Source organism: Dromaius novaehollandiae, chromosome 8, assembly GCF_036370855.1.
Source record: "Dromaius novaehollandiae isolate bDroNov1 chromosome 8, bDroNov1.hap1, whole genome shotgun sequence".
In the NCBI taxonomy this organism is placed as follows: Eukaryota; Metazoa; Chordata; class Aves; order Casuariiformes; family Dromaiidae; genus Dromaius; species Dromaius novaehollandiae.
In genome coordinates, this window is record NC_088105.1 from 38669469 (window position 1) to 38807684 (window position 138216).

At 42.7% G+C, this 138216-nt stretch overlaps 2 protein-coding genes across 5 annotated transcripts; both read right to left on the bottom strand.

The window, feature by feature from the left end:
- Positions 1-1649: 1649 nt before the first annotated feature.
- On the bottom strand, positions 1650-71423 carry LOC112991485 (FRAS1-related extracellular matrix protein 1-like). 4 transcript variants are annotated; one of them, XM_064516271.1, is made up of 20 exons: positions 71235-71423; positions 65586-65850; positions 54387-54585; positions 49564-49688; positions 48249-49170; positions 47457-47615; positions 44491-44635; positions 41139-41385; positions 39203-39353; positions 35792-37290; positions 35063-35172; positions 25878-25987; positions 21110-21226; positions 19802-19877; positions 18157-18313; positions 17342-17428; positions 16240-16351; positions 15634-15793; positions 15241-15369; positions 8971-13059 (listed from the first exon to the last, which is right to left on the bottom strand). In XM_064516271.1, exons 1-3 carry the CDS (start codon positions 71374-71376, stop codon positions 54549-54551), a joined length of 444 nt encoding a protein of 147 aa, XP_064372341.1. In that variant the 5' UTR covers positions 71377-71423; the 3' UTR covers positions 8971-13059; positions 15241-15369; positions 15634-15793; positions 16240-16351; positions 17342-17428; positions 18157-18313; positions 19802-19877; positions 21110-21226; positions 25878-25987; positions 35063-35172; positions 35792-37290; positions 39203-39353; positions 41139-41385; positions 44491-44635; positions 47457-47615; positions 48249-49170; positions 49564-49688; positions 54387-54548. The 4 variants fall into 4 exon arrangements, 2 of the variants coding, with proteins under 2 accessions (XP_064372341.1, XP_064372340.1); XR_010390277.1 differs by lacking the exons at positions 39203-39353; positions 41139-41385; positions 44491-44635; ... (4 more) ...; positions 65586-65850; positions 71235-71423 and adding exons at positions 1650-3308; positions 37482-39196 and having other exon boundaries at positions 4745-13059; XR_010390278.1 differs by lacking the exons at positions 35792-37290; positions 39203-39353; positions 41139-41385; ... (5 more) ...; positions 65586-65850; positions 71235-71423 and adding exons at positions 1650-3308; positions 35291-35773 and having other exon boundaries at positions 4745-13059.
- Positions 71424-107577: 36154 nt separating this feature from the next.
- On the bottom strand, positions 107578-114378 carry LOC112991486 (FRAS1-related extracellular matrix protein 1-like). Its single transcript, XM_026113987.2, has 5 exons — positions 113646-114378; positions 111788-111907; positions 108819-108897; positions 108021-108365; positions 107578-107811 (listed from the first exon to the last, which is right to left on the bottom strand). The coding sequence occupies exons 1-5, from the start codon at positions 113835-113837 to the stop codon at positions 107702-107704; spliced, it is 846 nt and encodes a 281-aa protein (XP_025969772.2). The 5' UTR covers positions 113838-114378; the 3' UTR covers positions 107578-107701.
- Between the last annotated feature and the right edge of the window lie 23838 nt (positions 114379-138216).

The window sequence follows — 138216 nt, forward strand, 5'->3', positions numbered from 1 at the left end:
TGTATTATATCCCAAACCACTGCCTTAAAATGCAACCCAGGTTCCCCTACGCTTCTCCAAAGAGATCTGTGAAAACCTGATAGCAGTGGCAATCTAGTTCGGGTTACTTTAGTAAAACAGCTTAGCATGGTGGCATCTCGGGAACCAGCTGCCAAGTAAATGGATTGTCCCTGCTTTGGGGAGGGAGGGGAGGAAGGGGGAGCAGGTCTATCGAGGGGGGCACAGTGAAGGTCTGGTACCTCTCTGCTCTGGTTGTCTGCTTTTAATCTGCAGCCAGGTGCCTGTTAAAGCTCCCCCAATCTTTGGGTATCCTAGAGACAGCCAAGAGAGATCGTGCATGCAAAAAAAGAAGTCAGCTCTGAAAATCGATCTTGTTTATATGATACAGTTTGAGCACCCAAAAACCAAGGCAACAGAAATCACTGGTTTTCTTATAAAAAGACAGACCTTATACTCAAGAATAGTTTATATTTTAAGAACTAATCACAGGGGACTGATGAGCCATGTTAGCCCAGAAAAGTAGGAGAAAATAAAAGTAAGAGAAATAAAAATAAAATCCAGCTGAATGAGTTCTGATGATATTTTGTAAGCTACCAGGATGATGGAGGTATATAAAACACAGGCCTCTTAGGAACGAGTAGTACCGTTAATAGCCAAGGATGTAATTAACTGTCTTGAAAACAGACTGGATTTTAAGGTCAAAATGCTGCTGTGAACACATATAAGCCAAAAAAGAAGCCAAGGCAGCCCAAGCTGGTACAAATCACTCCTATTCCCTGGAGCGGGTAAGGTGCGCTGAAGTGGGAGGAGAGGGTAAATCATTAATATGGACATGGGCTACATTCACCTACGCCGTCCCACTGGTTGAGTCTTCCTCCTGCGCCACCGCTTCTGCTCTTTGGCAAGGACATCGCGCCCAACGCCACTTGTGCATCATCACTTCTTCGCTTGCGACACCGAGGGCCAAATTCGGGGCTGCAACGCGTGCGACTGGCTGCCTTGAGTTTTAAGAAACGGCTCCTGCACGCACGGGTGTCCAGAGCTTGGCCTTGGAGGGAGGATCGTCTTCAGTGCATGTGCACTTCATTAGTGCTCTGCAGACTGCTAAACGAGCAGCAGACACCAGCATGAATACGCATTGTCTGAGCTCGGCTGATCACACTGTGTGATAAAAGGGAGTGTTAAAAAAACTGCTGTTCTTCAGTAAACATTGGAAAAGAATACTGAAGATTAATTCAAACAGCTTGGATAACTAAAACAAGAGATACTAGCTGACTATTTCCAAATACGGGCTACCTTTCTCCAGTATCAAGCCAGGAGAACCGTGGGGCACGTGAGCCAACCAAGCTGTAACTCCCTGGATAACGAGGCCTTAATTAAATCGAAATCGTACATATGTTAAAAAAAAGAAAAGCACAGGGCTCACTTCAGTCATAGAGGGCATGAAATCACAGGCAATCATATGACAAACATTAAATCCAGAAGGGTCCGGAGGACAACTACTCTGCACACACTCACTCAGCACCAGCCGCAAAAACACTTCGCAAACTGCCGTAACAAGGTTAAGGCTTTTCGTACAAATAAATAAAGCCACAAATAGCAACACCAAAGAAAGAGCAAAGGAATCACCAAGGGCTCTGGTCTTCTGCAGCAGGGGATTTATTCAGTGAAAATGCCTCATGAATTCTGCGAGACAGATTATATCCAGTGCTCCCCCACCCTAAAAGGCCTGGCTTCCCCTTTTTGCTCCCCCAACAGCTCCTGCTAATCTGATCTGGAGGAAAACTCTTTCCTCAGCCCAAATCTGGCACTCATTTTACCCCTCACATATAATCACAACATGCCAGCCAGCGCTCGAGATGTTTTCCTTGAATACCACTAGGAGCAATAACACACCATGTTCAACATCCCATCTCCAGCTGTTCCAGAGAAAAGCAAAAAACCCGCCTCAGACACCAAACTATGCACCGGGGGCACCGGGAGAGGAGCAATTAGCCGATTTCTGTAATTCCCGTGCTCAGCGGTGGGCTGCATTTCCCGGGCGCAGGGTCCCGTGCAGCAAGGCTCGGCCAACGCGGCTGATGGCCGGTCCCAGCCGTCACCCCCGGGCATCGCCACCGGCAAACTCAGCGCGTCGCTCCCGCTTCGCCGCGGCACCGAGGGCCAGCGCAGACGGTCCCACGATGTCCTTGGGTGCCGGGCGTGGATGTGCTGCGATTCTTCTCTCGGCGCGTGGCAGACGCCGGGGCTCGGCCGGTGCAAGCCGGGGGCAGCCCAGCCACCGCCACGGACATCTGCTGAGGACCTGCTCCTCTGTTTCTGCGCTGTTTTTCCCTTTAAAGAACAGCTTACAAGAGCAGCAGTAAGAAAAACGATCAAAGAGAGAACATTTATATACAGCGAGCCAGGTGCGTCCCCCCGCTAGCGAGAGCGCTGGCTTTCAATTAGAAAGAAATGACATTCCTGCCTCGACAGCGCTGACCCGGCCGTGGGATGTTATTATGCACCACTTGCCTTCGGAGACTCTGAATGCGACTGCTAATTAGACTCCAGAACCACGTTTAACGAACTTTCTTCCCCTTTTTATTTTGGCTGGAGCCTTGCAAGCGCTTTTCATTCGGAAGGGACGCCAGCCCGCAGCTCAGCGTGGCACTTTGCAACGGTGGCGTTACCAGCAGCGGGGCTCCGGCGAGAAGAAAGCTGCCTCTGTGGAGCCGGGATGCCTGGGGATCCTTTGCCCTTGTAAAAGACAGCGTTCCTCGCCTGCTTTTATAGCTAACAGGTGTGACTCGGAGTGACAACCGCCTAAGCTGCCCCCGGGGACAGGCGAACTGGGGCGCCGGGCAGAGCGAGCGCTCCCGAGCAGCTCCGCAAACAACTTCTGCCGGCCCGAGAAAACATCAGGGGGTTAAATCCACGAGGACAAAAAGCCAATTTTGCCCCAAATTGCGGATCCAGCCGCTCTGGGCGGCAGGCCGGGCCACGGCTGCAGAGGGGAGCCGCGTGTGCGGTGCGCTGTTGAATTACACAGTCCGTTTCGGGACGGGCCACCAAACAGCACAGTTCAGCACAGCTTCTGCCAGCGCGCTCAGGGCAAAAACACCGGAGACAACGGTTCCCAAACTTCCCTTCTTCATCCGCCACCACGTGCAGCTGGTGGGGTTTTTTTTTTTTTTTTTGGCCCTGGTTACTTAGATGTGAACAAAGGAGAGACACGAGCATCACTTTTAGGGCTAAATTTAGGTCACTGAGTGATGTAGCTGGATTTTCCTCGGTGAGTTCGCACCTGTGCAGATCCGGCCATGTATCTATAAATGGAGAAGGGGTTGTTTTTCTCCCTCTTTTGACGTCAAGGGAGACTTTGCCGGCGAGTTGTGCCAAGCAGCAAACTCCAGATAAACCCTCCTGCCCCCCTCTCCCCGAGATGCCCACGCAGCAGCCCGGCGCTGCCCACGCTTCCAGCGCAGCCTTTTCCCTCCTCCGCACCAGCGTGCTCCCGGTGGGATGCTCACACCCGGCAGCCCTGGGCCGCCGAGAGACGCTTTCCCGGGAGCCCCGTCCCTCGCCTCTTCCAGGTAGGTGTCATTCCCGGTGGGAATGGCGTGGCCTGCGTGAGCGGAAAGAGGCCTCCCGGAGAAGCAGGTAACCCTCCCGCAACCGAGGCACGGCATCTGAAACGCTCTTCCCAGCATATCCTTAAACAAACCCACGAGAGGAGCCAGAACCGCCCCAAACTTTCTCCTTCAGCCTGTAATTTTCAGACAACAGGCTGATCCTCTCACTTCTCCAGCGGAGAGAAGAGAAAGGCAGAGAAATGGAAAAACCCTTTATAGAAATATCAGCTGTTCCTCCTCATTCCCACCCCCGGTTCTGTTTTTTGACAAGTTAAAGTGAGGCCATAACTTATTCTGCTTTGTTCGACAGGGCTAATCACACGTGACTCTAATCACTCATGATGTTTTATTGATTTTAAGCACATTTAATCAGAAATTGGCTCCGAGTTAGATTCCTGCTAATTACCGAGAAGCAGCATTTTGAATGACTTCACAATTGGGCTGCAGATTAGAATGGACAATATGTACTAAAATAATGATTCATGCATTCAGCTCCCTGGATTTATTTTGTTTATATTGGATTTTTTAAAGACATAATTCTGCATATGGGCAAGCAGCATTTAAAACCCTTAACAAAATGGGCTTAATTTAACCGGCAAGGCTTTAGCCAGAGATGGGCTGCGTGTGGAACAGTTTATCCCTTGCAAATGTAATTCCTTCTCTGAAGGGCATCGGAGGTGCCTTGCCCTTCGTCAGAGCCCGCACGGGCGGCCGGGGCCGCGCGGGGAGGGGGCAGGCTGCTACGGGGGGACGTTTCCGATTAAGAGGACCCATCGGCACATGTGGCATGGGCCAGCGGTTGCGCTGCCGTGGAGGGAGCCCGGCGCTTTGCAGGATCGGGCTCTCGTACCGAATCCAGTGGGTATTCCCATCCCGAAGCCGGGGTGGGCTTTTGCAGTACCGTCCCTGCACTGCCCCAGTTCCCAGCCCCAAATCCTCACGTAGATGCAAAAGCCTCTGGCATCCCGGCTGCCCCGAAGGCCGGGGTGCCCCAGCCCCCAGAGGAGCCCAAGCGAGCGAAACAGCCGCACCAGCCTGGGAAGGAAGGAGACACTTGCATTTTTTTTGGCAAATTGCTTATAGGCACTACTGCTGTGGTTTGGGTTGGAGGTTATCACATGGGACAATACCTTGCTTCTGCTGTCCAGATGAGCCTGGTTTTGTTGGATTTAGGACCTCACGCTGTCGAGAAGAGAGAGAGGGGAGCTGAAGCGCGAGTGGTCAGTCCTGCATCACCGTTTCGCCCCGCGGGCAGCGCTCGGCGGGCTCCGAGACAGCCGGAGCGCGATGGATGGGCACGGCAAGGCTGCCCGAGACCCCTGGTAGCGGGGCTGACTTCATACACTGAAATGGAGGTTGGAGAAAGCAACTTACAGAATTCAGCCTCCAACACAAATCACAGCTGCCGAACCAATCTTTCAACATCAAAGCGTTAGAGAGTTTACATTTCCAGAAAATGTTCTCAACCTCAGGAAAAAAGCTTTCTCACTCAGAATCAGACTATTGCCAGTTACACCCCGGTGAGTGATTTCTATTTTTTTAGTAACTAAGGGTGTCTCATCTCCATCAATGCCTAAGCAGGCGATCTGTGGCAAAGTGACTTTAAATACTCCAGTGAAATTGTTCGTGCTCATAAGCAGATGTGGCCAAGCCTGGTCCGTTCCTCGCTCTGCAGTCGCTTCCCATGGACATCTTGCATTGCCTTCCTGGAAACATTATGTACAGAGCAACAGCCGAGCTGGAGGCCTGCAGAGAGACTACTAGCAGGCAGGCTAGGCTAGAGACTGCCACGAATTTGGACTGGTAGGAAATTTTCCTTCTAAATGAAAATACAAAGCTTCCGTTTGTCTCCATGCTATTTTAATTTTGTTGGAAAACAAGAAGCCACCCTGGGGAAGGATCCTGCAGTTTTCAGCTAAAATTTTCAAGTTCTTAGTTACGAAGTCAAAATTTTCCATGGGGGGAAAAAAAAAATCCTATTTTCCAGCACAGCATACTTAATGTAATCTTGCCAGCCCCTGGTTTTCATACAAAAACAAGTTCAGCATGATGCACAGAACAGTCTGCAACAACCAGTGTCTGAAAAGCATGCAACAGCTCTGAAGTCTCCCTTTCTGCTCCCACTCCTTTCTGCAGGTCCGTGACACTAGGATGCAGTGGGTGGAACTAGCTCACGAATGATGTGAAAACCTCAGCTTCACGGAAAGCTGGGAAATTCACCCCAGATTCACCACTGGCCTTCCAAAGAACCAGCCTCCAGCCCTGGGGCAATTCATTTATTATTGAGAAGTGATAGAGATTTTTAGTCTTTTAGTACTGTTGCACCCCTTGAATATAATATAGAAAGCCTCTACCCTTTATTGCTCACGGGATAGCCTCACTAGCATGTTACGTGGCAGCTGTTTAATCACAGCTGCATTGCCAAAGCAGGCAGGAGGTGCAAGTGAAAGAAGATACCTAAAATGACAAGGTAAGGAAAACACGAATAGCTGAGGTTGGATTTTCATCGGATAATTGATAATAATATTCCTAATCCCCAGAGAAGATGCATTAGAAGGGGGTTTTAATGATAAAGATGTCATAACTTTGGATTTTCGGTTTCTCTCAAAAGACAGCACTTCCTAATGTCTGATACCAACTAATCCCGTGCTCTGGGTGGAGCCACAAAAAAGGAGACCCTGCTGTGGACATCGCCGTGGCTCCGGGCAAAGCCTCCTGCTTCCTCTCTGCTGGCCCTGCCGAAAGCGCAGCCGGGCGGCATGGCGCAGCGGTGCAAAGCATCGGTGCCACAGCCGTCTTCACCGAAGGGTTTTTCTGGCCAAACCTAACACCAGGGGTGATTTTGTCATTGCAGGCAACATAGTGAGTGCGTGTTAATGCGAGACCTCGCTCACGCTGTCCCATGCCTCTGCCGCACGTAACACGCACTGCTGTGCGGGGCATGGGCTGTGCAGGACACTGATAATAGGAAGAAAGAGCCCATCGGCCTGGTTCTCCATGGGTCGCTACTCAACCTACAAGGACCGCAGCACCGTGGTGCCCTGCAGCAGCAAGACATGAACCCAGACAGCAAGTTCTTGCTCCAAGCTCCCGCAAAGGGCACCTATCTCCCTCCACCAACAATAGCGAGGGCACTTGGAAAACAGCTTCCCTAAGCTGAAGTGAGTCTTCGTGACGATCCCCAGGAAAACTCCAGCAGAGATGTTACCTTTCTGTGCCTTGCTGGCGCCTCTTCCATGCATCGCGGGGAAGGCAGGAGCGGGAAGCCCTGCGAATAGGAACGGGCTCTTGTGTTATTGCGTGAAAGTATGTGTCTATCCTCCACCTGACAGGACAAATGTTCTCTCTGCGTGAGGCCAGGTTTGCAGAGGGAGGTCGTATCTCCTGTCAGACTAACTGATAAAGCAAGAAGATAAAAAAGAAGCAGAGGAGTGATCCTCTGAAACACTTTTCCCATGTGAAAGCCATGCAAAGGGGATTCCCCATAGCCTATAAACCCCGCCGTTTCCAGCATTACTGGATGTAGGTGTTCACAGCCCTGAAACGTGTTGCTTTAGTAGTTTTCTGAATGGACACAAGAGACAGAAAAATAAACCTGTGTTCTTCCACACACTGATTGACTCTGTTTTCAACTTCAGAGTCTTCGGTGAGAAGCATAGGCTTGAAATTACTCTGAAGTTACAGCACCTACAGGACTTTTACCAGATGGAAACCTGAAAAAAGATTACTTCTCAGATGCATTGCTCATTTGTTCAGAGTAATTAGTACATGTAAAAAAACAAAAATAGACCCTCTTGCTTTGATCCTCTCTGGTTGGATTCTGCGCTTGACGACCCAGAGCACGTCTCGATATTCTGCACTCATATTGCCGCAGCTCTCCTTCAAAACTCAACCACCTTTTCATGTTACCTACCAAAATACCAATGGAGATAAGCCCAGCCAAAGGATACTAGTGAGCGTCAATCTGCCACAACCTCTCGGTTTTTGCATCCTCATGGGGTAAAGAAATCACAGTTAGGCTCACTTACAAAATTTGAAGTGCCTCAGTGATAAGCCTGTTCTTCTCTGGTTATTTAACCATCTATTAAAAAAAAAAAAAACTGAAATGAACAGCTAAGTTCCTTGTGGTTTGCTGAAGTCAATGGCAGCCCTTTCTTTGACACTACTGGGTTTGGGATTAGCCTGTTCTGTATAGCCTCAGGCAAGGAAGACGACCAATTTCCAGGAGAAGTGGCTGAAGAGCCGAGCAGATGGGGACAGGGAAGAGCTTGGCAGCGGGAGGCTGTGCGTGTGCGTGCGCAGAGGGGAGAGCTGGCAGCAGGAGCGACATGACGGGTGCCAGGGGAAGACAGATCGATGGGCTACGTCAGAAATAATATTACTGAAACGACCCAAGAGGCATGGGCTCCTGCATCGCAGCTGGTCGCTCTGCAAAGGGGGTGATGGTCGCGCAGCCCCAGGCTGGCTGAGCACCCCCGCGCCTGCCTTCCTGCTCGAACACGCCTCAGCCAGAGCTGCCTCTGGGGACCGGGAAGGAAATCCTCCCAATGCTTAGGCGGCCAAGGAGTCTCTGGAGAAGTGGTAGAGGCTCTGATGAGCTTAAAAGGCTGCAGCCGCGTCCCCCCCGAGGCAGCACGTGTTTCAGGGCATGGGTGCAGCCACGCAGCCTGCCCTCCCCTGCCACACTGAGCCCTGAGCAAGCTAGGGCTGGGAAGACTCACAGGGCAAACTGATCGCCTCTTCCTCCCCATTGCCCCGTGACAACTTCCCAGCTAATGCTCCATGCTGAGCCCTGTCCCTCCAAGCCCCTCACAAAGCAGCCGGCAGAGGACTGGGGGGGCACCCCCTTGCCAAAGAGGGGTGCTTGGGTTCCTGGCTGGAAGTTAGGAGACCACCCAGGATCCCACAGCGCTCCATCCTCACCCTGGCAGTGAACCGGGGAAAGGCAGGTGTGAGCCCTCGTCCTCAGCTGAGGAGACGTGGGGCCATTGCGGAGCCACCTCCTAAGAGGGGGCATCACTACCAGTATCAGCAGGACATCTGGTTACCACCGCGTTGGTGACATTTATCTGACCACAGGGTCTTCCACGTTGTCCTGCCGGCCGGGCTCCAGGCAGAGGCTTTTGGAGGGTGTGGATGTCATTGAAGATTGAAGACTGAATGCGAAAGAAACATAAGACAAATCAATGTCCTTGATTTGCACAAAATACAGTCCCAAATACAACCACCAGCGAATATAAATACTCCATCTACCCAAATACTGAGTCCTCTGTAGGCCGGTCAGTGGAGGGCAACGCTGCTCGCACCAGCCAGATCACTGCTTACCAGGGGTAACACGTTCACGTCCAGCGATAGGTTTAAAAAAAATCTCATTCTTTATGCTGAGCATTAGAAATGATATCCTGAATTAGAGATTAGGGCTAATACTGTACATTATTTCCAGCAAGGGATTAATTAAATCTCAACATTTCTCAGAGGCAGCTGGCAGAAAGGAATCCATTCTTTTCAGGGAAATCTGAATTAGTAACAAGTTTTTCATTTGTTTTTAAACTTGCTCCATGGTGGAATGAAATGTAAGCTTGGAATTGCCTCTTGCAACCGCTTTAAAATGCACAATGATAATAATAATAATAAAGATTAGCTACCTCCAAAGGTGGTGGGTGCCAAGTACTGCTCCTCCCTTTACAGGTCCTCCCTTTGCTTAGGCTTCCTCCCAACACACCTGGCTTCCCACGAGATCCCAACCATTGCCAAATGGTTGCGTTGCCCTAAGAATAGGTCCCTAGTGTGACAACAGTGTCTCACTTAGCAGCCCTCCCAAGCGAGCTCGGCAGTGGTTTATTTCTGAAATTCCTTGGGTTGGAGAAGAAGTGGCACTGAGAGTGTGGTGCAGTGGGTGCAACCAAGTCCAGCCCTGGTACATATTTAGCAAACGGAGGGGAGATGAGGGGGAGAGGGAGAGAGATCCGTTTTTTCCTTCAGCACAGGAGGTGGGAGCACGTGCTTTGCTGAGACTGGGGTAAACGGGGTGAGCAGGGACGGGGAGCAGAGCACCGGAGGTGCAACGTCGGTTGTCACTGGCAAACGTCTCTGGGAGGATTTTCCCAGGAAAGGAGATGACTGTAACCAGAAAGCCACAGTCCCTCCTGTATGGGGCATCTCCATGATGGCCATGGCCAGGGCTGGCAGCACGTGCCCCCTGCACGGGCAAGTCCCGGTGCTTCGTGCACACTGCGGTATCTCCACAGCCCCAGCGAGATCTGGGAATCTCCATCTGTTTGACCGTGAGGTGTTTCCCATGGTTTCTCAGCTTCCTCCAGGGCAGGCTGTACAGTTCAAACAGCTGGGGCTGTCCTCAGCCGCTCACTTGGCCATCCCCAGATCTGCTGCTTCTTGTTGGGGCTTGTTTAAACTTGCCTTCTTTCTCTTCGCCTTTATTCTGCTTTTCGTCATCAAAGTCCTGATGGGGCTGCTGAGGGCTTTGGAGACCTGAAGGGTTTCCACGGGTCTGGCTTGTATTAGTAGGGGGCAATTTCCCAATTGCCGGCTAAGGTTCAACATTCCCGGTCTCCTTCGCCTAGCTGAGGAAATCCAGGGGCACAGATACTGTGCAAAGACATAGTGCATTTGCAAGAAGATGAAACAGCCATGGGGAAATTTTGACCAGACCGGCTGAGTTGCTCGGACTGAAGAGTTGTCGTTAGCATGTTTGCAGATCAGATTTCGGGCTGGGGGAACCAGGTTTGCTCAGGGCCGGCCGACTTTGGCGTGCTTGGGGCCACCTCTGCTCCCAGCCGAGCATGTGGGGCTGGATCCCCCAGCGCTGGCCGAGCGAGCCCAGGATAGAAAGAGATGGAAGAGCTGGGCTGGTCTGCTCAAGTCTGGTGCTTCTCGAGCAGGACTTGTCAGTTTGTCCCCACTGCCAAAACCCCTCTGGCCACAGTCTCCAAGAGAAAGCTGCAGTGTTTCATTCCTAACAGAGTGAATCCATCAACCATCTTTCTTTACAGATCCTCGGGGTCTCCCGCGGTCCCCCTTTGGAGACTGGTGCCTATAGGGACTGAAGCACTATTCACAGTTAACAATTAACTCTTTCTTAAGTAAGATTACAGATTAACTAAATGCCACCATCAAATCAGTATATGCAATACGCTACCAGCTTGACAAGAACAGCCCCCAAAATGTCTTCTTTATTTAGTGTTTTGTTTTTTTTTTTTCCTGCCAGGGTTGCACATTTCATAGACCAGTTAAGTACAAAAACCTCAAGTTTAAGAGTGTCAAAGGGTTACTATTTTTGAAAGCAGAGGGCCAAGCAAACAACAGTTTTGAAAGATCCGATCTTGTCTGCACTACAGCCTAATGAAATACATTATATTTTGTCATCCTTGCACAACACACTAACTTTTCTCCAGCTAGGCACTGAAATTGGTACCTTGCTGCATCTTTTCATTCTCTTCATTTTCCAAGAAGAGGCCAAGGCAGGTCTGTTGGCTTTTTGCCCATCGGACACACTGTTTTTCCAAAAGGGAGATCTATATCCAAACACGTGCTCTTCAAGAGCCAATTTGCAAGACCCCCATGTGATGCAGTTGCAGCCTGGCTTTTATTGAACCATAGCCGTAAACCTCTGCCCGTCCCAGGTCCTCTCCCAGCCCCAGCTGCGAGGGCTCCCCAGCCTCCGCGCTCCCGTGGAGCTGCGGGTTGCTACTGGCTCTGGGCAGGCTCACGTGGCCCTATAAACTTGCCAGCACTGAGGAAATGGGGGAAGCAGAAATAGCCCATGAATTAGCCCCGTTTCATGCTGGAGTTTAATAGGTGCAAACAAGATCCAAGTTCACTGCAGCATCAGGACTCTGCCTGGGTCCAAACAGCCCTGCTTGCAGCTTTGCAGTGCTCCCTCCTTGCAATTGCAGCCCTGTGCTCGCAACCTTGTAAAAAATCCTCCCACCCCTTGCAATCATAGCCCCATGCTTGCAGCTCTGCAAATACCTCTCCTTGCAGCCACAGCCCTGTGCTCGCAGCCTTGCAAAGCTGCCTGCTTGCAGTCACAGCCCTGTGCTTGCAGGCACTGCGGAGGGGGGCTCCCGCACAGCCCGGCCTCGCTGAGCTGATTTACAGGTCTGGAGTTTTCTGTACCCGGGGGTGAAGGCTGCTGGGTCCTGTTAAACTGCATCACAGTGCCCAGCTCTTGGCAGACTTTTATAAACCATAGGTGCAAGGCATGCCCACAGGACTAAACATGTTTGCAGGTCTTTGCAAAAAACTGCATCTTTATTTAACTAGGAACATTAATATAGGTCAAAGGAAGTGACCGGTCCCCAAGCCAGTACCCGTGCCAGTATTACAGTATAATAAACATCATAAATCCGGGTTTTGCCCTTCACAGTTTCAGTGCAGCTCAAACTAATCAGAGAAGTAAAATGACGTGAAAAACAACTACATTTACAAAAATGCAATTGCTTATATATGTGTGCTGTACATCCAACTCTAAATAACATTCACAGTATGCTTCATAACCTGGAGGTGGGCTTGCTACCCCATAGCCAGCAATCCAGTGTCTCCTCATCCTCATCGAAATCATGCTAAACCTTCAGGGACACAACTGCAGCTTGTCCCAAACTGCAACCATCAGCAAACCCAGTTTGTCCCTAAACTCCCTGCTGCAGCCAGAGGAGATCAGGAGCTGACCTATCCTTGGCTTTGCATTTGCAAAACCAAAGCCCATCTGGCAAAGGTGCAAAGACCTCTTGCATTCCCAAGCTTGTGTGACACCGGGAGAGTGAGCAACCTGGCGTGCATGAGCAAATGTAATACGGAAAAGGGAAAGCTGAGCTTTCCGAGTGACAGACACGCTGTCACACACGTGCAGAGCCCGGCGGAACACGGGAAATGCTTCCTTCGGACACGTCCCATCTGCTGATCACACCATGGCCACAACAGCTCTGCAGAGAACAGGGGCAAGAACAAATCCTCCCGCAGGCGAGCTGCCCCAGGGCACGGGGAAGGCTGTGTCAACCCGCCCAGCACGGCAAATAACCCCTCGCTCCCAGAGACCCTGCGGCTCTGCCGGGAAAAAATCTGGAACGATGCCATGCAAACACAAATTGCAATTGAAATCTCCCCATCGCCCCTGCGGAGCGGCTCTGTAAGGTGCTTTGCCTTCTCGGCAGAGAACGGCCAGCTCCACTGTGACGGATCCAGCTATGCAATGTTAATTGGAACTGCCCATGTACCTCATGTCTAGTAGATACTGCATTTTAATAGGTGCCCTCATGCAATAAAGCCTTCCCAGCTGAGGAGGGAGTTCTGTAACACCGGTGTTTTTGGCGAAAGCCACAAGATGGCGATGAGATAGAAATTCCCATGGTGAGGAGCCCCAGGAGCCGTGCGGTGACCGAGGAAGGCATGAGCCGCAAGGGCTCGCGCTCCGTATCCGCTGGGCCAGCTGCGAGAAGACAGAGAGGGGTTACGTAATAACGGGAGCTTTACATTATTTTCTTTATTTACTTGCGTGCATGTAGATTAACTCTCTATTTAGCATGCATTTTAGGACATCCAAAGCACAGCACATTTTGCAATTTTCTTGTACGAGTGGTTGTCTAGGAATCTCCTGTTAGACCACCAGCTAAAGAGACCCCATTTCTGCCTGCAATGACAATACAGTAAGTGGCATGGTGCTTTGGAGTTCACTTCATCGTGGTCATTTTAAGAAAGCAGCTTTCCTTTCGCTAGCAAAATGCAGTTTCCCAAGAGATTTGTCACTCGTTTGCGGCCCTGCTGAAAGAAATTTTGCAACAAAGTGAAAAATCAATTAAGATTTTTTATAAAAATATATAAAGGCATGGAAAAGTGAGAGGTGGCTGATGCATCGTGTTTAGTTGGATTCCTTTAACCCTTCGAGCTCACGCCCTCCCAGGTATAGCGCGACTGGGATACATATGTTGGATGTCAGGCCAAATCTCAATATTGCTACTTTTAAAAAACCTAATTTATCACCTTATTTTTGCTTTACAATCTTTCCCCCTTTCTGAAAATATATATTCCATAGGCAGAAATGCAGCCCCTTTATATTTATTAAATAAATCAGTATTGCACATTCCTATTGACAAAATTAAGTGCTCTGAGTTTTATACAGTGCCGCTCTGCCCCAAAGGGGCCTGTAGGGTTTTAGAGAGGAAAAACACGTTTAGGAATGGGCAAGGGTGGCAGCATGGCAAAGGCAACTTTACCTGCCACCGAGGAACCAAAAGCATGTTTCTTTCTGGGGAAGTTTTTCCACAGTCTCATTAAAAAAATTGCCTCCCTCTTCTTCAGGTCACCCTGTTCTCATCCAGCTCCCACTCCGGGAAACGCAGCCCCGGCCAGCGTGGTGGGGCCGGTCCACAGAGGCGACCATGTGCATCCCCTTCCCTTCCCGTGGAGGCAATATTGCTATTGCCAGCCCGAAATTTGGGTCCAGCAGCTGTGCAGCGGCTCCTGCCTGCTTTATAGCACCAGGCAAGCAGAGTGAGCATAAAGCACCTACTTTCGAGCCCACAATTCAATGAGGAGTGCACAAATCCAGCTTCAAACTTCGCTCGTGAAAACGAGGGCTGAAATGTAAACTCGCCCTTGAAAATCTGCCCTTTAACTTGCTGCTTAAAAGGTGGACAGTTTGGGGAGATTCATTTTTCCTCTAGTTTATATATAACTCGCTAAGGTTTTTTATTTTTTTGAATGAGCTTACTATGTCCGATTTAAGTCAAAATTTAATGATCCCTGCAGTAATTCATTTAAGAATACAGCTTCAATAAACGCTGTAGCATAAGTCGCGGAATAACCGTCCTTGTCTGCAGCACAACAATTAATCAACTTTATGAAAATTAGGATTGGCTGAGGAGATTTGCATAAAATAAGAAGACTTGGAAACTTCTCCCAGCCTAAAATGACTCTGAGCTGTTCGGTCCCCCCTTGCCCGGACTCCCAGGCTCTCCCTCCCTACCGTCTTCCCGTCCCTGGGGACCATCTGCATCCAGTGCCTCATGGCGTTGGGTCACCTCGCACCTGCAAGGGGCTGCTGTGATGGCGATTAAAACCCACCGATATTGCTTAGCATGGACACGCAGGTCGCCACGCCGGGGCAGCACTTTGGGAAGGAAAGGGTCGTGGGAGAAGTCCTCATTACTGGTGGTGTAAGGGGTGTCCCTCAATGCTCTACGGTAGAGACACTTGCCCAGCGTTATTCTACAGTGGAGCTGCGGATGGCAGACGTCAGGGGAGGTTTAGTTCAAGTCAGCGAAAGCCAAAGCAGCCCAGGCCACTCGGGCAGTGCTGGACCCACAGACATGCCCACGTGCAGCGGGCTGAGCCCCACGGCCCTTGCGGTACCAGCGTGACGCCCCGCTGTGCAACGCTGGCTGGCCAGGAGGGACCCATTAGCTTTCTGGATGCAGTTAGCCGCCGCTGTGATTTGTGTGCATCCCTCGGTGCATATGGGCCCGCTGAACTGTCCCTCCGTTTCAAATGTCCCTGTATAGTGCCGGCAAAATAAACGGAACAACCATTTCTCTCTTTTTTTCGAGAGCCTTTATGATGATGGACAAGGAACCTTTTACATCATTCACCAACTTGCAAACAAACTGGCTACCTTCGTCACCTTCCCCGATCGCAGAGCTGGCGAGCGGCGCCCCACTGAGCTGTCAGAGGCAGGGTAATGGGTGTGTGGGGGTGTCAAGCCAGGCAGAAGTGTTTCGTTGGACATGAGCAACTAAGTTTTCTGGAAATAAAATATAAGTGAAGTCAGATGCTGAGGGCCTGTGTCCCTGCATTAACCGGGGTGGTTTCAGTTTCATCATCACCAGCAGAAATTTCAGCCCAGAAACAGAAGACCCTTCACGCTGCAGCCCACCAGGAGCCCTGGGGTCATGACCATGTGTGCAAATGGCACTGCAGCCCTCGTGGCCACGGACGAGGATAATATCGATTAGTGCAGCATCTCCCACTAATGGCACTAGTAAGGACAGTGACACTAAGCACCAACCTTGCGAGACGGCAAGGCTGCAGGGGCTGATTCAAAGTTGATGGGAAGGCGTTCTGCAGCGCTGCCTGAGGGCTCGTCCCCGCTATCCGCCATCCGCAGGGCTCCTAACGGCAGGCCACCGCTCCGGGCAGGATGTCCCAATAACGCAGCGGATCCCCACCTGCAGTGCAAAGACAGGAGGAGATAAAAATACTTTACAGGGTGCTTTAAAAAAAAAAGTCTATCTGAAGAATTTCTGTTAAAAAACAGCACAGCATTGGGGAAAAAACCCTGCACACATGTATAAACCCTTGAAAAAATTGCTCAGGGTAGGCACACTAGAAACGAGGCACCAAATTGTTTTCATGCATAGTAAACAATTTGGTACCTCTGTCGCCTGCAACATTTGGAAATGAGCCCTTTAACATAGCAGCATTTCAAGATGCACCCAGCCAGACGGTTCCTGGGGACAAGCACAGAGGGGGGTTTTGTGCATAAATCATGAGAGCACGGAAGGGGCTGAGGATTATGTGACATCATCCCAGAATCAGGGCCCTGCAGAAAGAAGTTTTCTCCCCATTCAGTGGAAAAGCAAAGGGAACAGAGAAGGGAAGCAAGTCACAGTACCTGGTCCTTCGTCTTCCGGCTGGCTGAACCTGCATTTCCTCGACAGGGAACAGGTGGAGTTGAGCAATGTCAAATTACGTGTAGAGAGAATGGAAGGATTGGGTGATGTTCTCTGTAGAAGTGGAAAATTCTGCGTAATTAAACTTGATCCTTGAAAGAAGATAAACACGCTCGAAAAAGCCAGCCCAAATGCTGAAGTTACAGTAGCTGATCCACAGAGAGGAAGGATGGTTTTGTGGTTAAGGCACTTAGCTGTGATCTGAAAAATCTGGGTTTAATTCCATCAGCCGCAACCTCCCTCCCTGCTCTTAGACAAATCACTTAATATCGTTCTGCCTGGCTCACTATATAAAACAGGGCTAATAGTTCTGCCTTTTCAACAGATAATCCTTACCCTGAAGAGTTTATGCTTTCTGTTAAGCTTACAAATTGCAAATTGAAGCAACAAGTTTCAAGAGCAATTCACCTTGATAATAATAGCAACATTTTCTATTCCTTTGTGGGAGAAACCGAATGCTCTGCTTAAAAGAAGCATGTATTATATCTACAATCTACTCTTCCTTGTGGGTCAGGAATTGAAACCAATTTATACACGTAAGAAAAAAATTGCAGCCCCCAAACTGCTTAATTAGCTTGGTAGCCAGCGAGCGCGAGTGCAGAACACCCCGTGTTAGGGCCCTCTCCAGCCAAATACGGTCCTTCAGGGAACTTGGCATTCCTTCCAGGCTGCGTGTCAAGGAGACTAAGAAACTTTACATCAACACAACATGGATTTTCCTTCTACCAAACTACTATGCAATCTGTAATTTTTAACCTCACAAGTTTGAGATTGTACCTTAACATTTGCGGGAAGCAGATGGCTTCTGCATACTGCCAACCTGTTGTTACAAAAGCATCTTCCAAGAATTGTTTTCTACCCACAGTCGCTAACCATAATTAACCTTTCATATGATTTAATAAACAGGAAAAAATATTTGCCATCTCATATTAATAAAGAGAGCTTTTTAGGACATTTTTTTTTCCTTCTAGAACATAGAAGCTTCTGTAATTTTTTTGTGCACATTTTTTGTTGGCTTTCAAACTATTTTGGCCTGTAGCTTACCTATGCAGATTAAAGCTGTGAAGGACGGCCCCATAATGGATGAACAAAGCACCTTCTGGTACGACACAGAATGACCTCTTACTTAAGCTAAAAAAAAAAAAAAAAAAAGAAAGAAAAACAAAAGAAAGCGAGGAGAGCCTGCGAAGCCTGGGGCAGGGATGGAAAGCCGAGCTCACACCGACAGCCCCGGCGTTATCGAGGGAGCCAGCCACATTTTACACCTTTCCCACTATTATGATTTTTATGCCTCATATATTTCTAAGTGATAATAACAGAGTCCTGTAGTGCTTTGACCTTTTCAATATTCGGAAACTTTACTGATCGGTCATTTTTGGATGGAGGGTTCTTTATGTATACATAACACAGTGACAGACACCTTCAAAGTGCCTAGGATAGAGATAAGTGCAAAGTATTACTATGATGATGATTTCACTAATGAATGAAAATGAAGATGTTGGCTAAGACTTTACCCCGTATTATGGGGGAAATTAAATGACAGAAGTAAGTAAAAAGCTGGCATGGGGGACCGAAGTACATCTCTCAGTTCCTGATGGGTAGTTGCTTTGGCTTAGGACATCAAAGGCTTTCTGAAGAGCTGAAACTATAAAGGAAATATTCTCTTGGCTTAACCAATTTCCATAATGGGGATTAGGGAACACTCTCCCTGCTAGGACGGGAGAACTTCTGTTTTAATTAATGTTTCTTGTGACTGTTGAGTGGTCATCATCCATTAGTATGGTAATGCACCCTTGGAATTACAAATATAATTATGATGATAACTGCTTGGCTATTAAAAAAAAAAATCATATACACACAGAGAAAGACTCGTGCTGCCTTGACTGTGCAGCTCCTCCGAGTCGCAGCCACGGACCGAGTCCAGGAGACAATCCCAGTTTTGCTGTTTTGTCTCTGGTGTCGCCGGTGCAGCAGAGATCGCCGAATGCTGTTTCGTTCCCGTTTGCCGTCAGCGTGCTGCCAAGATTAAAATGGATCAGCTTGAATTAAAATGGATACACACAAATTTAATGCAAGCCTAAGGAGATTGACTTTGTAGCTGAAAACCAAAAGTGGGCAATTGTACCATACCCACAGATTTTTTTTGTTTACTTTTTTGTTTTCTGAGGCCAGGAATAAAACGAGCAAAACCACAGTTCTCAGATAGGCAAGGTTTTTTGCTAAAGATAAAATCCTAGACTTTATATGTAATATACACCTGGAAACCCCCAAGTACTTATAGTCCTTTTATGCATCCTAATACTGCCTCGGACATTGACCAATACATTTTTTTGCCTGAACAAAGCAGAAACACAATTGTGTTAAAATTGCCATTTCTTTCATTATTTTACAATTCTTCAGTAGTATCAGACCATGGATACACATCTTTCTTTGCTTCATTTTGAGATAATTTTGCCCAGGTCTTGTTCTAAAGATTTTTTTTCAGATTTGCTCTAAATTAGCACAGCTAATTTTTATTTGTTCCTGTATATAAAACCAGTTATTTTCCCCCCAATGTTATGATTACAAAACTTGTATTGTGATAAAAATGAAAGTTTAAAAAAATGCAAATGTAGCTTTTCTTTTGTAAAGCTCAGTGAGATGCAGTATAGAAGAAATACAGAATCAGTGATTTTTTGTATGATGCCATATCTTTTTGTAGGATACATTACATTCATTTCAGCTCAAGATGCACTTGCCAACTTCAGAGATTCACAAGTTTGATGCCGCTATTTCTTTGGCACATACTTTGCTTTTTAAAGTCACAAGCACACTTTAAAGTGTCTGACCAAGTGAGTTTAATTTTCGTTCCTTTTCTTTCCAGTTCAGTTTAAGATTCAAGGTAAGGTTTAGCCTTTAGCCCTTCTGAGTTTCCTTGGCAGTGACCCAAAATTACTATCATTTTAATACAAAGCGTTTTTCTTGTTGCATCTTGTTTTGCATTTTGCTTTCTTGTTTGTTTAACTCTTCTTTCTTTCCTCACAGGACTGGTCAAACAATCACTCCAAACACTTTTTGGATTTACTGGATGCAGCCCAAATCCATGGGACAAACATTTTGCTGCCGTAAAAACCCTGAGGAATCCAATCTGCAGCTTCTTTCACTGCCCTGGCAGCCATTTCACGTCAGCAGGATGTGTTTGATCGATCTTTGAGAGGACACGTTTTTATTCAAGAGATGTCACAGCAAAATTTGAGAAAGCTCTGCAGTGCTCTGCATCCAAAGGTAGCAAAGCAGGCTTTCTCCCAGCTTCTGGGTTTTTTTTTCAAACTAATCAAATTTGTCTCACAACACCCTTGAGCAGGCAAATGCATTTTTTTGTTCCTGTATGAACACACGGAGGAACGAGGACACAACATCTCCAGTTCTGGGGTGAGCGCGAGCCCTTGGGCACTGCTGCAGGTCGCCCAGTGCTGCGCTACAGCAGGACGTTCCCCTATCCAGCACCGCTGCCTCCTGCCTTACCTCAGCCACAGGAACGTCCTCATTCACATCTATTCTTACAAAAAGTGAGAGCCGTGATGTTTCTGGAGCACTGCTTCTGCAGGAAGACACAAAGTTTATCTGCCGTTAACATCTTTGGGGAAAGAGTTTTGTGTTCTTCTCCAGACCTCGACCAAAGACTGTACGCTGCCCTGCCATTTCTGCTGCTTTCCAGGACCTTTCCTCTTCTAATGCATTTATGTCTCCAAATCCGCTTGGAGGAAATGGAATCTTTTTATCCCATTTTGCAGACGGTAATTACAACAGAGGAAGATTTATGTCACTCGCCCACGTTGACACAGGAAGTGTTTGGCAGAGATTTGTAGCCTGGCCTCCAAAGCTTCCGCTACAATTAGTGGCCCATCGTTCCTGTCCTTTCCTGGCTCTGCTTCACTCTCTCTTCTGTCAAAGTGGAGATATGGAGCATTGCCATCTCTCACCATTTTATCATGATATCTCATGATATTTGATGCTTTTTTAACACCATCTCTTTGAAGTACTTTGAGAGTGTGGGAAACTCCATTTTCATTAAAAAGTGCATTAAATTAAGGACAAAAGGCTGAAGCAGAAAGACAAGAACACTATAATGCTAATATAATCAATTCAACATTTTTAAAAATCTTGCTGATGTGAGGGCTGTTCCATGACTTATGTGGAGTGACTCATGATTTTCAAGCAGAGCTGCCAGACAGACCTTAGAGATGCTGCCTGTGTGCTAATACTAAGTTTAAAAAGCGTTCAGATCCTCATCAGATGTTGAGGAGCACAGTACATTTTCATTTTTCCTGCACATTAGCCAAATTAAATCAAAATAAATATCAATGAAAATATTGCACAGGACATAAAACTATCCATTTGTGGTCTACCCATATGCTGCTTTATGAGCTACTGTGTTTTACTCCTGTTCAGACTCTACACTGCCAGCATCAGGAGCACAGCAAGGAGCAGAGTCGCTTATGTGCTTTAGGCATTCATGCCTCAAATACCGCACTCCAGGGCCTGCCTGCGTTTTGTTCGAACCACACATCTTAGCAAGGGTTATTACTGCCTGCAGACAGCAGCCGCGATCAGGCTGACACATGCCAGCCCGGCTCCAGCCTCGGGTTCGGGGAGGATTGCACTGAGGCTGATGGTGCAAAGCAGCAATTGTAGCGTTTCGGGGCACGAAGCCTCAGGAGGATCAGGCCCTTCAGATGCATTTCTGCCAGAAAAAGCTACAGTTGCTAAAGGGTGCTTAATTAATCAATTATCTTTGGGTGCTTGGTTTGGACAAAGAAAACATTTACATGCCCGAGGAGTTGTTTCCCGGGGACACCGAATGCCGGTGTGCTCCGTCAGGATCCCTGGCTGTACATCTGCACGGGAGACGCCGGCAGCACAGCCGCTCCTGGCGTGCGTCTAACCCTCCTGCAAAGCAAGCAAAAAACGCTGGGTAAATAAATGCCAGAACAGAAATCGATATTAAAAAGAGCAAATGATCTCTGCCAGGTCAGAAGCAAGAATGGTGATTTCTGCTTTTAAAGCTGGTACAGTTAAGGCTAATGTGATTCAAGATTCAACATTTATCCTCTCATTATTATTTAGCTTTCTCGTTTGAGTGCTCAGGTTTGAGGCAAGGGGGGATTGTTTGGAAATTACACACAGCCGAATTTCTTACTTCCCTTTTGACAGGGCATTGCTGATGGTTATTGTTCTTTTCTAGCTGCATTACGCTGTCCTTGATTTTTGTTTCAAGCAGTCTAATGGCATGATGTCAAATCCTGCTAATTGGTTTAGGATTAAAATGCAGGGCCACATCACTCTCTTGATTAACCAGCAGCAAAACTGCTTTTGTCTAACGATCGTTTCAGAGGAGAAAGAAAATAAAGCATATAAAGGAAGCGTCAGGCTTTGCCAGTAAAATACATAGGAAACTGCTTTGGGGAGAGAAAAATTGCCACAGCTAGGCCCACTAAGTTTTGACTTATATCAGTTAAAAGCAGCGCTGCAGCGGAAGATCGCTTGCTAAGAAGCAGAGGCTGTGCTTTTATGAAGCGTGCCTGCATTCAGCGCATCGCACAAGAGCAGCACATCCTTGGCTGGAACGGCTAAAATTTAATAAAATGGCAGCCAAATAAGTGAGAATATTTCAGTCCCGTTTCTCGCCTCCCTGACAGCAGAAGCGCTCCAGCCCAAAGCAGCGAGTTTGCACCGGGATAAGTAACTGCGACAGAGCAAATCTCGCTAACCGCTGGTTCGGGGCCAGCGCGGGGCGAGGATCTCTGCAGCACCCGTCTCCGCTGAGACGGGCTCGCGCGCGGCTCGCCAGGGCGGCTGTGCGGTGCGGCCGGAGGCGGACAGAGGACACTTGCCCCGGCTTTGCACGCTCAGCTAGCACCACTTGAATGACTTTTGCAGCCTGAGACCTGCTGTAATTGCCCGCCCGAGCTCGCCTGTTGGGTCGCTCCCGTGGGACGAGGCCATGCGATTTCCCTCGCTGAGCAGCCAAGGCCGGGGCTTGGGTGGCCAGGCCGGGCTGGGAGGGGGCAAACGAAGAAGGGGAGCTGGTAATACCGACCCGGTGGTTGCTAGTGCCGGTCTGCAGAAACAGCCCGGTTTAGCCTCCCCCACCAAAAAAAAAAAAACAAAAAGATTCTCCCTGTTGTGGTGTTTAATCCCTTTGGCTCCTGTTTTTCCTGAACAGCTGAGGGGTTTAATTTCCAGGGAATTAGACGTACAATTCACCTTATTGTCAATGGTAACGGCGCACACGCTTTGCCACACACAGTCCTGAAAGTCCCCGGCGGAGCGGGGCAGGGCAACGCCGGCCGAGCGCTCCCAGCACACTGCCGGCATCGCCGCGGTCTGCCGCGAGGGCAAAGGCACTTTATTGCGAAGGTTTTGATGCATTTGACATGTCTTTGAACCTGACTCCCAGCAAAGGAGAGAATGAACTCAGCCGGAGAGAGCAGGAGGAAATCAAAGGGCCCTTCCCATCTGCCTGGTTACGCTGAATGGAGCGTTATTTGGGAGATATAATAGCGGTTTGTGTGTTCCCGCTGGGATTTGTTCTGGTCAACTTCTCCAGGACCCGCAGCCGGGGCAGCTCGATGCGCCGTCCCTCCCCCGGCTCCCGCGCTGCTCTCCATGTCAGCCAGGCGCTGAAAAGAAATTATGGGGCTTTTTAATTATTTTTCTGCGGCAAAACGTGCATGCCCTGCACACACGTTGCTTTTACACAAAAGCTGCCCTAGCCAGCGCTGCTGAAAACAGCCGTGAGCTTTTCTCTTGATTTTATCGGCGGCACGGTTAAGCCCGGTGCTCCCGAGCGTGACTCCCAAACAGCCGAACCCCAAGCAGCCCCGCGGGCTCCATCCCAGGTTGTACCGGAGGATATCTCCAAAACGGTGGTGCTGGGGAGCATATCAGCGCTGAGCCCAATTTTCCAGTAAATTCAGTAAGTCACGAAGATAAATCACCAGCAACAGTGATATACTCAAAAAGTTGTTCTCTTCTTTACCTTGCTATGTAACTTTTTGGGTGTAATTTTTAAAAGCCCAGTTCAGATATAATGCTGAAATATTTTTATGTGGTTTCTAAGTGCAGAAGAGATGACATTTAACAACAGCCAGTGCTCAGTGCAGGCCCCGAGTCAGCACAGGACAGGTACAAAAGAGCCCAAGAAGCTCTTGGCTGTCACAGAAAGGTTTCTGCTTTGCAAACTATCATAGAAAGAGAGGAAATATGTTTTGTCTGCTTTTCCCTGACTCCGGGACTCCAAACCGGGAAGATGAGAACATCCTGCACACATGTTAATTAGTCATTCCTTAAAACCAAATGTCACAGCGCTCATATTTAAATCCAAGAACAGACTGATGAATATGTACGTACAGTTATATTTCATTTACATACTCTGGGACTTGTTAGGAGACACCTAATAAAACCATCTAAAATGAATTAGGTCTTATCCTACCAACTATTTATTTTGAATACGCGTACATCAGAGTAACATTCCCAGTACTGTAACAGGAGAATTTCACAGAAACAAAATACATACATTATGTTTCATAAATGCAGATAGTGAGTTAAAGCAGTCACCCTCTAAACGAGATTTGATTCTTGATGTAGTAAACACAGAAAAAAGAGGCTTGAATGGATTGCGGGGGGGGGGGGGGCAGTGATCGGCTTTATATGAATTCAGAGAAGCCCAAGCTCAGCATCCAAAAGACTGTAAGAAACTAAGAAACTGTCCACATAAGGGAGATGTTAAAGGAATTGAATTATCTCTTCAAGCCAAGCAGGAAAAGAAAATCCCTTTTGGACTTTTCCATCCTTCTACTTCCAGTTTCTCCGTTCTGCCTCTAACACAGCTTTTAAAGTCTATTCTCCCTTGTTCGGACCCCACTCCTGAAGTGAGGTACAATCCAGGTAGCTGCCTTTAAAAGAACCGTTCAAGCCTCAGAGGCCTCTAAGTCTTTTTTTTTTTTTTTTTTTTTCAAAACAATCTGGTTTATAGGTAAGGAAAAACACTGTGGTTTTGGTTTTCGCCCCCCTGCTAACGGCCGCGCACCCCGCGAGCTCTCGGGGGCTGTGAAAGCGTAGCTGTTTGTCCTGGCGGGCACATCACCGGTTACACCGGCTCTGCCGCTGGAATTTAGTTAACAGTTACGTTGATGTGCGAGTCTGGAACAAATCTGGCGCACTCGCCCCGCGTTGTCTGGCCTCTGTAGGGCTAAGAGGAGTGGAAAGCAGTAAAATCTTATTTCAGTCTATAAAAATCTGCAGAGATATTTGGAATGTGCAGAGGGAGCAGATCTCTCGAGTAAAACAGAGCAATGATTAAAATAGTCACTTTTCTGACCATAACCGCAATTTAAATACTGTGGCTTTTGTTTGCAGAGAGTTATAGAATAGCTATGGTTTATATTCTAGTGACAGTCACAGAACTCCAGGGGTTGTTTTCGGAGTTAGTGGCAAAAACATGTGGTTTGAATTTAAAGTCTTAAAGTTAGAGGATCAACGTTACTCTAGCAAAGATATTGCTAGTGTCTCTGTGAGTCATAATTTTAAATCATCAGGAACCTGAACACTGCTCATTAAATGATTAAAGGGAACAGTAATGAAAAAGCTAAAAGAAAGGATAAATATACAGCCATATAAGCAGCAACATCTATTTTCAAAGCAGAAAAAAATATTGCCATCCTGACAAAGGGCAATAAACATTTCGGACTAACTCACTTTTTCAGCAGAGAATGTAATCTTAATAAAGCAACAAATTTTAGATGGCAGGGTAAGATTACAGCCCTTCTAGACTAGGAATACAGTTTTCCCATAAACAGGTTATTGCTACGGGTTCCGGTCACAATTAACTGTATATTTAGGTCCCACATTTGAGCACAAAATGATCCCTGAGACTGGGTGCTTTGATGGTGAAGTTTTTCGCTGGGGTATCAGCGAGGTGTCCCTACTGTGAGCTCTTGGTTTGCATTTTCCTTAATAATAACAGTCTCAACTCAGGCTTTCAAACCGGAGACCATGAGGACCCATAACCTCAGGGGAAGACATACTGCACCAGGGCACAAGGCAAGAGAAACCTGAGCGGTGGAATAAGCACTACATCTTTGTCAACTGTTTTACTGACAGTGGGCTAGTGTTTCAGTCCAGGTTAAAAACCCAGCACTCGTGTTTCTGCTAACTGCCCCGCAACGGGGTTTGCTCCCCCAGCGCTTCCCAGGCCCCTGCTAGCAGACCAAATTGGTGGTGCAGAATTGGACCTTTGCACAATGTGCTTCTCCCCACCCTGTTCTCATGCAAAACCTGAGGAAAAGGGGCCTGTTCCAGAAATACTCACGGGCTGGTGACCACCAAATCTTCGTTTAGGGCAATGGCGAAGGGCAGTGACCAAGCTGCCTGTCTCTGGCAGCGCAGCAAGGCTAAGGGGATGCACAGCTCCACATTGAGAGAGAGGCTAAAAGCCCCTGGGGAAGGAAAGGCATGAGCTCGACCATCCCACGGAACTGAAAACCCAGTTTTACCTTGTTTTCTCACCCATTTTCCCTTTCTTTGTGTAAGAACATACCTCAGCACAGCCGCCTTTTTGACGGTGATTTTCATTCCTCAAAGTTAGAAAGGTCTTGGGCTGTCCATTACTCCAGACCCATTTGTCTTTTTGACTAGTTTCACTAAGTCCTGAAATGAGAAGGAAAACGGTTACAGAATACATCACTCTTCCAGTCCCGGGTGCATTGTGTTTACAGGAATTGCACTGGATGGGTTGCATGTTCGGTCTTTTGGTGACTGCGTGGGAGAAAAAAAAATATGTGAAAAACAAAATAAACAGGCTATAAAAAGGGGTGAAAATATTGACTGAAGCATTATGTAATATATATAAATATAAATACATGATACTTGCTGCAGGAGGGAGAGCCTGACTGTATTGATACATTGGCAAGAATGCAAAGGTCACATCTTAAATGCAGAAAATAATCTAGTGAGTCATCCTCCACACATTTTGGCTTGTGATCTTATTACATTTTTGCTTTGACCCGAGAGGGCACAGCACACAGCCTGAAAATAGGGAGAGAGATGACGTGGCCCTCTCAGCTGGTGCGTGCTTGCACCGCTCTGCCGATTTCAGTGAAAATGCCCCAGTTAGAACAGCAGACATTCGTAACACTCGCTACGGATGTTCAAAGGCTGGAAGGGCTGCTATCGCGTGAATTGTCATGCTTTTGTTTAAACTGTGTTCCACCACGTAACAAAAATAAACAGATTATCCAGCGCTGCAGGGCACAGGGTCACGTTAACCAGCTGCGTTTCGGGGACTGCCCATGATGTCCCTCTGTCCCCTAAAGGTGCGGAGGGTAAGATCCCCCCCCCAAACTTCAAACCGGGCCGCCAGCACCTCGTGGTGACCCTCTGCACCGGGGCTGGAGACACCTTGCAGCCCCCGAGACCCCTAAATACACAGCGCTGCTCCCAGGAGAAACCCTGCCTTCCCGGTTTGGCATTTATGGGCTGCCTTTGCGGAGACAGGGTTCGCCAGCTCTGCCCTAACGCGCTCTCCCGCTTGCTCCTCGGCTGCTGAGCGCCGAACCCCCGGGTCTCGCCTGCCCCGAGCAGCCAGTGGGCAGCTGTCTGTTCGGTTTAAAGGAAAATTGTGGCCACGCATATAAATATTTCTATATAAAAGACTGTGAGCAGAAGTTATCTAAAAATCTGTGATGCTAAATGGCAATTTCTCATCCGCATTTCACATCTAAGCATCCAAGACGTGTGCTAGATAAATTATTTTATGAGCACAGTCTTGGATATATAACGGTAATTTTCTCTCCATCCTGCCAGCTTACAGTCCCCACCCAGTCTCTGCTATTGGACATAAACCATAGAGCTCTTCATTAACTACCAACATACTATATTAATATTTAGGATATCAATAACACTCTTTTTTTATGAAGCTTTTGACCTCCCTGTGTGTTACCAGTCCTAAAGTATCCAAACTTGGTGCCTTATTAACACAGACAACGGGGCAGGGTACGCCTACAAGAGCAAATTTTCTCCACCGCATACCATCCTCCATCTTGCGAGCTTTTATTTTGCTTCCTGTGTTTTTCCATCAAAAAGAACAAACTTTTTCTTTCTTTTTTTTTAATTGATTGAGGTCTTAAGAGCTATATGTTTAGGAGACTTCTTTTTTATCTTACACACATCACAATGAGTTATCTCGGAGATACCTCGAATTTGGTGGTTCCTTAATTTATGCCCCCAGTCCCCAAAGCCATGCACTACGTTGTAGGACACCACAACCAGAGGTTTTGGTCTCAGCTTCAACTTTAGGTAGAAGAACCTTCCCTATTTATTCTACATTGAAATTCTCATATGCATGTGAATTGCACATACAATACAGCTACTTGTTAAGTGGTAGTAAGGGCTTCAGTGTGTTCACAGGCCGTTATTTTTAATAATCATTCCTGATGGGAAAAAGTAAAACTCAGTGGAGAACTATCCCCATCGCCAGCTCGGTTTTGTTTTATCCTGTCCTGGGGATATTGGTGCTTTGCAAGTGAAACAATCCTGGGTGCTTTATAAGCTAAATAGCCCCAGTAAGATGGATGTTTACGAGGCAGCGTAAACACCTTTGGCATGCTAACACGTGCCTTCCCCTCGACTGCTTGTATTACACAGGAGCTTCAGGGAGGCAATATATTTTGAATGGTTGATTAGAAGAATATTGCTCATCTATGCAAAACATAACACTTTTAATCCCATCCTCATTTCATTTTTAAGAAAAATAAATGATTTCTGTATCTTGGCATATGTATCACTTTGAAATGGAGCCATTACTCTGGACAGCTTTTTTGCAACGGCTCGCATAATACGGTATGAAAATCATGCACGACTCCTGCATTTGTAGCTCAGAAGGAAAATAAAAGGCAGTTAAATTATAACGTAAGAACTAAGCTATGAACGGATGTTGTGTTCAAGAAGTCGAATGCTCAGAGGGGCGAAATGACAAGATTTTTTGCCGTTCTAGATATTTTATCCTTGCAACAAGCTTAACTGTCAAATGTTTTTAGAGAGGTCAAAACTAGTCTATCTGTCTTTTTTATGCGAGTTTGTGAAAGGAATTTCTCCTTGTGGAGTTTTACAGGAATTGACACGATAAACCTAAATGGCTCCTTTACAACTGTTAGGGTTTTCTGTAAACACATGCTGTCCTGCCAGCCAACCAGCTTCAAAAACGGGTGCTGAGCATGGCAGATGGTCTATCCCGCAGATACACACACTACTAATTCATATTTCAATGCACAGCTTTACTGTGCAAATGAAGCCACTGTATCTCACAAAGTTTTAAAACTTTCAATAACTGATAATTTTCTGTTTTTAAATGTGACAGCACGTGAAGACTCCGAAGGGGAGGCTACTAGCTCTACTACGAAGGGACATTTTGGAGCTGGTTGTTACACCGTAATGTGTTTGTAAATAAGCATGAAATTATTCCTGCAACGTAGCTTCTCATGCAAAATGGAAACCATGGCACTACTGCACTGCACTGAGAGAGAAATACATAAAAAGACAGAAACCAGGCCTGTGCCACACACAAGCTAGTGTCCCACAAGCTGCACAGTGCAGAAAAGAAAAGCCAGAAAAAAGGAACTAAAAAATGGAAGGAGTAGACATCATTTGCATTACTAACCCCACTCCTTTTGAGGGGGTTACTTCTGGAATTTCTTGCTCGCTATGTTTTTATCAAATGTCAAGCCTCCTCCAATAAGGCGTAAATTGAGCAGCAGCATCAAATTCAGTTCTGAGAAGGAGCAGAACCTCTTTCTTAATTCCGTTAAACTCTCTCCCATAGGAGAAATGTGAATTGATACTCACTTTCTCATTTTATTTCAATTTACTTACTTTCTATTCAACAGACTAAATAGAGACATTTATAAATCTACAGTTTATTTCTCTGCCCATAATGGAAAGTAAACATTTCTGAAAAATTTGTTACAGGGGAAAATAGAACCAAAGTGGCCCTAACAAAAGGAGAAGAGTGGTTGTTACCCTAGACTATTTTGGGTTTCCTTGGTTAAAGAGTCTCAGATGTGTAGTTGGTTTTGCTCTTAAAAAAAATCTAAAAATATAGATGTCTCCTGAATTATTAAAGGGTAGAGAAGTAAAATCAGAAATTGATACAGAAGTCAATCACACTACAGCTACCATGTCCCTAACAAAGAGAACATAAATCAGCAGAGACTTGAAACATAGTTTTACAACTTAATTGAAAATTAAAAAATGTAAGATGTAATTAAGGAGTGTCCTTTGATAAACATACTGCAGTACATGAATTAGCTCTATGCAGACACACATGTAGCTTTCAATACAGTACTGATATATTATAGACATAAATGCATGGCATGCATGCATGCGCATGCTATGCTGATGCAAGATAATGCACACTGCCCTGTGTGTTGCCATTTCCCATAAAAAATCTGCTCACTGTAAATCAGATAACTCCACTCCATTTCGATTTAAAACTTCTCCCTCCTACACCTGCTGCCAAGCAGGGGGGAGAAAGGCAAGGGGAACCTTTCCAGTGGGAAAGCGGAAGCTAACGAGAAACAGCCACACGCCTGTGCCATGCCCCCATCCCAGCGCCACTGCACAGGGCTCTGCGGTGCCTTTGGCCAAGCAGATGGGAAAGGCTTCGCAGGAGCTGCCACGGCGTCGTGGTGCCATTTCTGACGCCCCCCGGGTGTCTCGCCTTTCAGACTTTCTTTTGGTGGCTTGATCTGCTGTTGAAGTCTTGGAGGACTGTCTCCCAATGAGTCGTGTCCCTTCATGCTGCATTTCCACGTGGAGTCCTACAGCCCAAGCTGTCCACCTCTCTTGCTTCAGTGTCTCCATGCCAGCTGCCACTCACATACATCTGTCTGATTCTGACCTTCCAGCTGCCGGCCTCTTCTTCCTCACTGCCAGCTACCTCTACAACCCTAGACACCCACATCTGCCATTTGGGGCACATCTTTTAAGTTAGACTTATTCTTATCACACACGTCCAATTCCCAACCAAATTCTGCTACTTCCTGCTCTGAACACAATCCACAAATCCAACTGCTTCTGTCTATGCCTACAACTGAAAGCATTCATTAGCGAACACAGCATAACTCAATTTTTTTATTACTGTGACCAAGTACTTAATATCTCGGATGCCAGGAACCGTGTTGTTCCTACGGTGAAGAACACCTGAGGCAAAGCAGGTGAACAACAAGAGTGATTGACTGGACAACACACGAATGGTAAAGCAATAAAAGCTCACCAAGCATTTCTTCACAGCCTATCTCATTTCTCCTGCAGGCAGGGTATTTAGCAGAGGAATATGTTTTCTAAAATTCTCCTCCTCTCTTACTTTCTGGAAAATCCTCCCCAGTCTTCTTGGCTCCTTGAGGGCACCTTGCCAGCATCATCTGGGGGTCTCAGGACCTCCCCCATGGGCTTGGGGGTGCTGCTCAGGTGGGCAAGCGCTCCCACTCTCGGGTGCGATCAGAAACCTTACGAGCAAAAAAGGATTTCACAGGAAGAGGAGGGGAGGGGGCATAAACAAAAAACTGAAAATGTGTTAGCTAACTCGCTATGTTTGTTAGAGCCACTTCCTGACACCCAAGCTAGTCATCTGAATTTAACACATTTCTCTTTTGCATTTTGCAGCTCACCTTTAAGAGAGCACAAGGCGGAGGAGGTGGGAATATATGGACTTCAGCCCTTCCCATCAGTTTCCCCCTGTTACTTTCAAAGATTTTCTATTTAGAAAGGAAGGCTTTTTTTCCTGCTGTTCATACATTACACATACTTCCCAGCCAAAATATCTTGCTTGTATATTTTTTTAATTTTAGCCTACATTACTCAAAATTGCTCTAAGAATAATTAAAGAGAATCACTTTCCCTGTCGCTTCGATTTACCTGACTTTTTATTTCTGAAGAGGGTTTTAAGCAATAACCATGGAAAAAAAGGCAAAGAACAACAATTAAAGAAAAAAATAGCCCCACATCCTTTTTCTTGTCTGAATCTAATGAAAATGTTTAAACTGCATGGATATTTATACTTATGAAAAACATATGAACAAAACAAAAACCCCACTATTCTGGTGAGATTCTGTAAACAGGACAAAACGTTAACTGCGGAAATATATCATTTAAGACCTTTATTTCCTTCTAGCTCTTTCCAGGCACCGAACAAGCTTTGCATGCAGATTTCGTTTCAGCTTAGTGGAATCATTCTCATAACTATTCTCCAAAGCCTGAGCTCTGGGGTCAGCCCTGTGCTTTCTGCAATGGGATAAATATTAACAAGTGTGACTAACCCATTCCTTGCGCCCTTCTTAGATTTTTCCAGAGTGTGTCAGCAAGCATGAAAGCAACAGATCAAAAACGCACGGGTTTTATTGTTGGAACCGGATGTGAAGGATGCTATACAGGCAAAATCCCAACACCTCGAAGAAGCTGGTCTATAACAACACCACTAAAAACGAGGGAATTACTGGAGCGCAAGAAAATTACCTTGCACTCCTGCTCAAAAATGAGTAAATTTTCACTTCTCCCTGCAAGAGTGCTTTATGAGTCCTGGAACAGAGCCTGAAGAGCAAATTTGGACGTAGATTCTGAGTCGCAAAACACCCAGGAGAGGACAGAGTCCATGAGGAAGGTGTGTAGAGCCAGCGTCATGCCTTCTGGGCTGAGGTGAGGGGTCTGTGGGACCGCTAGGGCCTGGGTTGCCTCACATCTTTCTCTTGATGGCTGCTACTGCCAAAGTTTCATAGTGTAATGGATATTCTCCCTCCCGCGGTATGCACCCTGCTCTGAACCAAGCTGTCCTTCACACTGGACTTTGTAACAAGACCAATACTGATTGTATTACCAGACATTTCTAGGGGGAGTCTCTCATGCTAACAAATCTGGTATAAATAAAGCACTTACATCCTGAGGTGCTTCTTACTATTGCAGATAGATAGCCATCCAGCAGAAGCAGTGCAGAGCCTAGCTTGGAAAGGACCACACTGCAATAGGCATCACAGTACACACAAGCCAGTTCAAACCAAGCAGCTTTGCCCATATGCCACTGACTGTTTAGAAAGCTTTCAGTTGCACTTCTGGTGAGTGAGACATGAGGAAGGGAGAGGAAGGAAATCAGGAGATCAACAAGCGCTGTCATGCAGTTCTTCAAAACTGGACCAGCTCTGTGGGCATGGGGAGAGCCAGGGCCCCCCCTGCTCCTGCCAAATGAGTTTGTCAAAATCAGATTACAGACTTGGAAATATTTCTGTCTAAGATACTGGGTCAGGTCTAGTCCTGACAAACCAAGGAAAATGCAAAGGCAACTGAAAAAATCCCCCCAAATTATTAACAGAGGTATTGAAGCCTGGAAGAGACTTTATTCAAGCGATCAACAAAACCTGGGCTCATTTCATTCAAAGCTGTTTGTCTGTAATACACAGTCACGTGTATTTCCAGAATGAGTTTAATTCTCATAAACATTCTCTCAAATGAAAGGTATGCTCCAGATTTCACCACCTCCTTTGCATCTACTCTAACCGACCCCACAAGAAATCACCTCATTCAGTTTGTTTCTACACCTGGCTTTCTTGTCCTGCAGGACGTCAAACTGCAGAGCAGAATATACCCAAGAATAGGTGCTTTTCTCCCTCTGACTATTGAAGCAATTTAGCTCTAAACCCTGCAAACGGGTATGCCTTTTTGGGTCACTAATATCTTTTGCAAATAGTAAAAGCTGAAAAAGAAGCTCCGTAAGTTCTCGTCCCCATCTACGCAGTTCCTGTTCCACAGCCTTACTCCACCCCAGCTCAGCCATATCCATGGGGGCATTAAGGGACCATGGGATTAAAAGACAAGAGGAGGACAAGGCAGCATTTAGTTACCCCTTCTCAGCTGATAGTCTGACATGTGCCGCAACTTGCCAGAACTCCACTGCCCGCTCTTTATAGACACTGTCTTTGCTCAGGAGGGCTACAGCAGAGGTGGACCTTTTCAGAGCAGACATTAACGAAGGCCTGCCTCATGCTCCAAACCCGGATCTAAAGCCCTTCCCATTTTCCAGCTTGGGAAACATTTGTATCTATATTTGGATTTCTTCACTTAATAGTTCCTGGCTATTTTAACTCATAATCTCCTAGAACTTCCTATGGGTAAACAACAGATACCCAGCTCAGTCCATGGAGAGTTAAGAATGAGACCCTTGCAAAATAGTGTTAAATGTGCCACAGAAGTCACCAGTGTCTCTGCTCATTGCACAGGAGTGAGATATGCAACAGTAGGGCAAAAAGGGCCGCATGGGAGAGGCCATGAGGAATGGGCCCTGGAAACCTCTTGTAACTTGCATAATTTTTAAACTTTGCCCAGTTAAACTATGGTTCTATTAAACTTGCCTTTGGCTGGCAAATGACTGACTGAATTATTACAGAGAACAGCCCTAAGCAATTAAAAGTGAGAACAACAGCTACAAATCTAAGATTCTGTAGACAAAATCTCTTGTAAAAGACACAGCCCTACAGTGTTTCAGTTATAGTCTACCCAAATGGGGAGAACCAAATTAAACGAAAAAACTTATTGTATATTATCTTAATTTATATATTAGATTTTAGACAGTTCCAGATTTCTGGATTAAATACAATACCATGCGGCTCCATTAAGACTCACTGGCCTTTTAGAATATTATTGAAAGAAATAATATATAACAGTTTGAAAGGTTTTTGGATACTTGGTGGCATCATTATGCAATTTATTAATATGTGGGTAGAGTGACTAGTACTGCTGAGGATGTATTTTTAGTTTCAGAAAAGTAAATATAAAAAAGAAATGTGTGCTGGGGGGGCAGAGAAAGAAAACCAGCTACAAATTGGTTTGTGCTAGCAGCATGGGATGGCACACATCATTCTGCCTGTTTTCAGTAAGCGCCGAGCGCGGCACGAACCGAGTCTCCCTTCACAGACAGCACTTCCAGAGGAGCCTGGAGAAGCTAGTGATTGCAGTTTGGTAGAGCCTGGGTATCTAGCTCATTTTCTGGCATCTTTCCTCCAATTTTTAAGGCTGAATGGGAGTATTCAGATCACTTAGTTTAACCTTCCATATAAACCCCCAAGAAACTCATTTCCCACATTCACTCACTAATTGAGCCTACTAATGCACGTTTCACTAAAGTCATCTGGGCTGCCCTCCAGTTCTGATTTCAGGACTCAAAGAGATGACAAATCCCCTGCCCCCTTCAAGAGTTGGTCTCAATAGTTAGCCCCTGCTCTCTTACTTATATCTGTATTTTGCCTGTCTTAAATTTCCAGTCATTGCATCTTGTTATGTTTTTTCTCCATTAGACTATAAAGCCCTTTTGTATGTGGTATTTCTTCCTATAAAGGTATTTACTGCACAGAGTCAGGTCACTGCCTGATCTGATTTTTGCTAAGTTAACCAAATTGAGCTCCTTAAGCCTCTCTCCACAAGATTTCTTTTTCCAGCCCTCCAATCATTCTTGTAAAACCGAACCATAGACTGAGAGTTTACAGTCTCTATCATGAATTCAAGTCCCTGAATCTCAGGTTAATAAAGTCTCCATTTTTTAATAAGGCTTCTGTGAAATGACTAGAAATAGTCCCACAGGATGTGTTATTTGGACATAACTGTTTCCACATGGGCTGGAGGTACAGCTCTGCCCTGAGAGAAAAGCAAACGAAGAACAGTGGGAGGGCCCTTCCCTCCCCTCCTTACCATTTTCTGCAGGCTCTTGCCGCGCTCTCCCAGGTCGTGTTTCTACCTGCACTGAGAAGGAAACGGTATCTATCTTGGAGGGTCGACCCCAGTGGACGTTTCTTTGACATCTAGGAAGAAGCAATGAGATTTCACCTTTAGGTACTCATGTTAGAAACCAGCTCCCGAGGAAGCTGCCTTCCTCCAGCATAAGTAATTAATGTGTGCACATGCACAAAGAGCTCCTACCAGTCCCAGTGAGCCGCGCCACGGCCAGAGGAGCCTCAGCTCCGAGCAGGAGCAGAAGCACTGACAGAGTCTTGGCACAGAGCACCTCTTGCTACGCAAATCACTCCTTACACAGGCCCAAAGAGACATCTATAAAATCTTTCAAAGCTCACCAGAGCCCCTCCTTCATCCCAAATTAATAGGATTAAAAACAAACACTGGGTTTTTCTTCCCTGTTCTTTCTAAGCTTCACTGTCCGCACTTTTAAGCTTTTTCTTGCAATTATGAATTTGTTGACTCGCTTTTTGTTAAATGACAGAAGAGGTTCACAGGACACTTGGCTCTGGATCTTTGAAGAAAACCCCCCATTATTGCCAAAAATTCACTGAAATGATAAGACATGGTGAGTTCTAGATAATCTCCTCCAGCACTGGATTTATGGTTCACTCCTCCACAGCTTCTAGATAGGATAATATCCTGCTTTTCATCGTTAGCATTTGATTTGTATGTGAGTATACACACCAAATGAGTAGTCTAAAAGAAATGCCACCTCAGTTTCCTTTTCATCTGGCCTTTATGCACCCCACAGCGACAAACACGCTCCAGCGTCCAAACTGAAACATAAAATTTGAGAGGCAACTGTGATTCTTCGAATAGTCGCGTGAGTCCCCCCCTGCCCAGTCACTTTTAAAGGGACAAACTTTATCTTTTCTCTACCTCTCATGAAAGACCACCAGTTTAAAAGTGTCAGTAGGCAGTAAAATCAGAGACAGGAGAGTAAACCGTTAGACAAAACCATCTCCTTTCTAGTTGTGAGATGTCCAAAATGAGCTTATGAAACAGGCTGATTAGAAGAACTTGCCACCAGTTAGTGACTTAGCATCCTGACAGTGGTATTCCGCCAAAACAGGACTGTAGGGTTGTGTAGCTAGCCTGAAGAGTCTATTTGAGGAAAAGCAAATCTTTTAGTCAGGCATAGAATTTAAAATTTACACATGGCGAATACTTAAGCAGTTGAGCTCAAGTATTCTGAGAAATATCTGTGCAAGGAAAAGCCTAAGAGTGTGAATGTTCAATGACAGCAGGCATGAAAGGGTCAAAAGATACAAATAAATTTGCATGAAAAGCAAATAAAAATAATATCTGAAGAGAAAAAAATATTAGTGGATGTTTCCTAATGGTCACCATTTACCCTGTTCCTTCTTTGCACTCGACTTGCCAGAGGCATAAGGTTTTAATTTTGTTCACGGTCAATGTAATGTTTAGAGTTTCATCTACTTGAATGATTCTTCAGGGACTGGTTGCAATAGCTACACTTTGGGCTTAAATTGCATTTTTTTTTTTTTAAATACAACTGAATCTTACCAATGAGCAAAACTGGAAAGGATAAAATTAGATTCCTGAACCTTCATCCCTTTTTAGAACCAGACAAAAAAACTGCATCCAGTTTTGTTAAATATTTTTTCCACATCTGGTGTTCAGTCAAAACCATAAGAAAAGTGCTGGAAATCTCACAAGAAGTCTTGTACTCTTGTGATTTCCAGTCCAATTTTTGCAGCCACAGGAGATCTGTATAGTTCAGATAAGAATCCGAAGCAGAAGCCAAACCCAAACTGCGAGGCTCCTGAGGCTCACCCCACCCACAATAGCTTATGTCTTTACCCATCATTTGCAGCAGATGTTCTCCCAAATTCTCCAGTGAGATAAATTGCATTAAAAGTTTCAGGATAAAGATGATAAGATATATACCATACCAAATAAAAGTGTCCAAAGCAGCTCACCATGGCCCAGTGAGCTGTTGTTTAAGACCCTCAAATAGCAGTATCTTTTGATTAGAGGAGTTTGCTTCTCCTTACTACTCTTTCTTCCATGCTGGGCTTTTCGGGCTTTTTGATGTAAAGGCCACTGACGTCAGCAAGAGTATTTCCATTGTCTTCAGCGGGCTTTGGATCAAGCCCTTGACAAACTGTTCCTCCCACAGGTCAGTCTGTAGAGTGTGGGTTTCTGCCAGCAGATTGTCCCTAGAACATTTCATTGTAGATTTACAGTCTTTATAAAATTTTAAATGAAGTTCTATAGTTAGATTCATATGGTATATCATAAATTACAGCAGACTCTGCAAGCTTGGGTTTGAGGGTCTTTTTTTTCATTTGGCTCTCGGGGAACATATAGTTTTTTTCCACAGGAATTTTTCTCTAAATGCTAATTTTACCTGCTCTCTGCTATTTTGCAGCAGAACGTGTGCGTTTCTCACACCCAAGCCTCTCTGAGGGAAGCCGTGCAGCAGTGGCGATGTGAGGCAAGCAGGGACCTGCCATTCAGCTATCTTGGTCTTACATGGTAGGGCAGGCTGCTTTTCAGGCTTTCCATGATACGAGAGCAACAAATTGTGAAAAACAAAGAACAAGCCAGAAGTTTCAGATTCTTTTTCTCCTTTAATGTGCAGCTACAGCTGCAAGTTCATTTTCGTTTGGCAGGGGAGCATCTCACATCCAGCTCTGCCACCAACCCGCTGAGTGGCAACCCCTGGGGAAGGAGAGGTCTTTGCGCAGAGCCTGGCCCACACCAACCCCACCCCTCACCAGGACCTCTGTGGCCTCAACACTTCAAACGGTGGCCAGGCAGTGACAGCACGAGCTGAGGGACAGCTCTCAAAGGCACCCGAGCCCTAATCCTCCTGCCCTGTCATTGGAGCCTGACACTGACAGAGTTTAACGGGCATTACCTTTCCCATCTGCAAAGTGGGAGCAATAATCCCACAATACCGTCTCTGAAATGCTGCGTGGCCATGAGCTCTGTCTACACAGAGTCGTACTGTTCAGTAGTAAATGAAATCTGTTTTCACTTCCAAGGCTACGGCATAAATTACTACAGGCAGAAATCCAGCCTAGCAGGCAATGAACTGGATGGGGCCCACTCCGTTCCTTCCATCTTTAACTTTGATTTTCATTGTTCTGTTTCATTAACAGAATTTCCATGTCTTCTTTCTTTCTTTCCCTGTTATAATTTTTCTAAGCTGTTAATTTGCCAGCAAAGAGAATGGCCTCATAACTGTATACCAGTTTCTCTGAAGCACCCACAAGAATCTCAACAGTTTTTAGCAGAGTCCATATTTCCCTCTTTACTTCTCTGCCCTCAAATACATAGAAAAAGAGCTGAAAAAAATCTGTTTTTCTGTTCCTACTGAAGGACCATAATCTGGTCACTTGTTTTCTGCTAAAAAAGCAATGATAGTGCTTCTGCAGACACTGGCCTTGATGTTCTGCTGATGAAAATCAGCATAGCTCCCCTCAAGTCAATGGGGTTCTGGCAGTTTGCACCAGCTGGAGTTAGTCCACTGGTTTTGAAGGACATAAATAACATAAACATCATCCTTCTTTTCACATGCATTTGGCAAGTTGGAAGATCCAAGGCCTTCATGAAAAATGGCATCAGACGGGAAAAGTATTGTTTCACTCTACTCATTGTTTTGTTCTTTTTTTTTTTAAAGAAAGGATATTCATTCTGCTCAGGTCACCTCAGGAGAATGGAGGAAATGCTCAGAAAAAACAACAGGGATATCAAATTGTATCAGGTGATTTTTCCAACCCTTTTGACCCACTCTCTGTTTAGGGTTTAGGGACTGGGAAAGTGAGTGGGTTGGCTCCTGGCCGCAGATTGCCAGTGGCAGGGGTAACGGCTGCTTTACTTTGCAAATGGGACTAGGACTGTCAGCTCCATGTCAGCAGTGACGTTCTTCCACTGCTGGCTGCAACCTGTGATTCATGAAATAATCTCAAAAACATTAACAATAATAAATTTGATTCAAATGCTGCTTTTTTCCAGTGGCAGAGTTTGTGAGTGTGCATAACTGCTCCCATAGGAAAAACAACCAGGAAGATAAAAATAGATCGGACGAATGAGAGATTACTGGATAAACTCATGGCAACTTACCAGCAGAAGAGTCTGTTGTTCAAGGCTGATGGACTCTCTGCTGATTTTGGAGTTCAGCAGCAGAGAATTTGCTCCCTAATTTTTATTCAGTTCTTTCTTGGAAGTAAAACCTGACCATTTAGTATTTTCCTTGGGGTCTGATTCTTGTGCACTGGAAGAGAGGATGTTCAATACTGAATTCTGCAGGAAGTGCTCCTTGCGACTTAGACCAGGGCTTTGGGATTTATGGAGCTGGATGAATGAGGCTTTATGGAATAAGGTGAGAATACTGGGGTGGAGGAGTGAAAACCAGGACCTAACACAGCCATGGTGTCCATTGGCTTACTTGTGTAGGTCCCAGACATTGTGAAGTCCTTACCTGGGAGATTCCTGATGGGAATGAGGAAAGGGCATAGTAGGGTCTAGAGCTGAAAAGCCCAGAGGCAGGCAGCAAAGCTTGCCCTTCCAGATTTCGAGGAATATGAGGAAATTCATTTCTGCTGCAAAACCTTTGAAACATAGCAGGACATGGTCTGTCCATGTCTGAATTTAGGATTTCCACTGCGGTTTGGCTTTGCCTTTTACTAAGACCCTGCTCAGTCTCCGCTATAGAGATGTGAACCCTCAGACACAGAAAGGTTAAGAATCAGTCAGCATCTCAGAGCCAGAATTAAAGCTCATTAGTGCCTCATCCATAGGGAGTTTTACATAACTGCCATATAACAATTGCTATCAAAGACAGCTCGAAAGAGGAGACAATTTTTATAGTAGTTTCACTTTGTGAAAGTACAAACATGCTCTCCACTAGGAACTAGAATCTATCTGACTGTGACCACTGACTACAGGTCTATGAAATACATCTAAATGCATTTCATGGAGCCAGAGAGCTCAACCCAAGTATACATGACACACACATAACAGAGCTCTGCAAATCTGAAAATATAGAGTATCAACAAGTGCTCTGGTTTTCCAGACTGATTTGGGAGGTAGGTAGACTTAGCTGAAGGCTGTGGTTTCTAAATTGGACATAGTTACCTAAAACTATTGGAAACTTGAATTGCATGTCAGATGTCTGGAATAAATGGACTCAAGAGACATAAGAAAAAACATGTGGCCCATACTTTTCTCTTTTTTAATGTCTTTTGGAAACGGTTTAGGTCTCATCTGGGGCTTATATAGTTTCTTTGTTTGGTAATTTTGAATTGAAATTCTTTATAAAGCTTTGTTAATTAAAAGGTAAAAACTCGACTGTAGGACATGGAACTTTTCATCCTGAAAGATGCCCATACGCTTTCCAAAAGCATACTATACTTTGAAAAAAAAATAACTCTACTTGAAAACTATGCAGCACAGTTTTTTTCTTTTACCTCAGATCAATCAGATATAAATTCCAAAATGGATCGTTATGGTCTGACCTTGTTTCTAATGCTGCCAGTAACTATTGTATCTGAACACACCATCTGATCTCCTGCACAACAAGCTGCAAAACTCCCCCTGAATCCCTGTTTCTAGCCTGACTTGTGGCGGCACATCTTTAAGTAAGACCATCCAACATAATTATGAAGATTACAAGCAATAAATTTCCCCTGAATTGCATCCATCTCTGGGGTGAAATATATCACCAGCTCCATAGCACACAGTTGCATTGTTCAACCATGCAATAAGATAGAAAGTGACTGCTGCGCAGTGGAAACCTGAAGGAGACATTTCTGCAGGCAAAATGCTAATGGCCCAATCTAAACTGAGGCAGGAACTGGGTTTAAATGTTTCCCACCAAGAAACATCTTTTCCCCTTAAGAAAAAAAAAAAATTCAGATTTGCCACACCTAGAAGACAGGTCTTCCTGTCCTATGCTCCTGTTGGTAACCCTGACTCCTGGTTTCCACCGCCCAGGAACAATGCCGTAACCATTCTATCATCGTAGTTTCCCTAGGTAAAGTCAAACCAACCAACTTACCACTCTCTGGCCGCCAGTGGCTTCTTGCCATTTTCCTGTATGCAGAGTGCTACCATCACCAAGGCATTGCTCTCAGGAGGGCAGTGCAGGCAGCCCGGTCGAGAGACGATGCTTCTGGGAGAAGACCTAATGTGCTGCTGCTTCTTCACAGCCACACTTTTCCTGATGGATCTTCTTGTTTTTTGAAGTTTTTTGACTTTTACTGATGCTTCCTGCGTGCTTTCTTTGCCAGCCAAGTTGCAGCCTCCTAATTTTAAGGGGTAGAGTACAACACATGGTGGGTCATTACTACAGTTGAGAAAATGACAAAAAAGGCAAACAAAAAACCCTTCATTTTTGACCTAATAGTGTTCCACAGTAGTTCCAGTCCCAAAGACTGGATTAACAGGCCTGATCTCTTGTTCTTCATCTGACAAGCATGCATGCTTAGGTCTAGATTGCTGGAAAGGTCATAAGAACATAGATGGTGACTTTTTTCTCTATAAGGTTTTTCTCTTCAAGGTTTTGAATACTATGGAAAAGGCAGAGAATCTACATGATACGTCCAGGCAAACCACTCAGCTTCTGTCACCAAAAACAAGTGGTAGTTAGTGTAGCTGAGGTTAGTTTTCTGAATGCACTAAACTATACCAGCTAAAGTAGAGTAAATGATGACATATAAATATCATTGGAAAAAATTACTGTCTTTGTATTTTCTTCTTTTGTGGGTATTAAGGAATCCCAATCCAATCCTGGCATTTATATATATATATATATATATATATATATATATATATATATATACACACAAATATATATGTATAGGTCTGCAGATTTGGCAGGGTTAAACTGCTGGGGGTAAGAAAGGACAAACTTTTGGAAGGATTCTGACACCCTCTTCTCTCCCACTGAAAGCATACAGGCATGCCAAAAAGTTACGGCTTCTTTTAGATCCATATAATTAAATGAGTGATGAGAAACTTCTCACCAATATAAAGCTGAATTATTTGTTTCTTAAAATGGAATTCTACACTTTTTTTGGAGATAAGGTGTCCAGGTTGTTAGCTGGTGTCAATCAGCACGTCCTGAGACATCACTGTTCCCTGAGGACATGGCTTGGAGAGTTTGGACAGCCCCAGGTGATCCCAACAAGTCTGAGTTCAGGAAGGCGCAGTCACAGTTACCATGCAGGTCAGTTTGCAGATACCGGAAGAGAACCAGTCTCTATGATATATTTTTTTTGAGGCATTTGCAATGTTTCAGGCAGCTTGGGAGTCCGCGCAGGGCGGCTCCACATCCTCCCTTGGGAAGGCTTGTAGGCGGCAGACCTGTGGGGCGAGGGAGGGTGTGCAGTGGGCTGCAGGGAAGCCTGCTCAGGTCTGCTCCCGGTTTAACAGACAGCCGGAGGTGATACTTGCCAAATTTTATGAGCAGCAGCTAGATTTATGAATCTCGGGAGCATACCAAGCTCCAAGAGATGAGCCGTACCAAAGAGGAGCCAGGGCCAAGCCCCAGCGCGGGGAGCGAAAGCCGAGGCATCACCGAGGTCGGGAGGTACAGCCGCAGCTCTGGGTGCAAACCAAGGGCAGGGCAGGAAGAAAAAGTGGGCTTTTGGTGCCTTTCGGTGGCTGTCCTCTCTCTGATGGTGCCCACTAAGACATGTTTTGAGGGGTGAACGGCCAGCCCAGGGGCAGCAGCAATCCTTGGGCGATCTGGGTGCTTAAAGATGTTGGTGCAAGCAAGGTGGTGGTGGCGGTGGGGATAAAGCCATTGGAAAAAAGGGAAGCGAGAGAAATCCTGGAGGAGTTAAAAAAAAGAGTAACTTGTCCACAGGGTGTCACTCTTGACCCACATTTGGGCCAGCACGCAGCCTTGTCTGTGGCAGCGGGAAATTGGAGATTCAGTTTCCCAAGGAGCCTCCCAAACCTGGCAAGGCGGGCTGGCGAGGTGGCCGTGGCAGCCCGCATGGTCCCTCCCGCAGGCCGGCCGCACGTCCCCCCCGGTGCGGCAGAGCGGCCGCAGGCCTCCGCCGTCCCAGCCGCTCCGGCCCTTTCCAGGAGAGGGGCCGGCAGGTCCCACAGCAGCTCTGCTCCGGGCGGGTGCCCTTGGTGTCTACAGCACCCTGCATCTTCCCGGGGTGCCCTTCACAGGGCCCTCAGGGCAGCTCGCGAGAAAATCCGCTTTGGAAGTACGGCTTGGGAGGCAAAGCGGGAGAAGGCGAGACAGTTACGCCAGGCGAGGCATCCGCTACTTTCAGGCTCCCTAAGCAGGGCCATTTTGGGCAGAGTTTTCAACATCCTGGAAAAAGGGAGGGAGGGCAGAAGAGAGCATTCTCACTCTCCCCTCACATACAAACTCTTTTTTTCACTATTCCGTCCCAACCCACTACGATCCATTCAGTGTTTCAGGAGTATTTGAGTTTAATATGAAATCACGCTATAATCCTAAACTCTCAGCCTGTCCTGATGACGTTCCCCCTGCTCTGCCCTTCCCTTTGGGAAATCTGCCATTCCTAGGTGCTACCTTGTGGAAGGTGCTACAATACCTTCTTATGGCAAGGTGTGAAGTAGCTCTGGAGTGCTGACCTAGCTAAAGAAAGGGTTTATAATCCTGAGCTTTCAGTAGCTCATACTCATCAGAGATCAGACGGGTTCTCTATCGAAGGCAAAGTCCTCTCGGTTCTGCTTCAAAATGAAATTACCGCCTTGCTTTTCAGTATAAAGTTTTAGGCTGCTGGTGAGGAGGCAGAACTGAGCTCAGCCAGCTCTGGATGTAGAGGCTTCAGCCTTGAAGCATGAGGAGCTTGGCCTTCTGCATGACGATGTGCTGGCCTGGCCCATGACGGCTTCCCTGTGCCCCCGTGCCGGCCCGAGGGCAGGGCTCAGCTGGGCGCTGGGGTATAGGGCAGCTTATACATTAGCCTTCCCCCTATAGCTGCAGGGGGATGCGCACTCCCCGCCAGGCGCTGACCGGCAGCAGGTCCACGCGGATGCTGGGGTCAGCAGCGCAGCAGCCAAGGTACAGGCTGCAACTTTTACAAAGCATCAGCAAAGCATGAATTATTGTGTGTCCTCCTGGCAAATTTCCTGGAGCAGAGGACACACCAGCAAGAATGCTATCTCCTTTTCCAGGGCTGGTTGGGACAGGATTTGTGTGTAGTCCGTACAGCACATAATTCATCAGGCTATCATTTACATAGCATGAGCTCAGCACTGCAGCACTCACTGACATTTTGAAATATTCTGCTAGGCGCTCAGCAGCGTACTGGGAGGACAGTATGACAAACATCCCAAAAGGCATGCTGTCCCCTTGCAGGACACGACCCTTTGCTTGGAGGAGGTGCTCCCCAAAGGTTTACGTCAATCAGTCTTACCTGTCTGCAAATCCCTGATTTCTGAAGCAGCTTCACTCTTTTGCCCCAGGACAGCGTAGGTGCACTCCATATAATGTGAAACACTTCATGATTTTCTTCTAGGCCGTCCTCCTTAACATGGATATCCCAAGCTCTATGGAAACACCTGCAATATGTAAACGCAAACGTATAAATCTCTGTAATGTGGAAAACCAGCTTCATGAGGTCGTACAAAAAAAGCAGCCATGTGACTGCAAAACTTCATTTACAAGTATCTAAATATAGATCATAGTAAGCAGCAGACCCAGACTTTAATTTTAAAAGCGAGGGCATAGGGGAGAGTGCAGAGTCAGCACTTCTTAAATAAGAAGTTCTTCTTGTACTAATTCATTTACAGCCGCGTCTTCCTTTGACACAGCAAATTTGCATCACAGAATCCTGATCACAGAGACATAAAGGTTTTTATGGGAGCCGGAAATAGCCTCCCTTCAGCCATGGCGGCGAAAGTGCTGCACCACCGCTGACCTCCGAGCGCAGACAAGGGCAAGCTGCAGCTTGCACCAAGCGAGCTGAGCAGCCTTTACTCCCCTGCGTGCTTTTATTTTCCTCCGGGGAGAGGTTCAGTGGTGCAAAATACCACATATGCTCTTAGAGACCCACTGTGAATGAAACACTGAGGGAGGGGAGCACTGCTTTTGTCCTGCATTTCACCAACGTCCAACTGCATCTCCACTGCTTTGGATGCTGAAAATCCTTAACACCACAGTATATCCATTGGCTGCCATTACCTTGATTGCAACTAGGTATCGTACTAAATTTTTTTCCAGCCGTTCTTCTACCCTTACAGTTTCCATAGAAATACAAAGCATGTGGACTTTTTAAATTTAGGAAAAGTCGGCCATCCCTAGGAAATCACTGAAAACACAGCACAAAGATAGTGGGCAAGAGTCCTACCCCACGTACCCCAATAAAATGACGGAGCAATTCTACCTGAACCAGTGATACGTTGGCTTTGCACAGGGAGTAAACTCCCATCAGGCAGCCAGAAACCTGCATCACAGGGTTGAAGCAGATAGTAGAAGGGGGGAACCATGGCTTTGAGTGCCAATACTTCAGTTGCCTGAAATTAGCTTTGCTTTAGGATTATAGGAACCTCCTCATAAGCTGGGAGGGCTGTGCCCGACTTGCAACAAAGATCTGGATCCAGCTGCAAAGAAAAGGAGACATTTGGGGAAATGACTCCCTCCCCCTTAGCAGAGGCAGCGTCCAGCCCCAGCAATGATCCTATTGCAGGGTGAGGGGTGAGAAAGGCTTGACCTGCACCCAACTTCTCCAACCCGAGCCCTCATCTGGGAGCCCTGCGATTGAGGAATGGGATTCAGGCCTCAGTGGTGTCAACAGGACATAAGCAGACACTTTAATGAATCCCTAAATCTAAACCCACCATGGAGAGTGTAACACGGATTCCTAGATGTTTGTAATAATCAGAAGAGAGGCTGGAGGGGGCAAGAGGGAAGGGGAAACTATTTAAACTGGAATGAAATTTAGCAACAACATGATGAGAGAAATGTACATTTTCTAAATGTTGCACAGGTTTGCTAGTTGCTTGAATTTCACATTTTGGAGACCTATGTTATTATCAACAAGCCTCCAGAATATTAAGGAGCATTTTTCACTCTTTCACTCTTATTTACTAATTTCCTATTTAATATAAATAATGGAGACTAGCTGGCCTTTTTTTTTGCAGAAGGGAAACTATCAATTTACAACTGTTGTATGTTTGATGGGAATGGGACATCATGATGTTCTCAAATCAAGGCATTTAGTTGAGGCTTGTCGGACTTGGGCAGCGTATGTCAGTTGGAGTTCAGCAAGTCAGTGCATTCCAGTGCAGCCCATACCAACCCAGAACAGACTACTCCACTTGGATTGCACTCATCAGATTTTTCCAGTAGCCAACCTGATATTCACATGTGGAAAATAGAAGTTTGTACAGAAACTTAATTTTCCTTTGATACAAAGCCCCTGATCTGCTCTACTCATAGCACGCACAATTTAGAAGAGTCAGCATGTGACCAAAAAGAACATGCATTCTGCATTTAGAGTCTTTAAAAAATACTACTGTACTAATAGCGGTTTCCTGTGCTCATTCCTGCCCTCATCAGTCCTTCCCCACTGTGCATTAAGAGCACATTCTGGCACAGTATTTGGCGAAGGTCCCTACAGGACAACCAGAAATGCTTCAGCCACGCAGATGCAGGGCAGGCAAGGGATGAAGAGCACGTCAGAAGGGAAGAGATGAGAGGAGCATGCCAAGAGATAGCCCAAGTGACCACGGCCAAAAGGCAGCGAAGGCCAAAGCAAGGCTCCCTCCCAACCAAGCGAGACAATTCGATGCCATCACACCTCCCACAATACCAGCAAGAGAGGAAACTGCAGCTACTTCATACTCCAAAAGAGGACTTCTTCCAGCCACCCAGCACACAGTGGCGACAAGTTAATTATATACATATCCAACAATAACTTGGTAACTGTAACAAAAGTAACTACGTAATTATACTTTACTACTGCTTTCCCTGGACTTGCTCTGTAATTACAAAGGAGTTGCTAAGGAAAAACAACCCATTGGTTTTGCCATGAGCAATTAATTCAGGTTACCAACATGATCGTTACACAGGGCCAACAATAACATTGGCACCCAACTGTGTTATTCATCTATCGATTGTGGCTCCCCAATAATGAATGCTCTGCCTTACATTACACGTCCACAAGCATGAGAAACAAATTGCATCAAAAACCCAACTGTGCTACTGAAAAGAAAATCCAAGGAGCAGATCCCCATTGTGTATTATGATTCTGTTCCTTTGAATTTTGTTTTTGGCAAGAGTGCAGAGCTGACTCTCCTCTTGCCCTGCAGGACAGGTGTGCAAGCTGGTACTTCTGCCACCCACAGACCTCACGGACAGACCAGTTTCCCCATCCCTTACCTCTGGTTTTCTTATTCCTGCTCCTCTCCAGCCACCATCTGAACCCAGACCTGCAATGATCCTGGAAACCAAATGAGCTGGAGTAGGAAGGTGAGAAGATCGTATGCCAAATGTCTGCCTGGGAGACTCTCAACTGGCATAGATGAAATTGAGATCCCGCTGAAGATAATAAGAAATTTGCTAATGTCTTTTAAGCAGCAGAATTTCATCCCTGGCACGTTCACCCTTACACCATAGACACCAACCTTAACAACTCCCAGTGTCATTTTTTCATCACACTATCTCAAGCCACTGTCCCAGCTGGCTATTGGCAGGTTTAGTGCCTCATCTAAATCCCTTTTTATCATTTTTATGGCAATTAAACTCAAGAGACTGTCTCCCTGGGAGACTTCTGTCTCTCTTTTTTATAGAACTATTTGTCTGTCTTGGTGATCTCTTCCATCTATGTAGCATTTTTGACCCAGGCATCTCTGACCTCCATAAAAAACAAATGGTGAAAATCATGGGGTAGCTTATGGGTCATTTACCCCCTTGTCTGGAAGGATTAAAAAGACAGGCAAAAGCTCCTTAGCATTTGCGTTGGTTCTGCTATTGCATATTAAAAATGCTGTCAGAAAAGCGTATTTAACTTTGTGTTATTTTCTCAAGCTAGGGCAGAGGGGAGAAATAGTTGCAATAGATCTCTGAAATCTGAAACACATTTAAAATAGTTCTAGAAATTACAGCAGGAGGATCAGCCCTTCCCATTATTTCCTCTGCCCGTTTGGTGGGGGAATTCACGCCTCCTCTCACCTAGACAATCACAAAGGCAAGAAAAACAGTCCGGAGGCCAGAACAAAGTGGCAGGTGAATACAGGAGTCCCTGTGCCAACGGCAGTCCCTAACGACCTCGTTTGGCAGTGGTCGAGCAACAGAAATCAATCCGTAGTCCCAGGCAGCTCGGAGCAGAGGAAACATTTATTTCTGCAGGAGGTTTCTTTTCCGCCGCACGCAAGGGTGCAGGAACAGGAACAATAGTTTGCATTGTGTCTTCTAGCCCAGGTTAGCAGAGCGCAGCAAGAGCGCTTTTGGGCAGAGGAGCCCAAAATTGCAGGCTGCTTCTGAAAATCAGAGCTTCACGGTCCCAGCATGAGGGTGGCCTTGTCTGCCAGGGCGCAGCGGTGACAGCGCGCTGTGACGGCGGCGAGCCGAGCAGAGACGTTGCCAGTGGCGGCAGCAGCTGCTCCGAGAAGGCACTTGAAAAACAAGGAGGCACCAGAGAGGGGAGAACATCTGCGGTGCTGCAGCACGCAGCTCTCAAGAGACCCCGGGCGCTGCAGGGGAGAGGGAGAGCTGTGGCAGCCCTCGGCGGGCTCCGCGCGGGGACACGCGCTGCTGGGACACCCACCTTGCTCCGGAGGCTGTGAACTGCCCGGGGCATACAGCAGCACTGCTAGTGTGGCCGGCTCTTCTCTAGGAGATGCTAAAGCTTCTTGGTGTAGGGGTGCTTACCAAAAACAAGCAGTGCACGAGGGAAGCGCAGTCGTGGAAGTCTGCCCTGCCTCAAACACCAGACCGAAGTCCATGCGTCTGCATCCCCAGCTGCCCTGAACGCATGCAAGCCAACCAGTAACACGTCTGTGCTAGTAACAAACCTTTAAAGTTGGCTGGTGATAGTAATTGCTTCTCATTTATGGAAACTGCCTGATAAGAGTCTGGGACAATTTTTTTTACGCTAGTGAGGAAAGAAAGACAATGGAGAAAAGACAGAATTAATATTTTTCCTTCAGTGTGAAGGAGAAATCAACTTTCAATTTCAGTGAATAAATAAATTTCACTAAATAAATAAAAAGGGTGCATACCCTATACAGTTTATTAAATGACAGCTAAAAGAGCCATGATGAAAAGAATAAAATGATTACTGCACCAGCATCAGCCTACGCTACACCACAGTACTGCAAGTCAAGTCTAAGCCAACTCTAGATGAAACTTCTTGGCCCTTACAAACAAAACAAGACCCATTAGTCTAAATTAGATGCATCAACCAGACATTTAGGCTTCATACCACTACGAGGTGCTAACTGCAGCCTGCAGGGATTCCTCCACAAGAACGTGTTTCATGTCCTACCTTGAGGCCAATGTACGATGGCTCCACGCTCTTGCCTGTCTGTGCTACCTTAATGGCAGCTGTCCCAATGGCTTCAAGAGCATGATGAAAAGTTTTGTGCAATTCAATTCTTCACCATTTCAAGTCTGAAAAAGAATGAAAGGGATCTTCAAATATTAAAGTAACACTTCCTGCTACAGCCTCGGCAGCTTCCAGCCACAGTGGCTTCATGACCTGGGGTGTGCTGCACAGGCATCCCATCCTCCGAGCCACCAAGGAGACCTCATCCACCCCAAAGACACCCCACAACCATGACAGTGCACTAAAGCCACGTTACTCTATTTCAGGCTAGTCAGAGTTATGGGTTTAATAACATCACATAACTTATCATATTTGATCCTTCAACATCCAATCTTTTCCCCATTTTCAGCATCCCCAGATTTTTCATTTTTTTCCCCCATCACGTATTCATCACATGCTGTACACACAAGTAGAGATTTAAAGTGTCCCTGTAACATTTTACTTATTCTGTGACTTAATAATAAAAAGAGCACTGAATAGAAAGGCTAGAGTTCAATTTCTGGGCTCTGTTGCCATTTGCAAACTGCACTCTCCCCTAGCTCTTCGGTTAGAAATACAGCCACCCATTCAGCTTTATGCTAGCCCTGGAGCAATAAAACTGCACTTTGCCAGAGGAATTCTAAATCGTTGTACACCAGTGCAGAGGTCTTTAAAAAACAAATTTAAAAACATAAGAAGTGAGGGTTGAAGTGAAACTTCCGGATTTTACTAACTGGGTCTTGCAAATTCTCTGTCTCTATAGAGAAATTTTCGTTTGCTTTCACAAGCGATGAAGAAGATTTTCATTTAATTTCCCAAAAATATAAAACTTGGTGAATGAAAATTAAAGAAAGAATCCACCTTAAATGGAAATCTTCTTCGTTTTGGCACATTTAACAATGAGATTCCAGGAGCCTGTAACCTCGGCTCTGTTCCTGGAACCAGCCATGGGCAGGACTATGCTGCCGTTGCTAGCACTTGCCCTGGCTGCATCGGGCAGCGGGACGGGAGCCTCTCCTCTGCACAAAGGGGAACAGCATCCGCTGTGTGCACCCAGCTGTGCAGAGCAGGTTTATTATTTGAAAAGGTGTCCTGGTGCAATGCATAGGGCACAGAGCGGGAGTCCGTGGCGCCCTCCCGTGTCCTGTTGCGCGCGGCTTGTCACTTCTCCACTAAGTGCCTATTTTTCTCCTTGCTTTCTTTGTCTGCCTTATCGCTTTGGATTGAGACTCCCTGGAGAAGAGCCCATTTCTCCGCAGTGCAAAGCACCTCAGAGGCCTGGCTGCACCTGGATTTCTAGGAGCTAAATTAAGCAATTACAAATTGTTACTCTCATTTTTGGTAATTTCATGCAGAAGTTCTGCTTTTCTTCAAAGCTAAAGGTCACTGATTAATTCAAAATTTGTATTTTACTTAAAATTAAGGGCTGGGGAAATAATGTAGAGGCAGTGGGCCCAGTTCTTCTCTTGGTTGCACCTTTGTCAACCTGAAATAACTCCATGTGTGCAAAGCCTCTGCCTCCTGCTTTTTTCAGGGCTATTACAGGGGCTGCTGCTCCAAGAACAGCTTTCTACGGACCTTAGTGGTGGTACAGTTTAGGACAGTCCATGAGTTGCTGCAGGATATGGGGCCAGCACAACTCAGCTAGTGCTGAGATCAAAAAACAGAAAGATAGCTGATACGGATCTATTATTGATTGCTGCAGAATTATTCCTGACTAGCACAGATGGCAGCAGACCTTGATCAAAGTGCTTTATAAAAAGCTACAGTGTTTGATAATTAAGTATTCCACTTAGCCAGCAAGTGGACAGTGAACTTCTCAAACTCCACCTAAAATCCACATAAAAAGTTCAAAAAACTGTGCCTGAAATTTAAAATAAGGACATCCTGTGTAGCAGAAATGTAATCTCCAACAAACCATAGCTCAGCCAGGTTGCTGATATTATGCTGGAGAGGGAGACACTTGGCCACCCTGAACTGGACACTAACACTCACAGCTCTGGAAGCACTTTATTTCCTGCCATATCTGACACTTGGAATTCGAAGCTATCTGAAGTCCTTTCAACAGAGGAATTTATGATGTACCGGATGATGTGCTGATTTAAATCACTTTGGATAGAAGTGTTGCAAACATAGCTACCTGCAAGAGACAGTGTATGTTCTAGCAGAGCACAGATTTTACAATTCATTATGGTCATTGCTGTGTTTTTACTATTAATATGTCCTGAAAAATAAGATGTTTAGCTAAGTTTACTAATTCCTTGAAACTCAAATCATTTAAGCTGTCTAACCTCGTTCAGGATAATTATTTCTATCCATTATCCATCATGCTAAAAAATGACAGCTCTGGGACAAGGAGGCTTTTCAAGCAAATGTTTTAAGACAGTGTTTTAGGTTGCAGGCACTGGCAAATGTTAATTAAATTAGATAAACAATGACTCAGAGTAGCTGTGCTATATTGGAAAGAAACATGGGAGGTAATGGGGGAAGGAATTTAGCAGCTCAAAGGTCCGAGCAGTTTTTTGGGGACCAGGAATCTTTCTCTTGAGCAAGTATCTTGCCTAAATTAACAAGATCAAAAGAACTGGTGCCTTTCGCTTTCACACCATTGATACTTAACAAAAAACCCCCAAACTTATTTATGCTTCATTTAGGCTCTGATAGTGCACCAGTGTAGGGGATTCAGGAGGTATATATGGCTTGATGCTCTTGTGCAGGTCACCAGGAGGAGGAGACATGGGATGTTCGCAGAGAGGAGAAGGAAGGGGAATGGGCTGAGAGTCAGCACAGAAGGGTGGGAAAGTACAGCAGGGCATGTTGACTTCTTTTGCAGAAAAGCAAGGAGGATAGCAAGGCCCACTTTGGATTTTTTTTAAAGAATTATTTAATTAATAGGCCCTTTAATTAAAACTAGCAGCAAATCTTAAAAAGTTTTAAAAAGAAAACGTAAAAATATAACCCAAAACTTCAAAAGAGCAATGTGACTTTAAATGGTTCAGGTTTCAGAACGAGGAGGAAACAACCCCAAAGTCTGAGCCTGATCTTGTCAGTTGAGAACGGTTTGCTGGAAATTCTCTGGAAATAAGAGTTTTCAGGATTCCTGGATCTTCCTGCTTCTGATCTAACTGGAGCTATAGAAAAACAGTCAAGCCTAAATATGAAATTATATTTCATCCTGAAAAGATTTAGCTTATATATATAGCTTTAGCTCCATTCCTTATAAAACAATGGGGCACGTTTATCTCTGCAATACTGGCATCATTATACTAGTATTTGAGACACTAGAGCCCAATGGTGATCACGTCCTTCAAATTTATCTGTTCCCTCTCTCTGATAATGCTGGACCCTGATGACAGCTGAAGCTCTTCATGAATACTTTGAAATTCTAGCAAAACCTAAGCTGATTCCACATTCACAACCTTTTCTTCCCTTGGTGTCCATCTTCCACCTTTCACTTCCTCCTTACGTAGCAGTTTTAGGAACTTCTGCACACTATCGGGCTTATTCTTGTTTTAATCCATGCAATTTGAACTATATTTATTTAATTAATTTGTCCTAAAGGAATGCTACAGAGTGAAAATATTGCAGAGGCAAATGCTTAACAGTGACAAACCTTCTGGGTGCTCACAGTGTCAATACCTGTGCAGCTCTGAGTGGTTCCTGCATTAAGTGACTCTGAAAGGCATCGTAGCTCTTCAGATGAAGTCTTAAGGGCCTGAGTAGTCCAGAAGAAATGACATCAACTAATAGCTTTTTTGTCCTTCAGGACAACTTACTCCTATATATAGTGGCACAGACACAAATCACTAGACAGGCAGGCACTCAAAATCTAAGTAATACTGCCACAACTTTAATATAGCCTTTCCTTTGTGTCTATGTATTACAGATCTTTAACTGACAATCGCACACTAGTTTTTCCACAGTGCATGCAATGGATGACATCACTTTCTGAACAGATATTCAGTATTTCATTGTTCTGTTGCTGTTTAAAATGTAGCCTTGAGCTTTATTTACAGACCACTATTTGGACCTTACTCTCAAAACAATATCAAATACTACATCACAGGTTTTTCCAGTCCCAACTGTTAAAGCTGCACAAAATTATAAACTACCAGGAACATAACCTTAAAGTGAGATATATTGAGTAATCTCATGGTTGCCACTGGCCCATTCTGTAAGAGCAGAGCTAGTGTTTTGGGGACAGAGAACAGCAGCCACAGGGAGAAGTAAAGAGCAAGTCCAACAGGCATTCACCTTGTCTGTGTCAGGTGGGATTTACTTGAGTTTGCTGAATCCATTTCTGCCAAGTCACATTGTGTGTACTACCTATAAAGTAACACTAAACTAAAGTAATACTAACTAAGTAATACTTTACTAAAATGTTCTGTGAAAGCGTCCACTGGCCTTTGCCACATAACCACAGTATCACAAGAAGGAATGTTTTCCTCCATCAGCATCCTCTATCTCAAATAACGCAAATCCTGCAATTGCTAATCCAGGCCCAGGACTGAAAGGTCCCCTTCTGTTTTAGAGAGGCTGTTCACCGCATAAAATTAAGCAATTATAAGACCAAGGCCTTCAAATGTGGGCCTCCAGGTCTGGAAACAGATCTCCTGATAACTGCTGCGACCTATCAAGACTTAATCTGGAATACAGTAAAACTATTCTTATCATCTTGTGCAACTGCTCTTAAATTGTGCAATAACATTTTGAAAATCAAAGCACTGAAAAGAAGATTTCCACTGAGAAAAGAATCCTTGTTCCAAGGATCCCAAGTCAAATACCTGTTTTTGAGTTTTCTGTATATCCAAAGAGAGGAGGCTGCAGAATTTTGAAGATGAGATTCTCATCTTTGCTGTGAAAATCAGTGACTTGTAGAAGTCAAGCAGTGACTAGAATTGCTGGGCGACCATCTCTCAGGTTCTCCATGGTGGCTGGGCTTTTCTTCAGGAGTTTTGGAGATTATTTGTCTTGTTCCTCCACCTACAGAGCCTTACATAGGGAGACAGAGGGGGTGGTATGAAGGGAAGAGAGAAGAAAATCATGTAGCATTTATGAAACACAATTCAAAGTGTTTTAAAGACAATGTTTAAAAATAACACTATCTGTATTTATTTGTAATTTATCTGTTCATATCAGCTGGAACTCTGATGCTGCACTTTGTCCCTTGATTTTCCTCCTCACGCCTAACTACTGATTCATAGACTATTATTAATAAATAGCAATTCCACATGCAGCGGACTTGCTGGTACCTGCAAGCTGCTGTCTTCCTACAGAGAAGGAAGGAGGTCCCACCAAGACCAATTTTTCCACTGCCAGACCAAAGAATTACTTGGGTAGCAGCTCAGTATAACATTTTCTAGTAGTGCAAACCCAAATGCCTGCTTGTCTGGGCATGTTTGTTCTGTGCATGTGGGGAGCTGTGGTCTGCTCAGCAACTCGAAGCAATTACTCTGCCTGGGTGAGAGACACTGGCAGCATATAGCACTCCGTCCCAAGTCAGGAGTGTGTGGGCCACCTATAGAAGTTTATTAGCTTGAAACAGCAGCAGATCATTTATCTCAGCAACAGGGACTCTGACACTTGCTCTGCAGGTCCGAGGTTCACTCGCTGCTGCCTGTTGTCCTTAGCTGCAGCTGGAGCTGGGCTGACCACAGCTATGGGACCCTGCTCAATAACCACCGCTTACCTGCGGCAGGCAGGTGCCCACAGGTAATAACGAAAACCGGCTCTTGTAGTGGCTGGGGAGAAAAGAGTTCAGGGATGAGTAATAGGCTATTGGCAAAAAGGAAGCCAGCCAGCTAGACTCTTCAGAATTAAACCCAGAAACTGTTCAACTGTTCTAATTCCCGTACATCTCAGGTCATGTTCCTTCAAGCATTCAGCTGACTCAAGTTTCTTTCTGAAAATAGACTAGAGACAGAAACAATGGTATTGCAATCCATCAGTGTATAGTCCCTAAAGGAGGAACAAAGCTGCCCTCACCGTCAGCATCACTGTAATTCAGCCAAGTATGGAGTTTTATACTACTGAGATACTGATCTATCAAAACTTTCTTCACCTGTTCTGATAATTTCAGCTCCTCTGGGACACACACCTTCATGCCACTGTCCAACTAATTAGCTGCTTCACTGGCTGCATTCTGCAATTCTTCACTGATGGTTCTCCATCTGACATCTTATGACAACTGATTAGTAAACTAGGCCATGAGTTTAAGAAATATGTAATTTGGGCACCACTTACTATTAACTGTTTGCCTGCTTGCCTTTTTTTTTTTTCCCTAAGAAACTGTTATCCCTTCAAAGTAAATATCAAAGGATGAGAAAAAGTTTGTCAACTGTCAATTTTACAAAGCAAGATGCAGTAAATCTTAAGGTCTCTTTAATAACAAGCACGGAAGAGGCAATAATGGAATATATGTACTTACTGGAAAGCTAAATGCTAAAGAAATCTAGATACTAAAACAACATCCAAAATTGCTAGTCTATCCCATAGTCTTGAGCCAGAACCATATGCAAGCTAATTAATTAATTAGAATTAAGTCAAAACAAACTGTCTTCACCCCAGGTCCCCCTGCCAACAGAGCAGAAAAGAAACAATAAATAAAACTTCAAGGTTTAAACGGGATGAACAGTTCTCTCCAGGTTAAAAGGATATCAGCAAGCTACAGCACCACAGTGGTTAAATGTCGTTTAAGATTTGACTGCATTTGGTCTGGGATTTGCTCTCACTTGAGAGCTGGTCAAACCAATCTTTCCAAAACACTGACTTCTGAACTTTTGCCAGAGGTGCCTCTCTCTGGTGACCACGAAGGCTGATTTACCAGACGACATGTTAAACCTGTCAGCTCTGAATAAGCAGTAAAGTGTGCACCCGCAGTGGGGAGGACGTTTAAAGGCACAGTGTTGCATTTTGTGGGTGAGCTAGAGGGTTTGCATATATACCAGAAGACTTGCAAGTATTTAGGTGCAGCTGTGGGATCTGATTGCCAGTAGGTTGGTACACATCCCACGGAGGTCAGGAGAGCTGCTGTGATTTAAGTATCTGTCCTTCTACTTTCTAACATACAGAGCTCTCCTCTTTACTGTGATGCGCAATACAGTGTTTGGGAAGTCTGAATCACTACAAAGATAAAAGGGGGAGAAAGTAATCTAAGTAGCTACTGAAATTAAATGAGAGCCAAAATCTTACAGATTTTATGTTCATAGATAGGCCCCTTTGGCTAAAGGACTCAGGTAGTTTCTGATCTAAGCCACCCATAATTACATGTTCAGCTTTCCTGCTAATTTTAAGGACATCACAACCATCAGGCTATTATCACATTACTGCAGAGACATTCCAGAGTTTTTTAAGTGACTAGCAGTCAACAGGAACCACCAATGATCCTGATTTTACCACAAAGGTTTGAAGGAGAAGAGCCACAAACAACTACTGCTACTCTTGAACCAAACAGCCAACGCACAGTATAGAAATGGAGTGTTTCTTTGCTCCTTCAAACGGACAACAGTGCTGAACAAGTCTGAAGAAATCCACTCTAGGTACATTAGTAAACTAAGGCCCAACATGAACCTCTGATTTCTAATCAAGATAGCTGGCCTGGCCCTAACTGGGAAGCTGAACACTTGTTTCACTGCAGCCTATGTTCTAGTCTAGCACAAAGTGGATTCGGACCAGACACAGAACTGACGCAGCTCTACTGCCACCAGCTACAGATACGCTCCAGTCAATGGAGAGGAAGAACATCCATTCTCAGCCTGCTGGGTCTCTTTGCATTTACACAACATTGCTTGCCATTAGACACAGCTTTCTCACCTGGAAGGGCAACACGAGTCCAGAGCAAAGTCTGAGTCAGTATCTTTGCCCTGGGATGACTTCTGCATCAAATGAGTCAAGATATACTTCCAGCTCTTTCAATATTTATATTGAACCAAGATAATGTGGTCTCAGTGCTGGCAAGGCATAGAAAACGAGCATCTCTATTTTTCACCATAGACAGTCATGCCATTACCAGAAATCTGTCCCAAGATGAGCTGAGATATACAGTACAGGTAGGCAAAGTTGAACCCAAGTAAGACAGAAGATGATACGCAGAGAAAAGAATTTGGAAGAGTTTTTGGTTAAAGCACACGTTTATGACTGAGTCTGTATTTAAAAAATAGTTGAGGAATCCACAAGTACATTCAGCTCTCACGAAGCAGCAATTATCACTTCCAATCATCTCCATTTGGCTGGGAGACTGCATCCCATCCTGGCAGATACTGACCTGGCCTTAGTTTTTCACACCTTGGTCACTTGGCTGTGTTACAGCGTAACGATATACCTGGGCATGAAGCCTGCAACACTTAGGAAACTCCAAATAGTACAAAATGTTACAGAAAACATAAATGAAATGTGAATGAAACAGAAATGTTCAGTGACATGCATCGCCACAAATACATCACATCTATCCTCGGCTGTCTACAATAGCTTCACATTTTTAACGTGGAGACACCTTCAAGTTTTTGACCCTTTTCTTCATGGTGCTCTTTGACTTGAACTTAGGATATCTGAAAAACTGCATGAAACTACTGGATAAAAAACATGGCCAAGAGACATGCTTCTCTTGCACAGTAGAGTCATTACAACAGGACTAAAGCGCGTCTCTGTGGGAGACTGAACTTCTTCATGAGCATGGAATGAACTCCTTGCTTAATCATAGATGATTGTGTGTGTTGTAAATAAGAATCATCCCCCTCTCTCAGCCATGAGCACTTGTAATTGCTTGATGAATATGTTGTATAAAAATAAATAAATCAGAAAAGCTTTGCAAGAAACCATTGAGCTCACCTCTAGTCAGAGTTCAGTTAAACATATTCCTCTTAGCATTCATGGGCTCATGCAGAACCTCACCTCACTCAAAACAGATGCAAATAAGCACATAAAAAACATTGTGAACCCTTGTGAGACAGTCCAGCAAGCTGTATTCAAAGGATATTCCCAAATGATCTGTTTTCCATATCTCCCATTTCTAAACAGAGTTAACAGCAAGATAATTTTAAGGGTTTTTTTCAGAAGAACAACAGCTATCCTGCTAAAGTTGACTAAGCTGGCTACAGGTGGTTACATCTCACAAAATTCAGATCTAGCTCCTCCCAGAACTGGGGGTTTTGAGGAAAGGCCAAACAATGCTAGGTATAATATCAGATAAATGATAGATACTAGCCACTTGTAGGTGAAGTATTAAAAATAACCCATTAATTTTTACATTTGAATTCTTGATTTAGATGAATAACAGAAAAGGCAAGCCTTCATCTTTGTTGTCTAATACCTGAAAGAGTCAAAAAGTACACATGAATACTTCTGGTATGTTCAGAAGAGTCATAAAGAGGACTCCCTCAGAGAAACCATAAAGCGTAATTTTTCAAAGAAACTTGTTTTTTGTGAGCTATAAAAGTATGTTTGGTCAGAGTTTTGGCAAATAACTCAGGCTGGTTTCTGTCCTATGTAAGCCTTCTACGTCATGCCCTAGTAACAACAACAGCTGTTAATTATTTATCAGCTGATGAACATTGGCCTGTTAATTGCAAAACATTATAAAATAGATTAGGCAGCAAAGTTCAATATGTATACAAGCAGGGTTTTTTTGCTCTGTTTTGTATGTGACTTGATTAAATGAGCAATTTTATAATCAGGAAAGAAAAAGTCTCTACCTAGTTTATAAGGACTAGCTTCAACAGTGATTTGATCTCAGAAACTGCAACGGGCCCACAATCTTAAGATAAATATGCTAAAAATCAAACATTTCAGACTTTGAGCTATTTGAGCCTATATCACTGACCCAAATCTGTCATGAAAATGAGCTCTCTCTCAAGTCTCCAGTGTATCATTGTTTGAACCAAAATGACTAGACCTCTATTGAAACGGAGAGCCTTAATTTGCAAGAAGACTACAAGATTCAAAAGAGATTGCTCTCTCCGTCCTTCCTGCATGATGTCTCAACCCTTAGGAAGAACATGATATTCTCCTTGTTAGATATTATTTTATGATGCATCAGAAGAGCAATAGAGACCATCAGTAACTCAACTGCATTGTGAGTTCCCCTAGCTCCTCTGTTACCTGTTCATCAACAAGAAAACCATGATTGACTGCGCACGATGAACTAAAACCTACCAATTTGCCTAGCACTTCCATTGTGCCTGTATTTTCATCCTATTGACATCCAGCTGTGTAAATTCACCTTGATATAAGACAGTCTCCCTATGTACAGCTGGCTTTTCCAGGGGTGCAGTGTAACTGTAGAGGAAAAATTTCTAATGGGCTGCACAGGTGACCAGCTGAAGAACCCATGGAGAGGACCCTGTGCCACGCAGTGTGCTTCGTTACGAGCGAGCGCAGGTTGTTTGGCATCAGGGTGCTCAATAACTAGCTCCTGTTGCCCAAGTTTATCCACTTGACCATTAACCATCACACTGGCCCCAATCCTCTTGCTGGCCTGCAAATGTAATCAATTTGGGGGTCTGACCATGAAAATCTTGTTCTTGTACTTTGATTTCTGCCTGATGCACAGCCTCCTTAGCTTTTTAAGGAGGAAGGTGATTTTTCAAGCCAAAATCAGATATCCCAAGAGGCCTGTGTTCACTGACCGAGACACAATAAGGCGGATCTTAAACCAGTGCACATTTGAGTAGGTTTATTGAATTAAATGGAGCCTCACTGATTCACACCAGCTGAGAAAAACACTAGAGTATGGGATTTGAATGGATTTAGGAGTTGTCCTAACTGCAAAATCCTTTAAAGTTTGGTTCACAGGCCTGCAAAGGAAAGAATAGACTGGGAGTTTGCGAGTGCACATTGAAAGCACTGTCACAAAGGTGGTGAGACACTACAGTCAGGACTTCATCTTATTTGTTGAACTTGTGCCAGTTACAAATTACTGCGTATTCCAAGATTCAAACAGCTGGAAACTGTATGAGACCGAGGACTCTGAGAAGCTTTCTGGAATTTCTACCTGCAGTGCTAGCTGGAACAATTTCTCTCACTTTCATAGCATTTTGGTATTGTAATGCTTTGGGTCAGCAACCTCCAATGAAAAACTTCTAAGCTTTTCAGGAAGCCATACCACGTTATACTCACCCTCCAAGAAAACAAAAAACCCAAAACAGAAGTGCACCAGCTCACTTTTAGGAAAGAGGAAAGGCTGGGAACAGGGTGCTTGTCACTTGCAGCTCTAAATAATAATAGGAAGTTATATATTCCTCTAACTAAAAAGGAGACAAGCTTTGAGCACAGGCTGTGGGACCAGTAGTTTATATCTTTTCAAGTAATATGTGCATTTAACAATTCTAAAACGTTGCAGCACTGCATTGCACAGCCAAAAACACACAAAATAAACAACGCCCTCAGAGCGATCCTCCTGGAAGATTTGGCATCCAACACTGAGCAACATTTAAGTATATGATTAAGGTTTGACTTTAGTGAGGCCTGTGTTCCTCCAATAAGCCCCCAGCAGCTGAATAACACAGGGGCCAGGCCCAGGCCTCTGCCACGAAGCTATGCTCAGGCTTGCCTGAGTGAAGATTGCTGGAAGGGGGCTATAATTCACAAAATCATTTAAATGGTTAAATGTTCTACACATGTGGCATAGTGCTCCTAGAGTGATGAATTTAGAGTGCTGTATTCAGTTTAAATAATAAATGTTGGGTGTTTCTTTTCTTCTTCTTCTTTTTTTTTTTTTTTTTTTTTTTTTTTTTTTTTTTTGCAGGGCTTCTACAGCCTGTAAAGTGTCTTCAAGTACAGAAAATCCCTCATTGCTCTAAATACACAGTCACCCTGACCTCTGGGCTTTGGCCATCTAAACTGGGGCAGAACTGGGGCAAAAATAAAAGTATGTTTATAAAAATATCCACTGTGTGAGATACCCCCAAACTGTTTCCTAACAGCTTCTAACCTAAGAGAGGCTTGAACTCAGATTTTCATAGGTACTGCTTAGATCTCTGAATGCTCTTCACGTTCTTAATCATGTCTGCTCCAGAGATGAGGCTATGAATAATTAACTATGCCTCCAACATTACAGTCATAGATTATGGTGGTGGTGACTTGTGGACTGCCATGCGCAGCATAAACCATTTAGGAAACTCTGTTATCCACTTTCCCTTTATATTTGTCTTGCAATCACTTACCGCTTAAAAGGGTAAATCTTTCATAGCTTTAATTAAAGCATTTAAAATAATTTACGCTGAAATTGTATGTGCTTGGGTCTGTCAAAATTGATGCTTTAATAACATGTCATCCCTTTTTTCGATTGCCCTGAAATCTGTTAAAATTACCACTAATCTAATTGGGAACAAAGTTGTCAAATGCATGCAGCTCTGACAGTTTGTCTTTCTGCAAACTGCCGACAGATTGCAAGTTACGCATGTGTTGAGCAGATGGGTAAGTTAAAAGGAACACAAAAAAAAGCAATTTATTAAATCACCTGGAACCAGCAGCTCCATTCCAAAAATAGTGAGAATGAAATATAGCAAGAGCTAGGAGAGTTGGCACTGGAATATGCCAGAAGGTACCAGTTACAAAACAAGATAAACATTTTGAGAAGCCTCAGCTGTGTTGCAGAATAATGAGGCGTTATTTAACCCGATATAGATTACCAGCAGAAATTAATTTAGGGTGCAGGGTTTTGTGCAAGTGTGTGTGTGTGTGAGAGAGAGAGAGTGAGTTAGTGAGTGTGTGAGATTTTTTTAAGTTTTTTTTTTTTAATCCCTGTGTTTTAACTCCTTCATTCCTGAAAAACAAGTCTCACTGCCTCCACCCCACCCCTTCCCTGCAGATCTCCCACCGGACCTGCTTTAAATCACCGATGGCAGACGCAGGCGGTGGGTGCCCTCCTTCAGCTCCTCGCACAGAGCCCCTTCCCTGTGCTTCTCTCCTGTTTATGGAGAAGAGGCCAAATCCACCCTCAAACATGCAGCTGGGACTGTCACACCAGCAAAGCCCCTCCAACGTGCCAGTCTGGATTTTATCCCTAAGCGGAGATCATGGGTATTTTAGATCTTCCCTGAAAACATTTCGCATCCATACACCCAATGGGCTTCAATGAGGGCTCAGACCGCTCAGTCTTGCTGCTGCTTCGTGAAAGGGGATGGTTTATTTGCATTACAGCAGAATGACAAATTCCCACTCAGTTTTACAGCAATGAGGGCCCAAGCAGACAGGTCTCTGCCCCAGGCGGCAGCAATTAGCTGCAAAGGAAGATGACCTCTGTGGCCATCACATGGGTCTGGTCCTCCCCCACACACATCCATCCTTTTACTTACATCAGAGGGCCCTCAGGGCAGGGAGCGGATACTATTCAGTGTGTCTACAGTGCTTAGGGAAAAAAGGTTTCACTGTTGGTTGGTCCATAGGTGCTACTATTCAACGGGATTCACTGTTAAAGAGCAAGACCAGGATAAAAGAAGTGAGGAGGTACAAGAGAAGCAAGCATGACTGAACACCTCCACCCACCGACACCATTCAAGGAGGATGCTGGGGCGAACAAACTCATGCGCTTTGACCAGTTCGATGTTAGCTTGGAAATTCCCCAGCATCTAGAGGGGTTGTGGGCAGGGAGTGACGGCTGGGCTGGGCCTTGTAGACCTTGCGCACAGCAGGGGAATGGATCATTTGTGTGGTCCTCTAATCTTATGCATTGCTTTTGCAGAAAAACTGCACCAAATCCTCTCTCCAAAGCACTCAAACAGGCAGAAGAGAGGGAGGACAAACAGCTCCCAGGATACCACAACACAACAAATCAACGAGATACTACCTCCACACCCCCTGCCCCCAAAAAAGGAGATGAGGTCCCATGACCAAGAGATACATTAGAAAAGAGACCCTCTCAGAAACTTTATGAACTAACTTTACAAGCCACAGAGCCAGTTTAAACAGCTATAGCATCATTTCAGTAAATGCAGATAGACTGATTTAAACCATCTGACACTCTTTGGGCTATAATGCAGAAGAAAAGGTAACCATTCCCAACAAGCAATGAATTGTTTCAACTTTATACATGTGTTTAGGGAGGAGAAAAGATCATAAAAAGAATTAAAAATGGAAGGTTACGAGCATACCTGTTTTTCTCCCCCATCTTTTTTTAACTAAGGGAGAAACATTTTCACCTATTCTTTCCCACAGAAATCTTGGAGATAAAGTTTGCTCAGTTTTCTACAATTGAAAAATGTTTCTACCTGCTGGAGTAAAGATGGACGGGCAGCTCTCCCAAACACCACAAAAGTGATGGCATTCCTTGCGCAAAATCGAGATTTGTAATTCTCAACTAACAAGAAGGATGACAACCAAGCCCTAGGTAACATCACTGCACTCAGGATGCTGTCGGGCAAATTATGATCCTTAATGCAACATTAAAAGGATATAACATAAACTAGATAAGAACAATGGGCCTGATTCCGAAATCCTCTCCAAGCAGTTTAAATCAGGACTAACCATATGAAAGCCCTCGAAATTCTGCTGGGATCAGCAAGAGAAAGAATTAAAGCAGAGTGAATACATGTGAGATATTTAGACTGAGGCAGGGTCAGCCCCTGCATTCCTCTGTTCCAGCACAGAGCAGAGATGGAGGCAGAAAGTGCTTTTAAACAACATTTATGTCTCCATATCATGTGTCCAAAAGCCAGAGCTTTTCTGATCCACGTCTGGCTGCAGCAGCAGCCTAACGGCCGCTGCACAGCTGGACAGTAGCAACGAACATGGGGAAACCACATCTCCTCTCCCTCCGCGCCGCTGACCAAAGCGACTTATCCTGGGGCCCTTCCACAAAGCTGCTTCCACCTCTCTCACCCCCCTCCTTGAGTCGTGTGCGGGGACCACAGATGCTGGCCCACACTTTCATTTTTCCTTTCACCGCAGGTTTAAATAGACCTTTTTTTTCCCCTATATCCAAGCAGGTCATCATTTAGAAACTGTGATTTATTTAATGGTGGTTTTAACCCCACTTAGAAATAGGCTGCTTTCATGATTTATTGATTCCTTCTTCCCCTTGTTAATTTGACTCATTTCTTAGGAAATTATTCATAGTTAATCATGGTAAGAATAAAATTAGTTATAGTGCCCACTTTGCTGCAAAGGGAGCGTAAATAACTTTTAAAGCAAACTGGAAAGAAAAACATGCTAAGGCAAAAGAGAAAAAAATCCGGAAGAATATATATAAAATGATGATATTCCAAAGGGCACAGTAAATTAAATCTCTCTACTGTTACTGGATACAGTAACTCAGAAATTTACATTCCACAGGAGCACGGCTTTTACAGCAGGCTCTCGTCAATTGAATTTGCCATATCTTTTGGGAAACGCACCATTTGGAAGATAAAATCTCCCACCACTCCACCACCACTGCCACCATTCAGAAGATTAAAAAACCCCGCCAACTCTGTTGTGTGCCTTTTGTGCCCACTAGAGGAATGTAAAACCATTATATTTAAGTATCATAATGGCCAACATATGCTTTTTCTTAGAAATGACACCACCATCTGGATTAAGTTCTCCTGATCATTTCAGACAATGTTACGATTATTATTTTTTCCCTTCAGGAGAAAGAACTGCCCAAAAAGCAACAACAATTTCAGATGGGGAATTTTTGCTTTTCCTTTTCAACCACTGGCAACCTTGAGAAACATGGTAAACTCTTAACATGTGCTTAAATCATTTGATTTCACTTGCTCGTCAGTCACAAAAGCCTGCCCAGGTATACCCCAGTATGAAGCCTACAAGACTCCTATTGCCTTTGGCCATACAACTTAACTATCACAGTTAATAAAAGTATGTAATTACTGTAATGATAAAATTACATCGTGTTACTGTTTGAAGCAGTCTCTTCCGCACAACCGTATCGGTCGTTAAATACTCTACTTACTGTTTGGTGCGCAGTGAACGACATGCAAGTTTAACCCTTAGCTTGCTAAGGGCTTTTAAGTACACTGAAGTGTAAAGGTCCAGGCAAGTCTTCTCACCTGAATGAATCCTTACTAGCCTCATGGCTGTTGTCATGAACATCGCAGACCTTCTGGGCCACCACATCCAACTGGCTGTAACTGGAAATGGGCACGCCGGGATAATTGATGTACTCAATCTGACCATGCACAGGTGGCACGGAGACAGCGTACAGCAGCTTCTCGGGTTTGCTAGTGCCATCTGTTGCCATAAGAACATCTGTCGTCAAGGTCACCCTGTCACCCTCTGTTAAAGTTACAGGTTTGGCGAGTAGAACAATGTCACCTAAAAAAAATTAAATAAATAAAATGAAAAACCAAAAGGAGAGGAATTAAAAGGGGGAATATTCCTTTTTATGTCCCAGACCAGAAGCAAAAAATAGTAAGTTGGTCCTTTGGTTTAGGGGAAGGAGAAGTTGAGGAAGCAAGAACATGGCAGGGAGAAATCAAGGAAGAATTTTATCAAAATAGCTTGAGAAAATATTTTTTCTTTACGTTTTACAGGCAAACAGGACATTTACAACAGAAAAAGCCACAGAGATAAAAGATTTGTTTAAAATACGCCCCATTCTGATTCACACTTCAAGGCTCGTGCTAAGCGGAATCAGAACCGGTTTATCTAATCACAGCCAGGGTATGTTTATAGAGGAGCACTGGCTGCATGATTTCTCCAAAATATTGAAACCAGCTTTGATTTTCTATTCGGGGAGAGAGAATGACCCAGTTGTTTAGCAAGAACAATTATGCTAATAGAGCCAAATGAGCCAATGGACAGAACGCGTTAATGAAGGAAGCATTAAGCACAAACACTGTGTTTTAAGCCGATAGTGTGATGTGATGCCGTAACCTCAGCAACAGAGGTTCTGTTTCCACTAGATTTATTTATAAAGAGCTCCATGATATCACTCAAGGACCAACACAATTTCTACTCATTTTCAAAGCAGTAGTCACAGTAAATTAAAGTCACAAGAAAATTGAACAACTGGACTTCTCAGAACAGGAATAGGGATGACTTGCCTAATCATAACCCTTCTATTCTTTTCCATCATAACTCTTCCTGGTTTAAAAAAAAAGTGCTTGCATTGGAATGGCAGCACAACGGTTGACAAGAAGGTACAACAAAGCTGTGGAGAGTCGCGCAAGCCCGTCCCCGGGCTCGAAAGACCCGACCTTCAATTGCAACGCGGTAGCCGAAGGCAGAAGCAAAGATAAACTTTTTATCTGACAGTGTTCGAAAGCAAACGGATAATGTCAATCAGTTTCTGTTGCTATCAGTTAACTTGCTGATGACAATATACAATGGTGGCATTTGCGAACACACTCAGCTGGACTTTTCCTGTTTCTTGCCTTCTTATTCTGTTGCCAGCTGACTTTAAAAAACAACAGGTTCCTATTATATGTAGCAGGCAGCCAGCAACATCTGAGAATAGTGGTTTTCTTTTTTCTTTTTTTTAGTGCAAACTCAGCACTAAGTTCTGCACTTTCCACCCCATTTGATAGTTCACCTTTGCTGTTAACCCTTTTAACACCACTTCCCCCCTGCAGCTGGCATGCCATGCAAAACTGATGAAAAGACTTGATGCATTCAGGAGGTGACTAATATCTGAGGAGATTAGTCTAAGGACATCATAGTCATTCACAATATAAATACAATCAGTTAACTCGCCCTCATAAAGCAAAAACGTTAATGATGTTTGAGAACAAATTGGGAACATCAAAAAAGATAATTATCAGCCCCTCCACTAGCACAACGGATATCAGCAAAACTCAACAGTCTTGGAACATTTGGCATTGGAAAAATCATTTATGCTGTACTGGAGCAAAAGTTGGCTGTTCTGACTTTTTTGCCTGCATCCATGAAGGAGTCTATTAGTTTTTATGAGGCCTCGGTGAAAATGGGGAATCATTTTCAGGCTGTTTCCAAAAGAGGTGAAGAGATCCAGGAGGAAAGCAAAAGAGAGAGAGGACCTAGAAAGGGAAAGGATGATACAACACTGCAGGAGCAGCTGGGGACTCAGGACATCCGCCTCCTGCACTCCTCGCTCAAGGATTGTGGAGGTCCACAGTCTAACCTGAGCTGATTAAGAAGATACGGTGCTCATGTTGACTAATTTTCTCTACAGAAAATCCAAGCAAATAAGATTAAATAAAGAGGCAACAGTGAGACTGGCAAAGGCAGTTAACTCAACTTTATTTTTCCCATGTGGAGAAAAACACCAGGTTTTCCACAGCAGCTTTGAAATGTTTTGATGCTCAATGCTCAGCACGGGACAGCAATGTTCACTTACTTTGTCCCTTTTAGAAAAGGGATGTTACTTTCCATTACTGTCTGCCACCTTACTGTATTGCCCCTTTAATGATAACTTTAAATAGAAGTCCACCATACCTTTTTCAGAATAAAACTAGACAACGCAAGCTTAAAAACACCAAGAGCCTTGCAAAAATAGGGTCCTGACCTTGCTAACCCCATCCAAGCTGCTCCAGATAGAAGAGATTTCCCCCAAACCCATGACACAGATAAGACCCTCCTGATTACTCCTCACAGTGGCAGGTTACCCACTCCCATTGGCATCAGCGGATACTCAGCTGCTTAATGCCGAGGGGAAAATCAGGCTACTTGTGTCCCTAACTGTGAGTGCAGAGATGAAAGCTTTCAAGCCCCTACTTAAGCCACACTGATTTCAGTGCGTTGCTAAACTGGGATGTCAGCCATCAACCTGCACAGTTTGGTTACCACAAAGCATATATTATTTTAAATAACCTACCACAAGGCCTTCTGGGTTTATAATCAAACAAATAAATAAATATACAATCTATCTTCTAGACAGCTTGATAAACTCCTTCTATATTTTCTTCTTTCTTAGAGCCTCAGGCGCATCGTGGTCAGGGTCCGCACTGCCAAGTGGACATGACTTCAACACGTATGCTAGAAGTTGTTCACCTAATGGCAGCATTTGGCCTTGATGCTTTCAGGTTTTTTGGATTTTAGGAAAAAACACTTTCAGATTTAAAGGGAAAACAGACTCAGACTAAGATGGGCAAAGCAATGCAACTGTTCTCACCTCCACACCTCCGAGGCGCCGCCGGCCTCCCCCGTGAGCCTCTCCTGCACACTGCTCGGGGCCACGCCGCCCCTCTCTGCCGGGAGAGGCTGGAGAATTTGTCTGGATTTTTGATTCACTTGCTTAAATGTCGTGGGCTTGAAAGTTTGCCTTGAAATATAACATTAGTGGGTTTGTGGTAAAAGCAGCAGAGAGGATAGGATGACAAGTGGGGCAGAGGAGACTGATTAAAAGCAGGTGTGGAGGAGGAAGATAGGAGGAGGAAAAAGAGGAAAACATGACTGAAAAAGTAAACTCAACGTTATTATACATATTGAAAAAGAGCACCCATATATAGAGCACCCACCTGTGCTCGCTTCTTTTTAACATCAATTTTTTTCAACATAAAACAACAGATAAACTTTAAAATTAAACTACCAAAACAAGGCACAGGATGGCACACACTGCTCCCCCCGAGGTGACAATGAAAGCACGCGTATGTGACAGATGTTGGCCATGCCACTTGATTCAGCAGGCGGAGGGGCTCGGGCCCTGCAGGAAGGATGCAATAGGATAGCAGCGTGTGTAAGAACCCATATAGACTTGAAGGTGGGCTTGTGCCTGGCTGCAAGGGGAGCTTTGGGGCTTTTGGGTATATTTGTGTGTACACACACACAGATGCACACAGAGCAAAATGCAGCAGAGCCCACCGGATCACGCGGTGTGACTCCTGGAGAGCACCAGCACGCTCGCTGGACGCCGGCATGGGGTCGAATGATGGGTTGCCAGGGCAGAACACAGCCCTTTCCCTGGTAAAATACTGCTTTAAGCAAAAAAGTATTCCCCCTTTTGAGGGGAAGGGGGAAGGAAATGGCCAGGAAGGTAGAGAAAAAATTATGGAGCTGTATTGACTGTACGATGCTGATTTACAGAGCACAGTCCCAATTCCGTAAGGCTGGGCCTACTTTTTACTACATTTTTGCTTGATTGTACATATTATTGTCTCATTAACTGCAAAGCTTTCCAGGGCACTGAAAAGGAGAGAGCATTAAAATACACTGAAAAGTCCTGGAGCTCAATTAACACACACCAGGGGGCTCAAGGGGAGGGGAAGTGGGGGGTTTCAGCTCCAATTATAAAAGGCAAACTTATCCTTTTTTTTTTTCTTTTTGGTAATATCAGCTAATTAGACTTTGACAACCAATTAGCAGATTTTTAGCTTTGCTGAGAATCAAGTTAGCACTGAGAAAGGAGGAGGCAAGTAAACCAAACCTGCAAAATGCTCCTCTTGTGCCACAAACACGCTGTCTTTAAAAGAAATATCCACAGGGCCAGATCCTGCACGGGATTTACATCCCTTGCAGCTGACTGCCACAGTGGTTACTTGCGGGTGTAAATTGAGTGTACGACTTGGCTCGCAAACTTAAGCTCACCGTAACTCATGCAAACCTGCCGCAGAGAAGCACTCTCCAGCCTACTTGCAAGGTTACATTTTAACTTTTAATAACCCTTTTTGCTATTTTTTTCCTACCATCCATGAAGTACCCAGATGATTATTTAGGATTAATGGATTATCAAAAGTGCCAGTTGGCACACTCCTAGTTAAAAAAAAAAGAGAGAAAAAAAGTGTAACAAATGCAGCTGTTTACTAATAAATAAAGCCTCAGCTGTAACAGAAATAAATTAGATGCATTTAATTGGTCGACTGCAAACCTCCTCTCTTTATTACAATGCTGCTTCTTGTTATTTTATGATGTCAGGGTACATGGCAGACTGACAGAGTGTTTATGAATCACAGTTTGCAGATGGCACTCCTGGTTTTTCGGCAGTTACGAGCACAAGTAGCATGAGGACTCAATAGAGGGTTTTTGCCAGAGAGGACCCCCTGAGAATTAGCCGCCTTCATTTCTCTTGTGCCAATCTCTCACTGACAGGAGCACTATTTCACAAAACCTACATTCAATAAATTACACCCGCCTGGCAAGAACTTAGAAATATTTAACACTCTGAGGACACCAGTGTCTCAATTTGATTTCTATTCATTTCTAGAGGACGTGAGACACTACTTGGAACAGAACTCATTTGTGTGCACGCGCATGTGTTTTTCCCCCCAGCTAAAAAAATAATGGTCTCTGTAGCCAGGAATATCTCGCCCTGCCTTCAGAATGATTTCAGGTCTCCTGAGGGCAGTTTACGGTCTTGTGCCCTGGTCCTCCGGAGCTGCCCTAGCTAATGACAGCTTTGTAATCCAGTTGGGAAATAATCTCACATCACTGCACTTGGAGCTTGTGAGCTGTAAAACTTCTGGATTGAACTCCTTCTTCTGGTCACTTCAATGAGTTACAAGCAAATGCATGAGGGATGTGGTCATAATTGTCAACAGATTTGTAAATTTGTGTCATTAGTTATGCGCATAATGGATTTTATTCTAATGAGCTTGTTCATAAGAATGCCAGGAGGAGCTGGCCCCTTTGGATGAAATAAGCTACAAACTTTGCCCATGCATTTTAAAACATATCAGTGTCACATAAAGCAGTAAAGAACATTTCCTTTCCTTATAATGCACTGCAGCTTTTACTTAGGTGAACCTGACGCAATAAGCTACAGCTCCTCTAAACTCATTCCCTACCTTTGCCGGCATTTCTCAACGAGACATAGACATTGTCAGGTGGGGACATGTTTCTTCCATGAATCAAGTAAAACTGGAAGCTATCATGATTCTTTGGGTTCAGGATGCTAGTGTGGAAATACCAGAGGCAGTCCTCGTCCATATTAACCCGACTGAAATTTATTCCAGCATACAACCTTGTTGAAGCTGACACAGCCTGAAAAACAATGCAAAAGAGTTGGCTCTTAATACAGACTGTTCCTCCCTCCAAATCCAGCCAGAAATCCTTCAGTACTTACGGGGTCAGTCAGCAAGACCTGGTTCACACAGTAGAATAATAAAACTGGTGATGATTAAATCTATTTTTATTAAATCTATTATTATTGAATCTAGTTATAGAATTAAATTTATTCTCTAGAGACAAAGAATGAGGCTTCTAAGCTTGTTCTTTAGGGAAATCTACTCTTGCTTTTCTTAGAATCAACCTGGATATTTTTATTGAAAGCATGAGCTGAGTGAAAAAACAGACAAGTCCATGGAAACCTACTGGCACCTTTGCCAAAACGATGTTCTCTGTGTGCCCAGTGGAGTCCTCTTCCCCTAGTCTCCCTCCTCTCTCTCTCTCCGATCCTGCTTTTCAGCCAACCACATATAAAAATCTCCAGCATGTGCCAAGTACTACAGATGGGTCCATTGTAGCACACCCTAATGTTCATAGCTGACACCCAGGTGTTACAGTTTGTACTTGCTCGCTAGCCAGACGGTGGCTTTATGCCAAGGGGAAGGCACAAAGCACTCAGATACCATGCTGAAAAGCTATATAAGAGAAACTGCTAAGAAACAGAAGAGCAGGTAAGAGGCTAACCAAAAGCAAGAGAAGACTATTCCACTAGCAACCACCTCCTTCCCTCACCCATTCGCATCCCCTCCCATCCCCATAAAGCTCTGATTTATTATTGGGTTGCACACGAGAATCTCTGTTCCTCTGCCCTTATCCACAATCATATTGGCTCGTTTCAAACCTACTGCTGCTCTGCAAGTTATTTCAGGTCTGGCTAGCAATCAAGCAACTTATTTAAAAGGCACAGGCAGAGAGAGAATGGGCTGCCAATTTCTGGTGTGCTCGGCATGCCTGGCCTACGTGCATCGCCTGTGCAGGGCCCGTGTGTGTAAACAGTCAGCAGAGCTCCTGAACTCACAATAGCTCACTATTTGCATTCATGCGCATTGACTTTTTCCCTAAATACTCTCCCAGATACCCTGGCATTTAAAAGCTATTCCTGCTTAGTAGCCAGAAAGGGTTAACGCCAGTCTCCTTTTTCCCTTCCATTTTCCCCTCCCAGGAGCCTACTCCCCTTCCAGCCTAATTTCCTTCAGTTTAATTAATTTTCAGTAATCACAAGTCTAGACACCACAAACAGCAGCTTCACACACCAGGTGACTTGATAACATTTGTAGTGGACAGGCAGAGAGACACAGAGCAATTTCGCAGGCCAGCCTCCTGCACGGAGCTAGGGCTGCCTGTGCCCCCACCCTGCGAAAACCCTGGCACGGCTGCGAGCGGCTGCGGACAAAGCAGGCACAAGGCATCAGTGCAAAAACGCACCCCTCACCCTTTCTGGAGAACAAATGCTTTTAAGGATTCAGGTGCAGGGAGCCTTTCTGCCATCTGTCTCCCTGGGACTTCCCAGATGTCATAACGCGTGCGTTCGGAGCAGCACGTACGGAGCAGGGTCCAACACTTCTGAGATGCGCCAAACCTGCGGCACATGTGGAGAGCAACTGCACGGCGCAGGCTTGCTCCAGAAAGCGTTGGATCTATTGTGCGTGTGCTACGAAGCCATGCGCTATGCATATGCTGTGGCCCGTACAGGACTTCTGGACGCCTGGCAGCCCTTGCTGACATTACCAGAGGTGCTGTTCACGCACGCGCTTGATACGCAGCCCCGTCGCAGCGCTGCCTTTCAGCCACAGGAAGGCACTTGCCACTCTGTGGCAATTCTAGGAAAATCGAGAAATTCTCAGCGTTCTTCTTAGACAAAATTTCAGGAAGGAGAGAGAGAAAAGTGCAAGAGACGCTCCGACGGCCCTGAGCAACTTGCCCTTTACTGACCATTTTCTCTTTGCCAGCTATTGCAGGATAAGAAGAACTAAAATTCTAAGAAGGCAAGTTAGAAAATACTAGCAATCTCTCGGAAGTACCTCGAGACGGGAACACTTGAAATGTATACAGGGAGACTAGGGCTGCAATACCCAAGCAGAACATGAGGACTTGGTATTATCATTTGAGCACAGAGGAGCAGGAGTGGTTTGCACATAGCTTAGTGTAATAAAAAACTGCATCTTTTCCAACCTATAACCACTTAAAACACACCAGCTGGGGCACCTTCTAGGATTGCTACCATATTTCTTGCTTTTTTGGATATGCAATTCAATGAATTAATATTGATTATTTCAAGTTCTGATGCTAGTTGTCGCTAATGGCTATTGTGCTGTTCCCTGCTCATCAGCCAGCCTGACGAGCTCCTGCAAAGCATCTCAGCGGTGTTAGCAGGACCGGCGCATGTTTTGGATGAATATACCAGCACGCAAGAATCAATTGGTAATCCAATCAGAGAGCTAACAGCAACCATCCCTAGTAGCTGCTACTTTTACAGAGGCTATGGACCAATTTTTAGTCCTATAAAAAGCGCACATTTAAAAACACATAAAATTGGACCAACTGAAAGCCAGCCAACTTTTAATATAATCTCTCTTTCAGTCTAACTCCGGTACAGAATGAAAAAGAATACTAATGAAGCTGTTTGACAGAAAGGACAGTTAGTTCATGCATGCATTAGTGAACAGTTATGGTGTGTGAAAAAAAGCCTTCCTCTCTCTTGGTTACAGAATATCGCTGCTGAAATATTTCCCCCTTCACCCTAGTTTGAGATTTAGTATTGATATTTATTGAACACAGGCTGCAGTGGTCTCTTTTCATCCAGTTTTGATTAGCGCACTTCCATGTTTATGAGAATCAAACAGGATGAAAAGGCAAGCTTCTCATTTCAACCATCTCCTACCGCACTTGGCTCTTCATGTAGAAAGCCCCGTCCTTATTACACGTTATTGCTAACAAACATGTTTGCTTATGCTCAGTGGGGAAGCAGTATGCTTAGCTCCCTAGACTTCACAGCTCATATTTAACTCCAGCACAACCTGTGTATTCAGGACCATAACACAAAGCCTCCCTCAGAGAATCAGTTCCTTCCTCTTACAAAATGAATGACTCCAAAGATTTGTTGGTTGGGCACTTAAAGTTGTACTTTGAAAAAGTAAATATTTAGCACCGGAAATATATCACCCTGTTTGTGAAGATTTAGAATAATACTGTTTGCTTTATCTAGCGGGGATCAGCAGCATCGAAGACACTTAAAGCATTGTACCTTAGCCCAGAATGAATAAAGCCATCCTCATTGGCCCTATAACATTTTCCAGTTTCTGATCATTTTGCTGTTTTTACTGAAAAAAATTTGTCAGGCAGGACCACCCGACTCTTGAAAGGTTTTGTGTGTGTTCCCAGTGAGCAAAGCAAAACAAAACAAAATGAAATCCACACAACAAAGCATATTAAAATGTATGTGGGTGTTACAAATAGATTTCCTAATGCACTCAGGATGCCAAAAAAATGGAAGTTCTCTTTTAAAATCACCTTCTTCCCCTCTTGTACTCTTCCCCCTCCCATTTACTTTAGTAGATTATGTGAGACTCGTTAAATTTTATAGCTCTGGACAAAAAAAACCTTACAGTTTCTTGCTAATATTATGCAATGACATAATGCCATTTGTAGAGGTGTCACACAAAGGGACGGACTTTTACTGGCTTCTGATGGCAGAGCTCTCTACTTTATATTCTGTTTTATATAAGCTTTCTCAGAATTTATTGACCTCAAAGGATTTCTCAAGTTGCTTAATTATAAAAGGAAGAAGACAGCACAGTGGCTTAGCAAACCAATATAAAAGTCAGTTAAAATGTTTCAGTATAACACAGAGATGGTGGAAGGAGATGTGTAGCAAGAATCAGTTTCTAGGATCCCAGCTGAAGGGGCAAAGCTTTTCCTCTGACTTACTCTATGGCAGGCACTAGGACACTGCAGAGAAATGCAGGAGGAAGACTTCTAGCTTGCCCTAACGTCAAATAGGTGTGTCATACTAGCTCCAGCCAGGAGAGGTATAGAGGATATGGACCTCTCTCTGCAGCCAAGAGAAATAGGAACTGAAAAAGAAATTCTGCCTGGGAAGCTACTAGAGCCATCTGACCTCAGAATAAAGTTTCAAAAAATGCTGCTTATCCTTTCAATGAAATCAAGTCAAGAATGAAACCATTTCCAGAACACATCTCCTGCTGCAGGAGCAGACTGGGGATTTCACTTTTCTCCAGGAAAAGAGTCTAAATGCTAAAGGCACTGCTACCTTCAACCGCAGATCTCCAGGTCTGGGCACACCGGAGACTGTACAGTGTCTATCCGTTGGAGAATCTTTGTCTTCTAACACTGCAATGGAAATGACTTTTCTCAGCTACTTTGACTTCCAAACCCATATTCTTAAAAAATACAAAACAAAACAAAACAAAAAAACAGGAAAGGGAGAGACAAACAAAATGGTGAAAATGGTGAAAAAAAACAAAACAAAACAAAGGCAGTCAATTTTCCATTTAGCATGGGTTAGCCAAAGTTCCTCGAGCTCAGCCTCTCTTCATGTTGCACAAAGGTTACTGGTTTCACACACTCTCTGTCCAAACTTCAGAGCATAATTTATGTCCCAGAGCCTCCACTGTCATCCTTTCTCCTCAGGAACGAAGTGCTTGGGAATCAAGGGACTTGTCCAGACTGGTGTTGAAGAAGCAGCTGTACTTAAAGAGAGAGGCTGGGAAAAGATTAGCTAAGAATAGCAATAAAGAAACTAGGTAACAAGAATAATTAAACTACACGCACGTGATGGAGGAAAGGCTATCAGCTTATTCTGTATAACCTGTAGCAGGAATAACTTTGATGTGTTTGTACAGCACCCAGCACAATGGGACGGGCAGCAACCTCTCCTGAAGCTTCCTTTTCTTGCCTACTTTTAATTTTAAAAAGGTGCACTACTGCTCAAATTAAAGATGTTCCTTTGGTCTCTGTTAGGCTGCATGGTGCACTGTCCACGATCATATCTAAAAAAGGAAAATCCAGCTGGAAAGACTGAATGCTGCTTAGTAATTTCCCTGTTACATTTTCACATTTCAGGGAAAACTGTACGAGCGAGGGATCTGTACCTAAGCCTTTCTAATTTGTGTGACCATCACTTACTCGGCATGACACCACAGGTCTCACTTCTCTTGGCAGCAGTACAGGGCTCATGCTTTCATATGGATGAAGTATCTTTGAGCAATTTCTCCAATTTATTAAGCATGAACAGGCTTCTCTTAGCATCGAGCAGATAAAATTTTTTAAAAACATTTAAACAAATATGCTACTGTGGGACTTGCCACATATGATCATGCAATTTTTCTTATGTTGTCCTTCAGCCTCACAGGCTTTGGTCAGAATACGAGTCTCTGAAATTCACAGCTCTGTGTAGGAAGAAGAGCACTCCCTGCTCCAGAGCTAACCGGTAAATCCTAACAGTGACGTTTTCTTCACTTACATTACTTCCTATTTAAACAAAAGGGCTTAATTTGTTCTATGGACTGAGAACATATAAACGACACTTGAGGTATGACACTCGCTTCTGACAGACTAGAAAGTAACATACACATTAAAAGATTAAGTAAGGGTTGTCTCCATAGGGTTGCTCACACTAAGAATAAGTGCACATACAAGTGAAGTGATTCGAGCAAAGCCACTTCACATTCATGAGAACAGAAATCACGACAAGGATCCAATCTCAGGTAGACAAGGACAAGGAAATCACAAGGATGGAGGCAAAGTGAGGGAAGACATGAAGCATAGGAAAAATGGGAGCAAGGCTGAAAAGAGCAGGATAAATGAATAAAATGTGTCTGTGTTGGGGCTCCTGCTGGAGCCAGGCACCCGTGTGGCCAGACGCCTCGGCTGGCACCTCACCTCCAGTGCTTGCCGCGGTGGCACGGGCTATTGCTCTCTGCCGACGCAGCTGAGGTTGAGCTGACGGGTTTTAAGCTGATGTGCGTCTCCTCCCTCACCCTCCCATGGCTCCTCGAACCCCGGGTGCCAGGATCACACCAGACATGGCACCAGGCCTTGCTGCCACCCATCCCATTAGGAAGGGGTGCCCCAAACACCAGCCCCTGTTATTTATTGCAGCCATGTACCATGAAACTTCAGATGTCACAGGGTGACATTTAAGGGGTTCATAAATCTCGGTTGCCCCAGGGCTGCCTCACCTGAAAGTCGTGGATGAAAGGCTGGCACCGTTTCCCTTGGCAGAAGGAGCAGTTCGAAGTCTCTGCACAGCAGCAAGCCCTGGAGGAAACGCTGGTAGGAAACAGGGACACGTGTCCATTTTGTAACTTTTCATTGTTTACTACTTCTATGAAATTTTTAAAAATACACACATGATGTTCTGGGAATGCAGCCAAAGCCATTTCAAATGGGTGAGTGTCAATACCCCTCCGCAAGTGCTGCAGGCTGCTACTCTGCTCCAGAGATGGGCAACCAGAAGCAAATTTTTCAGCTTTCCCCTTGACGAAGGACCCCAGCCAAGGGGCCTGAGATATCTAGGGAGAGTAACGTGTTATTTCATATGTGCACTGATTTATGCTCTAAAATGAAAGCTTGTATTTATCTTTGCAACTAGAGTTAAACAGGTATTTTGTGATCACATGGGTTTCTTGTGCTCTGAAAATGGGTATTCAAACCCTGGGAAGAGCCTGACCTGGACAGATTTCCTGTTTTGAAAAACTGAGGGGAAAAAGCAGGGGTCTGAATTTATTGAAGCATTTCTTCTGCCAATTTCTAGAAGGAGAGAAATGCAGTTTGGGAGTCAAGATGGCTTTCATTTTGAGAAAGAAGTACACGATTAAAAAAAATAGTACTAGCCATAGTAACAACCACCAAGTATTAAAATGTAAATGCAACATTGCAGCTAACTGGGCATAAAATTAACAATGACATTAATGGAATATTTTTACACTTTACAGAGGTTCAAGGTTGATTTTCTTCCCTATTTAGAACAAAAGTTTTATTTTATTTTTCAAGTCACGAAAATTCTTCTGGGATGAAAAGAGAAATTCTTCTTCAGTTCTACAACCTACTTTTTTGAGTCAAGGAAATGCTATTACCATCACCATGCAGAATGCACCTGAATTTTACTCCCACTGTGGTGGTTTTCAACCTATGGCCATGGAGATCATTTAAAATGCCTACAAAAAGCAAGAAGCAAAATCAGGCTTCTTTTAGACCAGAGCTGGCATTTCTGGAGGAATTCAGCAGCTCCACAGGATTTTTTTTTTTCTTCAAGTTGTGAACTCTTAAGAGAATTAGGCCAAAGCAGGAGTTGCAGCCATGTGAGTCAAACCACATCTTCCACATCCCATCACATAACATGCCACCAGGCCAGGTTTCTCCCTGTGTTCATTGAGCGAATAAATGAAAGCTCATACCAGTACTCTCGTCACAGTTTAATTTTGTAATACCACTCAAAAGCATTATAATTTAGACTTTTTAATGGATGAAGTCATGTCAGAAGGCCTCTATCCCTAGTGAACAGAGCCAATTAACGTTACTCTCACTGGAGCATTGTTACTGGAGGCTGGTTTGCTTCGCCCCTCTTTGAATCAAGGTCAAGTTTTGGACCCTTATTTCCAGAGGTGACATTCTGACTCCCTTGAAAGGAATGTGAATCCTAAGACTGCCTTCAACAGGACCAAGTTTGGCCCTTAAATATTAAAAAAAGTCTCATGTTCTTGTCAACAAGATTCATTGTTAAAAGTAGATTAAAGGGAATGGAGAAAAAATTACAGAAAGGAATAAAGGAAAAGAGAGAGAGTGTGAAAAAGGAGCAATTTTGGTCTAATTGAAGACAACAAGAATTTTGCCACTAACTTAAATACAAACAAGCCTCCACCCAGAGACCACAAAAGAGCTATTTCTACATGAATGATTTTTGCTGGATTGCATTGTGAGGCTGGTCTGTCTCAGGCTACAGCTCTGCACTACACTAACAGCATGTACAGCCTTGTTGCAAACTGGTTTTCCAGGACAAAATTTACAAAGCATGATTTCCTGTTTACTGTGGGTGGGGTTTGTGGAGGCTGATGGGGAGATGTGTTGCTTCCATTTATTTCTTTTTTTCCTCATAAGATATTATGCACTGAATGTCACTTAAATAGCTAACCTGGAAAGATGAGGGATTTCATCGTTGACTGGCATGATGTAGATGTAAAGTGTCCCTTGGACTGTGCGCTTGCCATCTGTCAGCTGCACGGTAAAACTATCCTCTAGGCTTTCTGTGTCATCATGCATGTACACTAGCATCAGTCCTATAGGAAAGAGAGAGAAATTAAAATGAAAACCCTGGACACTACAAACTTAAAACACAGCGGTCATATTATTTCTTAGTTTAGAAATAACAAGTATCTCAATTCTCACTGGAATTTAAGACATTTGTTGCAATCTTTAAATACCACAGAACCAGTGCCCCAGTGAGCCAAAGGGCCCATCCTGCTTCCACTAAAATGAAGTCTTGTTCCTATTGAGATGCAGTCCTGGAGCAGGATCCTACCTTGCAAGCATTGCACAAACCCTAACAACTTATGGCCACCCAGATGGGATGCTACTCCTCTCACGCCGTCTGCTACGTACCATGGCTGTTCTCACACGTGGCAATGGCTGCACAGCTTCAGACCACAGGTACCCTGCCTCTGACAAGGACCAGCAGTGAGTGCCAACACTGGGTGTAAGATTAGTGTAAGGCACTTGATATTTCTCTCCTATGTTGTCCCACGTTACAGTGACCTGTGGCTCAGACCCCTCCCGAAGCAGATGCAGTATGTTTGTGTTTAGCAGCCCTGGGTGGGTTCATTTATTCTTGCTCCTGTTCCTGCATATCCAAGACCAGAAGAATCATGGCTGGCTTTTGAAATCACTCCCGAGTTAACTTGCAGAGCAGATAGCCATCCAAGTTTGGCAAGCTTTGAAGCAGCTCCCATAGGAGTCCTTGATCACCAATGAAATACTGGCAATTCCTTCAATAAATTTTTGGGGCACTTAAAAAAGAGTAATACACAATGTGTTCTTGAATGTGCATGCTCTGCGGAGCTAGAGGTCTTGTTAAATGTCATGCTCTGTGGGCACAGACATAGCCCTTATCACTACGGCGTCCAAGTGTTTCACACTCAGCCAGTGGACTTAGCTTGCCAAAACCTTGATGCAGTAGGAAAACACAGACAGGCACAAGCCAAATTAAACAAGTAACCTAGAAAGTCAGTGACCGCAGTAAGATTTGAAACAATACTCCTGGAAACCTAATGTAACTTCCTAACCTTACACAGATCTTTGACCCATTTTAGAACGAGCTAATGATGAAACTCATCAAGCTGTTTATGGAACATGCTTAATTAGAACAGGGATAGTCATCAGCTTGGAAGTATGCAAGTAAATGGATCCAGAGTTTGCTAAACCTTAGGTGCTTGAATACATTGGGAAAAATATTTGAATACTTCTGAATTTCAAAGACTGCACTGAAGGAAAAACATTCCTAGAAATAAGTAGCTTAATTCCATAGAAGTCATCCTGAGCAACAAACAAGAGATACAGAAACAAAATCTTCTTCACTTTCTTGTTCTCTGAAGGTTGTTAAGATGTTACTCAAAACCAGGACATCCCACAGTTTCGCTTAGATTTAGCTCCCTCCCCCAAAGCACATCGGCAGTTGTAGTCATTGCTAACTCCCGAATCCGTCAGTCATTTGCCAGGTTAAGAGCCTGCGCTTAAGCCCAACCCTCCCAGTCCAGTCTGCAGCATTACCATTAACTGGCATATAGCCTTCGCAGGGTGAAATGTCAGAGAAAGAACTCGAACCCAGCTGTGCCTGTAAAGGAGTTTTAATGCACAGTCCAGAAGCTGAATAAACTCCTGGCTCTTTGGAAACAATGCGCAATAGGTTAGCCTTCCTGGCCTCAGTATACAATTTATGCAGATAAATTCCTTTCAAATTGGGGAGGAGGGGGTTTTCTCCTAATAAATCAGTACCAGTGAGACAATTTCCATTAGATTAAAATCTTGCAAAACTGAAAAATACATCCTGTCCAATTTCTGTTCCCTGCTGGAGAGTGGAGCATGCCCTCAGGGGATGCATTTGTGTCATCAAAAATGCACAGTGGAAGATGCACCCCTGCAGCCGGGGTTCAGCCTCGGACATTGCTGTTCAGAGCCGGCCTGGGCCGCTGCGAGGCAGAGTACCTCTGCAACCTTCCTGAAGTGAGTGGGATTAGATCAGTTAGTAGCTAAGAGCATGGCACACCCGCAGATGTTTTTTGGTATATGCTGCAAAATAAGTATTTATGGAAAAGTGCATTTACATAACTGAAAAGATCCATTCAGCTTTTAAGTCTTTGTTGGGAAGAGGAAATTGCAGTAACTGACAGCAAACTTTCCAGAGGCTTCTAACACCTGCTTTATATCTTCCTTCAAGCAGTTTGTACAGGCTTGAACATTAAACAGTCAAATAGGTTTTTATAACTGTATGATTTGACTGTCAGTGCTGAACGGTCCCAGGATACCTTCAGCATATCCTGCAATGTCACCGCTGAAATAGATAACGAATGGGTCTTCCTCCTTGTAACTGCAATCGATATAGCCTATACTCAAACCTTCCCCTCCCACCAAAAAAGGCCTCTTTTTTAGGAAGATTTATTCTTCGCTGAACTCAGTATGCAGAATTCACGTTTTTTTCTTTCTTTTTTTTAATTTCAATAAGGTCTTTTCTCATTTAAAAAACACACGCTTTACATTAGCCTAAGTAGTTTGTTTCTCAGTTCCAAACCAAAACCGTTTGCGGGTTGCTGGGGTGCCAAATAGCCCCCAGCCCTCAGCCACTTCCTCTCCCCACCCCATTCCCTCTCTCCGCTTGGCACGCGCGGAGCACAGATGCCAAGCTGGGGAAGGGATTTTTTTTTTCCCCCGCTGCATCTGGTTCCTTAGCAGATTCTGCAGGCAGTTGTGTTGGCAGCTTCAGAGATGCCTTTGGGTCCCTCACATGCTTAAGCTCCTGCCTGAGCTGGCCAGGGCTGCTGTCCCTCAGCTGCCTTTGGCTTGGCTGCGGTGCGCCGGGAGGGAAAGCGTGCAGCCCATGAAGCAGCAGCTCTGGTGGAAACCTCCTGCAGAATCTGCATGGAACTTTTGTGGGGGTAAAAATAATAAAAAGGGGGACCAGTGAAGGGGGGAAGAAGGGAACAAGAAAAGGGTTTGCACAGTTGTTCCCTTATGCTTGTGAGAAAGCTGCAGCGCAAGCCATCAGCTCCATGCAGCGCTGCCAACACTGCTCTCTCTTCTGGCAGCAACTCCCCAGCTCGTTTTGCACAGAAAATACTGCATGTCTCTGACTTGGCTGGGCTGCTTTCGGGGAGAGGCTCAGCGCCGAGGCGTGCTGCAATGAGCGGCGGCTCCCAGCAGAGGCCATCCGCCGCTCGCGCATCGCCGGCCGGCCACCGCTCAGCGGCGAGAAGCGCATCTCGGCCGGCGTTCAGCGCCAAGGGCTCACCCCCGCCTGCAAAACTCCCCTCCAGTGCAAACAAAACGTCCTATGGACAGAGATACAGTCCTCTGACTGTATCCTCCCAGACGGGCTGCGGGAGGGGCTGTAATTAATCCAGGTCTCCTAATAGGGTGTTAACACCACACGACCAGGGAGCCCATTTTGTCCGCCTGCAATCATATATAATCCCCATAGCCCTGATGCAGCAAAAAGCGTATAAACAATAAAAGCCAGTGAAGGAAAGCCAAAGTCCCATTACTCAGACCTTGTTTGAGTTCAGCCAGGGAAAAGCCGTGAATTTGTAGTCTTGCTGAAGCTTTGCTGAGGTCAGCAACTCGTACCAACCAACGTCGCTGCCACAGAGTCCATTTAATATCAATCCGTGAGCGGGAGGGAGGGTAATGACGGAGAGGCTCAGAGCATCCTGAGGGACATGGAGGTCTTCAGCATTCGGAGTGCTCCATCCATAACACATAAGTCACCTTCACTATCTGTTAAAAGCAAAAGTCAGAGGAGACAAAACAAAGCAAAGCCAATTTTAAACATTTCTGAAAAGGATAAACAGGAACTTTAAAAACCAGAATGACAGGATAGCAAAAAATATTTCCTAACAGAGTGCCTGTCTTTCTGATAGAGAGAAATATTAAAACTGAGAGTGGAAATGTCTGCTTTCCTACTGCTTGTAAAATCCGATCTCTGGAGACCAGACGCACAAAAAGGGACACATTTTGTAACCAAACTGCCTGAGACTGGCAAACATGCTACATTTACAGGGAGGCCTAGGAGGAAGACTAAAAGGGAAGAGCAGATCGTGCCATCGCCTTCAGTATGTTTATGTGGGTGCCTCTTCCACATGGATACAAGCCTGCAGATTCCACTGGTGCTCCCAGATTTGCTTTTACTTTTTTTATTCAGGGAGTTCTACATATCCTCATTAATGAAACCTCCGTTCACATCGTAGAGTCCTTTTCCACTCACAGCATATGCTCACAGGAAAAAAAAAAAAAAACAAGCATGTAGCCCCATAACAGGATCTTTTTTGCACTTCAAACTAGTCTGTAATATATGATAGAGTGCCAACACTCTCATTGACATATAGCTTGTTTACTTGAATGTCACGAGAAAGCAAACAAGTGAATCTAAACAATGCAGATAACCAGTTACGTGGCTAATCTGGCATGTTGCTTTGCTTTCATAAATAAACTAGTTTGGTCTCCTACATGGGGAGAGAAGCATGAACCAGTGATCTCAACAGAACTGCTGCCCTCCTTACCAAGGAGTCCTTGCTCAATTAGAAAAGCCGTTTGTTTCGATTACAGGTTTTATTTGACTAGAACCAAATTTTACCCAAAGACATTGATGAAGTAAGGACTCAAAGAACCACAGCCAGAGATTGTTTCCAACTGAAATATTGGACGTAGACTATATGTTAAAGGATATAGGTAACTTAGAGTAGGCTGCAAGCAGAGCTGGGGATGCAGACGCTATGCTACCAGGGGTGTCCTATGTGCACAGTGTATTATCACTAATTGCTGTTACCATACAACCTCCAGCTCACCACTGATGTTGTACCAGGCTCCAGCATGAGTTTTGCCCAGGAAAGAACTGCAGATTGTTTTCCTTCCCTTCTGGATAGAAATAGCTCATTAAATATTTAAATTTTCAATTAAAGAGTCACTTTGAAAAAACAAAAGTTAATATTCATTCTTTTAACATGTGGCGGGTTCAGAGCAGACATGCTCTTCTCACACATCAGAATCAGAACTAGAAAATGAGCAGAATGTGTTTAAAATTCTTCTAAACTGAATGAAGTCAAAAAAATTCAATCAATCATTTTTAAAAAAGTATAAAAACTGAGTATATCATAAGTAGAGGCATTTTAAACCAGAAGCCTAATTCATGAAATTATGAAATCTTCCCTCTTGAGTCTCAATTTTGAATAAGAAGTGCATAAGGTTCTCTTCTGGGAGTGAATTTGGGGGTAAATTTTAAGCCTCTGGGAAGAGGTCATACACGTATGTGTGAACATGTGTTAGTAACATTCAGAATACAGCTGACCAAAACATTTCACAAATGTGTCAGCTTCAACAAAGTACTTTGGTCAAAAAAAAAAAAAAAAATCCCACAAAACTGAAAAACGTAGTGTTTAAAATAAAGTATTTCAGGTTTTATTTGAAATCATATTTAAATTTAAGCTTCATAAAATCATTAGGCAAGATGGCAAATGAAACATTTAGGTCCCACAGAAACATTTTTGCCTTTGACTTTTCAATTAGTCAGAGAACAGCAAGAGATTTTCAGTTTAACTTAACAAAAGTTCCTTTGAATTTTCACTTTCACTGAGCAGCCTGTTTGCTCTGTTCTGGAGGATAAGCTAGTGGTGAGCCTCGTGCTTTGAAATTTCAATTCCCTGCTCTGCTATACCATCCTCGAGTATGCTTGGACAAGTCCTACAACATCTTTGTGTCCCACTTTTTTTCTGTAAATAGAGACATTGGCATTTCCCTTCCTCTATCTTTGTTGTGATGATAAATAAAGGCTCAAGGGCAGAGGTAACTGGTTTGCATCGGCCTTATTTGACCCAATTTGTATACGATGTATTTCAGGGAACACAATGCCCACACTCCTTTTCATTATCTTTTAAGCACGATTTACGTGCAATTTAGTATAAAACAGCCAAATTCTGCACTCAGCATGCAGAATATTGAGAGCATGATCCCGCAGCACTGAAGTCAACTTGTTTTATGCCCCTGGTATCAAAGCAAGCAGAAGCAGACATTAATCTGTGTAACTCATGTAATAAGGGAAGAGCTGTTCCAGCCTTTAAAAAACAAAGTTTCATGGGCTTCTGGAGTACTACACAATGAAAAAGGAAATACCTAGGTTATAGATACTCTCTATAAATGAAACATGATTGAGGACCCAGACACAGTAAGTTGGGCAAATATCACTCAGAAAGATTCATAGAGCACTTGGCTGAATTTTAAAATGTGGCTCAGCAGAGTTTTCTTCGATGAACAGTTGCACGGAGGAAGCCAATTTCAAGCATCCTTCTTCCAGTGTCATCCTTAGAGCAGCTAGAGTGCCCTGCAGACACATTCACTCAAGCTATGGTACAGTTCAAGTTGGACATACCAGTGGGAATAGGTTCCCAAAATTTTGGCAAAGACAGACAGTTAAAAGAGTTGGACAAAGTTCTGATAACGATTTTCATAATCGGAGACACTGAGGTTTTTTCTATATAAAAAGAACAAGAAAAAGAATAAGTTTAAGCCAGTACATCTTAATACACATGTTCTTCCCCTCAATCATTCTTTAAACAAAGCTGGTATGGGCACAGAAGAGAAGATATAGTCAAAAAGCTCTATCTGTTCTTATTTATATGGCAGTAGTAATTAGGTGGCTGAGACAGTTACAGACAAGAAGCACTAAGCTCTCTCTATATAAATGGAACCAATACTCTGACCTAAAGCTTACAAGTTTTATTTATCTCCTACTTCAGCCTGAACTGTTGCATTGCAAGTCCCGGTGGCTCTCTCCTGCCCTACTGTGGAGCATGAAGCATAAGATAACCATCTAGGGAAGAGAAATACAACCACTTATTTTGTGCAACAAATCAACTAGAAAAACAGTTTAAATTCTGACCATAAAGCAGTGAATATTTGCAATTGTTCATGACTAAAGTATAGATTTTATATATAAAACCCCTGCCAAATCAATTCAGACAAAGAAACGAGTGAATTGAGAGCTCCTGGCTTCTAGCCCCATTCTTGGTTCACTACCCCAGTCCCAGATGTCCCAGTGATAAATGCAAGTAAACTGCTATAGAAATAACACCAGGCTTAAGGATTCTCAGGACGAGTTCCCTGAACACTCTCAGGGTACTGCGGCAAGGTGAAATACATGGGGGAACATTTTCATTAACTCATTTGCTGTTGCCCTCTATGGCAGCAAAACACTCCAGTGCTCTTCCCAATGCTGGCATTTTGAAAGGACACAGCTTGTTCAGGATCAAAATACATGACAGTTGTTGCCCTTTCTGTTTAGGCCTTAAGCCTTGAATCAACAGTAAGAATCCTGGACATGGGAAAATACAGTGCTGACAAATAAGTAATTCAATTAAATAGGCTGACATTGCCTCAGCAACAACCCTTTCCTCAGATCCATCTCTTTCAGAACTCTCTGTTTTAATATTACGGCCTGCTTGAAACACTCAAGCTCATGAATGGATTAAAGAGGGTTTCATTTGTTTTATTTATTATTTTTACTGCTTTGCTTGGCTTTTTACAAACAGAGGAGGCACAGCCCTCATTTAGAATTCATTATAACATGCACATTCTTTCCTCCTCCTCTGCCTAGATGAGAAGGGGGAAAAACAACAACAACAACAACAACAACAACAAGATTGCAACTGTTTCAAAAGCACAGAAACTCTTGAGCAGTTTGTCATCAACATTTAGAGATTAAAAAAAAGCAGGTTTAAAGCATAATGGCTTCAAAACCTGTATAACTTACTCATTTGCTGCAACAGTAAGTTGTGGGATTTCAGAAGAAAGGGAAAGTAGTTTATCCAATTAATTTATGTTTAAAATGATGGTAAGGATTCATTATTGCATATTTTTCTTTTCAGTTTGCATTCTGATTAAATTCATTTTCTTATTTTAAAGAGTGATTCCTTGCACTCCCCCAAATATGATCTCAGTGTTATAATTTCTCACTGTGATAGCTGTATATCCCTTGAAATGCATCAATGATGCATCATATCAACAAGGACTCAAGCTTCTATTTATCTTCAAATATTTCACAATCCACTGCAGTATATTCTCAGTTGCAATTTTCGCTTTCAAGTTTGGCCACCATGTGTGTAGCATTAATTTTTCTGTTCACATGTAATTCATTCAGGGACTTGCACCAGCTGAGAACCACATATGGAGGCCCAGATTTACAGAGCTTTTATTTTGTGCCATGGAAGCCTACAAGAAACAATTTTCTATTTGAATATTGAGTGTTTACAGAGGTCTTGTTGTTCACTAGAGACAGTGGATTATGAAATCATATTCTTCAAAAATTATATCCAAAAGCTGACTGTAACATTATTAACTTTGCTTTGTTCAAATGTTCTCTGGTTCTTAAAGGCCAATTGAACATTCCTTTTTCTGTCTCAAAGTTTGTTGTTTATAATTGTTATTATTTACCACTTTTAAAAAATTATTGGTCTGGTTTTGGCCAGTTTCTGCCCTGTCTGACATTATGACAAGTTTGAGTAACTAAGACATGGTAGCAGAGATAGGGATGATGACTGGAAAGTGGATCTCAAACAGGCCAACACACATGCTCTAAAGCCTAGCACATTTTGCTACTACTATTACTGGAGTTGAAGATATGCATGGGGATCTTGTTTGATGAGAAGCAGTCAAGAAATTATCTTTATTAAGGATATTCACACCATGCAACTCCCTAGGCTCCCTAGCATGGGTATCTGTACAAGGCAACTAACGTTTGGGATTAAGAATACACTCCTATTTTATCACATTTGGGACAGCTCCAAATGGAGATCTCTCAGACCCTTCTGCAGCATTCATTTAGGCTTGCTTTGAGAACTTAATGACATATACTGAGTGACTAATGTCCCACATAATTAATCCTTTAGCTTCTTATTTATCAAGACTTAAAGGGAAGGGAGCATTTTTATGGAAGCAAGAATTCCCAAATTTAAACCCATAATGCTGACAATAATCCTCACTGAGATGCTTCATGGTTAAATTCCCCTTGCTGGAGACATTCATGAGACACCACATGCTTATGGCTGGGTGGGAAGGGGGACCTGGGTGGAAGTTGAGCATCACTGACCTCCTGGAGGGGTCTAACGCCTTCCTCTGAGATCTTCTAGTCCTGATCATTGCCAGAGATCAGAAACAGAACTACAAGGGCACCAGGTCTAATCCAGGGCAGCAGCTGAAAGCCTCCCTGACTAAGGACAGAAAGTGTAAATTGACATTAATTAGGGCTCATCCATGTGGCCACCGATGTATCAGTTTAAATCAAATAATTAGAAACTGTCAATTTCTTCTTCAACCCAAGACCCAAATCCTGTAAACACAAGGACCGTAACAACTCCCTGAAGCAGGCTTTAGCACACATGTATTGAAAACATACTAAACTATAAATACTGTATACCATATGGCATCTAGATTATCTAATTTCACTTCCTAACTGGTGATAAAATGACCAATCAACTGACACATAGAATAAAATATCAAGCCAACTATTCAGCTAGCTTTAAGACAGCTCTGAGGTTTGACTGTTTCCCATTGCATCCCTAAAAATAAGGACACACTTTTTTCACTTACACTAAGAGTGTGGACACAGCGGGAATCTGTGTAAGACCAGTTCTGCCAAAACCAATTTGTATTCATTCTTCTGCATGTATGGCCTCTGCTTATCCAAAATAAAAATTATGTAAATTTAAAGGTGGCAAGTTAGAATAGGAGGACACTTAGATGTATCAAAGGAGAAATTTTGTACTCTGCATTTATTTATGTGAAAAAAATATTTGGTGCAGGGACAACTTGTTTCTCTGATTTTTGGTTTATCATGAAGGCTCCTAAGCAGTACTGCAATACAAACAATAGGAACAACTTATTTGTCCCTACCACAACTTCATCTTTTTTTTTCCTTGCTACTAAAGTCAGTTAATTTAATCTCTGCACAGACCACAGCTCTAGTGTTCTGCTTTCCTTAATCATAGGGAGGTCCTACTCCTACTGATCTCTACTGTGAGACATCAGCCCTTGGAAAGAGATTGGTGCTTCACCTTTGAAGACCAAGGTCAAAGTTACTCTTATGTTTCTGAGCTGAAGAAAAGAGATTTGTCATTTACTCAATTCATGATGGCACAGAAAGGAACCTCTGTGGACTTACTAAAGGCCATCACTAATGGAAGTCTCGAAGCAATCTGCAATGGACCCTGAATGTTCATGCTTGGAAAGAATGTAGTTGATGTAACCTGCTTAGAGACACCATAAATTGAATGAAACTTGGAGTAATGCAAAAGATTAAAAACACACAGTTTTAAAGCTGGTTCTAAAGCATGCATCAGCTTATTTCAAAGTTAAATGCCAATGTCCTCAGCTCTGATTTTATGGGGGCATAGCCCCAGAAGCAGTGAGATCCATCAGTTTACAGACCCATTTCCAGGAGAGTGCTGGCAAATGACTTTGTTGGCTCATTTAAAATTAGCTTGGGTACAGCAGTTATGAATATACTGTGCAGAAAATTGTGCACTGAATGATAAACAAATAGGTTGCTATGATTTGATGCTATTTTAATAGCTAGTGATTAACCAGATGAATGCCATTTGGTCTAGCCTGATTTGCCAAATGGTTCCTCTCTCCTACCATACAGGCAATTGTAAAGTAGCACCCCATAAAACCATGCACTTTTACCACATTAAACTCCAATAAAATCATTTTTAGACAAATAGCAGTACATTGCGGGGTATATACTCACATCAGTCTCAGCATAGCTCTTCTTGCAGCCAGGTGAGGGAAGCACATTTTCTTGGAAGCTATACTGAGGGTTTGTCTCTAACAATGAGGTCCTTCAGGTCTTCTTTAAAAGCATCCAGATATTTCAAATGGATACCGGCTTAAGATGCCGCATTCACCACAAACGTGTTCCTGAGAAAACAAAGATTAACATTACTCTAGCCTGACCAAACTGCTTCCTTGTATCAGTTATCAAGAACTGATCATCTGATAAAGCCAAGAGACTGCCATACACTGATAACTGCTTGACTTTAAATGCAGTGATTATCAACTTGAGGACTGCTGTGTGTTTGGTGATTTTTGTTACTTAATTCATCAAGACTAGAAGCCTGCAAAGGGCAATGTACTGCTGGTATTAAACCAGGAACAGAATGGGAAACAAATCCCTTCCTGATTTCTTCTTCAGTCCAAAAGGGATTTATTTGGTGTTCAGCATCAGCCTAGACAGACGTCCTTTCCCAGATACGCCCGTGCTAGCTGCAGAGGTTGTGGCCCTGAGACGTTCATCCTTCTTCTTCGTTGGAAATTGCCCTGTGACTACGTGAGCGTGTGCTTTCCCCCCCGCCACCCCAGGCACCAGGATCGGAGGGACCCAGACTCCACTGCCCAGCCCGGGACCTTCAGTTCAGTAACAGCAGGTACAACCAAGCTCAAACTCCACTGCTCGGAAGCGGTGGGCAGCACTTTATGGAGGTGAAGAGAAACTGTAGCACTGCTCCCAGCGCACTCGCACAGGAGCAGAGGTAGGAGCATGATGGAAGAGCATGGCAAAGGCCCCCAGCAGCCAGATCCTAAGGCTCCCAGTGCTACCATTTAAAATTTAGCCTTAGCAGCTCCTGATGAATTTTTTTTATTATTATTTTTAAATGAACAATATGAGGTAGGGATTGTGCATGTGTGTGAGACAGGGACAGAACAAATGCACATGCTGTGGGAAGCATAATTTAGGAGAAAGGAAAAGGGTAGTTGGGAAGTATTAGTAAATTAGGCACATTACTGAGTCCAGTTTATTATTTTATGTCTAAATTTCATGTTATCTATATTCTGTGAAATCTTTCTTTTTCTTTTTTTCACCACATGGGTTATTTTTATGAAATGACATTCTAACTGGCACCTCGGCACCATCAGAAGTATGTCTCGGGTGTGCAGGGCCAAGAGCCTTGTTCTGTCCCCTCAGGATGCATTAATTAGTGCTACTGCACTGGCTCGTATCTCTGCCCAGTTCGAGCCGATGCCAGAGGTTAAATTGTCTCCTGACAGCGTCACTAGTTTGAACTCTGAATAGCTCTTCATATCCACAATGTGTGTTAGCATTGCTTTTGTTAAGGATCTGATACATGGACAAACCCTGCCCTGAGGAACCCCGCAGGCCCTGCAGCCTGTCTCTCTATAAGGAACATCCCACACGCAGCTGTACCCAAACTACCTCTAATTCCGCCCTGCAAGGAACCTGCTCTTAGAAGATCCTCTCAGAGTGCCGAAGCATCAGCATGCAGCTCTACAATCACACCTTAGTGTTATTCTTCTTAAACCTCATGCCCAGTGCAAAGAAGGACATGCTTTGTAAGGGAAGCAATGAGGGAAGAGGAGAGGAAGATAAGAGGAGAAAGGAAGCAGCACTCCATAGAGAAAAGCTGTGTGTGATGACAGCCTGAGAAGGTAGCTTGGAAGGTAGCAAAGGGGTGTGGTGGAGCAGAAAATGAAGTAAAGTCTGGAGAAAGAGGAGGAAAATAAGAGAGAGAAGAAATAAGTGTAAACAAATGCATGAGCACAAACAGCTTAAAAGCACTGCAGACAAGTACCTCTGATCCAACAAGATGCTGACAACCTGCTAAAAGAGGAACAATACTTCTAACTCACCAGTAATACTAACCAGAGTTGATCCTCAGTAATTCATAGCCAGTGAGGAATTATGTATTTTACCACAAAGCAAAATAAACAAAAAAAAACCCCAAGCCTGAGCAAGAACCCTATTTCCTGTGACTGGCTGTGCAAAAAATTAGTACTTTGAATGCCTTTCTAAGTGATCTCTCAAAGGTCTTTGTATCTTTCCTCCAGCATTAGGGTTTTTTTTCACTTTACTATTTAACTAGTCATTTTTCTCTGTATGAGGCCTGAACAAAAAGAATAAAGCAAAAATATTAACACATAGTATAAAAATTCTCACTTCCTTGAAAACAGTCAAAAAAAGAAAAACAATCACTTAAAAGAGTTTCTTACTCAGTAATTAGTGGTCCTCACCTGAAAGTTCTCCAAGACCTTTACAAACTGCTTAGACCCAATACCACGGAATACTTTAGTATGTATTTTACTCTGTGCAGACCTTTGGGGATCTTCTTGTATACTTCTTAAAAAAAAAAAAAGAAAAAAGAAAAAAAAAAAAAAAAGCATGTTAACATGCTTTGCTGAACTGCATATAACAGTAGACTAATTTTTGTCCCTGTTTTATGAAAGATGAAATGGGGACACGGGAGGTTTTAATGTCAATGTTATCAGAAGACTCCACAAATTGTGGTTTCTTCCACCTTTTGGGACTGACTGTCAGAGGCACTGGGCAACACCACCTTCTTCTGCTCTTGTCACTAGACAATGCTTCCTTCTTCCACAGACAAGCACAGTTCCTGTGTTATCTGAGAAATTTGCATTTCGTTTCTCCGTTACATGAGATAGCCACGTTGTGTTGCTGCACAAAGAGGGGCTTTGTTTCATAACCAAAGGCAGGCAAATAACTAGCTATTGAAATTTAAAAGGAATGGAATAATGTGACAAAATGCCACGTTGCTGGAATGCTTCTGTTAAAGACCGTGCCTGCACAGATGGAGCACAGTCTCATCACCAGTGACCTTGTTCACTCTTCCGCACCAGTTGCATTTTCCAAGTTCCTTACTCCTACTGTAGCTATGGACCTTCCATTCTCAGTGGTATTGCAACTTGCCAGCATGCATCTCTGAAAGGGAAGTCTTAAGCAAATCATTAAAAAAAAAACTCACAGAGGAAAATTATATCACACTGATGTACCAGACTATCTCTGTGTTGTTGTAGCACGACCACCTGCCCTTCAATGCCTTGCAATTTCAGATTGCCTCATCATCTCAGAAAGTTGCTCTAGTGCTACCAAACCACCCTACTTAATAACCTGCTCCTATCCAGCAGTTCAAAATGATTCATTCATAGCAGGAAATCTTCTAATGTAATCTTTGTAGGAAAGTGGGATTACATACCTATTCTGATTCTGAGTCATTACTGATTCTACAGGAGATACAAATCCCAGTGCCATACAGACACTCAGAATATTGGGGACATCTTGAAATTTCCCAAAACTTCAGGCAAGACAGCTAAATAAGCTATTGTGACCTGCAGTAGCAGAAGAAACACAGTGGTGTGCACTAGTAAAAAAGTAAGAGCACTGAGGAGCCCTAGATATGTTTTCTGTTTATTAGCCTGTACTGATACTCACCCTGCTTTAGAGTTATTTGTGATTGCATTTGCAACTACACTTGCCTCACACTAGAATAACACTTTCCTGATTGCAATGATAAATTATTTTGGTCCTTTTCTATTCTCGTTTATGTTTTCTCCTTCTCTTACATCCTGCTCAGTGTTTGGGATCTGTTTGGTATTTAAAGTAATTCACTTAAAGCCTAGATTACACCTCCTCCAGTCGGATGGCAGCAGGTGAAGGGTGAGATGCCATCAGGAAAGGAATGGTGGCAATTCCTCAGCTGCTGGTGTGTTCCATAGGGGATGCGGATGCAGCCTGGGACTGAAACCCCACAGAGGCTGGCACGGGCTGCCTATCAGTTTAGAAGTAGCTGGCACTCGAGAGCTCCCCGGAGGTCTAGCGACTCACCCAGCATCACCACAGGGGATTGCTGCTGCTGAGAACCACTCCCAAAAACACTCTACTGCCAGAAAGCAACTTCTATTTAGGGCCAGAGCTCTTTCCCAGCCTGAAGTGTGTGCGGAAGAAGAGCATTCCCCAGGAAGGCTTTTTATGAGGAGGTTGTCACAGATTCCCAATGAAGAGGGCTTATCCTAGACAGGTGCTCCAGTGCTACCAAACCACAGTCCGTAATCCCCTGCGCTTGCTAGGGCGCTTCCAGGCCTGCTCGAGAGCATCTGCACTGGGAGCTCAGCACTGCCTGGCATGGCCAGCACTCAGCCCTCCTCAGCACCGTGCACAGCACAGGGAGGGAGAAGAGACCACAGGCTACATGGGGCCCCAGTATTCTGTATATTTGCTCCAAGAGCTGAAGCGCTTCTTAAAGTGATGTTGAAATGCAGCAAACCAAGAGAATTATTCCCAAACATTGAGCCCAGTCTTAATCAAGCAAACTCCTACTTCAGCCTTCAGCATAGGAAAGGCTACAGGATCACACAAATTGTAATTAACTTGCTAAAATGGGTCTGAACTGTATATATTGCAGAGCTGTAGTAGTTTGGCCATAAGGACTTCAAATATTTTGAGAAGTAAACTGGAAACACTTAGTCAAATTAAGTGTTTTCTTTAAGCTGTCAGCATTGCCAGCATTGCCAAAATGAACAGGCTAAATTGGATTAGATGCTGTCTATATGCTTCAAATCCTAATGGCAAAGGATCCAAAATGTAAAGCAATGCAGAGGCAAAGCAAATATTATATATTGTCTGTAAAGCAGCAGATCTCTCAGTTTACTGATTAGCCAAATAGTTTGAAATAACATGACTCATCTCTAAAGACAAGCACAATGTTGCCGTTGGCTCCCATGCAGCATCCAGTTTGTAACGATGCGGCATTCTCTGCCTGCTCCACCAAGCGTGTTACAACTGAAGAAACAGCACGATTTTGATTCAGCCCATGATAAGTCCTGGACCAGACTGTACTGGCAGAACAGTATAGCCTTAAGTATTGACTAAAAAAATACAGATGGTAATTTCGGTTCAATATGAAAGTGAAACAGTGTTAGATAATGTACCCACATGAATCTTGGGCCATTGGTTATCAATGGGAAGGAATGTAACGTTCATAAAATGGGAGAGGGGAAGGAGGTGGTAGAGGTGGATGAAGAGGTTCAGCAGAACAGCAGCCATTCCTTATACTTGTCCCTCTGTCAGAGATTACGGAGCAATTGTGTCCAAGGGAGACTAATGTCCTATTTCATCTCCTAGGGAGGAAGAGAGGGTACAGATGCAGAAATCACACTCAGAAGGAACACATAAACCAATCCAAGAACATAAGGAAGAACATCAGTTCTCTTGGGAAACAAGATACTTCGGAAACAATACTTTAACACAGACTTACCTATTCAGATTTTGATCTGAGTTAAATGTGGCTTTCAGAAAAAGTCTAGTTTTGAAGTCAGCCTCCAGAACTGTAGGCTAAGTGACCAGTAACTGGTACTGTAGAAATAATGCAAATCCCTGACACTGGAATGGTAAGATTTTAATAACAAAGTAATGCAAAACCTTATTTCTTCAGTAGTGTCTATGAGGATACTCAGTGCTCTCTGTAAACGCAAAAGTTTTGCTGCTTAATAAGATAGCGAAGGTGTTTATTATTTCTATTGGAAAATTGGAAATAGAGTATGAAATGTGCAGGTTGAGGGGTTTTCTTCAGGGGAGGATGGGTTAATCCCAACTAAAGTTTTGAAGGGAGCACCCAGAGTTCTGGTCATCCACTTCCACCCCCACCTGTCATGAAGAGTCAGGACGTAAAACCCCTTTCACAGACAGATTATGCTCCAGTTTTGAAGATTCTTTGCCTCTGTTTGAGAGCTGTTCAGGATCTTTGTAGTCTATTGGATAGGAACTGTCCTTTAATTGCTAGCCTGAATTTCTTCATGGTGGTTATATCTGTTTGGTTTTGTGCCAATATTGCCTATTAGCCTAAATAATTTAGTCCCCCCACACATACACACACGTTTATTCCCTCAAGGTACTTAGAGGTAATTCTGTCTCTTACTTAGGCTTTGTTTTGCTGAGCTCCACAAGCCAAATGCTCTCAAGCCAATTCTCTCTTAAGCTAGATGCTCCATTCTTCTGATCATGCAGCTTGCTTTTTTCTGTGCTTGGTTTGGTTTGACTTTGTCTTTCTGGAGCATGCCTGCATGGGTGATGTCTTCCCGGTACTCTGCAAAAGCATTAGTACTTAATTCATACTGGAAGTTCCTGACTGACTGAAGACATGAGGACTAAGCACCTCAGAAAGCTAAGGCTGAGGTGTCTCCAAGCTGACTCACTACCCCATCCCTTTACCCTCACCCCCAACTCCTAAAGCGAAACAGGCAAAACTGGCAGATGTCTTGGAAAATTTAAGTCTAAGGTTGCACAGAAAATCAACAGCAAAATCAGAAATAAACCTCAAATAAGTCATTTACTTAAACCACATGGACACAAATATCAAACAGAGTATCTAAAACAGCAACAAATCATGATAAGTAGCTAAAACCCAGAAGTTGTCATCACCATGTCTGGACAGAATTTTGACAAGTACTCAGATAAATTTTCTCTGTCTCCTTTTTCCACAGAAAGTTGATATTTTGAACAGAAATTCTCAAGTCAAAAGATATACATCAATTTTTAGTTCTAGCAAAAAATTAAAACTAGACACAGAAAGCAGATGCTTTTCACTGAAGCTTTTCTTCATGTAAAACCTATTCTTTCAACATAAAGTGGGTTCAAAAAATTTCAAACCAGCTCTAAACAGTAAAGGTAGATATGGTTCCCAGTGGAGACAGACTACAGATGCACGTTAACATCTGTTCATCTGACAGTGTACAAACCCTTTAAAAACAAAAAAGGCTTCTCTTCAGTTATGTAGTGCCAACAAGCATTACAGAGGGAACAACTTGAAAGTTCACCTTAAAAAAAGTATGATCAGTATTAAAATAAAAAATATCACTTATGTAAGGAACAGTTTTTGCATGTAGTGTTCAATCCTATAAGGTGAGTGGACCTCAATGCCATACTAAAATGAAAAAATAACCTTTTTGTCATTCTCAAAATCAACCGCATCTTTAAGAAAACCAGAGAATAGCTCTAAGAACCTAGGGGATCTCATAGAATATATTTCAGAAAATCCAAGAGACACAGAAGACCTGACTTCCACAAAGGCTCAGTGCAGCTGATCTCAAGGCAGATATGTATTATTTAACAGCAACTTGGAGGGATCTACTTAAAAAAAACAGTACCCACCAGGAGCAGCATTCAGAAGGCTAGCACAAATTTGGCAGTGATTAGAAAGTCCATTCTGCCCATGGGATAAGTAACTGTGTTGCTGGGAGAAAGAACAGAGCAGCAAGGAAAGCTGTTTCCTGTCTCAGAAGCTGCTACAGTCACAGGTGGAAAGAGAAATCTAAAAGCAGGAGGAGAAAGAGAAGCAGGTGGTTTTGAACTTGAAAGAAAGATTAACCTATTGAAGTAGAGCTCTTCTCCAGGCTGAAGGCCTGAACAAATAATCTGCTAAGCTTGATATCTGTACAATGGTAGAGTAGTTGCTGTGGTAGAAAAGTAATAATAACAGGTCTGTACAAAAAAAGAAAAACAAAAGGCCAAATACCAAGAAACAAGTTGTTGTTTCTTTTTCCCTTTGTAATTAATGTTTTTTAAAAGATGACTGTCTTTTAATGTTCTTTCATTTCAAAACATACATGAGAAGAGGAGCAGGGAGAAGCTCTGTCATATTCCTTTGTGTATTTAAGCACAGTTTTAAAGTCAAGTCAGGAAAGCGGCATGGGAAAGAAAATGGGCTGAAAAAACACAACATTTAAATAATGGTTCCACTTAAAACAACAAGGATAACAGCGCAACTTCAGTTCAAGGAAATTATTCCAAGTAATTCAGTGCAGCAACGAGAGAGGTCTATGTCTCGGTCCTGGAAATTTAAATGGCCTGAAATCACTCCCCAAAGCAGACAATTTAGTATTTGTTTAGGGTGCCTGGGCAATAAGTTAGTGTTATGTCATTGCACGGTTGTGCACATAAGCCCAGCGAAATCAAGGTGAGTAAAGACAGCACAATCTGATCCCAAGAAAGGAGCATTCCTGCAACACAAAATTCCCCAGAAAATAAGCAAACACACACTCATCTCCAGAAATCCTTAACCTCGCACAAACTACTGAGTTACAAATCTCAAAATAACAAAAACTCACTATATTTTTAAATTACTCTGTTGGACTATTAAACACTGTGTTTATGATAGGGAATAAGTAAGAAACAGGCATTTAAAAAGAGTAGACAGAAGTGTGATTTTTCTTTCTAAATATCTGTGCCAAAAGTAACATTTGAAATTAAAACAGTCATACTCTAAACTTATTTTAATCAATTTAAATGAAAAATACTAAAGCAGTACCTTTATGCCAAAGTTTTATAGAAAGTCCAGCCACTGAATGGGATGATGTGATTAGTGACCCAAACTACTGTTTGCTGAAGTGATAAAAATCACCTTTGGACAAGTATAGCTGCTTCCATAGCTGCAAAGAGAACATTTTCTTCATGTCAATTTATATTTCATTTCACTCAGTTCAGTAACTATTTCATGCAAGTTTAGAAACTGATGAGGAGCTGAGATGCAGGAATGTTTGTTTTCCCTTTTCCAATTGATGAGAACAGACCAACATTAAAGTATGATATACGCTAGTCCTAAGACCTTGAAGGACAAAGGGTGGCAAAACCATCAGATTGATTAACTCAGAGTGTTCTTCTTTCAATAACTTATCAAGTTTTAAAATACAAGATACGCTTTACCTTATTTCATGATACACCTAGCAAATTTCACACAGCTTTAGTTAGCAAATGAAATGTCTTTATAAAGCTACTGCTTTGCAGTTATATTTGAATTACAATTTTATTCCAAAAGCAGGTTGTTACAAATCACAAGTGACAAAAAATCCCTTTCCACTAATTGGAAAGATCAAGCACCATAGCCTAACTTAATGTGAGGCAAACAGGAACACACAGAAGTACTCATGCCACTGGGTCCCCATGATTTAAGTTCCACCCACTTGCTCAAACCCCTTTGGCTGATCTGTAGTGTAAGCCTTTAGAGCAAGATATGAAATTATTTATTACAGGGGAGCTATTGCCTCTTAGTGCCTTCTGTATAGACCTATACAGCTTCTTTCTGCATGTTAAGTTATATCTTTATTTACGTGTGTATGCAGTGTATTATATTATCCTCCTGTTTCTGACAAACAGGGACCAAATAGCCTGTCCTACTGGTGAACAGACAGTGAGATTTAACCTCCCCTTAGGAACATAACTCAGTGTTACAAACACAGAACGAGTTTTAAAACATATGATTTAAATCAAGATTAAGAAGCCTAATGATTTAAATCACTTCTAACTCAATTAATTCTCATAAACAAGAAAAAAAGAAGAAAGAAGCTACAGACATTGTCAGAAAGATCAAAATCTATATTACCAGTATGGATATAGGAGATGGATCTCTGAATTACATCCAGTCGGGAAAATTTATCCACCATGACTCTTGTCCTTTGTATCACCTCACGTGCTGGAGCTTGGGCAGCTGTGTACATCAGCTCCATGTCACCTCTGCCAACATCTGTTGCATGCAGGTATTAGGTGCTGATAACGACTTGCTTCCCTCCAGGCACTCCAGTCTTGCCTTTAATCCTGGCTGCAGCTTTGGGGGATCGTCATTCACCGGCATAATCTTCACAGAAGATGGGAACATAAAGGAGATGATTTCTAAGTATAAGTGAAAACAAAATAAAACAAAAATCCTGTTTGTTTTTTCATCCTAACAATGAGCTTCACCTCCATGACAGCAATGTGGAAACCTGTTACAGACAAGTAATCTTAACTGATAGCCTTAAAGAGATATTATATTTAGAATCATTTATACTAACAGACTTTTATTTGATTGTCATGGTTAATTGATCAGTAGTACCTGGCTATATCTTTCTGGGATAGAAATGTCTGTCAGAAAGAACAGAGCATGCTAATTCTGAACTATAAAGCATGTTCACCTGTGGTTTCCAGTCATACTGAATTTTACTTCTAGTCATGTTAAGTTTTATTACCCAAATTCTTTTCCCCATCAGATAAAAAGGTAGGATTTTATTGCACCACCAAGTGCAGGGTAAACTTTGCAGAGAGAATTCCAGTTTTTCATTACATTTTCAGGATCCATAGATAGCTAGAAAACTAAATATTTCAGCTAAAGATCAAAGCATTCAGCCAGAGTATTTCATGGGACTTGTAATTTTGGTGTTGCATGTTTATGTTCTTGTCTAGAAGCCTAATCAGATCATATCCATCATGGCACACTATGGCTAAGGACTCCCACCAGGGAAAGAAGAGCTTGTGAGGAAATCAACAGAGAAGCAGCCTCACCAGATGCCAAAACCCACAGGGAAGAATGTGGGCATAAAGTATCTGAGGTGCAGCATCCACAGAAACATACTCAAGAGAAAATACGTCAGTTTTCAGCAAAAATTGCATGTTTTGTATTCCTACCATAAAAAAACTCAACATTTTCCATGTGTAACCTGAATTTTTCTGCTGCAGCATTTGCTGCTCAGTAGATCCGCAGGAAACATACTGGACCACTATCCAGTTTCTGATTCTACAAATGAAATCCTGGTTTTTGAATAGCATTAAATGAAGTATCAGGGTCACTGTGTGTGTGCAGTCAGGTATCACTGATTCACCTGATCCTGAAGCTCAGGAATTACCTGAGCTTCAAATACAACCTCTAGGAAGAAGACACATTTTGGGGGAAAAATTATAGCCAAAACAACAAAAAACCAAAACAGCAAGATGACAAGATTTATGGAAAGAGTAGCTCACCATTCCCTGTCTATGCAGATTTCAGAAGGTCAGTACTTGGAGAAAATAATGAGGAATGGCAAAACCTAGTCTTTCCCAGTTTTGTCTGCATTTCAAATCCCAGCCCTGCAAAGCCTTAGACTCATGGTTTACCTCTATAAACTGGATTTTTCAAATTGCCTATATCCTACCCCAAACCCTGCAGGGTGCACGCAGTAGTTCCTGCTGGCTGGTCTTCAGTAACTCCCAAGTTCAGAGGGGTCCAGGTTTTACTACTGACTAGTCACGAGCTGAAACTTGGGCCATCTGAACAGGCCCCATCTGACAGGCTTATTAACACAAATGATTTTTATTCTGCATGCCTGGGTAAGCCATGGGCATATGCCTGCAAGATCAAGGCCTTAGTCATTAATAACTTCTGCAATCATTTCACCTAGAAGCCACACGCTGTCTACATAGAAATCTTTCCCGGAATCTGGTAAAAAGATTGATGAAAATTAAACATCTACTTAGTGAAGCTGAAGTAACCAATATATGATTAATACTTTCCAATTATATTTCAGTACAGTACATTGCTGAGTTTGTTATTACCTGCACTCTTAACACTCCATCTGCAGTGTTAAATCCATCTGTTGCTGAAAATATGACTGTATCTTCAAGGGTTTCTGAATCATCATGCTGGTACCTTTTAACATAATTATAATGAAGAGTGATATTCATTATCCAGCGGAAATTAGAAACCTATAAATATGAGGGGAGGGGATCAAAAGAAGAACTAAGGTCTAGCATTGCCCACTTCTACAATTGATCATGTTGTCTGCTCCCATTTAAAATGTTGCTCTGGATTCTGATTAGCACAGATCATTTCCACTGATTTTACTGTTTCACTGATTCTTACCATGGGGACCTGATCCCTGATCTTTATTCTGTCAGACAAGAGAAGTGCGTTCATAGTAGCCAACAGTCTACGTGAGGGCATGGAGGAAGAGGAAAAATATACAGAATGTTCATCATAGCAGCAGTTTGGGGCAGGACATAAAACACAGGAGAGTCCTAATCTGTATGAGGAGAAGAAATGGCTGTCCTGAGTCTGCTTTTCTTACCACATGGATTTTCATCCATTTTAGATGGCAAGAGAAAGAAGATCCAACCCTTTGTACAGTACTTAAAGCAGAGGGTGCTGTTTCTAAATGCCCAATAAAACTGACAGAATAGATGTACCATATTTTCATGCTTATATCTTAGATGCTAAATGTTTAAAAACCTCTTTAATTCAGCAATAGCTGATTTAAATGCATGTGCAGGTAACAGAAGCAAAAATTTATGCCACAAACTCCTCTGCTTGAGATTTTCCTGATATCTGATCCCCTAGATCTCCTTCCTTCTCCCCCATTAGGATTCCACCTCACTAAATTAGAATACTCCTTTTTAAAACACTGTTTTTAAGAAAATGTGCATTGTCAGACAGTATTACGCATTTTTGGATACAATATGGGCTCTGCTTTCCCCCAAATCCCACAACAGAATGTCTATTCTTTAAACTCCGAGTAGTTATCAGCAACAGAGATTTTTAAAGGAAGACGACAAATGCATCAACTGATCTAAACATATCTCCTTCCACCATGACAAGTCCATGCAGTTCAATGAGCCTATGCAGAGGAGGTTTCTTAAGCTGCATTTGAAGCTCATTATATTTGGTATACAGGAACGTTACCACTAGATGCTCTCCAATGTTGAAGGAACTAGGAGCTTCTTCCGTTCTTAGATGATTGGTGAAAATCTCCTCCATTTTTAGATGATTGGTAAAAACCTGAAATGTTGATAAAATCCAAAGGTGCATCAGGGCACTATAAAGGAATAGCTAAATAACATTCATGGGACAAATAGCAGCGGAGAGCCGGGGGGCTTGCTCCATGCCATGGCCCAAAGCATCGTTGTGGGCCACTCTGCTCAGCTGGCAGAAGCCCCTTGTCTTTTCTCTGGGTTAGTACAACCAGCAATTAAAGCCCAGGTAAGAAATGATAAAGCAATGGAAACATAGTAGGTATTTATCTAAAGAGGATACCAAGCACCACAGTCCAGAGGAAGAAAAGACCAGGACCTGCCTCATGCCAAAGAGGTCTGGGAGAAAACTTTCTGAACTTCAAAGAAGCTCTGCTAGGTGTGATGCAAAATGGAAACAGAATCTGACAGGAGGGTTTTTCTGAGGGAGGGTTTTTTGGTTTTGTTTTTTGTTTTTTAAACTAGCTCACCCAGCCTTTGCTTGGTAACTAGATCCATGTATACCAGTTTTCCTGTAATTAGAAGGCCTACTAAGAAAAACCTTTCAGATCCTCATGGGAGCAGTAAGCAGGCTTCTATTTCACTGCAGTCAGAGAGACCCCAGACTCACAGTGACTTGAAAACAGAGAGGCATCTCTGTGCAAAGGCAACAAACCTCCCACCTGCAGCCTAAGACTTCTCCGGGACAGACCACCGCGTGCCTGCTCTGCGGTTATCAAGAGGTGTGGGGATGTTCTCCGTGCCTGGCCTAGGGAGGCAATAAAGGCTACTGTCTGTTATTTGGGGCTGAAAGAGGCCCCTTGAAGCAAAGCAAGAGTAGCATGTGCGTTTGGAACCAAAGTACCCTCCCTCCACCCACATTGTACCCCACACAATCTATAGGAACATTATTTATGTTATTCTTTTCCCTTCTGTCTGTTGTACAGGAAGTTTTTGCACTGCAACAACTTCACAACAGCATAACAGCAACCCAGTGAAATAAAACACATTCTTATTTTTGAAGTTTACCCTTCTCTGTAGAGCACAGTTTCAGAGAGACTGGATCACCAGGAAAAAGGGGACTTGGGAAAAAACACTGTTTATTGTGTTCCTCAGGAAGGGTTTATAAGCTTGAAAAGCATGTCAGTAGATCCAAAGGCTCTGATATTCCCTTTTTTAGAGCTTAACAGGACTGTCCAAAGTCTAACTGGCACAAGTAACTGTAATTTCTAGTTCTCTGATGAAAAGCTTGTACTAAAAAGGATGTAGTCCATTTTGCAGGACTAAAATTTTATAAAGAATCATTCAAACTACTAGCTGAGCCATAATATTTTTGACCTGCCATCACGAATCAAAGCAGCAAATAGAAAACTAGTTTAAGAATATATTTCTTTCCATCACACTGCTCATACAATTTAGTCCATTCCATTGAGTAAAACTGTAGATTAAGTACTGTTTAGTTCATCTCTCTCAGCCTCCGACTCCTGCGAGAAAGTAGCGCTTGCTTAATCTGCCTGCCTCAGAAAGGTCTCCCACCTCTATATCCCTACACTGTCATCTTGCATGAGATACTAGGATGGCATGGGATCCTTGGAAAACCACAGAATATCCACGGGGTATAAGGAAGCTTATGAAGAAAGTTATCTTTAGAAGGTGAAAAGCCTCCCTCCTGGCTTGAAACATGGGGGGGCGGGGGGGGGGGGGGGGGGGGGAAGGAGGGGGAAAAAAATAAAAAAGGAAAAAAGGAAAGGGCTACCTGCTTTTGTCCAAGGCTGCTGAGTCAGAACTTAAGGTAACTCCTCTAGTACAAGAGTACAGAGATGCTTCTCCCACTGACTTTAAAACCAGGAGGTGGGTGGGGTGTTCTCCTGGCTGCAGATTGCTGGAAACAAGCTCACTCACCTCCATAAGAAACCCACAGGGCTAATTAATAGTCAGAAGTGCATAGCTGAAGGGTGACTTTGAGAGAGAAAGATCAAAAAACAAGCCCAAGAAAAAATGTACTTTAGATGAAAAACAATTCTTTTAAAGAAGAGAAAATGTGTTCAGAGTTAAAAAAAAGTCCTCCAAAAAAAAGTACAGAAACTAAAGCTACTCAGTTGATTAATAAAACATCAGGATTGTTTTCTTCTTACCAAGGTTTTATTGTTATTTGGGGAATGCTATTGGTAATCATTTTCTAATTAGAATCTGACACAAATCTCACAAATTTCTAGAGATACTTGAAAAATTTAATAGGTTCTGCTTTTTTTCTTGCCATAAACAATTTCTTATGGGAAAAAATGAAGTTTCTCAAAAGACACTAAAGCTTCAACTGTATATTATCATTTGCCAGATAATCCTCCCACATGTTTGTTATTAAGTTGTTCACTAAAATTCACTGTCACTTCTTTTTGACTTTCCTTCTGTCCTAGACAAATTGGCCTGAGGGCAGAATTTAGCCATTTACCTGAAGAATATAGCCTTAAGATAAGTTTTACACAGCATACTTAAAATTCACTTTCCACAAATATTCATTTAATACTGTCACAAAGTTTGCTGATGCTCTTAACATACCTGGCATTTTTGTATTTACTAAAACACTTAAAAGAATATGTGCACATAAAAACCTCACATTGAATAAATTCCTTGAATAACCTCATTTATGTAGAAAATGCATGGCTACTTTCAAGGAACACAAGCATCCTGAGTAAACTTAATGCTCTGACTTTGGCAGGACTTTGTTTACCAAGCAGTACAACACAAGAGTATTTGAAACAACAGAAAGAAGTCGGGGTAAATGCATGGAACAAGGTGCTTAGGTTATTATACAAAGGAATTGACAAGTTTGAATTTTTAAAGTAACATGACAAAAAGATTTCAGTAAGGTTGAAAACAATTCATGCGGTGAACTTTCCTGCCATTGACTTAAGTCTTTCAAGTCTCCCTATCTGCAACCGTGGAGTCAGGTATAAAGTCATTAGGAAGGAATCATTTGTCAGCATTTAGGATCCTTCAAAAATACCTTGGGCGCTTTACCATCCACTGCTATTGCTGTGATGTTGTCCAGCCACCACACCTCCCTCCCGGTCACTGACCAAAAAGTGAAACTGTACAAAGCCTGTGCCTGAGCCAAGCTCTCTCCATGGAGGTGTGTGAGCATGCTGGCAGGGAACAGAAGCAACAGCGTCATGTACAGCTCACCATTTTAATTTTCTAGCCTATGAATTAAGCGCTCAATGTGAGATGTGAATCAAGAGCACAATGTGAGATGTGAGACTTGACTCATTTAGCATATAAACCACAAATCTCCTTCTCCTGATAGAACTGTGAGTGAGCACAACTGTCACTGTTTACAACAATGAACATACACAGAGGAGCTCGTGCAGGTCTTTGAAATACGTAGCTCATCTGTTATCAAAAAGCAAAATGCTTACATTGTTGGGAAGGACTGTAGCCCAGGCAGGACAAATTTCAGTGCTGGTGAAATACCCAGAAAATCAGAGATTTTGGCCCTATTTTGCAGTAGTTTGATTTGTTTGATGCCTTCTCTGTGATCCTGGAAACTACATGTACTGATAAAACATTGTCCTCTGCGGAGGGGCTGCATAGCTTTCACTCACAATTGAACTCCCTCTTAAAATGGTCTGACATGGAATTGAGAAGGTGCATGCCTGACTTTTGCCCAGGCCTACCTCTCTCCTTTGTGCTCATTTGGTGTATTTTAATTTAGATTTTGGTAAGTGTTGATTTGTTCTTTTGCTCCTCCTGACACGTGTTCATGAAAGCAGAGATTTAAAGAAACTAAACCAAAACATGATAACCAATGATGCAAGATGCTCTATTTGTTTACCTGAGTGAAGGATATCCTTTCAGGAGTAGCTGGATTTTTTATTTTATGTTTTTAATTTTTTAAGGTCTCTGAAAATTAGCTTCCCCTCATCATAAAATCTGTAAGAGAGAGAAAAACAAGTTAAGTCTTTTCCCTATCAGCTTATTTATAAAGTCTAATTTAGCTAGACAGCCTCATAAATACCTGGGAGAAGTGGGAGAAAAACATGGTTTACTAACAGTGTACATAAGTTAATTATCTGGAGACTTAGTGTCTGTAAAGCGCAGGTGATGCAAGTTACTTCAACAAGAGGTTGATGTATAGTTGCAGGAACTTCCTCTGGCAATTAGTCTTCCACTGGTGTAATGTAAATCATTGCAGTCTAGAAGATGACTGAAGCATTTGGAGATCTAGAGTAGGAAACCTGATCACTGACTGACAGCAAATTCTACTCTGCTGCTACCAGTTCAACTCTAGGCTCATCAATTCATAATAATCCTCTTTCAGTGCTGTGCTTTCCAGTGGCTTGAAATTTCTATTCATTTTTTATACTTTTTTCAGTGTCCTGAAGATAAAACAGTCTGAATCAGCATATCAAAAGAAAGAAAGAAAAAAAAAATCAGACAGTATCTTTTTGCTTTTTCTCTCACTTCTTTTACTACTGGTGAAAATCCAGAGCAACTTCATTGATTTTTATGAAGTCACTGTAGTGCAAAACAGGAATTGGACATATGAAGCATCATGTTATTTTTATCATAAATGAGTAGCTCCCTTGGTCTTATCTCTGCACAATTTCCTGCTATGCAATATTCTTCTTCAGGGTCTTCATCTCTGTTGAAGGTTATGTTAACTTTAAGAATAGGGCTGTACTTACTTGAGTGTCTAAAAGATTAGGAGGTTCTTAACTATCATATAAAATGAGCTGAGATGAGTCCTGAAAAATCTCCTCTCCAAAACGATGATAACAAAACTAGGCCATAGAGGAGATCCCTTTGCAAGAATTTTGATACAAGGATACCTTAAAATACAAAATACAACACAAATAATTTTCAGTAATAATCCACCATTTTTCTTTTCTCTCATTAGTCCTCTTAATTCCAGCCCATGGTAGCCTCATTTATCATACCACTGGGAACAATAACCATTAATACACCATTAGCTGGTGTAGATAACTTACTCCCATCCTCCAAAATGTTAGTCACTCAATCGTCAAGCAATACATCCTACCTGGCCCATCTGGAATGGATTTCCTGATAACCTCTCCAGCACTCATTGGCTTGATTATTTTGAAGAGCATATAATCATCACTTGAATCAAAATCAGAAGACATCAACACATGTTTTTCAGCAAGGACCATCTCCCCTTCTGCAGGCTTGAAGTTGATACTGATCACCAGGAATGGAGGGCTGTCATCTTTAGGCAGGAGGTTAATAGGAGACTCGTGCCCAAGACTGTGCCTTCCATCGAATATTCTTAAAACAGTGTAATCCTTGGTTATGTCACTATCATCATGCTTGTAACAGACAACTGCATCCTTGATGTTTTTAACTGTGCACTTGAAGCTTTTGCCTCCTGTTGTATAAATGCAGGAAGAAAGTTACCATGTGCTCTATCAACATAAATTATCAATAACATTTTCACATGTAAGCAGATAAGACACAAGTCTTCTGTTCACTGTGTAAAGGCTAGACTTAAAACCAACAGGAGCTTTTTCATTCACTTCAGTGAGCTTTAGATCAGGTTCCAAAGAAGTGACATGATTATTGTTTCAGCCTCAGATATACATTGGACTGTTCAGAGTAACCATCCTGAAGTCTGCATATTCTCACTGCAGAAATTGCAAAACATAAGAAAATCCCCTTTATTTCCAAAAGATCTTCTGTTATTTTTTCCAGAATACACGAAATAGATATCAAATCTTCCTTAGGAAAATTATGGAAATAAGTTTTGCAAGAGACATCATTCTTACATTTTGCAGGCATTGGATTGCATCCCATAGTTTAACTCACACCTGATACAACATACCCTGCACTGTGATCCATCCATGTTGGCGATCTTGCAACACCAAGGGCTGGAGAGCATCCAGGTTATCATTATCAACAATCTGTAGAGTATCCAAAGGAATAGAACACAGCTGCCTTTCTAACAGGTTAAGCCAAATAATAAACATATGTATTACAACAATTAAGATTGACCATTAGGATTTATACTCCTCTTCACGAAGAGGTATACAGCAAAATACAAGATGTGAAATCTTCTCTCACATCCAATTTAAGCAGTCAATTTAGGGAAGGGATTTTTTAATAATATTTATTTGAGCCTGGAGGAACTATCCTGTTAACACACAAGTAAATGCTGAGTCTAATTCCACAACAATTTATTTTGTCAAGGGAATTCTTGCAGAGGTCAGATCTGTAGCAGGCCAGGGAGAATGTCAGCTTTCCCAATTTAGCCAGCCTATTTGCTGCATATCAGAACTGTCCTAGCTTTAGGTTCTTCCAGACCAAGATGTTGACAGAATGATTTGACCTTTGGAGTAGAAATGTAGAGTCAAGAACACTAAGAGACAAAAAATGTGCGCAGCCAGCCCCTAAACTGGCAGATTTTAAGGCATATATGTTTATTTTTTTCATTCCTATGTTGCTTGTCATCTTTATTGCTACTCTAATCTTGCACCTTTTCCTAGGTAAAATAATGGAGAGGAAAACTTTTTCAAAATTACAAGCCAGAAAACAGAAAGGAACTGAACTTTTCCCCTTCCCTTCCCACCCCAAACCTTCTCCAAGTCAATTTCCACCTTAAGTTTAAGCAAAGTGTACACATTTTCATCAAGAACCAATTTTTCTTTGAAATGTACTGTTTTGTGTAGTAATATTTGTGGAGTGCTTTTAGCCAACTAGATTTTGTTTAAATAGAAGATCTCCTCTCAGCAAAAGTTTCCAGTGTATGTGCACATGAAACATCCACTGGATTTGTGTTATCACCACATCGTAAAAGATTATCATTCCGTAATGGGAGACTGCCCATTCACAATAACTACTTCTCTCAGAGTACTTATGCAGCCTAAAAGACCACTGGATCATAGTACTTTCTTGCATTTTGACCCTAGATGCTAAAATTCCGTTGACTTGGAGGAATGTTGCTAGATTTTATTCTGCAGAGCAACAAGTGGCATGGAGTTTCTTCACAAAACCAAAAGAAGTCCTGAAGAATGCCTGCTTTTTTAAAGGTCCAGGATGTAACCACCTTTAGCAAATGTTGTCTTTAAACAACTCTTATGTGAATATAACTACTTGGTTGGCTGGCAAAAGACTCTACTGTCTAAGGACAATTCTGTAATTGTTTTATGACCCAGAAACCTCTTTCACATTATTTTTGCCCTGAGGATTTACTACTGTTCTGTAAAGAAACCTGCAAGATGCAAAACAAAACTAGATGGAAGTGTAAAAAAACATAAACCCTTTTAAAAATCTATACAATGTTTTTAGAGTAGTTTAAGATTGAAAAGTAAGCTTCTCCCAACATACATAGCTTGTTAAAATTGTTAAAATTAGTCACCTTTCCTTCTACTCGTATTTTTCAGATATTTAGGTAAATGTCTCCTTCTCCTCTGCTATTTGCCTAAAGCTGAAAGCAGTGTCTCCAAAGACCTGATCCGCACAGTGCAGACTGTACCTGGCCCAGCACCTCTGTATACAAAAGTTAAGACGCTTCTGCCCACTCAGTTAGATATACCAAGCAATTCAGGAACCTCCAGAGACATTTGTCCAAAGCAAGTAATACTTTACTCAGGTTCCTGATCTGTATGTGAAAAACAAGCATTTCTATGATGGCATCCAGTTCAGTAAACCTGCAAGCAAAGGATCTATTATATAGAAGATCAAGAAATAGCCTTTCCTTTGATCATTTATACAGTGGTCTATGAATGAATGCATTCAGAGTCTGACTTCAGCACATTCTGAAATATTCATAGAAGCAGCCAAGAACAATACATTGCACATTCATTAGAGACCAGATCCTCTGCTAGGGTAAGTCACAATGCTACTTTGTTGATTTCAGTGGGAAAACAACAGTTTACACAAGCTAAGAATTTAACCTTTCTGCACATTGAGCTCTTCTCTGTAAACAGTACTTTAATACACATCTGTGAGCCAGATAATAAACACTTCAGATAAATCACTGGAAGGCTTAGAGAGCTCTGCACACTCTCATAAGCATTCAGTTGCAGAGCAGAGGCCAGAACCCAACACTGATTACATCTCAATAGCAGCTAATGGTTATAAATACCAAAGTCACCCAAAATTTAGACAGTTTCTTTTTCTCTCTGTTGTGTTTCTGAAGAGCTCTCTTAAGGCCTCTGCATATTTTATTCTACAGTACTTGAATGGATACTTATGTCCCCTGCTTGAGACGGGGCTCTATACACCAATACGCTGAACTCAGACTGCAAACGTCAGACAGATCTACTAGAACATTTCTTTCACCTGTAAATTGAATGGACAGTTACCTGAGGCCTGTCTTCCCCACAGCAAGGTTTGTCTATGATCCTACCTCTCATTCAGTCCTGGCTTATCCCAGTATTAAAATAGCATCTGCAAATTACCGGCATTTTAAAAGGAATCATTAACATAGCCTAAGCACTTGTATTTTTAAGTTATATGAATGCCACAGTCAAGTGGAACTACCCAGGCACGTCAAAATTTATTGAGGGATTTTCTGTGACTGTTGGCTATGGCATAATTATGGAATGCTCTTTTCCTAATAACTACCACAATTAACAGCCCCAATTTTCAGAAGAACATGAGAAATGAGGTTGCTGACAACTTCTAACAGAGGCAGAGCTTTTGAAAATTTTAGATAACAACGATGATAATCCCCTCCACCTCAGTATTAAAACACAAAAGGAGGCTTTTCCTTAAAAATTATTTTTGATTGACCCAGTATAATTTACTGTGCTTAAAAGGTATGTCACATTATCACAACTGAGCTCTTACCTGTAAATTCTCAGCCTCACCCTCTCTTCTTCCAACCGTGGTCAGCCACTGTGAGTAGACTTGACTTCTTTGGGCAAGAAGTGTCAGCCAGCTTCTATTAAGACACATGGCACTAACAAACTAGTAAAGAAAAAAAATTATTATATCACCCACCAAATCCTACAGCATTGACTCAGGGGCCACCTGAAATTTTGCTCACATAAGTACTGCAGGCTTGAGCTCATGCTATCATTTTTGGACAAATTCTCCTGCTGAAGGGCAAAATAATCTCAGCATGTTAAGTTTTAATACAATGACTTTAACATTCTAACTTTATTCAATCATTTACACAACAATAATTTATGATAGGAAATAAAGAGGAAAAAATTGCCTTTGTACAAGTTATTATATTACATACTAGAGTATTAATGCTGTTGGGTTCATTAAACCCTGTGCAACCATGGAAACCATTGCATAGGATCCATTCAGTCTCCAAATCTGAAATGTGGCCTATAGTTGCTATGAGAAGATTTAGCACACATCCCTCAGCAGTTCCTATTAGAAAGTGATATTTAGGTTCAACTGTATATTTGTCTACACTTCATCTCAGCATACAGCTATTTGTGGAATGGAGGTTTAGGAGAGGTTTTGGAAATCTGAACCTGTCAGATTTATCTAGAAAATCCGATGTTATTCCACAACAATATGGGGATTATTTGTGACATTTTGACTGTTCTGAGAAGATAGGAAAGGGTATCACAATTGTAACTTGGAGAAGTTAAAGATTAATTTATATTCCGGGAGTATGTAAGTATCCTTTTCAAACTCATCTTCAACCAAGCCTAGCTGCAGACAGACTGCAAGAATCAGTGATAAAAAAACCCACTCCACCTAGAATCTGGATTTTTTTAAAAAAAGTCTTTTAAAATGCAAAATTCCAAAGGAAAAAAAAATCCTCTTTGCAACCTGGTGACTTCGAAACTATAACTATCCTTTAATCTATATTTTTATAATTGCAAAAAACAATTATGTTAGGAACAATTATGTGGCAAATAGAAACTTCTAGAGTTACGAAAATAAAGCCTTAAAAATCAAACAGAAGATTTCTGAAAGTTATGAACTCTTACGGTTCAGAGTATGTCAACCTCTAAGCAATGTGGGTTAGGAAAAAATTTTCCCTATGAAGAACATGTAACTTACCTAAACAAAAACCTTTTCACTTTCATTTAAAATGACTGTTGCTGGTCACAGTCTGAGATGATATATTAAATCTTTTGGCAGAAACTTGTGTGAAAACTGCTATTTTCAAACATGTAAGAAACCAGGTGAGAAAAAAATCATTTCTCCTTAAGTAATAACCATTTTAATGCTGGTAAATACTTTGGAAGCAGTAAGTTAGCTTAATAGAAATCTTTCTGTAGCTGAACAGTACTTCAGAAGAGCAAATCTTTCAGTCCTTCCCCGATCTTGATATCTCCATTTAAGTGAAGCGGTTTCAGGGACAAAAGGCAGGCCTCAGTATTGCATGCAGCAGAGTGTGCAGCAAGCACAAAACTAATTTAGCAGTCCTCTTAAAAAGATTATATAACTTCTTTTTTAAAAGGGAACTTTAAAATGAGAGGTACATAAAAATAAACAAAGCATTAGCAAATACCAGTGCAAAAGTTACTGCTAATGTTCAAAGCAGGAGTGTAAGCAGATCTCTCCAGCATCTCCTCTTGAATTCACAGAAGTTGAGTCCCTCTGACAAAAGATTTCCTAACACTGATTTCCAGCTTCCTCAGTACTTCACTCTGCAACTGCACATTCAGGAGAAGGACCGGATCCAGAATCTCTCATCTCACTACAGAGTCAGGCTCCCATTAGAAAGATCACTTACCTGAGGTACAAGCTTTCCAACTTTGTGCGTCACCAGCTCATTTAAAACCACTTCTACCTTGCAGGAATCTCTCTCTTTGGGAACAACAAACTGTAGTTCATTTTCAGTAACATACACCATCTGTCTCCTTTCAGTGCTGTTGCTTTTATTCACTGAGACAAGTTTTCCTGCTTCTACATATTCAAGATGCATCAGAAATACCAGAATATCCAACTTGAGAAAACCAAGCAGAACGTCAGTCTTCTGAGTCCAGGTGCCTTCTTTTATGTGGTTGAAGCACTGAATGGGTAACAGACTAGTATTTCAGTATTCATTTCTGTGAATTAACAGTTACGAGTCTGCTTAAGAAAGGCTTGAAATTACTTCCACCTTCACAGCCATCAAAAGGAATTTTGCTTCATATTTTATTTTTAAAGTATATAAAAAAGCGACCCAGTTTCTTTCAAGCTGCTGCGGATGCTTGTTGCTCCATGTCACTCCATGGCCGGGTGGCTACGGTTGAGCAGTTCACAGGTGTTGCAGGGTATTACATCAGTGTAGGTCACTAGTTCATTTGACAAGTGTTCAGCAGATGGTGATTGCTCCCCTGGCATTCAGACAGATTAAGGTCACTCTGTATGGAGAGGAACATACTAAAGAGAAACTCTACAGTAAAACAGGAGGAATCTGAAGTTGCTTACTGAAGCTGTTCAAAAACAGACATAGAGCAATGGAAATGCTAATTTGGTATTGAAAGTAACCAAAATTACAGAACATAGTAAGTAAATAGCTTACATGCAGATCCCAGAGCATGCATGTTCTCTCTCTTTCACTTAGTAGCACAGCGCCATTATTTCAGAAGATCCAAGCTGTGTGCTCAAGGGCAATTTTCTCCTCTGTACAAGACTCATGCATCATTCATGAGAGGCCAAAGTGGTCCAAATCTCTTTTGCACCAGGAAGACCTACATTCCACGCTTGACCCACTGAAGGAGCAGTGTCACGTCCACAATGTCATGCCTCTGCTGGAAAGCGTTCCCTTAAACTAAGCAGTGCCTGCTTCTGCAAAGACACTTTACGGATCATGAATGCTCCTGTATCATGCTTTGCATTTATGAAGTGAGGCTCATGGTGCTTACATGCTCTCATAAAAATATATTTGGAAAAGTATAGATGAGAAGTACCTGGTAAATACTCAGCTCATGACTTACAAATAGTGACAAATCCCTCAATCAGGACATTTGACTTTAATTTACAAAATAAGCATTCTTAGGAAAGGCGGAAGTTACAAATGCGCACAAACATTTTGACCGTGTTTGCAGAATAAGACAGGGAGGTAGTAGAGGCTGGCCAGAGAGACCTTGCACTGATCTGGACATCATGGCAGGCCTGCACCACTGCAGAAACCATGGGCCTTGTGTGGGCAGCACCTCTGTTGTCATCTCAAAGCATTCAGATTAAAGGGCTGACAGGAATGACGAGTCCAGCTGATCATCATTGGTTTTATCAGATCATATAGCTTTGGGATTTTACACACCATAACCACCACTTTAAGCCACACCAAGAAACAAATAGGTAGCTTGTGCACGGGAAGGACCACTAGTGCTGTATGCTCATTCAGGACCAGCACTGTTTAAGAGAGAGCTCAGCTGAAGCTTCTATTTACAGCATGAAGAAGTGAATGTTACCAGATATAGCCTTAAGGTTTTGGAGGTGTGAATTACTGTGGTGACATGCTGAAACAGAGAGAAATGGCAGTGACCTGCAAGCGACTGTTTGTAAGTATGTTAACCCATTCATACCCACAGTGGCGCGTGTTTCTCATGGCTAAAACCATACTGTACAGGTCCCTTGGTGTCCTCCTTTAAGTCTTTGAAATTTTGGCACATTGAGTCGTACAAAGAAAAATACTTTCAAGCCATACAGTTCAGGAACATACAATTTAAAGCAAAGGCTATTTTTTTACCTTCGCATATTTTTACCAGTAGAGCCTTTCTCCTACTTTCTACCCTCACCATATACCACACAAAAATAAAAAGCTTTCAAGAAGATTCATTTGTCTACATTTCGGTTACACATTTTCGTCAAGATGACACCAGCAAAAAACCCATTGTATTCAACAGAGAAACTCTCATGCTTAGAGACATAACAAGCCTTAGCACTTCCATTTAAGCATTATGGGGACCTTTCTTGGCTTTCTGGCTTACCCACTAAAAACTCAGCAGAATTCCTTACAGTGGTGAGTGTAACTCTTCCTTCTGAATGGCAAGATCTTGGTTCTACTGAAATCCAAGCACCTTCCTCCCATTAGATACAAATGGGACCAGGATTTCATCTGTCTCTAACATTAGGCTTTTGGGTCTAACTGGGATTCAGGCATGCATTTGAATTTAAATTTCTAAGTTTCAATGCTGCCTTGGAATTCCAGTTTTCAAATTAGTATGTATATATTGAAACTTATACATATGGCCTAGGTTAAGGTAGCCCAGATTCTTATGCCTACTTTGCCCTATACATAGCTTTAGGCCCTCAGAGCTACACAGGTAATATGAAATATTAGTCACAGTGACTTAGAATTTAGACCAGCACAATCTTGGCCTATAGAGCATCTTATAGACTTGATAAGTTTACATGTGATAGATTGATGTAATATATAAAATGCATTAGCTCTTACTATATTTATAAATTCTGGAAGCCAGCATTATAAAGATATATTTATGATTCCCCCATCCTTTGTTTTACTAGTGATGATCAAAAAAAAAAATCATATGATTTAGTTCATTTAACTGACTTTTCTGTTTGTTTTGTAGTTAAATTTACTGGATTTTATTTTATTTTTTACTTTTACAAAATGCTATACATGTAGATACACACAAATTACAGAGTTGCTTTATTGCTTATTGCATCTTTTTAGGAACATGTTGGTATATCTCTATTCTGGAGAACATTTCACAGTTCAGTGATGGAAAATAGTTTGCACTTCATTTGTGCATGTACTAATTTTAGATTAAACAGGACCACATAAATCCTGCTGAAAAATGATGCAATTAAGTCAGACCTATTTGTAAAAAGAACAACATGTGGCTGTAATTATAATGGCTAAACATTTGGTAACACACTGACTTATTAGTGCGGTAAAAGGAGTTTGTGCAACATGCTGAGTAAGTCTTTACAAAAATAAATCTTAATATTCCCCCCAAAACCACTAAAACAATCCTGTACTGCATTTCTGATCAACTTCCACAATGATGTGCTTTTGCAAAATGGTCACTTTTGTTGCTAACATAACACTAAGCATGCTCTAGACCTACTACTGTGGTGTGAAGTATCTGTAGTTGCAGTCAATCAATCAATCAGCTTTATTTCCTGAGCAATACAACTGTCCAAGAATGACTGAATGATTGGCATATGCACCAAAGTTCTCAAGGATATATGTTTCAGGCAACCAATAGTCTGTAAAGATTTACAGTACTTAAGAATGCCACTGCAGTTTATTTGGAAATTTAGATTCCTCAGAACATTTCTAAACCCTTTGTAACCCCACAGAATGACCACAGTCCTGATCAAAACTCATGAGACGTCACCGGCAGTGCAAGCAGACCATACAAAAGCGTGCCAGCGAGTGAAGTGGGCTGGAAAGTGTTTCTTGGGGAACGAACCAGCAGTGACACAAGTTTGAATTTTTCACATTTAGCAAAAGCCACTGCAAACTCAGCTCCACAAAATATGGACCAAAGGCAAGTCTGGACTCGAGAATGGGCTCAGATCTATATTCAAAGTGCAATACAGGTGTGCCAAATTCCCTACGCAAGGATCTTCTTCAGACAGTAGGCCTTCTACCATCTCCCTCACATTCAGATGCTATTTATTGTGCAGTGGGTATGAAAGGGAAAATGAGATCCTCAAGGCCCGACATCATCAGGTAGACCGTGGATGGTAAAGCATTTTACAGTCCAGCCATGGAAGCATGACAGTCACATACAAAGATTTCATTTATTGTCAATCTTTCAAGTGCTCTTTTGAACTTTTCTTAAGAATGCTGTGGATGATAAACTGGGAGGATGATATGGTATTGTGCACCAGCTATGGAATGCTTAAAGGTAAAACCAAAACTAAATGCAAATCTTCTTTTCACTTTTCAATCTCTGGTTCTTCTGATTCTCTGCTTTATTCTCTAACATTATAGGAAAAGCTTATTTTCTTAGTTGCATGCCTTTCACTGAACTAGATCAGAAAATCCTTCTCATCTACAAAGGACTCATTTCCTTTAGAATTAAGACACTGAGTCAGTTGTTTCTTCAATTTCAGTGACCTTTCTTTCCCTGCTAGCTAGGGGGCTTGATTTTTTCACAGGAGAACATGTAATATAAACATAATCAGTCCTTTCACATCATGTAGCTCTTAGCTGCAGCAGGAGCTTCCTTTACTTTGAGATTTTTTTTCTGATACACTCCCACTAAAGTAAGATCAGTCCATAGCAGAAAGAAAATTAAAAAAAAAAAGGATCTGAAATGCTAACATACATTCTACACCCATGAAAATGCACCTGTGTCTTGTCATTTCAAAATTAGTATAAACCAAGGTATGTGATCCCTTCTATTAGCACAGTCCTCTCAGATTCCCCTTTCCCCTCACGCTAATTAGCACAGGAAAAAAAAAAATCACCCAGACAAACAGACTAAATATCCACAGGACTCCATTGTTAGGCAAACCACTTTCAGGAGGAGAAGGGGCAAGCTCCGTGTCTGTAATTTTAAACACCTGATTGCCTGAAGCATGCAGGTGTGAGAGAAATGTTGACTAAGTGATGCAAGCCTTTAAAAATGCCATCATAGTTTGCCTGAAAAGTCAACATCCTCATTAGCTGTATGAATAATTTATCAACAGCCCCACAAGCCAGTGAAGGGATACTTTTGTTGTTTGCTTGACTAGCAACAAGGTCAGTAATCAACAAAAACGAGGTGGAGGAAGGGAGAGCCAAAGCTTTTTGAAAAATTAGAATTTGCTCTCAAAGTACGGTCATTCCTTGCCAGAACTTTTACAGAGATATCATAAAGAGACCAGTCACTGAGGCACAGGGTATTCCTTCCAAAAGGGAGAAAAGACTGCTCAAAGTATTTAATGCACTTTAAAGAATTGCTCTCACTTTAATCCACTTCTTGTTTGGTTGAAATAACAGGTACAGTATGTGCTCAGTTGTTGTTGCTGGCTTTTTTTTTTTTTTTTTTTTTTTTTTTTTTTTTTTTAAAGTCCAGTATTAGTAGTTAAGCATGCTCTAAAATGGAGTTTAAATTAACTTAAGGAAGTTTGAAAGTACTGTGAGGAATAAATGTTGCTTTTAATCTTTCAAAGCACAAACTGTAGCATTACTGTTATCTTCTCTTGCCAAGTGTAAAAAGCATACTGGTCTTTAGGCACCCAGCAGCGTTTCTTGGAAGGGCAATGAAAGAGTGAATGGCAAAAGCCTGCCAAAAGGAAAATCAAAGCCATACCTGCAAGCTGCAATACAGCTCTAGGAATCCCTTCAGACTTTTCTTTTCATGTATTTGAAACTGAAACTTTTCAAAATGCTGGCGTGGGTCCTTAAAATCACTTTTACTTCTCAAACTCAAGCAACTTGGAGGGGGGAAGAGAAGACTGGGTTAAAAAAAAGGCGGGGGGAAGAAGCAGCATTAAATGCAATTGAATTGTCCCAAAGCAGTCTCTTCAGAGGAAAAGAGCCTTAAAATGCAGGAAATCTGTCTAACCCTCTAACTATTCCCACTCAAGCTGCCCCGCAGTCACAGATGTTACTGATTCAGTTAGATAGCAATTCCAAGCTCCCAAAACAGATTCCAAGTGAGAAAATAGGAAAAGTCCTTGGTTGCTATTAGATACGCATTCTGAAGTAAAAAGAAGTATGGGCAGCGAGGAATTTGTGGCCTGGATTAGAGGTTCCATGGTAATTAAAGAGTAATGACAAATAGGATCTCGGCTGACCTATTGAACGCAAAGCCGTAAGGTTAGAAGCGCAGACTGCAGTGAAAATTTCTAGGGAAATGTGTCAGTGTTTTTCCTGCCATGATTTACTGATACATTTAACAGGAATGAAACTAATACAGTTCTCTGAAAATGTAACAACGGCCTACAGAGATTAGATGAAAAACTAGAGTATTTAGCAGGGAAAACTAAAAGCTTTGTAAATGATGTATTTAACAATGCAATTAAATTCTATACTAGGGTAATAATTTATTGCCTCATTGTTAAAAAGCTGGAGGAAAGTTATCACTTCCTCAGAGACCGAGTAGGACACATCCCTCAGACATGCTCTCTATCTCGGCAGCTTTCAAACATTTAACAGTCAGACTAGCAATACGAAAAAAACAGCACTATCTATAACATAAAACAACTGTTACTAAAACAGAAGCAGCTGCATAAGTCCTGCTACAACAAGTTTGAAACGGACAGCCAAACAGGCTCCCAAGTTCATGGTTTATAGGGTAACCGCTCCAGCTGACACAAAGCCTTCTTGTGCTAAGTATCAAACTCAGAAATGGCCCCCGTCCCGCTGAGCTCGTCACCTGAGCAGATGGAGGCAGGAGGAGACGCTGAACGGCAAGGCCACACAGGCTGGCTGCTGGAAGAGCTGATGGCAAAAACTGGGATCCCAGCATCCCAATCCTGTGCCCGGTCCATTGGGTAACACACAGCTTGCGCTAATGTGAGAGGAACTGGATGGGAAGCAAAACCCAAGGAGTGACCCCATCCCTCCAGCTGCTCCCCAGCTCTGCTTTTGCCCCTCCCTGCCAGGAGGGATTATCCAAAAGCAATTAGCTAATTGCTTTGCTGTCCTCCCCTCCTCAGGAAGGGCTGGCAGAGGAAGAGGAGGGGAGCTCCCGGGGCTGGCAGTGCAGCCACTGGGGTGCCTGGCAGCCAGGGAGCCCCTGCCCGCTCCTGGAGCCCGGCTGGACAAAACAGAAGTGTGCTGGGCTTGGAGCAATCAGATAGGGACAACCCCAGCAGCTATTTACATTTTCTTATTAGCAAGAGCATAAATAAAAATAAGATATATGAGCCTCCCAGGCCCCTTCAGCAGAGCCAGACCTGAGCTGCAGAAGGCTTGTGTGTGGCCTCTACGACTCCCTCCGAACAAAGGGCCAGCGCTCACCTCACGCTGCTTCCCGTCCTTCCTGCAGCACCGAGAGGGGTGAGACCACAGGATGGCAGGGTAAGAGGCAGGCTTTAGGACTGCAAAAAGGTTTTGCTTTTCATCTAGGGGCAAGGCTTTATGTAAAGCCCCTTTAAAAAAGGAGTTTCTCTTCCTCCATCCTCCAGGACAGAAGTAGCTTTGCATGTACTCACCAGAGACCAGAACATTGAAGACGAACGTCCTTGTCCTTTGTTCCACTCTGCGGCTTCCAATCAATAGCTGAGGAAGGGGTGTTTTGCAAGATGCTTGGTGTTGTTTTGTAAATTTAGATTAACTTTTTGTTTTATTTTCATAAAAGGTTATTCATAAGCTCTAGGTGCCCTGGCAATTAGCTAGATTCACAGTCCAATTGGAATAAACACCTGGCAATGTAATGATCCTCCTGCACAACAAAGCAAATTAATCTGACCAGCCAATAAATCAAGTGGCAGAATATACCCCATTCCACCCAACTCCAAATCCCATGCCATCAGGCCTCCTCCAAAGCTGTTGCATACAGATGGTTTTTTACATCATGCCTGGAAGGGTCAGTAATACTGGGCTGTTTCACACCAACAGGGCTGGGGACAGGTTTCAGAGCCAGCGGGCATCCGCAAAATGTGCTGTTGGCAGCTCTCTCCCCTCTCCAGTGAGGGTCTTTTAACTCAAGTAACCCCATCACCATAGTTGTTGCACTACGATGCAGGCAGCTGCAGCCCTTTCAAATCAATGGAGAGTGGTTTCTTGTGGGCTGGAGACACACAGCATGCACCCACAAAAGCCCACACTTTTCCAGCTTAGGTATCCCTTTAGCCATCTTTAAGCTATTTGAACTTTAACGAAGTATTGCTGAGATGCATCTGAAAGGGAGAACAAAAGTCTTGCATACGAATAGTTCCCTGAGTGCCAAAACCTGCTCCCTGGGACTATTCTCATCAACTGAATTTTGGTCTGCAAAAATATTAACACAAGACAAGTTTTGGATATGTTGCCAATAACTTTAAACAATAAAATGCATGTATTTATGGTTACAAGAAAAAAAAACCCTAGAAAACACATTTAATCCTCAAAAAGAGGAAGCAGCTTTTACAGAAACTAAAAGGTCCAGGTCCAGAACAGAAACAGTACTTTTATGAATAACACCAGCAACTGTAATATTTCTGTATCACTAACAGAACACCAATAGCCCATAGCTAAACCACTGTAAAAAATAATCCATGCACAGTAACAGTTTGTAATAATGAAGACATTAATCAAAGTTCTGTACAGTGAAAAAAAGCCTACGTACTTTTTCAGACAATTGCAGTCAAAAAGTTGACCTGAACTCCTTTAAGGAGAAACCACGACTGTATTCATTGTGCATCTTTCGGAAAACACTGAGGCAGTACGTTAGCGTAGCTCTGTGGATACTGTGCATTGAACTCAAATATCAATCTGTTATGACTCATAATAGCAAATTTCAGTGTTACTGACACCTTCACAGATAAGAGGTAATTCCCTTGACATATAAAGAGTTAACTTTGCTTAGGAAAAATAGGTTACATTACAGATCAGTAGCTGCTGGGTTTCAGGGTACATTGCCAGGAGAACTAGAACAGCATCAGAGCTAAATAACCTGCCATACACTTTTTAAGGCAAAATCGCCTCTCTACAATTTATTATTTTCTTGAAGGGAGCAAAGCTGAGGCAACAAAAGGAAGAAAAGGATGGAAAATGAAGTAAATATCCTTGACTAATGAAAGACATGAGGACTGGCAAACTTCAAATGGTTCAAAGCTGGGCGTGCGAGAGCTCACCCAACATTCATGCATTTTTTAAATTTGTCACCAAAATATTCCCATGCTTGAACTGAAATCTTATGCTACTAGTGTCTCATTAAATTCCCAGTTTTCTGATTTGGTGCAGAAATCAGCAAAGACAGATCTTCCAGCTGCAGCCTGCAATCCATTGTAATCACACGTGTACTTCATTTGATGGGCATAGGAAGCAGTATTATTATAATGACAGGCAAGTTTTTTCTCTCACCCTTAGACACAACAGAGTGGATCCCTGACAACTCCTGAAGTATTAATAACATCTTTAAAAAAGAAAAAAAATGGCATGCAACAAGGGAGTTGGATTTCTAGAGGGGAAAGAGCTGCCAGAATAATTGGTTCAAATCCCACTAATTGAAAGCTCAATGCAAAATTCCGCGGCAAGCAAAGTACAAAGCACATGACCACCCATTAACGTAATGAGGAGCAAGCGCAAAGGCATTTGAGGATATGGAGGGAACATATTCTGGAAGTGCTGTTTGTCAGAAAAAGGATGGGATGGGTAAGGAGCTCTATTACTTATCTTCTGACACTGAGGGCATTAAGCTGTAGAAAACTCTCAGGGAAATGGGTGGAAACATGCTATTCTGGTGCTTGGTGGTGAGATTAGATAATTGGTAAATTAGGTAAATCTGTATCATAGCTTGGAAAACCAGGCTACAGAGCAGGATAAAACCTGAAATGCTTTGTGTATCTCTGTTGCTGGGAAAGAGAATAACTGCAAAGACAGTCCACAATATTGTAACGCACCCCTTGTCCACGCAGCCTGAAAATTTCAGCCATCCTTGTGGTAGGGGTGGGCAGAAAACTTGTAGGAGCGACCCTCTCGTCCACCTGCCTATCCAGCATCAGCCGCGCAAGGTCACTGTGATAGCAGACACGATACCTGACACATTTACACCACACACAGGTACACAGCTGCATCTGCACTGAGGAGGTGCAGTGAAGACATGAGCATCCAGCAGCCTGGCCAGAAGCTTATGCCTGATTATGGGTTTACACTTCCTCAGAGGAGAAGCAAAGTGAATTTGTACATAACGGCAAGATTGGGCCTAAGACACATTGTGAACATATGTCACACTGTCTATGCAGCATGCCTCTGCAGGCAAAGGGGACATGCATATTAATAATTTTGTGCATCTTTAAAAAGTACCCAGGATATTAGCACACTTTCCAAATAAGCATTCATGCCCCCAAAAGCTCAGTGTACACAGTCATTCAGATTTTGAAGCAGGAAAGACCCCAAGCAAACTTTGGGATCTGTGATACCTTCTACAATTGCAGTGGGACTGCACAAAGTGAATGAAGAAACGTGCTGCACAGCTCCAGCTGAGCCAGTCGTCAAAAAAGCAGAGGACTGCTGAGTCTTTCCTAACAATTAAGGAAGGAATCAACATCTACCAACATACAGGGGAAAACATAATTTTCTGAGCAAGGAGCTTGAAAGTAATCATGATTTTTGGCCCTTTTTGCCAAAAATAAACAGTCTGATTCAATCATGAATCAGAACCTAGGCATTGTTAAATCAAGAAATATTACTGAATTAATTTTATATCAATTTAATAACTTATTAATAACTACTGGGTGACCTGTCATAAATTAGTTAGCACTGCCCCAGAAGATGGTTTGGGATGAACAGGGTAATTTACATAACAGATCATGTCATGTCTCTGTCTTCTCTGCTTCTTTTCATTTATTCATGCATAGAGCCAGGCAGATAATGGAAAAAGTAATTAATAGATCTGGCTTGAAAATGTTTTGATATTAGTGTATATTTTATTAATACAAACTATCTGTCCAGCCCCAGGATCTCAGTGAATAATGGGGAGAAAGTTCTTCACTTAGTGGAGATATAGCATGAAATTTATTGCATCAATCTTCTGATGGATACCTTTTAACCAGTTTTAGTAAAGTGGCTAAACTAAATGAAATATAGAAGAAAGAGTGAGAAAGTAGGCAATCATGCCCAATTACCTGCTCTCATAAAATCACTAAACTGCCACTAGAAAGCAAAAATCTTAGTTGGAGAATGATCCCTAGCTACAGACCCAGTCAACAGTGCAGATATTACTGCACTGAGAGACGAGACATACCAAGGCTGGATAAAAATTCGCTTACCTGCAGAGGTGATTTACCTGCTGACTCACAGGTATTCAGTAACTGCCCAAAGCACTAATTCCGTGTGCAGTTCTAAATGCTTCATCGGGAATAAGATCCAGATGTGGTTTTTTGTTTTCCTTTCTAAGCTGGTAAGTTTTCCTGTGGCACAAATAGACTCAGAATATTGTATGAAAGGATAAATAGCACGGAGCTGACATTGTTAGTGATTATTTATTACCTACATATTACCAGGTAATGGCTGACCTGCAGGCTATGCTGAAGAAAAATACCCAGCTAACCTCCAAATTACAAACTGTTTCAACTCCTACTACTGAGTTTTAGAAATCTCAGCCTTTCATCGGTCAGTCTGGCAACCAGATTAGCTTCTTAGCTGCAGCTGAGGCAATCACTGTATTAGATGGGAATGAGTTATTAATTCAGAAAATGCATCAATAGTGTACAAATACCAAGGCTGTCTGAACATCTCTATTGACTGTGCTACATAGCTTGGGTTTAGGTACCCAGTGACAAAACTGCAAGTGCCACATACCTCTTGCTCCAGAATAATATATTTTTAGCAGTTGAAAGTGAACAAAAACAAAAAAAGAACATTTTATCCCTTCTAATTTATAGAAATACCAAAAATACAATGGTCTCTGAATAGCCTCCAGGTGGGCTGGCATTTTATGGCATATGTTCCTGCTCAGAAACATTTGAGGTTTTCCTCACAGCTGTTTTAAGGGCTGGTGATGTGTAGCAGGCCCCAGTTACATTCCCCTCACTCCAGCCCTGCAAGGACTGCCAGGCCTCCTCTCTCCTGCCTTTCCAGCACTGCTTTCTCTAAGCAAACACTGTGAGCAGAGGGCTTGCAGAAGGACGTTCATACCACAACTCCCTGTCAGCCTCATGAGACAGCCAAAGTCTTGCTGCTTCCTCTTAGTTGTATTGAAATTGGTGCATAAGGGAAGGACACAAGGAAGAAGTATTGCATGGCTTGGGCAAATACTTTAGAGCCTCACAGGACACTCGAGTTACTCTTCTATCTGTGCTGCATCCAAGATTTTTTTTGGGTCTTTGAAGTACTGATGTGTTTTTTTCAAGGCTCCAGGCTTTTTCCCTGGGCTGGCCCTATATTGCAAGGTATACGAACTGGAAGCATAGAAGAGCTCGTTTGATCTAAAGCAGAGTGTAAGGGAGAGTGACAAACGACAAGCAGGATAAGAGGCAGACTGTGAAACCAAAGCAAATAAAACGAGATCTCATAGTCTCGCCATCTCATGACTGGTCCCTGTTTCCAAATCTTATCAAGGACTACTTTCAAAAGTAATTATAGCAAATTATAGGTAGTTATGCCAACCTATGCACCATTGCTTATAGGCATGTCAGAAATTGGTCTTGCAGAGACCCTTTGAAAAGAAGAGGGAAATACTTGGAGTATTACTGAGAACATGGAGGAAGGTGATTTTTACACTTAAGGGAGAAGCTTAGAAATGGGGCACTAGAACAAAAAAAGTGGAGGATAAGAGGCCTGGGTAGGTTCTTACAGATGATCATTTCCACAAATGTTACATCTAGTAGGAGTGACTGTGTCCATCTTGGTTTCCTGCATAAAACTAGGCTATAAAATTGCCCTTAGAATCCTGTATCTGGTCTAATAACTAAAACAGTTAGATTAAATCTTACAGAGACACACCCACAGGATCCCAAGTGTTAGGGAGAAAACTCCTTTTGATAAGGTCCAGTGCTTAGTTGTCCTACAAACTCTTCAGATTTCAGCTTTTCAGCAGTTTTTACTATGGCTTCCTAGGTTGTGCAGATAGTAGTGGAGAGGCTGTTTCAGGAAAAAAAGGGAAGAGGTGGTCAGCAGGTATTTTCTCCACCTGACAGCATAGTAGGTGAAGCCTGGGAAGAAAATCTACACAGACAGCATGAGAGACAGGCCAAATTCTGCAGATAAATGGTCACAACAAATAGGATTATTTTTCACTATAACACTAGCTGTTTCGTGAGGGAAAAGCTCTTTCTAGATCTGTTGCAGAACTTCATAGAGCACCTTACCTGTTCTTATTGGAGCAATTCAATTTGTTATAGTGTATCATTGATTCAAGGCCAGAACTTTGCTAACCCTAAGTGTTATATGATTAATAACCTCTTACTGCAACAAATTGCTGGTTTGCACTCTTAGCAAATCCCTCCTCTTTGCAAAACTTGGTCTAATATTTACTGCAGAGCTTCATATTTTGCATAGGATTTTGTTTCAGAGAAAATGGATTTCCAGTTTCTATACCATTTTAATGCAACCAAAAAAGAAAATCAGATTTTCTTTTAATTCAAGGTAGATCACATTTCAAGTATCAACATGAAAGAAGCATCCTGCAACTCACTTTGTGATTTATGACTATGCCTTTCAGAACAATTACTATTTATACATTCATTTATCGTGTCTCTTAGTGTCATATTTTTGGCAAAGTCACTGGACAATGTAGTGTGCCCCAATTCTCCCTCCATCAGAAAACATTTAGCAGAACTGCCTTTTAATAATGATACTGCCTTTTAATTTTCCAGAATGAGAATGTGGATTGTACCACTTTACTCAGCTTTTCCTTTGATTAATGGGAATGCACTTCTACATACAGAGAACAAGGCTGCACGCATTATGGGCTGAAACAATTCCAATATAAAGGTTCAAATATAAAAAACCCAGGGAACTTAGAATGTATTGTTTTAAGGTAGATTCAGGGTGAATTGAAAGATAACAGAGTGGAAAGGTGAAAAAGAAGCCTTTTCTGGAAGAGATTCTGTTGGAAACAGGGCCCTTTATGAGACCCGAGTGAGTGCCTGGACACATGTATTGCTTGGATAAGAACAGAAGAAAAGAAACATTCTGCCGATAATGATAATTGATGATCCTGCTTTGCTGCTGTCTTCCATCATAAACAAATAGCATAGCCCAACAGTTAAACATCATCTATTTTAATTAGTATTTAAAGTATTTAGTTATCTTTATGTTAAGTAACTGCAACAAAACTTTGTCAGACTGGAATCCAAAGGGGGGAGTTTTTCAAGGAATCTGATCTACTGCTCAACCTTATGGCCTCCCTTTAGATACTTAAATGCTTACGTCTCTAAATTTCAACTGATATTTTTAAAGTAAAAATGGATGGAGGAGCCCAAAAGCAGATAATATGAAGCAAAATTCTTTGGTCTTCAGCTTTTCAATGATATGGGTATCAGCCAACCCACTGACTCGAACAGACCTGCACACTAGCATGAAAGCCATCACTGCGGGACTGCAGCTCTGGTCAAGCAATGCGTCAACTGAATGCTAGAAGCTTAGGAACTTCTGCAGCATAGTCACCATTCAAAGTGTGATGTTCTAAGTACCTAAGTTGTTTTTAAAACATTGTCTACTTGTAAACAATTTGCTAAAATCATTAGCATTCAGTATTCTAATTTTGATACTTCTTTTCGGTGTTACAGAACATGTTGACCTTTCCCTTGATGAGCTTTACTTTGTCACAAATACTCACAATAGTAAATCTGAAACTGATGAATAGCACAGATGTGAAATAAGGCCTGCTTGACTGCAGAACGTGTGTCAGCCCTCTATGGTTTATGATTAAAGGGATGTAGCTTTTGGCTCAAAATGTGCATTGATAGTCATAGCTATGGTAGCTGAGGTCCTTTGACACATCACAATTGTAAGGATTGTAGACTACTTTTTCCCAGAAATTGCACCCATAAACTTGAGGCACTGAGACTTTTGATTAACAACTGAACTGGAAAGTCAGCCTGACAAACGTTAAGTTTTAGTACAACAGAACACAAGAGGGAGCTCACCAGTTGTGACCTTCTGTCATAAGGTTTATCTTGACATTCTAGCCGAAGGAAATAGATCCAAAGGCATTTGTGATCTCTTCATCCTTAATCACCCTGAGATCAAGGCAAACAACTGTGCACAGCTCAGAGAACCAAATAGGAACAGCGTCCTGCCGCTCTCAGTTCCACTCCTACAAAATCCATCTGCGCTCAGCCAGGACAGGAGATGGTGTGGATATAGAGATCAAAGAAAGCTGGAAAAAATCAGATTTTTGCTCTCCAAAAGCACAAAACTGGTAATTAATGACATTATAACTGAGGTAGTTTCCTCAGTTTTAGAAAATCAGGACATGAAAACAGGCCTCATGATTAAAGATGCCTATTTCACTGTCTGTTCTAGGGGAGCATATATGGCCCTCTCTCTGGAGGCAGGATATATATTAAGCAGAAGGTGATTTAGAGACACTCACCTGTGGCACTGCTCTTCTTAATTCAGCCACTGCTTCCACTCTACTTTTGGGGGGATTGATGGGAACCACAGCCCGATAACAGCCTCCTTCTCTTCCCTCCTGCAGGATGCTGCAGGCCATGCGTGCTCCCCTCTTCCAAGACGGTGCTTCACAAATGCTGGAGGCAGTGCCAGCAGACAGGAGGCTGTCCAAAGTGCTCCCAGGCAATCAGCTCTTTCTTTCCCTCACACCTACTGTTTAGGGTCTGGACACAAACCTTTGAGTACCTTGTGCTGAGGCCTCAAGCAGGATGTAACTGTGTTCTCAGCATTGTCGTGCGGCTTCTGCAGCCCCAGCGGGGCCACAGCAGAGAATTGCCTTTACGGATTGATGATTCAATTTTGACCAGATTGCTTAACTTTGCTTTTCGTGGTGAGCTTCCCTAACTAATGGCCCCGTTTTCAATGAGCTTGGAAAAAGCCTGAACTACACTTCTGAGTGCAAACCTGCTCTGAACAGCTTGCCCAGTTGCAGAGTTATTGAAAATGTTTACACATGTAATTTTATTGGAAGAATATACATGACTGTCTATTGATTGCTTTCCTGGTTACAGAAATGTTTCACCATTTTAAACCCACTAGCTTACCCTGCAACCTTTCTAATTCTGTCATGTACCCTTTAATGTCATTCTAATATTAGCAAACATTTACTTCCACAACTTGGATTTTTCATATTTTTGTCCTTGTGACCAGCAGAAAGCTGATTGCCAAATAACAATGAGCTCATCTTGAATGCTAATGCAGCCAGTGCCAGGTGAACAAATTGTCTATTATTAGACTTTTTCATGCAGTAAGAGCTTTTGTTCCCTACTTGCTTGTCTTAACACCTGCTGTTGCAATGTATATCAACTTTCAGAACATCATTCCCAGTAACAACAGAATATAAAATGTATTAGGGAATTGCTCATACAGAAAGTGATTAACTTTTGTAAAGGAAGCTTTGCTGAACAAAAAGGAAAAAAATATGGCATGTGGTGATGAGACCACAGTAAAAGTAAATATAACTCAAAAATCTGCACTGAATCAATGCAACAAAAGTTAGACATTCAAATGCACTAAATTCATTCAGTGGCATTCAGGAAAATACTAATAGTTGTGAGAAATGAATTTGTATTAGTAGTAGTAGTAATAAGAATTTTTTTCCCTCAGTGAGTTTCACACAAATATAGAGTGTTTGACTGGTGTGTGAAAGCGTTGATGGGATTGTGTGGGTTGGGCATATGGAAAAGGTGTAACCCAAACCCAGCAGCTTAAAAAACACATATATAGATATTTAAAAATATTTAGCAGTGTGATCCAAGTGTTAGAGAAGGAAATTATAATTAACAGGTTACAAGGTACGTTATGAGGAGGTCTGGCTTCTACTGGAACAAAAACAGTCATTGCTCATGATACAGGAATGGACTACTGTTTTCTAAAGATGGCCTTTTTTTTTTTTTTTTTTTTTTTTTTTTGCTTTTTACTGTTTTCTTTTGTTCAGAAAATCAGAATTAAAAGGTTGCTTTTATAGCCCTGAAACACAGATGGGGAAAGTGGTTTGACCTGTGGCTGAGCTGAGGCTTGGAGCTGCACCCTGGGGCAGCAGGATTCCTGTCTGTGGCTTCCCCTTCTCACCAGCTCAGTTGTCCATTTACAATAAAAGAAAATTCTCTCTTTTATCCACTTCTTACCTGCCGTATCTATTTAGATTGTAAGCTTTTCAGGCCAGAAACTGTCTCTCACTGTATTTATACAATGTTTAGGACACAGGGACTTCAGTCTAAGTTGGGTTGTCTCGTGAGTGTAATACAGTAAACAATTAAGACAACCATGAACAGCAAAATCCAAGAGCTGGGCGATGTAATTATTTCTAAGATCTGTGAAGATACATTTATTTCTCAAATTTGCTAGTAATCTAGAGAAAAAAGTGATTAGTTACCTTTCATTATTATGGAATAAATTCTGACCTTGGCTTAATTTCATTCATCTCTACCAGAAAGAGCTAACAAAAGCCAACTTCTAGAAAAAGAGTTCAGGTTTCACATGACTTCTTAAATATTCAAATAACTAGTAACATTTCTTTACAAATAACCCAATAAATAATACTTATACCTAATTATTTTTTTCTGACAAACAACCTTTTTACTCTTCTTCCTCCTTCCTGTGTTCTGCCTTCCCTGGCTCACACACTATAAATTGGATTTCCATCTGCACAGAACACAGTCACACAGAGTCCTACTTCTACAGAAAGTCTTATCTGATTCTGGCTATGTTTGGATTTTATCATTCTCAAATTGGGATTCTGGGGGGACTTTCCTACTTGTTTATTTAAAAAATATGACCTGACCCCACCAGTCAAAGAAGAAATCTACACAGAAATTATGAAAAAATATTACTTACAAAAAAATAAGAGGATACAGAGCAGACTCTAGTAAACAAGGAATTACTCGGTCTACTGGAGTAGCTAGTCCAATTCCACCTCCTAGAACAGAAAAAAACCACAGTCATGTATATATGTGCACCGATTTTAAATTTAAGGAAATTTTCCATTTTTGGACTGTAAATAGGAAAAGGGTACATTAGCGCCTCTGTCATACTTCTAACAATGTACAAGAAATCTGAAGGCAGAAAGTTGAATATTCAGAGTTGTTTAATGTTACCTACAGCTACTGCTAGGTGCCTAGCTTGACTGCCCCTCCTTTTCCTCATAAGACCTCTTGTATCTGCAGGCAGGAAAGGCAGATCCACTACAGTGACCAGCAGTCATCTAGGGACTCTCATGCAGTATTGTTTGCTTTAAGCTAATTGAAGTGCCTTTGCACCAACTTTGTACCATCAAGGAGAAACAAAGCGCTCATTTGGGTGAGGGAATGATAGATCCAAACCTCTCCCTTCAAAATGGAGCAAAGATTAATCCACAGAGAAATTACCAGCTAGAACATCCAGCAGGAAACTGCTACACTCTGTTTTCACAAAAGTCTACACAAAATGTTGTATGTTAAGTTTGATTAAGATATATATTCATAATCCCCCTGCCCCTTTCAGGAACAGCAGCAGCTGTTAACAAAGGCAAACATTAAAACACCATAAAACTATGATGGAAAAGCAAAATACTGTAGAGGCAAATAAAGAAGTAGAGATCTAATAGGGGAAATACAAAAGAAGGAAGTTTCAGTTAGGTGGACCAGAGGCACAGACTTTCTTGGCTACAATGTTTGTGTCAGAGTTTACACAATGTAAAAAAAAGTCTGAAAAAGCCGTCATCCATACAAAATCTGTTGAATGCACATCATGAAGTCTTGCTGTTAGATATAATAATCCCTATTTTGTGTGCAAGATTTATTCCTAGCATTTGTTATTACACCTCTGAACATAAACATAAAACACATATGAAACTTAACAGGCAGGACAATTCACTTGTATAGATCATCCAAAACAGATTTGACATGGTCCCTTGTATCAGATGGCCAAGCACATCTTTCTTGTAAGATCTTTTCACACGCTGTATATCCATCAGCATAAAAGAGACATTTCTGCCTCTGGTGTTCCATGCTGATATCACATGACCACTGTAAAATAGGTTCAAGGGGCTCATGAATCTGCCTTAGCCACCAAAGATAAACAAATCTGGAACTCATTAGTCTTCACACGGCAGTGTTTTGGCACACAGAGGAAAAGGAGTTATCAAGACTAAATTCAGAAAGGTTGATATATGTATCTACATCTCAAAATGTCTGTTAAACTGCCAACATGCTTCACATAGTCCCTGTGAGGTTTGTATTTTTTCCTGCATTGTTTAAGCTGTCAAATGTTAATGTGTTTCTGGCTTAATTTATTACACTGATATGACAAGTTATGAGCAAATGTATTCTTGTTTACTACTGTTAATATTTTGGTTATACTCATTAAGAGCAGTTTTAAGATTAGTCTTTTTTGTTATTTCACATAGTAGAAAAACAAGCAAGAGCCTTTACTGAGGACTGTGTCTCTCTTCAGCTTACAGCACAAGGTTTTAAAATGGAATTGTCCAGTTAACTATTAACAGTATCACCACAGATCAGAACAAATCCTAAAGAAGCAGTCTCCCAGAGTCTCCTGATGTATGAACTGTCCTGCCACTCATGGGATCTCAACTGGGTATGAGAGATGGACGGCTGCCACTAAGTGAAAATCCAGAACGTGGTCCTGAGTGGATAGAGTGACTTTGATCAGTAGCAGGAAGCCGAGATTCTTACAATTTGCTTTAATGCTAGAAGGATCATGCTGTCCAACCTCAGAAATGACAAAAGCCACAAAGTATCTCCCAGCATTCCCTGTGTGGGGCCCAGCCACACACGGCTGCATTAGTTCAGACATCCTTAGCCTCCAAGTGCAAGTCTCACAAAGCAGTGTGCAGCACTGTCCTGGGTATGAAACACATGGTAGGTATGTTCCTGAGTAACACCTGGAGATGTTCACGCAGCTCAGCAGTCTTTGCAGTCCCTGCCTTCATTTCAAATGATGCTGCCTCCTTGTCATGTTGATACAAACTTATGGTCAAAGCTAATCAGGACCTCTTTAGCAGCCAATTTCATCAGCCATTATGTCAGAGAGGCCCAATGCAGAGTTGACAGCATCTGTCAGCTCAGACATCTTTAGGAAGCAGTTTGTGTGGAATGTGCATACCAGCCCTCTGAATATATAAATAAATAAAAAAGACTGATCACCATCAGATTTTAGCTCCTACAAGCACCACAGAAACATTAGATATATGGAGACTAAATTCACTGACTGCCCCCTAATACTAATTCTTAGGTTTAGTGAATACATATTTTATCAAACAACCATGTCTATTTATTGGCAGAACTTAGAAATCCTTTATATATATAAAGCAATGTGATGAGCACATATAATGTCAGCCTGTCATTTACACAGCATGATGCAACATGACATAGCTCAGTCACAAACCCTATTGTGACACAAATTTAGAAGTAGTGTTGGATGAAGATCTGTAACTCTGGCACAGGAATGATTTTAATATTCCAAAGTTTGTTTTCATTCTGATTTGGAAGGCAAAGAAGGAAAACTAGAAGGCTGGAAAAATTATCAAACAGTTTTGATAAGTTTCTAATTAAAATTCCACTTGGATGCATTTTATGGAGCCAGGAACTTGGAAATCCCAAACGAGCTGGGAGTCTTAGAGCTCAGAAGCCAGTGCTCCTGGGCTCCTGGCTTCCTGTAACCACATAATCCCCAGATGTGCAGCAACCTGCCCGACAGGCTGTTGAAGCTACCACGCAACTTAGATCTCTGACTCTTGCAGTCTACATTCAACCGGCTACCAAGCCTGCTCAGACCCTAGGAGTTCTGACTTTGAGCAAGTACCTCACAAAACAATGTGTTCGGGTGATTGTCTATGAAATCAGCATCTTACTGGACAGGAGCAAGGCTGTTGATGTATACGACTTCCGTAATCTGAGGGCATCCAAGTGGCTGTATATCTGGAAACAAAACTGCACAATTTCATGATAATTATGGACATGATCCAAAGTATATGCAAGACAATGTGAAAATTTCTGTTACCTTCAGTTACCTTTGGGCCAGCAGATTATATCTACAACACTTTGCATCAGTATTTACCATTTATTGCAGAGTTGATTGCATTAGTGACATATTGTCTACAAAGCATTTGCTCAGAAGTATTTATTTATTTGGCAGGCTTTCTTAGCAGTCAAGTTGAGATTTTTCTCATCCAGTAGCTGAATGAGGCAGATGGTTTGATTCAGTGTGGCTACTGAAAGGGCCAAGATAATTTTGGGTCACATATGCAAAGTCTTCAATACCATGGCCCAAGAATGGAGTTCCTGTCTCCTTGCTATAGCATTCAACAGCGCTCTCTGCTTGGAGAACATTGACAAAGTTATAGAGAATGTAGCAAAGAATAAACACTGAGCAATTTTTTGGAATGATTTCTTCAGAGGCAGAGCATATGGGCTGAATCGCCTTAGAGGTTATTTCTATCTGTACCTTACACAGTCCATGGATGAGGGAGGGAGCATATTGTTACCTTGGACACTTACCTGTTTTTGTACATTATCAGGAATGGGTTTTATAAATATGCATACTTTAATATAAATGAAATGCCTTATGGTCACGTCCCCCAAAATATCTCTGAACATACTTATCCCAAGCACACCATCAAAGGCAGGTAATGGTTAAGGCATACCGAGCCTTGTTTTTATAGTACATCTGATTGCGCCTGCTGCTGCACCTGCTGCTCAAAATGAAGCTGCTCTCTCAATAGCTTGAGTTGTTCCCAATAGCACAAGGATCAAATGCTTACCCTAGAAGTATGAGGAAGGATAATGCAGTATTAATACATATAGCCAGGTCATTTTGCATCATCTCCCACTGCCTTTCCTCCTCAGACTTCTCTATGAACATGTGTTCAGATATCATTTCACATGGTTCTACCTCCAGGAAGTGCAACCCTCTTCGGCATAGCAAAACATTTGGTGGAGGAGAGCACAAGAGCTTCAACAGGTACAGATTACCCTTTAAAAATGTGTATTTGCTTGTTTGCATTTTCTCTTAGACAAGGATGCAAACAATTTCATTATCTTCATTCTTTTCTGTGCACATCTTTTCTCTCCCGATACTGGTTGAAAGACCATAAACAGAGTCACAGCCAAGTCAGGAGCAGTAGATGAACTCCAAGTCCTGCTTCTGTCTGTATGTGTGACATGAGGAGACAGCTTTAATTGGAGGGACTCATTTTTCCACATGGCTCCATTTTGGAAACATGCAAATAAGAACTCCTTTTTTTTATCCATCACTATGTGACTACCCCTTTCACTGATAATTATAACACTGCCTATATCTCTCATTATATTTCATGTAGATCAACAATCCCAAATGTACTCTTTCTGCCGTCTACCAGACTCGTACACATATTTTTTCAATTCTCTACCATGCAATCTGAAACAAGACCAAATTCCTCATTGCTACAAGCCAGCCCAGCCTCACTGAAAAAACATGTCAATTTGTAGAGGTCATACATATAGTTTGTCATAGGCACACAGATTAGATCTGTTTCAGTTACTTTTACCTGTGACCAGAGGTATCCTGACACTCAAGTAACCCAGATTTCCACATTAGGATGAGAAGATACACAGGCTACAAACCTTCTTTACTTGCTAAACAATGAAAGATACCATTGTCTTCTCAATGGCTTGTAGTTAATCATTGTTACAGCTTTCATTCGTTGTCACCTCACCACCATTTTCTAAATTGGCCTACAATGCTGACATTTCTTCTTTCTAAACATGCTTTCCCCCTTTATTTTCTTTGTCCTGCTTCTTGACATTTTTATTTTCTGGGTCACACCCCACTCCACTGCATATTTTGAGCAAAGCAATAAAACTACTTACATAAAACTCTGCAGGAAATGGACCCTTTGCAATGAGCTCTAATGATGTTTGATTGTTCAGTTTTGAATAGCTGGAATATGTTTTAAGGCATAAAAGTGCATTTTTTCATACGCTTACAAAAGTCAGTGATGATGGGTAGATCTCAGCCTGCATTGGAAATATAGTACCTCTCTAACAAGTTGTCAATCTCAATTAAGACATCAACATGTCAAATTAAGAAGGTACTGCTGCACAGTCTATTGTTGAACTGCATGTCAGGTGAAATAAGCACTAATTATACACTTAGCCAAATATGTCTATTCAATATTACTTCAAAACTAAGGTCACTGAGTTATTATGAAGTGGTAGTTTACACTATTTTGGATCCCACCAAATGGCAGGTGGCCACACAAATATGCAACTCAGCATGTTCTGTTTGGTCCCCACAGCTGTGCTGCCAATCAGTTAAGGATGGCTGCAAGTAAATGCTAATTAGCTTCTGTTGATCTGCATATTCCAGCAGCCTCCCAGGATTCCCATTTTGATATGCAAGATTGCCAGTTGGGTATGTGATTGAATTAAGAACCAGAAAAGATTTTATCTTCCATGCAGGAAAATGTAGGTCTGAATCCCCAGCAGAGGCTGTTATCACTCTGATTTATGTTTGGCAGTGCCTGTCATTGCAGTGGTAGCAAAGGCTCAGTGCTAGAGGGTGCTGCCTCCCTTCTTTTGAACATGAAAGAACCTCCTAGCCCTATTAAGAGCAAACACACTTACCATCTGGGGTCTGACCCAGTCCTGGCATTCACATTTGCAAGGATTCTGCATGTCTGCTTCCCCACTCAGGGTCCAGCAGATGCTTTTCTGTAGGTTGACTGGGCCTGGAGAAATAAAATATGAGGGGAAAAGATAGACAGTTAAAGAGCAGAAAGATTTTTTTCTTTTTCTTTTTTTTTTTTTTCACATTGATAGGGTTGCAAGAGGCAAAAAAAAAAAAAAAAAAAAAAAAAGAAGAGAGAGAATATTTATATCAGTGTTGTCAATAGCCCACTAATAGTTGGCTGCTTAAGTTTGCAAAGACTGCTTGAGGAAGAAATGGTTGGAAAGTGGCACTTCTGGGACCAAAGTATGTACATTTTGCACCTGTACTTCATAAGGGAAAAAAGTATGATCTCATTATGTAAACATTACAATAACAATTTTCAGAAATTTTGCTTGGCTCTGCTATTAGTGAGTTCTGGTTCCCTGTAGTGATGAAACAATATTTCTTAGAAACTGCTCACTGCATATGATGGCTAAATACAATTTATCTCATCTTTGAAACTTTTCTCTTTATGGCTTGATCAGACATCACAAGAAAAAATGATTATTTAATTACAATCCCAAGTTTCTCTAGGTTTTTATCATATTGTTTCTTGACTTTAAAATGCAAGTCAAAAAAACATTGACTTCAGACTGATGGAACATTGTATGCTGCCTTAAAAGTGCCAGGAAACAGTTCTTCCTTAGGGATTTAAAGGTATTTTCCTTTTTAAATGATGCCATTCTCCCATTCATAAAGCTTGTCATCACTCTGCTGTAAGCAAGACACCTAAGTAACAGAGCAATAGTCCAGTTTAACAGAGTTTGCATGGGAAATTAACATGAGACTTCGTTCCAAATTTCAGTAGCATATTTAATGTACAAAAGCCTGAAAACGGGATTACAATCAGCAGTGCTTTAAAAAGTACTTATGTCTCTAACAGTTGAGGAAGTCAAAAACATCATCCTCTCCTAAAGGACATTAGAAACAGATGAATTAAGACACAACACTTCAG

Coding starts and splice junctions, on each gene's coding strand:
- LOC112991485 (XM_064516270.1), bottom strand. CDS start 71,376: ATGGACGAGGACTGCCTCTGGTATTTCCACACTAGCATCCTGAACCCA. Junction 65,851..71,234: donor GTTGAGAAATGCCGGCAAAG/GTAGGGAATGAG, acceptor AATTTTTTTTAG/GTGACATTGTTCTACTCGCC. Junction 54,595..65,585: donor GCTAGTAAGGATTCATTCAG/GTGAGAAGACTT, acceptor TCCCTATGTAAG/GCTCTGTAGGTGGAGGAACA.
- LOC112991486 (XM_026113987.2), bottom strand. CDS start 113,837: ATGCATCTTGAATATGTAGAAGCAGGAAAACTTGTCTCAGTGAATAAA. Junction 111,908..113,645: donor TTGGAAAGCTTGTACCTCAG/GTAAGTGATCTT, acceptor TTTCTTTACTAG/TTTGTTAGTGCCATGTGTCT. Junction 108,898..111,787: donor GTGAGGCTGAGAATTTACAG/GTAAGAGCTCAG, acceptor GATACTCTACAG/ATTGTTGATAATGATAACCT.